Raw genomic sequence first — 103,075 nt, 5'->3', positions numbered from 1 at the left:
TGTTTCATTACACCATGGGAGGAAGGGATAGTTAGGGAGTTTGGGATCAACATGTACACATTGCTATATTTTAAATGGATAACCAACAAGGACCTACAGTATAGCATAGGGAACTCCACTCAACATTATGTGGCAGTCTGGATAGGAGAGGAGTCTGAGGGAGAAGGGATACATGTATATTTATGGCCGAGTCCCTTTGATGGCCATTGATAATCACCTATGTGTGTGCTAAGTCGCTTCAGTTGTGTCCAACTCTTTGAGATCCCTTGGACTGGAGCCCTCCAGGCTCCTCTGTCCCTGGGGATTCTCCAGGCAAGAATACTGGAGTGCGTTGCCATGCCCTTCTCCAGGGAATCTTTCCCACCCAGGGATCAAACCTGTGGCTCTTAATGTCTCTCGTATTGGCAGGCGGGTTCTTTTACCACGAGCCACCTGGGAAGCCTCCAATACAAAATAAAAAGTTTAAAAATTAAAGAAAAACTTAATGTCATCCCCACCAAAAAAATAAAAATAAAAAGAGGACTGTGGTGAATGAATCTTGGAAGCACTGAATAATTTTGTACGGTCAGCGGTTTTCCAAAACTTGTCCATAGACTGTTCTCGGGAAAGAGGAGAGTCCATGGAAATTGAAGCATGTGAGAGTGAAAGGGGATGGCGGGCAGGGCAGCTGTGACGTCCCCATGCGGGGGCTCTTCTGCACCTCTGGTCACAGGCTGGGGCAGCAGGACCTGGAGATTGCCCTGGGGCAGAGGCTTGGTGAGCCAGCGCTGGCTTCTCTGACAACACGATCCAGTTGGGATTCCAGGGGCTTCCAGGCTGTTCCTTTCCAAATGCCGTAGAGTAGGAATGAAACCACTGACTGCCCAGGTCATAGCCAGGACTCTGTGCCTTACCTCATCAGGATTTACTTGTTTAACTTCCTCTTGCTCTTATTTTCCTTATCTGAAATTCAGCATCTACCCCAGTGGGTCGTTAGGAGTAATGAGCTCATAGATGCGAACCATACAAGAGACACCCAAGTGTCAGGTCACGTTACTGGCCTCCTCAATCTCAACCTTCTCTCTGGCTGTTTTCTGCCTCTCAGGCTGTGCTCCCAGTGCCCCCAGCTTGTTGCAGAAAATTCAGCTTTTCCAATAGAGCTTGAACAGACTCTCAGCCATACTGGATTGCAGGTCATAGGCAAAAAGGGGCCTCTCATAATAAAGCTGTGTTTCTTTCCTTCCGTGTATGTTTTTAAGTAAAATACGTGCAAAGTAATATTTACCATCCTAACCATTTTTCAGTGGCTCTCAGTATGTCACATCTTGTGCAGACGTCACCACCATCCATCTCCTGAGCTCCTTTCATCCTGCAAAACTGAAACTCGGTGTCCACGAAACAACCACTTTCTGTTTCCAGCTCCTCCCAGCCACTGGCAACCACTGCTCCACACTCTTCCCCTCTGAATTTGACTAGTCTAGGCACCTCATGTAAGTAGAATAGTGCCCTTAGTCTGAATGGCCACAATTTAATCAGTTGCTTCATTACCATGTGATAAGAATGGCCAACTTGCTACCAGGAAGAGAAGGATCTCCACCTTCTTTGACTCAGCTGATTCAGCATGCTGGGGTCCCTTGCCATCCCTCATTTATTTATTTATTTGGCCACACTGAGTCTTAGATGCAGCACCCAGGATCTCTTATGAGCCATGTGGGACCTTTTCCTCGTGGTGTGTGGGCTCCGGATCGCACAGGCTTCAGTAGTTGTGGCGCACAGGCTTAGCTGCCCCAAGGTACATGGGATCTCAGGTCACCAACCAGGGATCAAACCCATGTCCCTGCACTGCTAGGCAGATTCTTAACCACTGGACCACCAGGGAAGTCGTGCCAGTCATTCTTGATGCCAGTTTCCATAGCAAGACTCTTCCTACGGTGAGCTGCACAAAGCCCGGCCCAATTGGCTTAGGCAAAAAAGGAATCCATTGGCACGTGTAATTAAAAGTTCCGGGTGGAGAGGGAGGGCTCCAGGTAAACGAACCAGACTCTTAAAACTATGCCATCAAGACAAGCATCTCCCTATTTTGACTCCATTTTTCTTCATATAGGCTTCATTCTCAGACTCCACATGATGGAAACTGCTCCAGGACCACATTTTCCTGGTTCCAAGTTCAGTAAGAAAAAGAGAGCTTCTCTTACCTTAATAATTCAGATAAAACTATGGCCCTCACTGACCTTGCTGGCATCTGGGTCATGTGTCCACCCTTGAACTAGTCTCGATGATAAGATCTGGGTCGTTTGTCCAAGGCTGTAGCTGAGGTCAAGGCCATCCTCACCCACGTTATAGGACTGGAGGTGGGGAGGAGACAAAGGAAATGCTACTCTCACAGGATGAAATGCTACTCTCCTGGGCTGCTGGGCAGGAAAAAAACAGTAAGTGTTTCCCATATAGACAGTGGAACAGGAAAGCCCTTTAGAAAGAATAAGGTAAGGACTTTCTTGGTGGGCCAGTGGCTAAGATTCCGTGCTCTCAATGCAGGGGGCCCAGGTTCAATCCCTGGTCAAGGAACTAGATTTCATTTGACGCAACCAAGTCCTAGTGCAGGCAAATAAATAAAGTTCTTTCAAAATAAAAAATTGCTTAAAAAAAGAATAAGGTAAATCTGTATCTGTTGATTTGGAGCAATCTCCAAGCTAAGCTAAAAAAGGAAGATGCAGAAGAGTGGCAGAGGGTATGTCCATGCCTGGCCACCAAAAGATGAGGATGTGTGTACGGGTGCTGGTACAGAAATGAAGATTTTTATGAGGATACACAAGAAAGAGTTAATGGGCATTTATCTCTGTACAGCAGAACTAGGGGGTGTGGAAGGAAGATATTTTTTGTTTTCCATTCTTGTGCATTTTCATTAAATATCAACCGACCAGAGGCCCCATTAAGACCATATTTAAGTTGCATTCAGAGCACCTATGTCAGAATTTTTATCTCACAGAAACCAAGAAAGATCACTGGGAGTAAGGACTCTGAGGTCTGGCTGAGGTTTTGACCGAGGGGCAACAGACCTGGGATAGCAAGGCCAGGGGGCCTGGGCTGGGAGCTGGGCAAAGCAGGGCCACCAGTCATGTTTTCTGTGTCAGGGGTGGAGGCCGGGGAGACCTTCAGAAGGAAGGGGAGCTTGAGGCTCAGCTCTGAGAGCTCACAGCTGGGGACCACCCCCCTTTATCAGAAACAGAGAGAGAGTCGGCACGTGAGTGGGCCTGATCTGGAGTCCAGAGCATCTCTGAAAGGAGCTCAGAGCAGTTACAAGTCCACTTAGATCCCTCTTTGGTACCCAGGCTCGAAAGACACCCCAGAAGTGACTGATTTTGCTTCAGCCATGAACCCACTTACCATTATTTAAGGTGATTACCATTTACATCGGTGGCTTGGTGGTAAAGAATCTGCTTGCAAAACAGGAGACATAAGAGATGCAAGTTCGATCCCTAGGTTGGGAAGATCCCCTGGAGGAGAGCATGGCAACCCACTCCAGTATTCTTGCCTGGAGAACCTCATGGACAGAGGAGCCTCGTGGGCTATAGTCCACAGGGTCGCAGGGAGTTGGACATGACTGAGCAACTAACACAACAACTGTGTAGCAGAAACATTCTGTAGATCGCTTAGACGTGTCACATCGACTCCATGGTATCCTGTCTGAGGCCAGGACAGTGTCTGCTCCCGTGTGTTAAGACTTTACCAGCTGCTGCTCAGGTGGCTTGGCCAACTCACAACTGTACAGAGTGAGGAACCCAGGAGACACCCTGGGGCTCATGACCCAGGAACTTCTAGCCACCTTCACAGACACCCCACAGCCCCCAAATCTGAAAATCAAGCCGACAGGGATCAAACAGCCTTCCGTCAACAATTCTGTTAACAGTTACCGAGCAGTAAATACACACTGCGCAGGGCACGGAGCAGGTGCTGGGAATACACGGGTCAAGGCCACACCCAGGCCCGGCGCTCAGAGCTTCACGACAAGGGCCCCACCAGTGCACGGACGCTGGGTCGCTTGGTGAGCGTCCTGGGCACCAGCTCTGACAGTGAGCTGGATTTGCTGATGGAAGCAACTTCTGCAGTCAAGAAAAGCTAGTCTTGGGACTTCTCTGGTGGTCTAGCGGTTAAGACTCCATGCTCCCAGTGCAGGGGGAGCGGGTTTGATCCCTGCCTAGGGAACCAAGATCCCACATGCTCTGCAGCCAGAAAAGAAAAAAAAAAAGCTAGTGTTGGCCAAAAGATTGACTTTATGATGAGAATGATGTCTTCAATAATAATCCTGCTCCAAACCACTGCCTCATGCATTAGCCTTCTCCCTGGAGAGTAACAGGAACCTGCAAGGGACTTACCCTTGTTGAGGATGAAAACCAAATCTGACTTTGTACCTTTTTTCTACAACAACCAAAATAAACACATTTTTAAAATTATAAAGCTAATACAGAAGCTGTTTTCATGCAGGCAATATAAAAATGTTTTAATTTTAACCTTTCACTAGAGTTTGGTATACTCCATGTGCTTCTAAGCACTTTTTAATATATGTAAAATAAGTATTTATGATTTTTTTTTACAAAACTGAAGCTAATACATCCTGCAACTTGCTTCTTGTGTCACTTCCTATAGCTCTATAGCATTCTTTTTTTAACATAGAATTCCACAGTATGGAGATACTATAATTATTATTACTTCGTTATTCTCCTATGGATGGACATTTAAATTATTCGTAATTTTTTTAATAGTACGAGCAGCGCTGTGATAAATATTCTAGCACATTTACTTCTGTGCCCTGTACAAGTGTTTCTATGGAAGAAATTTCTAGAAGGGGAATTACTGGGTCAAAAGTTCTCTGAAATGGTTCAACTCAAAACACTGTGTTAGTAAACATTCTGCAGAGCCGAGAGTTATAAAATAATGCACAAGATTAATTATTCAGAATGAGAGTTGAAGTGTGCCCAAGGGTATGCTTCATGCCTTTGCACTGCCTGGTCAGAAATATTCCACTTTCCTCCTGAGGACAGGAAATCAGCAAAGCAGGATTCCTGAGCCGGGTCTCCCTGATCCCACTGCGGGAACGTGTGAAGGGTTTTGATGGCAGCATCAGAATCATTCATGGACTGAACACACCAGTTGATCCCAGGAGGGAAGGGACCACAGGTGAGCGTAAGCCCTGACGCCTACTAAGTGCTGTTCTGAAGAGAGAACAGCGCCCCCAAGAGGCGTTTAGGTGTCAGCACCGGTCCTCACACAACAGGGCTGTATCTCTTCCTGCTTCGTTTCTCCCTTACTCCAAACCCACCCAGTAAATACTTGCAGTCTAAACCGCTTCAAGAAAATTAATACCATACCACCCAAGAAGACTCTGGGTAAGTTGTAGTGAGTCTACGTCTTAGTGTTCTATTTTGTGTGACCAAAGTCCTATGATATGTAGTCATGTGTAATTTTTCAAAGGTGTAGAACAGTTATCCAGTGAGTGGGCCTCACTTAGCCAGCATCCACCTCTCACTGCCATTTTGCTGTTGTCCCTGGATTACTGAGGGTTCCCCAGGTGGCATTAGTGGTAAAGAACCTGTCTGCCAATACAGGAGACATAACAGATGCAGGTGCCATCCCTGGGTCGGGAAGATCACCTGGAGGAGAGATGGCAACCCACTCCAGTATTCTTCCCTGGAGAATCCCACGGACAAAGGAGCCTGGCAGGCTACAGACCATAAGGTCACAAAGAGTTGGACACGACTGAAGCGACTTAGCACACAGGCACGCATGCAGTACATTACTGAGCAGTAAGCGATGCTCCAGAAGTGATACAAACTGGCACAGTGGTTTGAAAAAAGGTCACAAAGTAAAAAAGAAACTAGTAACAAGTAGACAAGTTAACAAGTGGTTAACTTGCAGTATTAGAATAAGCTCAGGAACACTCTGGATTGAGATTTTTTAAAGTATAATTGGTTTATAATATTGTGTTAGTTTCAGGGGTACAGCAAAGTGGGTCAGTTGTATTTTTCAAATTATTTTACATTATAGGTTACTACAAGATATTGAATATTGTTCCCTGTGTCATATAGCAAACCATTGCTGCTTATCTATTTTATATATAGTAATGTGTACCTGTTGATTCCATACTCCTAATTTATCCCTTCCCTGCCTTCCCTTTTGGTAACCATAAGTTTTTTTTTATGTTTGTGAGTCTGTTTCTATTTTGTAAATAGATTCATTTGTATTCTTATTTTTAGATTTCACATATAAGTGATATATGATATTTGTCTTTTTCTGTCTGACTTATTCACTTAGTATAATCATCTCAGGGTCCATCCATGTTGCTGAAAATGGTGTTATTTCACTCTTTTTACAGCTGGGTAATATTCTGTTGTGTATATATACACCAAAACTTCTTTCAGATTGAGATTTTTTTTTTTAAGGAGCAACTCAGGAGTCAAATAAACCTAAAAAGCCATGTCCCAGGGTTTTGCAACTTCTGCACTGTTGACATGTTGGTCTGGGTGATGCTTTCTTACAGGAGTAAGCGGGTGGTGGGGGGGGCTGTCTTGTGCAATGTAGGATGCGTAATGACAGCATGAAATGAAAAGTGAAATTTAGTCACTCAGTCGTGTCTGACTCTTTGCAACCCCGTGGACTGTAGCCCGCCAGGCTCCTCTGTTCACAGAATTCACCAGTCAAGGATACTGGAGTGGATTGCCATTTCCTTCTCCAGGGGATATTCCCAACCCAGGGACTGAACCCGGGGTGGGTTTACTGTCTCCTGCATTGCAGACAGATTCTTTACTATTTGAGCTACAGGGGAGCCCTAAGGACACCACGGTGTCTGTCTGTCCACTAGATGTCACTAGCACCCCCCCCACACACACACACCTAGTTGTGACCGTCATTAAATTCCCCAGAGCCATTGCCACGTTTGAACAGTTCAAGATTTAAGAAGCGCCTGGGAAACAGGTCTCTTGAAGACAAAGCAGCTGCTGCAGACTCTTCCCCCAACCATGTGAGCTGCTTTGGACTTTCGGTAGTTACTATGAGATGTTTTCCCTCACCCAGACCAGAAGCCCGAATTTGGCAACCGCGGGGCACAGTGAATAGCCAACAGGGAAGGGAGTGTCCTCTGGGGGGCTGAAGCCCCATAACTTGGTTTCTGGGGCAGCAGCTGTGGTGGCAGGGAACACTTCTAGAAAACTGAAAGTTCTGGGGCTGCGTTGCCCAGAGAGAGCTTGAGCAAGAAAGCCCGGGTGAGGGGGCGGGTTGGCGATTGGAGACTTGCAGGCATCTTCCTGGGCTTTCGGAGTGGATGCTGTAGTGGGGGGAGGGGGGAGGCAATAAACCTCACCCAGCTGGGGTAGTTTGCTATGAGGAGATTTAAAGAGAGAGGGTAATGACTGTTGGCAGGTAGGGGGCGCTGTTTTAGATGGGGTGATCAGGGCTCAACATCTCTCTGAGTAACTAACAACTATCAAAAAGAGAAACCTGGCATCTTACTGAGTGCTGAATTCCCTGAACCTTACAGCGTCTGGCACACAAGCCATCTTGGCAAAAGCTTCCTGTGATATGGCACAGGCTAGTTTCGGCACTAGCTGGGCTGTTGATTTACCACTGGGCCTGGTCAAATCAACGCCCTGCAGTAAAGCTCCCTGCCCCATCTCCCTTAAGGAGTTGTTTCAGGACCAAAATGAAACATACACAAAATATATAGTACTGCAAATTAATATAAAGGGTGAAGATTCAAAAGTGGCCTCCAGTTACCACTTTTCAAATATGCCCAGAGAGCGTCCCTGTGGCTCAGTGGTAAAGAATCCACCTGCAATGCAGGAAACAAGGTTTGATCCGTGAATGGGGAAGATTCCCTGGAGGAGGAAATGGCAACCCACTCCAGTACTCTTGCCTGGGAAATCCCATGGACAGAGGAACCGGGGCTACAGTCCACCGGGTCACAAAGAGTCGGACACAACTGAGCATCCTTGGACCAATTCCACAAGCTTCCAAATACACTGCAGAGCTTTCATTATTGTTCCTGTTGTTTGTTTTGGCGAAGTCGCTTCAGTTGTGTCCGACCCATCCATGGGATTCTCCAGGCAAGAAGACTGGAGTGGGTTGCCAAGCCCTCCTCCAGGGGATCTTCCCCACCCAGGAATCGAACCTACATCTCTTACGTCTCCTGCGTCGGCAGGAAGGTTCTGTACCACTAGCGCCACCTGGGAAGCCCACGGTTATTATTATTTAAGTTGTACAGTTGCGAGCACACCGAACCACTCTGGTTTTTCTAGGAACCCGCCCGGGTCTGACCTTGCTGCGGCGCGCGGGCGCCACCTTGGCCGTGGCCTTGAGCCTGTGTCTTGGAGGCCGGTGCTCAGCCGTGAGCGTTCTCTCCCCCTCTCGCAGGGCTCACGTCCTGGCCCTGAGATGGTGCTTCACCTGAAAACATCTTTGGGGGGCAAAGCTGGTCCCCAGCGGGTAACGAGGAGCCACTCCGCGTGTGCGCACAGCTCCGGAGCCGCGGGAAGCTGGGCTGGCATTTGTGTGCCCTGCTGGGGAAGGACATCCCCGCTCCCGGGGGGCCTGGAGGAGGAATTGCCCCCCAGAGCCACGCCCCCGGAGTCCCCGGGCGAACCCGAAAGCCAGCACCTTCCTCCTGCACCCTCTTCTGTCTCGATAGCCTCCAGAGACCCCGCCTCGGCGGAGAGGCAGGCAGGCGGCGAGCGGCGCTGTTTGCAGCGATATTTCGCTTTCTCTTAACGCAGGGTCGCCATCTAGCGATATGTAAGGGTATCCTACCACGTTCTAACTTCTGGTGGCCGAAGTACACCTTTGGAACGTTCCGGAGAGTGCGGGAAAGTTCTGTGGAGGGGACTGGACCCTGTTCCAGAAGGCCTTGTTGGGGGCGGATGAGGGATGGCGCTTCCCTCCCCGACAACAACGCGCGGCCTAGGGCCATCTCCGTGGGTGGAGGCCGGTCTGGTCCAAGCTCTGAGTCAGGTCTCCTGTTGAGGATGCCTTGCTCTTCAGAAGGGCGGGCCGGTGGCCCCAGAGAGGTCGGCTCAGAGCCACGTAAGACTTCTCTGGGAGAATTCTGGCTCAGGGTACCCCACTACTTGTCGGGACTGGGGAAGGTGTTCAGGGAGACCAGGGTGTTGGAGCGCCACCAGGGTTAGCCTGAGTGCGCCCTCCCTGCGTGCACCCCAGGTTAGAGACTCAGAAGATCCGGCGGGACCGACCTCCGAAGTTTCTGGACCGGCCTGACCCTGAGCCACTTCATCCCCACCAGCCCACTTGCTCCAGAACAAACCCAGGAGGCAAGTGGTTTCTGCAGCTCAGCAAACAATCAGGTGGAAAGGGACTCCAGTCTCCTCTTATTCAGACACCCCCCACCCCCGCCTTAGGGGTTTTCTTGCAGTCCCCAACTTGGCATCATGGAGGGAAGGCACCACCCCCCTTTTAAGAGAATAGCCTCTCCCCACAAGCACTGAGCTCTCAAAGGCTGCTGACCTCCTTCCCTATTTGGGGTGGGGGGGTGGGGGAGGAGGATGGGAAAAAGGGAAAGTTTTCAATAGGCACCACTCAGTGAGCCCTGTGAATAGGCTTGCTCTGACTGTTGGCCTCCTTGGACTTAAAATGTGGACCACCCAGCACTTCTTACCCACATTTGGAGCCTTGGCTGCCATTCTTTTTTTTTTTTTTTTTTTCTCACTTACTTGGCTGTGCTGGGCCTTAGTTGCGACATCTTTAGGTGTAGCAAGTGGGATCTAGTTCCCTAACCAGGGATCGAACCTAAGTCCCCTGCATTGGGAGCTCCCAGTCTTAGTCACTGGACCACCAGGGAAGTCCCAGCTGTCATTCTTGAACAACAAGCTGTCCCCCACCCATGTGGGACAAGTGCATGAATAGAAGCGGATACAGACTGAGAACGAAGAAAGCAATCAGAACTGCCGTTTACATCAGTGTAGGCTGCTCGCTGAACACCCAACGCCTGGCCGGGGGCGGGGGTGGGGGTGGGGGGAGCCATTAGGATCTGGAATTCAGCTCTTACCTGATCGCCATGTCATCTGGAGGAAAGGGCACATTTTTCAAATCCACCTCCTCTCTGTGAGCCTGCCCTCACTGGATGGGGGTGGTGGGGCTTTTCCTAATTCTCACAGATCGGGGCCAGCTGCAGCTTTCGAGGAGTTAGGTGACTCCTTAGAGAACAGGCTCCTGCATTGAGCCCCAGCCCATGACTCCCTGGCTTCTCTGGACCCCTTCACACCTGTGTTCTCCCACATGTAGAAATCCCTTCCCGAGTTGCTCCGCGTATTAGCTGGAATGGCAAATCGTTTCCTGTGCCTGTGGTCTCCACCAGGGGCCGCTGCTGGGGAGTGTAACGTCAAGACTCATTTGATCATAAGGTTTGCAGGCAGAAAACGTGTTTGCACCACTCTGCTGACTCTAGCCTAGCTCTTCAAGCCAAGCTGTGAATGGCTCACCTTCGTTTCTCTTGTCCCCAGACTATCTCAGATATACAGACTCTCTTCTGTAAATAGAAAGGTTATTACAGTTCCGGCGGACAGAGATTAAGGTGGGCCAAGAGTGAGTTTATGTTCCCACCACCTGGTCTGTAAACATCTGTGTAGTGGAGCACTTTTTGATGATGGTTGAAATGGGACAATGAGGCGTTTCCTTGTGGCCCACCAAAGGCCCGGGTTAGTGTGTTTGTTTCCTGGGGTTGCTGTAACAAAGTATCATAAACGAGGTGACTTAGAACAGGGGTCCCCAAGTGTCCGGGATCTAGTGCCTGATGATCTGAGGTGGAGCTGACATCATAATAATAGAAATAAAGTGCACAGTAAACATAGTACCTTGAATCATCCTGAAACCATCCCCTCCCCAGGTCCATGGAAAAGTCTTCCATGAAACCAGCCCCTGGTGCCAAAAAGGTTGGGGGATCACTTGCTTAGAAAACAGAAATGTCCTGTCTCACAGTTCTGGAGTCTAGAAGTCCGAGATCAAGGCATCAGCAGAGTTCGTCCCTTCTGAGGGTTGTCAGGTAGAATCTTGCCTCTCTCCTGGCTTCCAGTGGTTTGCTGGCCATCTTTGGTGTTCCTTGGCCTGTAGACACATCTCCGCCATCCGCCTATATGTTCACATGGCGTTCTCCCTGCATGAATGTCTGTGTCCAGATCTCCCCTTTTTCTGATGGATTAGGACCTTCCCCAACGGCTCAGTGGGTGAAGAATCCCCCTGCAAAGCAGGAGACACAGGAGATGCTGGTTTAGTCCCTGGATTGGGACGATTTCCTGGAGGAGGAAATGGCAACCCACTCCAATACTCTTGCCTGGAGAATCCCATGAACAGAGGAGCCTGGCAGGCTGCAGTCCATGGGGTCGCAAAGAGTCGGACATGACTGAGTGTATTCGCATGCAGGCAGGGCCCATCCCAATCACCTCACCTTAACTAATTACATCTGCAAGGACCTCAGCTCCAAATAAAGTTACATTCTGAGCTACTAGGGATTAGGACTTCAACATATGAATTTGTGCGGACACAGTTCAATGGATACCATTAAGATCCCCAAACAAGATAGCATTAAACCCCTCATCTTCTCCTCCATTTCCATGGTGATGGGAAGAGGGGAGGCTGGAGGGACAGAGAAATTCAGCCATAAAAGTTACTAGAAAGCTTTTCTTTCTGTGTCAGGTTGGATTCAGAAACCTATCTGATCTCCAATAAAATCTCTTAAGATAAACAAGCCAGACAGTCTCAAATTGATGTGTCTCCAGACCCCAAAGCAAAGGGAGGCTTTGTAGCCCAAACAGACCCTGAGCTGTCTCAGCAGCCAGAGAAACATAAGTCTATGAAAAGCTGGCCTCCTCGGCCAGAGCCATCACCATCCTTGCAGGAGGTTACCCCTCCAGGTTTTTAAAATTATACCTTATCTTAATCATCACAGTGAAGGTCTCTTCAAAATTAGCCATAGCTCAAATGCCTGTTTCAGTCATTGTATTTTGCTTGCAGAAATGGCACAGTTCTGGCTCAAAATCACTGTTTAATTCTCAGGCACAGTGGCCAGACTGGCTCTCCTGCTGTCTGAGTTAGGGTATTTAAATCTGCTATGTATGAAAGTCATGTAATCCCAGTTTGGGGGTCTGAGGAGACAGGTGGAAACCAGCCTTCCGATGGCCTATGAAAGAAGCTTCATGGGCAAAAATGCAGTGGAATAGATAAGCCAGATGGTTAGAGCTTCAGCCTATAGACCAGGGGTCCTTACCTTGCTGCTCATGGGTGGGCTTCAGGGAATCTATGACCCCCCCAACACTGAAAACTGCAAAGTGTATGTATTTCACTAGGGAGAGTGTTCCCAGGATTCACTGGAGAGTCAAAGGAGTCTATACATAAACTAATTAAGAAATACTGCCCTAAAAACTCCCATCCCCTCACACATCTTTACGGTAAATGAGTAGATTCAGTTTTCTTCTAAAGCATAGACATTCATCATGAGATTGGGAATTGATCTTGACCATGGTTATCTCCTGATCTGAACCCCGAAGGAACTTCAGGATTGTGTCTGTGGATCTCTAATTTGGATTGGTGCAGGCTAGGTTCTGTGGTCACAGAATGGCATGGAGTGTGGTCCCTGTGGCCTGGGTTCTCTGATGGGTCCCCAGGAATAGTAGTGTCTGTTCCTTTATAGAAAAAGATGGACCTTGATGGAGTCCATGAACTCGGTCCCAAGACTGACAGGGATGTGAGACCCTTTCCCTAGAAGTTTGCCTCTCTAGAGGGTTTTTGTTCACATCACCCAGAGCTGAGTGACCGATGACTTCTACTTGACCAAAGATTCACAGTGTCTGTATTTAGGCGGCAGCTCGTCCTGCTCTCCCTGTCTCTCTTTCTCTCTCTCTGTCTCTCATTTGTGTGCCCCTCTGCCACCACTGTGTGTGGGCGCGCTCAGTCGTGTCTGACTCTTTGCAACCTCATGGACTGTATCCCGCCAGGCTCCTCTGTCCATGGAATTTTCCAGGCAAGAATACTGGAGCGGGTTGCCATTTCCTTCTCTAGGGGATCTTCCCAACCCAGGGATCAAACCCGAGTCTCCTGTGTCTCCTGCATTGGCAGGCGGATTCTTTACCCCTGCGCCCCCTAGGAAGCCCTCTGCCACTACTCTACTGTATGATAAATAGATAGATGAAAGATAGATGTTAGATAGATAGCTGTATATACCTTCATGGAACATGGGAGGGAAAGTTCTCAGTCTGCATTATTATAAAATGTCTAGCTTTCCCTGCCAGATTTATTTTACAAAAATAAAAGAAATTTTAGCAAGCCGTTTAAACCATTTTCCTAAATAGATTTCCTTCACAGCCAGAGATCTCCAATAGTCTCCCCATCAGACATCAGTTTTTCACTAACTGATGACTTTGACTTTTATTTTGGGGAGAGAAGGCCTCTTGTTTTCTACTTGCCTGCATTTTTGTTTTAACATCTTCTAGAAAGCTGGGGTGTTTTGATGCACGTGGACCGCACCTGGGAATATCTCCACCTCACTCTGTGCTGTGAGCATCTCCATCCAGCCATCCCCCTCCTTGTATTTGACAGGCTGGCAGCCAAGTCACACGCATCACGGGTGCAGGACTGGGGAGGGTCTGCACAAACACACTCACTGTTTGGAAAGCATCTGTACGACATCACCGAGAGCCAGGTCTGATGAAAACCCCCTCCCCAGCTTAGTCTTCCTCACGGGCGTTAATGCCAGTGCGTCACACTGTCACGTGCTCCTGGCCTCCCCTAAAGGCCGTGATCATTACCAGTGTTATTAACCTGGGCAGGGAGAGCCTCACAAGGCCTGCTTCTGTGGCCATGGGGTGTCCTGGCATTAGGTCAGCAGGGAGGAGGGGGGCCAGGATTTGGGGGCAGTGTGTGGAGAATCCCTTGGGTCCCATGGCTGCTCCCTCATGAAGGGGGTGGGTATCCCTAGGGGTAGGGTCACCGTGTAAGTGTGAGGCCCCTCTTATTTCTCACGTGGAAAGTCCTTGAGGATGTGGGGCCCTTCCAGTATCTGAGATGGGTCTCGGGAAGCACCACCTGTCTTGAGGTGGGTGGAGGGACTCAGGACAGGTGGAGGCAGGGAGAGTGAGTCCTCAGAGAATGGGGATGGAGCGGGGCCTAGGAGGGCAGGTGACTCCTTGCCTGAGACAGGCGGCCCCTCATCTCCGACCGGCAGAAGTAACCAGGGCAGCTCAAGCCTGACAGAGCCAAGTCTAGGCCTGAAAGACGGTCAGGGACCCCCTTGCGGGCTGTGCGGTTGCTGAGACCTTTCATCTCGCCTGTTTTGTCCTGAGTGGCCCTGGGCTGCCTGCTGTCTGCGGTACCACCATGTAGCCTCGCACCGGGCCACACTGGAGCAGCCCACCCTCCTGGGAAGACCAGGCTCTTTGTCCTCACCGAGGTCTGCACTGTAGGCCTTGAGAAGATAGTTGGGGTCTTGCAGGGAGACCCCCACATCTTCCACTGTGGTCACTCACCCCTGGGGCCTGGGCGCAGTTCAGCAGCGGGTCTCTTGACCAGGGTGTGCTTCAACAGTGCAGGCTGCGAACTCCCCTGGACTCTGATGTGAGCACAAGCCCAGCATCTCATCACCTCTGCTCCTGACAGCAGGGCAGAGACAAAGCCGATGGGTAGGAATGGTCTGATTCGAAGTTAGCCACCTCGGTGTCCTATAGACTCACTACCAAAAGAGAGGTATTTTCCTGCTTCTTCCTCTTCAGAGGGCGGTTGGACTTTTTGTCCTAGAAATTGAATTGTTCCTAGCCCCAGGGGAGAGTTGAGTGCTTTCATTTTTAAAAGCCTGCCTAGACTCATAAAATAATCATAACACAGGAGGTTTTGGATAGAGGAAGACTCCATGGACTGAGTCCAAAGAACAGCCCGAGGCTGGAGGGGACTGGGTGGGGACAGGTGTTCCCACAGTGCCAGGTGCCTGCCCTGGAGGGTCGGGGAGGGGCAGGACCTCAGCCCAGGGAGGGCAGGAGTGGATCTGTGTGGAGCTGCCTCTGGGAGGTGCGGCCCTGGAAGGATGGCAGGGAGGAAGGAGTCTGTACCCCAAAGGCCGGATTTATCAGGGTCTTTAGAGAGACAGAAACATTGAGGACATAATGTTTTTGTCTGGTCGCTAAGTCATGTCCAACTCTTTTGCGACTCCATGGACTGTGGCCTGCCAGACTCCTCTGTCCATGGGATTTCCCAGGCAAGAATACAGGAGTGGGTTGCCATTTCCTTCTCCAGGGGATTTTTGCGACCTAGGGATCAGAAGTGTGTCTGCTGCATTGCAGGCAAATTCTTTACTGCTGAGCCTCCAGGGAGGCCCATTAGAGACATACATGTATATATATTTCCTATATATATATTTTTTTCCTGTATGTATAATCAGGAGCCGGCTCATCCCATTATAGAGGCTGAGCAATCCTCTTTGCCCCTCCTTGTCTCTTTCCGCCCCTGGTCTCGTTTCCTGCACCTGCCCCCATCCAAGTCTTTCCACGTATGGAGCCCCAGGCCCCTAGAGGTCAGCTGCAGTGGGGACATTAATCCATAGGAGAGCTGGGTCTGTCCCACGCGTCACTGTCTACTCATCAGGGTTCTGTTCACACAGGTCAGTCACTTACAGGCCCGAGTACACAGCATCAGTGTGCTGCGTTGTAGGGGAACGGATTCTAGGAGTGGAGCTCCGAGCAAGGGAGGCTCTTTGTTTGGACAGGCAGGGAGCAAGCAGCCGATGACTCAGGGAGCCGTTTTCCTGCCCTGTTACGGCGCCTGAGTCTCGGGTGAGCCTGCACGCGTCCGGGGGGACGTTTTCTCACCCCCGCCGCAGCCCTCCCTGTATCTGCACACCTATCTGAAGGCCACCACGTGTTCCTCCACTGGCTCCACAATCATCCCTCCTCCAGCCCAGGTGGATCCCCCACCAAATAACCGAGGCAGAAGCAGGACGCCGTGCCACTCCCAGACGACAGCTACTGTCTCAGAGAGCAACAGAGATAAGATCGGCGTGAGGAGGTGGCTGGAGGAACTTGAAAGTAAGTAGCTGCCGAGTGACTGGGTCAGCTCCTTCACCTCCGCCTCAGCCCGTGACTTGCAGGGAGCCTCCAGAGACCCGGAGAGAAACCTCTGGGGGCCCAGGCAGGCAAGAGGTAGGAAATGGGGAGAGAAGCTGTGTCTGGGGTTCGGAGATACACGACCGCATGCTAAGTCTCCCACTTAGCAGTCGTGTGACCCTGGCAAGTGCCCCAAACTCTCTCACTCTGAGTTTCCTGTAAAGTAGGAATTTTAGTGATTTTAGTGTCTTCACAGGGTTATTAAGGTGAAGAGTAAATAGACCTCACAGCCGAATGCACTGTACCAAAATAAACTGACTGGATCCGAGTTTGAAACTAATTGGGGGGAATTTAAACACGGTCTCCGTAACAGCATCTGGTGTGGAGTACTTGTTCATTTCTTGGCACAAGGATGGTCCATGCTGTGCTGAGTCATTTCAGTTGTGTCCGACTCTTCGAAACCCTGTGGATGTAACCCGCCAGGCTCCTCAGTCCATGGGATTCTCCAGGCAGAAATACTGGAGTGGGTTGCCATGCCTCCTCCAGGGGATCTTCCTGGCCCAGGGACTGAACCTGTGGCTTCTGCGCCTCCAGCATTGCAGGTGGATTCTTCACTGCTGAGCCCCAGGGAGGCCAATGGACCTCCATAGAACACTATATTCGTGGGTGATAACATGCTAGAGTATTTAGGCACAAGTTTCTCGAGGTCTGAAGCTCATTCATGTGGTTCAACACCAACAAAAAGTACATTTGTGTGGAGAGAACCACAAAGCAAATATGATGATTTGCTAACAGTTGGAGGCTCTGCAAGTGTTCGTGTTCACTGGGTGTGCTTTCATTTTCCTTAATGTTTAAAATTTGTCAAAAATTGGCAGGGGGTTGGGGGGAGGAAGAAGAAATGAGACAAGACATGTCAAGCACCCTGCCCAGCACCCATTCAGCAATGTTTATTTCATAAATATTCATAATATGTCACCAGGGGTAATGTCAGCAGAGAACCATAGAGAGGCCTGCCAGGTACTGTCCTGGAGATACAAAACAGTGGCTGCTAGAGGGCCGGAGACAAACATTACATGACAAAACAAATATATGGACACGTTGGCCCAGGACAGTGCCGAGTGCTATGAAGACAGTCACAGGTGACGGACTGGGGCCCCAGGGGTGGGAGTGCCACCCTGGCCTGGGGGCTCCTGAGGTTCTGAGCAGGTGGAATGTGAATTGAAGATGGACCGTGCCAGTCAGCCAGCCATGCGGAAACCTCCCCCTCCCCATCTGAGCATCCGGGGCCAGGAAGGGCTCAGGATGCCGCAGGGGGTGACATCAGCCAAGAGCCAGGGCTGGGCGTGTTTGCTCCCTCTCTGGGAGCAACCAGCTGTGGTTTAGTTTACTCTCAGACAGGCCAGATACCATCAGCCTCCTGGAGCAGTGAACTCTGCGGTTTGCCAGCAGGTGACAAGGGTACCGGCTGGGCCACTTCCTGGAACCAACTCGTGATCTGGAACGGGCCTCAGAGGGAATCTCCGTGGCCCTCTTCACTGAGGCTGCCAAAGATACTTGTCAGCAACGCAGTGAACAAAGTGTATTCAACTTCATTCACGTCTCAAGAAATGCAAGTTGAAATTTCACCCATCAGATGAGTAATGACTAAGAAAATATCAAGTCCAATGAGAGAGGGAACATCATAACAGATTCCACAGGCATTTAAGGGAGGGACTTCCCCGTGGTCCAGTAGTTAAGAATCTGCCTTCCAATGAAGCGGACACAGGTTCCATCCCTGGTTGGGGAACTAAGAGCCCACATGCGGCAGAGCAACTAAGCCCACTGGTCCCAGAGCCTGCATGCCGCAGTTAAGACATGATGCAGCCAAATAAATAGATTAAAAAATGTTTAAATATTAAGGGAATATTTTGAACAACATTTTGCCAATATATTAGAAAACAGGCATGAAATGGACAAACTCCTTGAAAAACACAACTTTCCCAAACTGACATGATGAAACAGAAAATCTGAATATTGTAGTCCTATATGTATTACAGAAATTGAATTTCTTATCAAACTTTTCCTACAAACTCCAGGCTCAGGTAAGTTTTACCAGTGAGTTTTCTTGCTTCTCCTGTATTGGCAGGTGGGTTCTTTACCACTAGCGCCACCTGGGAAGCCCCTTTGTCTCTAGAGAGCTGCCCAACTGGGAGTTGTGACAACTCCCAGCTCCAGGTATCTTAGAATCAAGTGCCAAATTCCTGCAAGGGACAATCTGATTGGCCCAGCTGAGTCAGTGGTGGTGAACGGTCAGGGTAAGCTGTCCCCCAGACAGGGAGCCATCTGAACTGGAGACACTTGTATTGGTTTCCTAGGGCTGCAATAACAAAGTACCACAAGCCCAGTGGCTTAAACAATAGAAATCTATTGTCTCACAGTTCCAGAGACTGAAAGTCCAAGATCATGGCATCAACAGGGCTGGATCCTCCTGAGGGCTGCAAGGAAGAACTGGTTCCAGGCCTCTCCCTGAACTCTGGTGGCTTGCCAGCGATCTCTGGCATCCCTTGACTTGTAGGCACTTCACCCCGATCTCTGCCTTTGTGTTCACAAGGCATTCTTCCAGTGTGCATGTCTGTATTCACACCTCCCCTTTTCATAAGGACACCAGTCATCTTGGATTAGGGGCCCACCCTACTGTAGTGTGACTTCATCTTAACTAATTACCTAATTTCAGATAAGGATACATTCAGAGGCTCTCGGGGTTAAGACTTCAACATACGAGTTTGGGGCAAGACAGAGTTGTGGGACAAAATCCAACCCATGGCACAGCTGTTATGGACAAGGTCAGGAGAAAGATCTGGGCTGGAGAGAGAGCTGGAGACTCCCTGACATGACGGCGGGTGGAGAGCTCTGGGAGCAGACTCAAGGAGGAGCAGCGGGCAGTAAAGGAAACCCATCAGAGTGTGGGGCTAGGAAAAAGCCACAGAGGCATGGGGCATGAGGATGAGGCAATGACTGACAATGGCAAGAGCTGCTGAGAGGTAAGAGGTACTGAAGGATGTCTGCTGGATCTGGTGATACATTAGGTTCTTGGCAAAGAAGGCTGGCAGACTAGCGAGGGCTGAAACAGACCGTAAGTGGTTTAGGAGGGCTTGGGATGTGAAAAAATGGAGAGAGAGGGGCACAATTCTCTTGTTAAAGAAGGTTGGTTGTTATGAGGAAGAAATAGATAGGGTGTTGGCTGGAGGGGATTTGGGGTCCAAGGAGGCATGTAAAGCTTGATCATGTTTCATGATGATGGGAAAGAACCAGTTGAAAAGGGAGAGACTGAAGATAGAGGACAGACTTCCCTGGTGGTCCAATGGTTAAGAATCTGCCTAGCAATGCAGGGGATGTGGGTTCGATCCCTAGTGGGGGAACTAAGGATCCCACATGACAAGGGGCAAATAAGCCCGTGCACATCTCAACTGTGGAGCCACATACCACAACTGGAGAGTCTGTGCACTGCAACAAAATGATATGATTGAAGATCCTGCTCTCCACAACTAAGTCCCAATGCAGTCAAATAAATAAATATTTTTTTAAAAAATAGGAGATCGTTGTGGTGTGGGCTCCTAAGATTTACCCACATGCCAGGCACACAATCTGTGCTCCATAAATAGTGGTGAACTGAAATTACGACTGCAGACATAAGGGGACGGAATCCAGAAAGCAGGTTTGAGGGACAGGCCAGGCTCGCACTCTGCTGCCCTAGGTCTCTCTACTCCTGACCCCTCAGCACCAGTGCCCATCACCAGTTTCCCACGAGCACTGTGGTCTACAGCTCAAATTCAAGATGGACTCCTGAGCGCCTCTGAGTCTGGAGCTCAGCCTGGGCTGGTGGCTGTGGCCAGGGGAGCCAAGCCTTGGCGTCACCCTCTGAGGAACTGTGTCACCGTGAAACACATCATGTTTTCCTCGATGACTCTCTCTGAGTCAAAACACCTGGAAGATAAGAAGCCTTTAATTTTTATAAACTACATATGTGATGATCATCATCCCAGGTAAAGATATTTAAGCAGGAAAGCAAGTCAGGATGCTTCCCTCTCAGCTCCAGTCCACACTGAAAATGGAAGAGCGGTCCATCTCAACAGGGACAGCGGCTGCCCCTGAGAGGTGACATCCAGGTACGGAAGAGAGCTTTTCTTTATATTTTATATACTTGTTGAACTATTTTCATTTTTATAGTAATCTTTACTAGCACTAAAAAAACCTACTACTAATATATGCCATCTCTTTAAAAACTGAATTTTTATGTAAGAATATACATACTTTTGGAGAAGGAAATGGCACCCCCACTCCAGTATTCTTGCCTGGAGGATCCCAGGGACTGGGGAGCCTGGTGGGCTGCCATCTCTGGGGTCGCACAGAGTCGGACACGACTGAAGCGACGTAGCAACAGTAGCATACATACTTTCCAGTAGTCATGTACAGAAGTGAGAGCTGGACCATAAAGAGGGCTGAGTGCCAACAAGTTGATGCTTTCAAACTGTCGTGTTGGAGACTCTCAAGACTCCTGAGAGTCCCTTGGACAGCAAGGAGATCAAACCAATCCGAAATGAAATCAACCCTGCATATTCATTGGAAGGACTGATGCTGAAGCTGAAGCTCCAGTACTTTGGCCACCTGATGTGAAGAGCAGACTCACTGGAAGAAACCATGATGCTGGGAAAGACTGATGGCAAAAGGAAAAGGGGGTGACAGAGAATGAGATGGTTGGATGGCATCACTGATTCAGTGGACATGAGTTTGAGCAAACTCCGGGAAATAGTGAAGGACAAGGAAGCCTGCTGTGCTGTAGTTCATGGGGTCCCAAAGAGTCGGACACAACTGAGCAACTGGACAGCAACAAATACGTACAATAAATACCTTCTCTTTCAAGAAATTGGAAACATTGCAGATCAGTTTAAGTCTCTTAGACAACCCCTGCACCCATCCTCCAAACAACCTACAGCAAAATCCACTAGTATTATCACTTTGGAATGTACCTTTCCATATCTTTTAAAATTCATTTTCATGAATATATATGTCCTCACATTAAATATATAGCCTGGGTTTGGAAGACATTAAATATAAAGTGTTCTCATATTGTGTTTTCTTTTTTTTTTTTTTGATAAAAACAGTCCCACAGCATTTATTGTCATCTGGTAATAACATAAGGGTGAGCAGAACAATATGAATACAAGTTTTAGAACTACATCTCTAACAAAAGACACCTAAAAAACGCAACGGTATTGTCAAACAATTTCTCACTTCATCTATCACTTCTAGTTGGAGACACTTTGGAGCAGAGTAATGTTATCTCCTTTTAGCGTGATCCGACCCAGTTGTTTTCTTGACTTTGTTTTAGAATGAATCTCTTCTGCATCATCTAATACGAGGTTCATATACTCATCGAAACCAATGATACAGCCTTCTATCCGCATATTCACTTGCTCATAAAGCCACACCTGAATCCGCGATCTATTTTGCAAGTATCTGAAGATGAGATTGATGGGCTGCACCATCACCTTCTGCACCTTCTGGCCCTGGCCCCGGTATGCCATGCTGGAAGCTCACAAGCACCACACTACTCCACACTCTCTCTCAGAAAGCAACTTCCGGAACCTGTGTTTTCTTTCTGCTGGACTTTTTCTCCCAGTCATTTGTCTTCAGGGAGCTTCCTTTCTAGTAGTTTAACTGCCCTCCTAAGATCCTTCCCCTTCACCGCCTCCTTCCTTCTTTACCCCAGGAGTAACAAGTCTGTGGTCTTTTCAGATGCTGTTCCCAAGACCACTCCAGCAGAAGTCTCTGGAAATAGAGTTGCCTGGTTTGGTGAGTAAAAATATAGGAGGCAGGGACTTCCCTGGAGGTCCAGTGGTTAAGACTCCACCTTCTGATACAGGAGGTGTGGATTCAGTCTCTGGTTGGGGAACCAAGATCCTTCATGCTGCACAGCATGGCCAAAAAAAAAAAAAAAAAAGTAAATAAATAAAATCACATCATTTTAAAAAAAGAAAAATGTGGGAGGTAGGTTAAATTTTAATTTCGGATAATGGAGCACTTGGGATGTACTTATCCTTAAAAAAAAAACTTTTACTTATCAGAAATGAGGATTGAACTGAGTGGACTGTATTATATCTTCGAGCCCTGGGGCTGTACTGTGCCATACAATGTGTGCTAAGTCGCTCAGTGAAGTCCCACTCTTAGCAACCCCATGGACTGTAGCCCACCAGGCTCTTCTGTCCATGGTATTCTCCAAGTGAAAATACTGGAATGGATTGCTATTTCCTACTCCAGGGCATCTTCCCGATCCAGGGATCAAACCAGAGTCTCTTACGTCTCCTGCATTGACAGACAAGTTCTTTACCACTAGCACCACCTGGGAAGTCCTGGGGCACTTGTTGAAAATTGCCCTCTTTATCCCCTTATGAGATTCAGTAGGTCTAGGTGGAGTCCACCAGGAATCTATATTTTTTAATGGTATTTCGATTACTGGCCCCGGTGAAAACACACATTTTCAAGCTTATTAATCTCTCAGTCTTTATTGAGTTAGCACAGTGGGAGTCGGGCCTCCAGAGTAGATGTCCCTGCGACTTCTGCCTTGGGAGTGACCTCTCAGGTGTTCCGCCTCTTCCCCGGCCACGGCGTCCGGATCTCAGCTCTGCTGCTTTTGCACAAGCAGGCCCATTCCCTTTGGACCTGCTGATTTTACTGAGGTCCCAGGATTTCTACAGGCTTGGCCAATCGCTCTCCGCCCAAGCTATAACTCTCAAAAATCAGCACAGTCCAGAGCGCTAGAGGGGGAAATGATTGGGGTCAGGGACAGGAAAGAGAGGAGTCTGAGCTCTGGGATCCCTCTTATGAGTCTTGCAGCTCTGTCTTTCTGAGTAAAACCTCAGTCAGTCAGACGGCGGGCCATAGCCAATCCCAGCCGGGGCCCTTGGGCGAGCCCTTGGGAGGAGGAAGTGGGTGTGGCGACGGGGAGGGGCGTGGCTTGGCCACTTAAGCGACTCCTCTGGACCAATCGCAACCCGGGAGGAGAAGCTAACTCCCTACCTGGCCCAGGTGCGTCCCGCTCGGCATCTCTGCTGCTCTGCACACAGGATGGAGGGAGACCGGGAGGCGCGGGGGGCGTCGAGGGAAGACCGAGCCGGGGCCGAGTTCGAAATGGAGTCCTTGGGAAGCCAGGTCCCGGAGCTGGAGCAGCCGCAGGTCCCCGCGGAGAAAAGACGCCCTGAGAGTCCCGAGAGCAGCTTGAGTCTGGCCCCCGCCAGAGAGGCGGCGGGCGCGGGCCAGGACATGTCGGGCGGGAAGATGCTGCCCTCGCCTCGCCCCGCGCCTCTGCGATTGCTGCCACCCAGCCTGGGCTATGGCGCCTTCCGCCGCCAGGCGTCGACGGGCCCGGAGCCGCCGTCTCCGGGCCCCGCCGCGGCCGAGCAGCCCCGGGACGGCGAGGCGCCGGAGGCCGAGCTGATACCCAAGGCCGCTCCGGGTGAGCCAGCTCCGGGCACCTGGACCCCGGTGGAACTTCAGGTGGACGTGCGCGTGAAATCCGTGGGCTCGGCCGGCGGCAGCCGCGCGCCCTCGCCGGTGCCCTCCACGCGCTTCCTCACGGTCCCGGTGCCCGAGTCCCCGGGCTTCTCCCGCCACACCTCCCCCGCGCACACGCTCCTGCGGCGGACCCCGTCCCCGGGAGGCACGTGGGGCCGCGGCACGCCGCCCGCCGCCTCCGGGACTGAGCGCGGCCTCGACGCCCAGGGCTGCGCCAGTTCCGCGGAGGGGGGCGCAGAGCCCCCGGGCTCCCCCACGTGCCGCTGCCGCTGCCGGGAGGACGCCGTGCTCCTGCCCCACGCCGAGCTGTACGGCGACAAGAAGATGTCCCGGATCATAAAGCGCGTAGGTAAGCGCGCGGGCGCCGGGAGCAGCGCTGCCCGGTGGGGCTTGAGCCACTGGGGCGGAGGAACCCCCACCAGGCCTCTCTGGCTTACAGCCAATAACTTTACTGTCTACGTAATTATAATTCAAATTATTGGTAGTTTAAAAAAAAAAAAAAAACCAATAAAACCACTATTCTCCCTCCCTGACCCTCCAAGAACTTTCGCGTTCCGTCTTAGTGTGCGCAGCATCTTTGAGAAGTAGGGGTGGAAGGAATTCCAAGCGCGAGGAAGGCTTTCGGGATCACGTGACGGTGGTGGCGATCGGGTAGGACAACCTAATCCTGGCTCTGGCTGGCCGACCTCTCTAGGCCCAGGGTTCCTCTTTCCCTCCCATATATTAGAGATCACCTGGCCCCTAACACTCATCCATTCAGCAGCTACTGCGTGGGGACAACAGGCCAGACTGGGCGGGGGTGGGAGAGGCGTGCCCTGCCCCGCGGCGTGGGGGTTTGCAGTGAAGAAGAAAGATCCTAAATATAAAAATCCTGGACACGGAAGCAGAAGGGAGTGGTTTGTGAACTTGAGGGCATGGGAAAGCTTCCTTCAGCTAAGTCTTGAATGCTTAAGGAGTTGCCGGTGGTAGACTCCTTCTAGGTAGAAAGCCAGCGGGAACAGGGACCCTGTGGAGCTAGACACAGGCACATTGCTGAAAGCTTGGCCAGCGGAGAGGAAGGACGGGTCAGCTGGACAGGCTCCAAATCCTGAGGGGCTCTATACCGGAGGTGAGGGGGTTGTTCTTGGACATGGTAGAGTTCAAGGACTCAGATCACTCAGGAACTTGTGCAGAGTTGGGTGCGAGCACACTTTCTGCAGAAGTGTAGTCGTTTTCTGGTGCTGCTGTAACAAACTGGCACAAACTTAGAGGCTTAAAAAGGCACTACTGTATTATCTTGTGGTTCTCTAAGTCTGGAATCTGATGTAGGCTCTGGGGTCTAAAGTCCAGTTATCAACCCCCATGATCCATTCTGGGGGCTTCAGGAGATGGTTGTTTCCTTGCCTTTTCTGGTTTCTAAGGGGGATCGGGTTCCTTAGCTCATGGTCCTTTGTATATTCAAAACCAGACAATGTCTGCTTGAAGCCTCCCACTGCCATCTTTGACTCTCCTGACCTTCTGTCCCCCTCTTCCATTTATAAGGACCCTTGTGATTACATTGGACCCACCCAGAAATCCATCCCAAGGTCAGCAGATAAGAAACCTTAATCCCCATGTACCTGTAACCTAACATATTCCCAGGTTCCAGGGGTTAAGACGTGGACATCTTTGCTGCCATGCTATGTGTGTTCAACTGTGTCTGACTTGTTGAAACCCCATGAACTGTAGCCTGCTAGGCTCCTCTGTCCATGGAATTTTCCAGGCAAGAATACTGGAGTGGGTTGCCATTTCCTCCTCCAGAGGATCTTCCCGACCCAGGATCAAAGCTGTGTCTTCTTCATTGGCAGGTGGATTCTTTACCAGCATCTTTAGGGGGATGTTATTCTGTCTACCATAATGAATCTCTAGCTTTTTATCAGATTAATAATAGAAGTTGCTCAGTCACGTCCGACTCTTTGTGACCTGATGGACTGTAGCCTGCCAGGCTTCTCTGTCCATGGAATTCTCCAAGCAAGAATACTGGAGTGGGTTGCCATTCCCTTCTCCAGGGGATCTTCCCGACCCAGGGATTGAACCTGGGTCTTCTGTGTTGCAGGCAGATTCTTTATCGTCTGAAGGGTGGGGTGATAAGGAAATGACTAGAAAGTGGGCTCTGACAGCACTGTGGAGGAAGGTTGGGACAGGGATGAGGTTGAAGGAAGGCAAACCTTAGGAGGTGATAGCAGTCATTGAACAAGAGATGATGAAGAGATGATCTGTGGCAGGGATGGGAGGGAGGGTTCAAGAGGTAGGATTAGTGAGCAAGGCCACTGTGCCCATGAAGATGCGCGAACAGGAGGAGTGGGGATGCCTCCCAAGTTCTGATCTGAGTAGTGGAGTGATGGATTCATTGGGTTATCCTTCCAGAGTGGAGAATGGGGAAAGAGGTGGGGAAGAAATAAGCAGGTGCGTTTGGGAATTCCAGGTAGTGATGTCATTTAAAGGAAGAGGAGTCAGACGTCCCTGGCAGTTCAATGGTTAGGACTCCAAGCCCCGACTACAGGGGGCGCAGGTGCGATACCTGATCTGGGAATTAAGATCCTGCATGCCATGCATCACCAAAAAACAAAAGGAAGAGGAGCCAGTCACAGACTGGGAAAGAAAAGTATAGGTGGTAGGAAGAGAATCAGGATACAAAGAGGCCACAAAAGGCGAGAGTTTGAGGAAGATGTGGTCAGCAGTGTCCTGGGGAGAGGCAGACTTGGGGAATGCTGCCACTTAGGAGCAGTGCTCTGGGCATGAGGCAAGGAACCTGGGGGCGTGGGGATGGATCTTGAGGGTATAGGGGGAAGACACCTGGCAGAAGATACTGCAAGGTGTACATAGACACTGCTGCTTTGGGCTTGCTCTCTGGGAAGTGTGGGATCAAAGAACTTTAAGGTCCACAGCACCTGGCTGAGGCTGGGTCTGAGGGAAGCTGCCTGGATGAGGAACTCTGCATGTGGTTTCTGCCTACTGTGGCCTTTACCAACCTGGGATCAAGCTAGTGACCTCAACAAGAGGGCACTCGAGGGCACAGGCTGGGGGACTTGCCCAGGCCCCCAGCACAGTAATGCTGCCAGCCAGCTGTTTCCACGTCCCCTCCTTGAGAACCCGGGAGGGCGGAGGCCACTGTGGAGAGAGTTAGGGGACATACTGCTTTGTCTCTTCACTGCTTTTGGGGGGCAACTGTCCCAGAGGCGCTGGCCCCATGTAAACTGAAAATCCCACTGCAGGGAGCCTGAGTTCAATCCCTGGTCAAGGAACTAGATCCCACATGCTGCAACTAAGACCTGGCACAGTCAAATTAATAAATATTAAAAACAAACAAACAAAAAAAGACTCAGGGAATGTTCTCTATGGCAGCATGCAGCCCAGAAGAGAAGCTGCTTTTTGCAGACAGCCTAAAACTGGGGGGACAGCTGGATCATCAGATGGAGAATATGCCCCCTTAGGTGTTGGTTTAGAGTCACCTCATCTGGTCCCAAGGCTGGATTAGGTGTCTCTATTCTGTGCTCCACGGGCCCTTGTGCTGCCCAGCTCAGCATCCCTCTTGAGTATCATCAGGATTCCCGAGCCCCGTGGGGCACAGCTGGTGACAGCCCACATCTCACCAAATCTCTGACACCTGGCAGTGCTCTGTAAATCAACACTCAATGAATGGCACTAACTTCAGAGTGTGAGCACGTGTCAGGAGCGCTTCGTCCCCAGCCCAGTTAGGGCAGGAGAGCAGCAGTTGGATCTCGGTGGTTGTCCAACCTGCTGGTGCTGGTCGCATTGTGCTCAGCACCTCAGGTGTGGAGGATAGGAGGAAACAGAGTCCTGACCCTGCCCTCCGGCAGTCCTTACTCTGGAGAAAACAAAAGGGCCTGGCAGTCTTCGATGGCATGAGGTGGGGGTGGGGTGGGGTACATTCAGAGGAAGAATGTTCTCAGTGTCTGGAGGAAGTGGAGCCAAGAGAGTGGTGTCCAGCATGCTTGAGCTCGGCCAGAGGGACAGAGGCCACCAGCCAAAGCAGACTGACCTGCAGGTCTCTCAGTGGCAGGAGCCCTCTGAGTCCTCTGGTAAGCTTTGTATTTGGAAGTGTGTATTTTAGTTTTTATGATGACCCTTGGCTGCCCCAGGTGAATAAACTGTAAGTCCCCCCAAACCGGCTCTACCCCAGCTGTGGGATTTGACTACAGGAGGAAGCAGGTGGTGTTTCAGTTGTGGGGCGGGAAAGGTAGTCAAAATATAGAGAATGACAGTGGATGAGCAGTGAAGAAAAGCAGCAGAGGGTGTGACACTGAAGATGTCAATACCTGATACAAAAAGGGAATCGGACAGTGGGAATATACAATGTACGTGGCTTTTTTTTTTTCTTAATGGAATTAGCCTTTTCAAAAGAATGAAATATTTGCCACAGACTTCTGCTTCTAGACTTTGGGAAACATGACTGATTTCCTCACACTGATTATTATGCAGCATTCCTGACGCTCATCCCCAAGATCTGGGTAGGTCTGGGGCCCCCTGCAGCAAGATGTTTTTGCTCTGATTGATTTCATACCTGAGTTGTGGCCGAGGTCCCATCCTGAGTGCTTCAGATGCATGTGCCTTTCTGGGTGGAAAGCTGCTTATAACTATCGATGTCTGTGAGCAAGCATTGACTATGTTTTATTCACCAAGTGTTCCCCTCTGGTCTCCCCAGTTATTCTGTCTACAGAGCAGGATGTGACATCTGAACACGTTCTATCTCTGAGTCCTTCCTCTCTCCTGGAGTCTCCCCCATCTTCCTTTCCCCTCCGCAGCATTTTTCCAGCCATCTGGTGCCCTGGTCCCTGAGTGGCTGACAGCTCGCATTTGTCTAGTGCTCTGCATCCTGCAAAGCGCTCTTTGCCTGATGCTTCATCAGTGGTCTCCAGTGACCTGGAGCGAGAGAGAAGAGGCAGGTGTGATTCCAACATTAAAATGGGAAAACACCGAGAAAACTTGAGGGGCCCATGGAGTCAGGACTTGAACTTGAATTGGAGGGTCTGTTGAACTTTGAATCTAGCCCTGGGCCCGCCCTCCTGTGACATTTTATCTCCTGGCATCTTTGCCTGTCCCGTTAGCAACCTGAGCGCAGGGACCTTGCCCCATCCTCGGTGTTGTTGGTGCCTTGCCTCTAGTGCACATCAGGAGCTCCATTCATTGTTGTTAGCCACTCTCTCACTTGAAGCGAATCTTGTCTCCTAGTTATTTAAGAAGTGGAATATCTTCTAGCAGTTTTCTCCCAAATATGAAGTTTGGGCCTAAATTGAATGGTTTGTCCTGGTTTTATGAGCCGAGGGGGTGGGTGCTGAGATGGGTGTGATGCTCTTGTATGATGCAGCATGGTCTTGAGTTGCGATGATCTCCTAACCTGTGTCTCCTGGTTGTCCCCTCCCCCTCTCCCAGGGCTGCCCATGTACATGAGGTCCCTGCGCTGGGCCCTGGCAGTCATGGCTGTGCTCCTGGCGGTGTTGGCGGTGGCTGTTGTGGCCCTGGCCTCGAAAACAGGTGTGGATCTTCTTCCCCAACATCACCCCTCTCCTCCCCGTCCCCCATTCCCTTTCCTCCCCTGCTCCACCAGCAGGGTGTCTAGTCCTTCCAGCTTCTTTGTGAAATTAGTAAAAGACATCCCCAGGGACTCTCCTGGCAGTCCAGTGGTTAGGACTTCGCCTTTCAACGCAGGGAGTACAGGTTCAGTCCCTGGTTGGGCAGCTAAGCTCCCACGTGCTGCGGGGCCAAAAACCCCAAACATAAAACAGAAGTAATATTGTAACAAATGCAGTAAAGACTTTAAATGGTCCAAATCCAAAAAATCTTTTAAGAAAAAGAAAAGAAAAAAAAAAATCCCCCTGGGCAGATGCACAAAGATAGGGGACTCAGTGAGCAAAGGTAAGGGATTAGAACCCCTTCCGGGTGGATGCAGCTTGTGCATAAGCCTTCCGGATGCTCGCCCCGCCCCCCTGGTGCTCGCCCCGCCCTCCGGTGCTGGTTTCCCTCTCCCCTCCATGATCCGCACCTGCCCCCTGATATTTGAACATCCATACCAATCCTGAGCAGTTTAAACTCTGTACAGTTTACCCTGTGCTCACCTCCGGTCTCCGTGCCACAGGGACCAGATGCCGCCCATGCCCCGCGGGCTGGATGTGGTCCGAGGGGCAGTGCTACTACCTCGCAGCCGAAGCCGAGGCCTGGGAGACCAGCCAGGCTTTCTGCTCAGCCCACCACGCTACCCTCCCCCTGCTGAGACACACCCAGGTGAGAAGGGGGGAGGTCGGCAGAGGAGGGGCATGATCCGAAGACCGTAAATATAATTGCAAAGAAAAAGTACTGAAAGGAAGTATACTAACGGTTATCACTGGAGCCACAAGTGATTATTTTTCTTCTTTCAAGCTTTTTGGAATGTTCTAGGTGTTCCACAAATAGTATGCTCTAGAAGTAGGGGGAAATGCTAGAGGAATGATAGCCCAAGAGATCAGAATATAATGGTTTCTGCCGGACCCAGCCCGGCTGGGTCTGTAAAGTGAAGGCCATTGGGAACTTGGTGGGTCCCTAGAGAGTGCCTGGAGCTGATGGAGGATGGAGGGTGAACTGGGCAAGGACTTAGCAGCCCATCTCCTGAGACCCACTCATCGTAGCAAGTGTCATCAGAAAACTGGTGAAGCAAAAGGTCCCTGCCCTTCAGCCTCCCTTACATCAGACAGGTTTGGTCCACAATGACTTTGGATGTCACCTGAACAAATGGCCTCCCTATGACTGGGGTCCTCCAAGAGGGGAGATGGGCTGAACTACCCCAATTGCAAATGGATCTTAAATTCTTTTAAAACTTAGCACATAGGATCAATCATTTGTGACATAAATGTATATAATCAGAAAACATATCACAAAGTTTTGATAAGCCTTTTTCAAAAATGCCCCTTGGAAAAAGACCAAAGTGAAGACTTGGGTCTCAAGCAGTTAAAATCCTGAATATGCTGGTTGTGGAGCTCTACCCGAGTTCTGGACGAGGGCCAGAAGCTGCAGGAGGTACCGAGGCAGAGGTGGGAAAGAGCAGCTGAGGACAGGCCGGCGGCTGATAGAGGGGCCGGGCCGGCTGGCGAAGGCTGGGCTCACAAGCTGGGAGGCACGGACCCCTGGGACACGCCCAAGTGCCAGTAGTACACACAGCCCGATGACAGACACGGCTCATCTTCCTCAAGAGGTTAAGAAGAAAGTTTCAGTGCTTCACAGGTGGCACTAGTGGTAAAGAACCCGCCTGCCAGTGCAGGAGACCCAAGATGCACAGGTTTGATCCCTGGGTCCGGAAGATCCCCTGGAGGAGGGCGTCGCAACCCACTCCAGTATTCTTGCCTGGAGAATCCCATGGACAGAGGAACCTGGCAGGTTACATTCCATAGGTTGCAAAGAGACACGACTGAGGCGACTTAGCTTGCACACACGTGCCATCAATCATTAGATTCACTAGCCACTGGTTTAAGATCAGCTTGGTTTCGCAGGGGTGGGGAAGGAAGAAGATTCTTGAAATGTACACACCGACTGTAAGCCACATCTTGAGTGCAGAAAGATGAAAACACGAATAGATATCATAGGATTCAGAAAATCATATAGCTTAAAACATTCAAATATTAACACAGAAATGTTTGAAGGCAAAAAGTAGAATGGTGGTTGCCAGGGGGAGGGGGAAATCAGAGTTGCTTCATGGGTGCGAAGTTTCAGTTGGGGAAGATGAAAAAGTTCTGGAGATGAAGGGGGCAGTGATTGTCATATAGCAGTGAGTGAACCTAAAGCCTCTGAGCTACACACTTAAAAATGGTACATTTTATGATATGTAGTTTACCAGTTTTTAAAGAAGAAATGTATGAAAGCATGGTAAGTAATTTACCTTAATTTTAAGATGTAGAACATAAGCTTTCAGGGAATATCAGGATCACATCCCCCACCCCCACATTGGTAGCAAAATTGGAGACTTACCAGCTACAGACAGTGGCGCCCAATGTCAGTGCCACCCTTGCGGAGCTTTCCTTTGAGCTGTAAATTACTCCAGTTTCTGTACTTAGTTGCTCAGTCGTGTCTGACTCTCTGCGACTCCATGAACTGTAGCCCGCCAGGCTCCTCTGTCCATGGGGATTCTCCAGGCAAGAATACTGGAGTGGGTTGCCAGGCCCTCCTCCAGGGGATCTTCCCGACCCAGGAATCGAACCCAGGTCTCCTGAATGGCAGGCTGATTCTTTACCATCTGAGCCACCAGGGAAGCCCCCCAAATTTCTAGAATTTACTTTTGTCTCTAGACAGTGCTTTTCCCACACCACAATTTTCGCTAACAATGGGAACAGGTTAGTGGAGTCTGAGGTGCAAGGAATGGAATGGGTGGAGCTGAGTGGGGAAGGCCCAGGGAGAGAGCCAGATGGCCTGGGGCTACGACAGAGAAGGGCAGGATCACCTTGGCAACGCCAAGCATCAGATGAGGTCGTGTATGTTGGGGTCAGACACGAAGCTTTACACAGCACCCAGCAGACTGGAGACTAATTTAATGAGTGTGTACTACACGCCCTTGGCTTTATGGACATGATCTCAGGCCTCATTCAAACATCTCCCCCACTTTACAGGGGATCATACTGAAGCTCTGAAAAGTCAAGGAACTTGCCTAGGGTCACGTAGCTTGCAAGTCACAGAACCAGAATTTGAGTGAGGGGCGGCCAGGCCCCAAAGCTCTCCTCTGCAGTGATTAGTCACCTTCTCAGTACTGGAAGAAGCTCCAAGATCTGGTGATCAGGCAGTGACTGCTCCCAGGAGGTTGGGGCTGGGTAGCGGGAGGCCCAAGTCTGCTGCAGCCACAGTTGCAAGATGCTTAGGGCTGCCCTGCCCTCTGACTCACAGCTCAAAGCCAGCCCAGGTTCCTTCTCATCCCCTACAAAGCTCCCACCCAGCCTTGCCCCTGGGCCCCGGCCTGTGGAGTCCAGCCAGAGAGCAAATGAAAAGCCCAGGAACGGCTGTGCGTGCCTTGTGCAGTCTGGTCTTCTGGTCTTCGGGATTTCAGAAGGGGTGAGATTGCCACCCCTCAGTCTGGAAGTTCTTTCAGGTTCCTTTCCCAGCTGTGGACCAGCTGATGTTCCTGAAAGGGGTGGGTGGGGGGTGGGTCTGCACCAACACCTCTGGGTGCAGGGCTGGCCTCACAGCTCGCCTGTTACCTGCGGCCCTTGCTGGTTATTGGCAGGGACATGGGGGCTGGGGGTGCATTTTATTGGGCTGGTCTGCTGTGTGCTGGGCTCTCACGGTCAGTGATCGATAGGGCAGGCCCCCAGTCCTCACCAAGTTCACTGATACAGAAAACTGACAAGTTCGGTGTCTCACACCATGCTCCAAACTATGAAGGTTGTGGTGATCCAGGGGAGGGGTTCAGTGCAGTGTCCCTACAGAAAGTCACCTTTAAACTGAGGCCTGAAGGACAAATAGGAGTGTCATCAAGGGGGCAGGCATCATTCTGTGCTTCCTTTCTGTGGGTTTTATTATTTTTTTTTGGCCACACTGCACAGCCTGTTGGATCTTAGTTCCCCTACCAGGGCTTGAACCTGCGCTCTCTGCAGTGAAAGTGCAGTCTTAAGCACAGGACTGCCAGGGAAGTCCCCACGCTTGCTTCCTCATCCCCAAGGTCAAACATAGAACTTTTGTCTCTGTCATCCTGAACACTGGTAGAGAGGAACTAAGCCTATGTCAGATGTATGCCAGGCCACTTCCTGTCATCACTAATGTGTGTGCTGCTCAGCGTGGTGAGCGCCATGGGCTTGCTGGCATGGTCTGCTTTTTTTCCACTTGGCGTTGTTTTATATTTACATTTTCTTGCCTAACTGCGTGTTCAGTGTGCCTGTCATCTTTAAGAGCACTGTAATTTTCCATCATGTTGATATCCCATAATTTGCCTAGTTATTTCCTGACTGCTGAGCATTTGGGTGGTTTCCATTTTATCTTTATAAATAGCAGCAGGAAATTTTGAGAATGTTCATTTTCTCTTTCTGTTGTTGGATTTCTTCCCTAAAGTGGAATTACCCATCTGAGCATTAGGAACCATGATACCGCTCTTGTGACATCGCACAATTTATGTTCTGGAAAGACTGGGCTGGCGTGGACAGCTGCCCCACCCTTCCACCTTCCAGTTCCCTACACCAGGGCTTAGGATATGGAGACATCTTTTTTCGAGTTGAAGATTTTTCTCTAAATTGGAGGATAATTGCTTTACAATGCTGTGTGGGTTTCTGCCATACTATAACGTGAGTCAGCTTTAAATATACATACATCCCCTCCCTCTTGAGGCTCTTTCCCACTCTGCCCCCTCAACATTTTTAAACAGTTTTTTTGCTTTAATTCATTGCTAAAAACATCATGACATTGAGGACAAGTATTTAAAAGAAAAAAGCGTCTCCAACAGCTCTCTGAACACCCTTGTTTTGATTTTTGTTGTTCCTCGTGTGTCTGTGTCCAGGTGTACACATTTTTTTATTCTTATTATCAGGCCACAACTTTAATTCAGCTTTTTCATGGACTGTAACCCCTCACAGACTATAACTTTTCCCCATGTTGCCCCATGGATTTCATACTCACCCTTATTTTTAATGGTCCTTCTTTAAAACATCTTTTATTATTATTATTATTGATTTTGGCTGCACTGGGTCTTCATTGCAGAGCAGAAGCTCTGGAGCATGAGGGCTCTGCAGTTGTGGTTCTCAAGACTTAGTTGCTCCTTGGATGTGGGATCTTAGTTCCCCAACCAGGGATCAAACCCTCGTCCCCCTGCATTGGAAGGTTCTTACCCAGTGCACCCCAGGGAAGTCCCCTTTAGTGGTCGTACCAATACTTTCCCGAGTGGATGTAATGTAGTTTATTATTCTTGCTGGCAACTGTGGTGTTGACCATCCATTCCCTGACCACCTCTGCAGCCTCCTGCCCAGCGAGGCTACTTGCTATCACCTGGGTTTCTGTGTAGGCTCCCAGCTTTCCCCATGCCTTTCACCATCTTCTCGGTGCTTCCTTGTTTCTCCTCCTGCTCAGTACCCATCGTGTGTTGCTCGTGGGGATGGAGGATCACATCCACTCTCCCCTTGAAGGCTGAGCGGGGATCGCCCCTGTTTCTGGTCCCCAAGCCTGAGCACAGTGCCTGTCAACCAGCAAGCATCCAATACAGCTTCCCACTTCATGCGTTTGGGGAGAGATGAGTCACGTCTCTGGCTTGGGGAGTTGGGGACTTGTGGAAGCTGGGGTGGGGGGATCGGACAGGGGCATGGAAGCCCAGGTGAGCCGTACCAGTGACCCGAGAAGAATGACCCATTGCTTTCCTCCCTCAGGATTTCCTGAGCAGACACCCGGTCACCAAGTACTCCTGGGTGGGAGCCCGACGAGGCCCCCAGGGCTGGCACTGGATCGACGGGACCCCCCTGCCACCCCAGCTGTGAGTGACCGTGGGCCTGGGTGGCTGGCCCCTCTGTCCCCAGTTTGCTAGCACTGGGCCCCCCGTGTGACCAGCGTGACATCACAGCAGCACCAGAGGGACCCGGAAGCCTTCCCCTTCACCTGTCCCCAGGTTGAGTCCTCTCCCACCCCCCGCCCCTTCTCCATCCCCCTCCTAGGATGGGTTTCTCAGTTTCACTTAGTCCCCTTCACCCCATCCCTTGTTGGGTCCCCCATGCCTTTGCGCAAGGACTGTCACCCCCTTCTCTGGATAAGGGGTGTGCCTCTTAAAGAGGTTTGGTGGTTTGCCCAGAGCCACCCGGCTGACATCTGGGGCAGGAGGGGGTGCGGCCTCCTGGCTCCTGCCCCAGGGCTCTTTCCTGACCCCGGGCTCCGGTCCGCGACCCCAGCAGTACCCAGGCAGCGGCTGCACAGGCCAGGAGGGCCCGTGCTCCTGAAGGCCTCTCTGTCCTCTCGCCCTCCCCCAGGCTCCCAGAGGAAGACCAGGACCAGCCGGATCTCGAGTGCGGGCGCTTGGAGGGAGGCAAGCTGGTGGCTTCGGACTGTGCCTCCCCCAGACCCTGGGTCTGTGCCAAGGGGACCAAGTGAATTGGGCTTCCGCCTGCCCTGAGTCTGCTGGGGGCATGCGGCCCCTGGGGAGGCCAGGTTGAGAGCTGGGGCAGCCACCTCCCTGGACCCGGGTGCCCAGGTCTCCCCGCTAGGTGCTCGATGGTCCTGCCTCAGTGAACCAGGGAGTGGGTCCCGGGGCAGGAAGATGGGGTCTGCGGGAGAGGAGAGCCGCGGCGGCCCGGAGGCTGAGCCCCCGGCTGGATCTCCAGCTGCTTAAGTGCATTTGCTGTGACCCTGTGTGGTTTTTTTTTTTAAAGAATTCTAAGCCTGTTTCTCCCTTGTTAAACCAGCCATTCCCCATTCCCTCAAGTATCTGCTGCCTCACAGGTGCATGCCCTTTCAGAGAACAGAGGACTCACAGGTGATCCCAGCCTGGGTTCTCCTTGAGCCCACGGAGGGAAGCTCCTATTTCATGCCTGGGATTTGGCAGCAATGACGTCATTGCTATAAAGACCCTTTCCAGGCGGTCAGATGCACCCACGGCGTGTGGAGGACGGGGCAGGAGAAGGGGCCACCCCGGAGGAGAGAGGAAGCAGGTCCCGTCCCTGCCCCGGGAACCGGCAGAGAGTAAGGCTCTTTGTCCGGGCCGGCATCGGGGGGGTTGCTGGCGGGGTATCCACCCAGTTGATGCCAGAGGCTGAGAGGACGCGGCGAGGAGAGAGCCATCCAGGCAGGGGGAATCAAGGGAGCACCCCCTCTTGGTTGGTGAAGCCGCTGCAAAGCTTGGGTCTGAGAAAAAGGAATCAGAAATGTGGGGAGGCGTGAGGCAGCCCTGCCTCTCACAGCCGTGGGGACACAGCCTGGAGATGCCCCCCAGTTGAGGTTCAGTGAGGGGTCTTCGGGTTGAAGGGCATGGCAGCAAAGTGGGGGGAAGGGAGAGAGAGTGTGTGTGTGCACGAGCATGCACACAGGCTCACTCAGTTGTGTCTGACTCTCTGCGGCCCCATGGACTATAGCCCACCAGGCTCCTCTGTCCACAGGATTCTCCAGGCAAGAATACTGGAGTGAGGGGTGCCATTTCCTCCTCCGGGGGATCTTCCCGACCCAGGGATCGAACCCACGTCTCTTGCACCTCCTGCGCTGGTAGGTGGATTCTATACCACTAGCACCCCCGGGAGGCCCTTCTGGGCTAGAGAGGCTTCTCCGAAGGAAAGAAACTACCTGCCCTTGCTAATGGTGCCAATCAGGCACAAACCAACCTTCCTCTTTAAAGGCAGACCCGGCGCCCGAACTCCTCAGAGAAAGCTTGAGTTACACTAAGAGCTTGTACAGAGTGTGTGGCTGCCTGGGAGAAAGGGGTGGAGAGCCTTGAGAACACACCCGACGAGCAATAAAAATCTTAGAAACACGCTGGTGTTTCTCATGACTTCCTTCCAACTACAAATTAGCCTAGAGCTTGATGACGTGTCCCGGTTTAACTCTCTTCAGAGCCCTTCTCGGGGAACGTTCTGGCGTCGGCAGGCTGGTTTCACGTCAGTTTCAGGGTCACCACCGGCTTGGGGCCTCTGGGCTCAATGCCACTTAGGTTCACCTGCGGTGCTTCAAGGACCCAGGTGCCCAGGGTGGGTGGTGTGAGGCTGCAGCCTAGAAACCTGAGAGTTTCTCCGCTTCAGTGGGTAAGGAAGGAGAGCAGACGAGTGAAGTTTGATCTACCAAAGGAGGAAGCTCCTAGTTACTGTCCAAAGTTGGCAAACCAAGGAACAGCAGTGTACACTTATTATTTAGAATTATGGAGACAAGTACTAGAAGAAATGGGCTTCCCTGGTGGCTCAGCTGGTAAAGAATCTGCCTGCCATGCGGGAGACCTGGGTTCGATCCCGGGGTTGGGAAAATCCCCTGGAGAAGGGAAAGGCTACCTACTCCAGTATTCTGGCCTGGAGAATTCCATGGACTGTATAGTCCAGTGGGGTCACAGAGTCCGATACGACTGAGCGACTTTCACTTCACTAGATGAAGTGGCAAAAATCATTTCAGATGGCCACCTTAAAACTATTTGATGGTGACAGCAGTCATGAGAGTACTTGTCTTGAGGCAAGGCAGTATTAATTGGGCAGAGGTGCCAGTGAGTATTTGAGGATGCTGGAATGGTCTGGATCTTGATGTGGGTGAGGTTAGGTGGATACACGTGTAAAAATTCATCAAGCTGTACACTTAAGGTTAAAAAGCTGTTCTAAGGAACAGGGGTGAGATTACAAGGGGACTGATGTTTGTTCTTTTTTGTAAATATACATCCTTTAGTCCTATTAACATAAAACCATATTCACTTCAAAAAAAAATACCATATTTGGGACTTCCCTGGAAGTCTAGGAGTTAAGACTCCCAGCTTCCCCTTCGAGGGCTCAGGTTTGATCTCTGGTTAGAGAACTAAGATCCCTCTTGCTGTACCATGCAGCCAAGAAATAAAAAAAATTAATTAAAATCCTGTATTTGTGTACTACTTCGATAAAAAGAGAAATTGAAATGTTTAAAAGATCCAAAAGATTCTGATGTGCAGCCTGGCTTGAGAACTACTAGTTTTAGAAAGGGTTCCTGTGACTGTAATGCCTGTTCTTACAACCTGTAATTATTTCTTACATCAAGATATGTTTTCACAAGTTTCAGCCTCACCTCACCTTCAGAGCATGTATTTCCCTTTCTACTAAATGGAGGCTGGAAAAGTTACACAGCAGGTTGGTCTGCATGGAATTCCTCTTGAGTAATTTTTCTAGGCTCTTTTCCCACCGGGCGCTGCCAACTGCTGTTGTTTGAAATCCACACTATTAATGCTGCTACCAGCACCCACTTGTTTCTTGGAGCTTTGGAGAACAGCCTCTGATACAGGCTGGCCCAGCAGCAGCTTCTGAGCCGTGGACACCTCACTTGTGGACGTCACCTGTGTGCAGCACACACAACTCATCCTGAGATGGGCAGTGGGTAGGTACCGACCCCCAAGTCAGGTTTTTACCAGCTTTCCTGGTGAGACACTGTCCAAAAGAGTCTATATTGTCACCAGGAAAAGTATATTTTGTCAACTTCATTGAGGTGTAATTTGCAAAGAAGAAAATGCTCTCATCTCAAGAGTACCTTTTGGGACCACCCTGGGTGGTCCAGTGGTTAAGAGGGAGCATGGGCTTGATCCCCGGTCAAGGAACTAAGATCCCGCAGGCCTCATAGTGCAGCCAAAAATAAAAAATCAAGAGGGTACCTTCTGAAGACAGTAGGCACCCAAACCACTGCCAGTCAAGACATGGAGTATTTCCAACATTCCAAGAAGTTCCCTTCTGTCTGTCTGTGGTCTGTGCTCTCTCTTTCCTGACCTCCAGCCCCAGGCGAATTGAAGTTTAGCTTGTTTTGGGATTTCACATAACAGAACTGGACATTATGTACTCTTTGTGTCTGCTTCTTTAGCAACAGCACAAGGTTTTAAAGACATGTTCAGGTTGCCACATTTACTGATAGTAGTTCCTTTCTGTGTAGGGATAAGTCACAGTCTGTTTATCATCTCTCTAGTTGGTTATCTCCAGTTTACGGCCATTATGAATACAATGCTATGGACATTCAAATGTAAGTCTGTGTGTGGAAGCAGGCTGTCAGTTGTCTTGAGTATCTAGGAGTAGGGTTACTGGGTTGTATGGTACGGGTGTGTGTTCAGGCAAAGGAATCACTGGGGATACTGGGCTTCTCCCTATAAGCTCCAACCTCCTACGGCCACCGTGGGCAGCCATGTGGTCTGGCAGTGACCCCAGTTTGAGGTGAGGGTGAGCAGTGATAACCAGGGAGGTACCTGATACATCTAAGCTTATCGTACGCCGTGCAGTCCCAGCCCCCTGGCCAATGTTTGGTTCAGGAGCCCAGACCTAAGTCAATTAGGAGTGTCACTAACTCTATCCCCTTTGCTTGGTTTCCAAGTGGGAACTTGACTCAGCTGGGCCACAGACCTAAGCAAAGATGGCCTTGCTCTTTACAGACAGAGGACGCAGTGGTTTTGAAACCATACGTGATGACTGATCAAATCCATTTCACCTGTCTCCACTAATCAAGGTTGTTTTAACACCTGGGTGTCCTCCCAAGCAGCAGGTAGCCTTGAACAGTGTCTGCCTGGGTTATTTTCTAGGACCCTGAAGCCTCAGCTAAGCCGGTTAAGGCTGGATGGAACCACCCACCTTCCACCTCCTCCAGTGTGAGTGGGTGCCCGCTCTCATGACCTCCTCGTAGCTTAGTTACACCTGCGCAGGATTCCTGCACCTCTTTCCAGTCTCCTCTCCCCATCCCTCACCAGCTCTGCCTCGGTCATCCTGTACATACTCTGAGCCCCTCCCTTTCCGGAAGGCAGATTCGAGATCTGAGATCTGTTTTCCCATCTCCTCTCTTAGCTGGAATAAACCCACTCTTTGTCCCCAAACCCGGCATCTCAGCGTTTGGCGCTCCGTGCGATGCGGCAGGACAGAGCTGACTGGGTAACACGTTTGCGGAGCCAGATTGGGGGGGCCAGGTGGACCTTATGCTTGTTGGCCCTTGGCTGGTACTGAGAGCCCGCGGACAGGTCCAAGCAGCTGCCTGGTCCGTTTGTTCCAGGACCTCCCCCGAATCTCCCTGCCAGGTGCCACCGACATTTCATTTCTCAGCAGCTGGTTTGGAAGATGTCTTGTGGGTGAGTAACTGCGTTAAAGAAATCTAGCAGTGCTTAAACCATTTGATAATCCTGACCAGGTCATAGGCTGGGGGGCCCGTCTAACTGGAGGGATTCTGGCAGACAATACAAAAGGTCACAGCTGCTGAGGTGCCCTGTACCTGGGTTGGAGGCCAGGGGTTTTTGGTGGCTGATTGTTTGTTTGGGTCTTACTTGTCTCTGTCCATCTTCATCTGATTGTTTCAGTTGTTCAGAATCACCTGTTGGGGGGACTTCCCTGATGGTTCAGTGGTAAAGAATCCGCCTGCCAATGCAGGGGACATGGGTTCAAGCCCTGGCCTGGGAGGATCCCACATGCCATGGGGCAACTAAGCCTGAGCACCCCAGAGCCTGCACTGCACAACTGGAGAAGTCACCGCAATGAGAAGCCCATGCACCACAACATACAGTAGCTCCTGCTCTCTGCAACTAGAGAAAGCCCATGCATGCAGCAATGAAGACCCAGCCCAGCCAAAAATAAGTAAATAATTAAATAAAAGAATTGATACTTGGGGACTGAGCTTGGTAATGGCAGCAAGGACCCTTAGAAAAACTTCATTATTGGGACCATATGGAAGCAAAGCCCCTTCAAAACGGGAAGTACTGTTCCCCCTAGCAGCCCTCTAGGCTGCATTTTCCAAAATTGGGAGACTTTCAGTTATGAATCCATGGACAAGAAAGTGATGGTACTTTTTGGTAACACAGTATGACCACAACATCCTGTAGACTCCCGAGCAAAATGGCCTGTAAATGGATCCTGCATTTACCATGTCCCTCTGCAACTGGATTTACTTTGTAAATAGGAAGAAAAATGGGATGAAGTACCATAGGTACAGTGATTGTATCAGAATAAACCTGTGCAAAGATGTCAGGCTATGGTCCAACAGGAAGGAAGGCAGAGAAACCTGTTTTGCCTAGTCCTAATGAAAAGGGGGATTTGCTGTCAACCCTATGCGAGGCGGCTGCTTCTCTTTTCACTGTCTGAGCGCAGCCTCAGGCTCGGGGCCCTCTGGTCTCTGAGGGGCCCACAGGAGTGATCTCACCCTCCTCATACCTGTCATTTGACTGGGCCAGGGAGCTACACAAACTCAGATGGGGCAATGTCCACCAAGGAGTCCCCACTGGGGCTGTGAATGCTGAGACCAGGCAGCCGATGGGAATGATCTGGGTCCAGTCTCACTTTCAACTTCAGATTTATTTAATTGGAAGAACAATATACCAACTTACTGAGACAAAGCAAAGAGAAAGGAAGAATTCTTTTTTCATCAACTTTTTTTTTTTTTTTAATACTCCAAATCCGACCTGGGCAGGTGTCAATACTGAATTCAGAACTCATTCAATACCCTTCTCATTTCAGAAGATCGCAGAATGGTGCTGGATAAAGCTCATGAGGAGGCTGTGCTGTAGACCTGGAAAGCCGGCGTGGGAGGCTGTGAGCATGGCTCTGTCAATAGCACATGCTAAGTGGGATGTGAATGCTGGGATAGGCCAAAACTTGAGACTGATTCAAAGAGGGATGCACAAATGAAGAAGCTTTAATAAAGTACAAGAGATAAAACGGAACCCAAATGAGGGTCTTTCAGAATTTCTAGCAAGGGTCTTCAAAGCTTAGAGGCATTATACAGATACAGACCCTGAGGCCCCACAGAATTTAAAGGTGGTTAATAACACACAATAAACTGGAAAATTCTGAAAGAAATGGGAATACCAGACCACCTGACCTGCCTCTATAGAAACCTATATGCAGGTCAGGAAGCAACAGTTAGAACTGGACATGGAACAACAGACTGGTTCCAAACAGGAAAAGGAGTACATCAAGGCTGTATAGTCACCCTGCTTATTTAACTTATATGCTGAGTACATCATGAGAAACGCTGAGCTGGAAGAAGCACAAGCTGGAATCAAGATTGCTGGGAGAAATATCAATAACCTCAGATATGCAGATGACACCACCCTTATGACAGAAAGTGAAGAAGAACTAAAGAGCCTCTTGATGAAAGTGAAAGAGGAGAGTGAAAAAGTTGGCTTAAAGCTCAACATTCAGAAAACTAAGTTCATGGCATCTTGTCCCATCACTTCTTGGGAAATAGATGGGGAAACAGTGTAAACTGTCAGACTTTATTTTTTGGGGCTCCAAAAATCACTGCAGATGGTGACTGCAGCCATGAAATTAAAAGACACTTAGTCCTTGGAAGCAAAGTTATGACCAACCTAGATAGCATATTAAAAAGCAGAGACATTAGTTTGCCAACAAAGGTCCGTCTAGTCGAGGCTATGGTTTTTCCAGTGGTCATATATGGATGTGAGAGTTGGCCTGTGAAGAAAGTTGAGCACTGAAGAATTGATGCTTTTGAACTATGGTGTTGGAGAAGATTCTTGAGAGTCCCTCGGACTGCAAGGAGATCCAACCAGTCCATCCTAAAGGAGATCAGTCCTGGGTGTTCACTGGAAGGACTGATGCTGAAGCTGAAACTCCAATACTTTGGCCACCTCATTCGAAGAGCTGACTCATTGGAAAAGACCCTGATGCTGGGAGGGATTTGGGGGCAGGAGGAGAAGGGGACGACAGAGGATGAGATGGCTGGATGGCATCACCGACTCAATGGACATAAGTTTGAGTAAACTCCAGGGGTTGGTGATGGACAGGGAGGCCTGGCGTGCTGTGATTCATGGGGTCACAAAGAGTCAGACACGACTGAGCGACTGAACTGAATAAGACTTATTGGTCAGAGTGCCCCCCCCACCCCACTTCCACCATACACAAGAAATGGAAGGTGCTCTTGGAATGCCTATGTCTTAACCTGTTGAGATTGCCTGCAGTTTCTAATAGCAAGGCAGGCTCAGAAGGGAACAAGAGAATGAAACAGGCCACTCTGTCTTCACAGAGGGAAGAGGTGGACCAAGGTGAAGACCCTACAAGGGACTCGGCAAAAGGTAGGAGGCCCCAAGCTTCTACATGAATGGGGCAATCAATAGTGAGACCTCTGGGACTTCCCTGGTGATCCAGTGGTTAAGACTCCACACTTCCACTGCAGGAGGTGTGGGCTTGATCCCTGGTCGGAGAACTAAGATCCTATACGCTACATAGCACAACCAAAAAAAGAGACCCAGCCCAACCACTGTGCATATTTCAAACAGGAGAGCCCTCAGAAGAGACTGTGTCATCCTAAGGAAGACTCTGGAAGAAGATAAAATAAGTGGCGCATCAGATGACTGAGATAGATGAGAATGATAGAGACCACAGAACCCAAGGGCTCCCCTCAATCCCGCCAAGTCCATCAATTTCCAGCATGTAGAACCTCGCAGGACTACGACAGTGAGAAACCAACTTTTGGACTTTCTGATCAATATGGGGGCCACTTACTCTGTTTCAAATATCTGGCTTTCTAAACTTTGAGACTATGTTCGTAACTAAGGTGTCTTGAGACATTTTGAAAAAGCCTGGTCTCCAATCTCTAGACCATCAGATGGGGAAGACTCATGTGAAGCAGCTATGATTTTTTTTTTTTTGGTCACATTGCTTGTGGGGTCTTTATTCCCCAACCTAGGATTGAACCTGGGCCCTTGGCAGCGAAAGTGCCAAGGATCTAACTGGGAGGGACTAGTGCCTCCCTGAAGCAGCTATATGCTGTGTGGCATGTGGAATATTCCCAGACCAGGGATCAACCCGGTGTCCCCTGTATTGGCAGGCAGAAGTTCCCCAGGAAACTCTTAAAGGAGGGGACAATGAACCTCTACCCTGCAATCTTAGAAGGGTAAACATCTACAAGACCAGTGCCATCCTTGCTGGACTGGACCTTCTGAGGAACACGATGGAAAATAGAGACCCTGTTACAGAAGGGAAACAAACCTTGCCCAAGGTCATCCAAACCTTTGCTGGTTCTATACCCCTGACACTGACTTCTCTGAATGGGCAAGTGAGTCCCTAGCAGATCTTAAGTTGCTTTCCAGAAAGAAGCCGTGAGAAAGAAAAGGTGAACAAGACTGCTGCAGTGCTGGCTTTGGTTAAATAAAATTCTTCAGAAGGTAAGTTACTTAAATAACTTGTCAGGTTACCAGAATGACTGTTCTTTTGTCTTTTCTGTACTTTTGACCTCCTGGGCTTGGAAGAACAATGATTAGGAAACTCTGGCAAAAGCAGGTACTCTCTCTAGCTGTTGGATATGTTACTCCAAACCTTTTTCTATATTTGATCATGCTGACCCCTTAGTTATGCCTGTCAGCACTTTCCCACCACCTCTGCCTTCACTGACACTTGGGATAGAGAACACTCAGATATTAAGGTCAAGTTGGACTAATCAACCCAACTTCCATTCCCCCGGAAGCTGAAACCTGGTCCTCTCCTTGTGTCCTCAAATAACCCTGGGTGTCTTTCCCCTTTAAAAGTCCACTTGGTCAGGATATTATAGCAATCATACTTAATTTTCCTGGCCCATGTCCCTTCCATATTTAATATCTAAGTGTTTCAGCTAAACTGGTTAACAACTGAGGCACTTGAGGTCAGAGTCAGTCACTGATCCTGACTTGATGTGTGAAGATTATCAGTATGTCTCGCACGTACATTCTGTGTGCTTTGCCCTCCCCTCCCCACCAAGGTCCATCTTTTTGATTACCAACTTTGGCCTATGAATGCTGTGACGGCTGGCACATAGGTGCTGTTTGCATATTGGGGTCAAAAGGTTAACTTGAAATCAGGAATAAGAGTATTTTCAAATGAGTGCTAACAGCTTCTTTACCCAGGTCCTTGTTAGGTCTACACCCCTTATCAGCAAAAAGTATTCAGAGTGGGCACTGCCACTCTTTCCTCAAGACTGAGGAACAAGGGACTTTCTCAGTGGACGAGTGGTTAAGAAAATGCGTGTCCACTGCAGGAGGCAGGAGTTCGATCCTTATCAGGGCACTAAGCTCCCACAGCTGTGAGGTACAAAAAAGGTAACTTTTTAACACTTAAAAGGTTGAGGAATGATCAAAAGATGCAGTAGACCGAAATGGTGCATGAGGATGAGTCAAATCTGCTTTATCTGCCTCACACTGATCAAGGTTAACATATGTATGTTTCCTAAGAGGCCAGGAGCCTGAACACTAAGGTAGATGGCTGGGTTATTGATTCCCCAGGCACTTGGGAGTCTCAACTGCACCTGGTGCACATGAACTGGTTAAGGCTGGCTAGGACCACCCACCACCCACCCTCCATCGGAGCATGCTCAGACACCTGCAGAGGCCTGTAGCCTAGTTCCAAGAGGTCAGAATGATCCCTGCACCTTCTCCGACCACCTTTCCCCATGCACCCCACACCTCACACCTCCCTGCTGCTTTTTATTGAAGTACTGTTGATTTACAATGTTGTGTTAATTACTGCTGTATAGCAAAGTGATCTGGTTATACATACATATTTAATACTTTTCCATTAAGGTTTATCATAGGGTATTGAATATAGTTCTCTTATACTAGGGCCTTGTTGTTTATTTATTCTTTACATAAAAGTTTACAGGGAATTCCCTGGCGGCCCAGTGGTTAAGACCCCATGCTACCACTGCAGGGGGCCTGGGTCTGATCCCTGGTCGGGGAGCTAAGACCCCAAGAGCCATCCAGTGCAGCCTAAAAACTCCCAAAAAAACCAAGTAACCAAAAACCAAACCTTCACCCCAACGTTCTACTCCATCCCTCTTGATCTTTTATGGTTCCATATGAATTTTAGGATTGTTCTAGTTCTGTGAGAAACATCATGAGTAATCTGACAGAACAATGAACCTGTAGAATGCTTTGGGTAGAATGGGTATTTTAACAATGTCAATTCTTCCAAGGCAAGAGCATGCTGCCCTGCTTTGTAACTCACCATCCTATCGATACTCCTTAGACTTCGGGGAAGCGGGTTTAAGATCTGTTCTCTAATCTCCTCACTGAGCCGACTTGACATGAAACCCTCTTTTGCCTCAAACCTTGGCATTTCAGCATGTTGGTTCCCTGCATGTCAGGGAAGACGAAGCTGGTTTGGGCACAATTCATCTGGGCTATCCAGTGCTATCCTGAGAGCGGAGTGGTCACATGGACTCAAGCATGTGTGTCCAGTGACCACCTTGTGTAAGGCTGCTGGAGCTGGGTCTTGTTACAAGCAGTACCCAGGTATAGGAGTGACCTTAGAAGCCTCTCCCAGAGCAGCAGCAGCAGATTCAGGTGTGGGCACTTCCTACAAGGCTTCACTTGGCCGAATCCTCGACCGAGCGTCCAGTTCTGCAAGCCTGAATGCCTTGCTTGCAGCCTGAACCCTGTTGTGCTGTCGGTTTGGTTTGACCCTCGGTGTAGACCCCAAACCTCTAACATCCTGGTCTCTGCTGGTACCTGGAAAACATGGAGGCCCACCTCGAAGTTCAGACCACCTGCTGCCCCCATCACCCGAGTCCTGCTCAGCTGTGGCCCCAGCACCACTCACTCCGCTGGCAGTCCCCTGCCTGGCCCTCCGAGTCAGCCTCTGCCACCCAACCTCTCTTCTCAGCCCTCTCCTGCCTTCCCTGACTGCTGAAGTGTGAGACCTTTTTTTCATTTTCAAATTACAACAGGTAAAGAAAGAACAACTTTGTATTGCCTTGTTTATACCGGGGGAAGTCTGAATACCAGTAATTGAGGTATAATGAATAATGGATGTTAACGGCTTTTTTTTGGATAGGAAAAACAAAGAACTTTCTTCCCCCAAAATATCAGTACAGCATATTGTGCTAGATTAAGATTCCAAAGATTCTCAGCTGTGCCAGAGCTGAACCTGAGAGATGTGATCCTTAAAAGGATCTTAGTTATACTCACAGATCCTTATATTACTTAATATATTTCTCAGCTTTTCTAGAATCACAAGGTTAACTACTGTTTCAACATGAGTGGATATATAGCTTTTCAACGCAGAAATTGTTAGTCTCTTTACACTGGTTACACCATGTTTTTATTTCGGTTTGCTCAATGTGAAGAAAAACAAAACAAACAAACCCAATTTCTTCTGCAGGTCTGGTCCTTCTCTACAGTGGCTGTTACAGTCCTGAAGCAGCTCGAATATAGTCAGCAAGGGCCCAGGTGGAGCAACAATTCATCTTGAATCTTTGTAAGTATATATTTATTTCCTTTGGTGCCTTGCACAGTAAGGCACTATAATAACAGAATAGAAATGGCCACAGCAAATAGCTCTAGTGACAATTTACTAGACAAGTTACAGTTTAATGATGGTGGTGGTGATTCTTTCACTTTATTATTTTTCACAATAAGGGTGTCATCTTTGTACTCCACACACACAAAATAAAACAAGTGCTTATGAAAGTCCCTGCCCCCACCCCCCATCTCAAAACATCCTGAATGTAGCTATTCAAGAAGAACAGAAAAATCAAGACATGTTTGATTTCAAAATTTCAATAAAAAAGCAAAGTATGTAATGCAACAGCTGTTCAACTTCCAACTCTAAAATAGGCACCGTTAGACAAACAAAACTCCTCGTATTTTAAATTTCTCCAGCACACATTCCAGTATAAATGTTCTGAACTGTAATCAGCTAGTAATTAATAATGGGAATAGAACCTTAGAACAGAAGTTATATTGCTTCCTTGTACCCCCTTCTCTTACCACTAGAGGGTAGAAGTGTCAGGGGTATAGAGTCAAAGGAAGAAGGATTAAAAAGAAATTCCCAAAGTCGCTGTTGTTTGGGACTAGAGAGGAAGACAGCATTTTACAAATGTTCAAAAAATCCCAAGGCAAGTAACACAATTTATTCACTATCAGTCCTACTAGAAAGAATAAAGACATCTGTGTCTTATTATATAAAACTGGACTTTCAGAAGTGTATTACAGGTTCACCAGAAACTATGGATGTAGTTTTAGGCTTCATCAAAGAAAACAAGTACAGACTGAGTTAGATGCTGTACACCTAGCCTAGCTGATCGGTGTCTGGAACTGCTCACTGCGTCACCCCAAACAGCTGTAAACTAAACAACAGTATGTAACTCCAGAAGAAGCTTAAGGATTGAGGATATGTACACAGCTAATTATATCTCCCCTGCTTCGCGCTCTTCAGAGCTCCTCCTGTCTTCTGATCTGCCATTAGCGCTCTCATAGGACCGCTTCTTATCTTTTCGATCTCTGTCACGAGGTGATCTGTCTCTTGAATTCCTGTCTCTGTCACGTGATGCTAAGTCTTGGTCTCTGAATCTTTCTTTTGAGGATCTGAAAAATATTAATTTGAGGAGCAAAATGTGTTGGGAAACCCAAAACCCAAATGAAAGAATTGGATAAATATTAAGGTACTGATTAGTTGAAGATACACAGAATACATCTAAGAAAGAGGAGTCAGTTTTCTGACAGAAAAGAGCACTACTATATTTGGAAAGGGTACTAATTAAGGAGATGGGTGAAAACAAAGAGCTAAGGGTAAAAAACCATAAGCCAAAATAATGATTTCCAAGACAGTCTCATTATCTCAGAGGCAACCCTAAAGCTTCTCCAGCTCACAGCAAATGTATTTAATATGAAAATATACAAGATAATACCTTAAAAATGTTATCCAGCATTTTAAAAACAGAATGTACATTCCAAATTAGATGGAAAGCACTGACTTATGATAGGAGTCAGGAACCAATTTTTCTTTGCTGTCTGGCCAGAGATGTAAAGATTTTAGGTGTTACAGGTCATGTAAGTGTGGTATATTCTTCCTCTTCCTTTTGTCAACTCCTTAGCAATATAAAAACCATCATCCATAGCTCCCTGGCTATATAAAAATGGGCCAATGGGCCGATTTGGCCTGCAGGCAACAGTTTGCCAATGTTCAACTTAGATAAGAGAACTACTCAATGATATGGCTTTAAGTAACCACTGATTATTTTAAAACTCTGCTTTATTCCTCCTGAGTTAGCTCATTCAACCAATAGGAAAAAAACAGAATAAAAGACAGGTGATCACACTATAATAAATCTTGATTAACCGAAACTGTTTCTTAATACCACCTTTCCATTCCCATACCGAGCCAATAAGAAAGGTAAATATAAGCTCATACCAGAGATTCAATCAGAAGGAAAACCAAAGACACTAGGGGATCAGAATTAATATGGAATCTTCTATACCTTCAACATCTAGAATAAATTAGGAACATATCACATTTATTTGGTTCTTTACAGGTGACACGGTACTTTTACATAATTATCTCACTTAACCCATGCTCAGAATTAGGATCTGAAGCCTGATTAAGTAATACTTTCAACTAAGGCAAGGGAAAAAAACACTACTATACTAGGCAGCTTTAGAAATATCGTTTAAAAAGATTAAACCAGAAAGGTTAAAAGATTAAATGTCAACTTTGAGCATTCTACTGAATTCAGGTTTTAATAAGCTTAATTTTAAAATGATGTTAAATCACACTCCACACATCCCACCCATGTCTTTGTAGGAACGGAATATGAGGAGAGAAGACTGAGATGCTGCCTAAGAGTAAGGACAGGTACTGCGGGTGAGTCCCAGAGAAACGACGAGAGACTGTGAGATGAGTATCAACTAATATTTCGCCAGAGGTTACAATGTCCTGTACAAAAGCAGTTTTTACTCAGTATACCAGTAATTCTGATGAAGCAGGTACTCTTCTACTAAGTAGATAAGGAAAGACAGGAGGGGTAATTAGATAATTCGGCCAAGGCCATTTTCACCCAAGTAGTCTGACTCTGAAGTCTGCACTGTATGCACCTGAACACAGCAGGCAGCAGAAAAATGCACATGGTCCTCGTTTACCAAGGGTGGCTGTTGCCAGGAAAGGCTGCAAGCAGAATCTACTGAGACCAGTACTTCACAGTTGAAGCAGAAGAACGCCAAGTTATTAAAGACCTTTAGCTGGGATTTTTACCTTGAAATTAAAACTGTTACTATGCAGCAGTAACTTGATATTCTCTTTTATATCAAGTAGATTTCAACAGCAATTGCTCATTTTCAGCAAAAAAACAAAATACTGCTTTGAGACAGTAATCTGAGTATCAAGATTAGAAGTGTTCCTGAGGAAAGAAATACTTCTACAAAAACAATCCTCTTTATGAACAATATGCTGAAAATATTGGATGAGGGATGTCAGGTAGTATGGTGGTCAAATTTCCTATATTATCTTCATAAACACAGGAAACATTAGGGACTGGGTCCCCGAAGAAGGAGACTTCATGCCTACCCCGCCATCGCCACCACCAATGACAACATTTAAAGAGTGCAGAGATACCAAAACAATGACGGGGGCCAAGGTGACAAGAGAAATTATCTAGACCTTCTACCAAACAGCAAAATGATTCTTAAAATTTACAGTGTAGGTAAGATTCATGGAGAATTTTTTAAAATGTGTTTTTCTGGGCACTATACTGTGTGCCTAGTTTTAATGATATAAGTGACCTAGAAGCACACTATGAACAACTCTGTCCCTTAAAAATTCACAAATTCCCAGCTCATTCTTTGCATGTGCCTGTAATATCTAAAATATCTCTTTCCTACCTGGTTTTATCTATTCAAATTATACCTACTCTATTTAGGCTTTAGGCTACTCCCTGAAGCTATCTTTTTTAATTACTCTGATATTTTCCTCATCTAAACTCCCAGGTGGCACTAGCAGTAAAGAACCCGCCTGCCAACAAAGGAGCTATAAGAGATGCAGGTTTGATCCCTGGGTTGGGAAGATCCCCTGGAGAAGGAAATGGCACCCCACTCCAGTATTCTTGCCTGGAGAATCCCGTGGAGAGAGGAGCCTGGCGGGCTACAGTCCACGGGGTCGCACAGAGATGGACACGACTGAGCGACTGAGCACTAGCACTAAACTCCCATACTGTTTACTCTGATTCCAGCTTAGCACTTAGGTTAATCTCATTACTGTCAAAATATTAGTCCTGTGTTTAAGTTGCTGAACTACCTTTTATATATATATATATGTTTACTAGGCCTAGTACAGTAGAAGAACTACTTGGTTTTCTAAGAGTAGAACATAAATGTTCTCACCAAAAACAGCAAAAATATATGTGAGGTGATGGACGTGTTAACTAACTAGATGGGAGGAATCCTTTCACAATGGACATGTATAGCAAATCACCACAATGTACACTTTAAATATCTTACAACTTTGTCAATTACACCTCAATAAAGCTGGAGGAGGGGGAGGGAACCTACTTGGAACAAGGCAAGAAAATAAAAAATAAATAAAAGGGCCTACCATATCCAACTCAGTCTGTGAGCAGTTTCAGGGAATGGCTAGCTAAGGCGCCAAAAATAAAAAAAGGAATCTGCAGAAAGCTGTTAGAAATTTGTCACAGGTTTTATGTGGAGTAATAATCCATAGAAAGCTTGAGATTAGTAGATACTAGGCACTCAAAAAATGTTTCTGTTCCATAGAAATGACCTGGCTTAAGGGCCATGATGGGACCTGAGAAGTTTGGGGAGCTTGGTCTACACAGACCAGGAGTACAAAGGCTCCATCACCTTCTAATCCTTTGTCCTGATTAGACGTTCCAGTCCTTTAACACACCTCACCCTGGGTCTGCCCTCCCTGCATGTTTTGAATTTTTATGCCAGTGATGTCTAATTTCCTTAAAATTCTGAACCTGCCCTGCCAAGCTATCTGTATATAACACTGCATACCTATAGTGCAGAATAAACAAGAATATACTGAATTTATCTGCTCTGAAAAAGTACACCAGCTCCAAGAAGTTTAGAAAACAGTAAGTCAAGCAACTCTTAACAAAAGGACTTCTCAGAGTTCCTAATTTGCCAATACATACTGGAGAAGCTCTCACAGTACTGGTACCTAAAATTATTTGCCCATAAAGCACTTTTCCCCAAGACACACTAACCAGAGAAAAGCAATAACCTCTGCACGTATTGGTTCCAATTTCTTACTCTGGCTCATAAGTATATTCTTTCTGAACTACCCATATAATCAGGGGAAAAAAAAGTTATACACACACACACAAACGTGTACAAATTACCAGATGCAAGTTCAAACCACTAGTATTCCAAGTCTAAACTGTAAAGGTAGTTCCATATCCTCCTATGGACCTCAGTACCTCCTCCTCGATCGCTCTCTGCTCCTGTCTCTAGAACTGTGCCCACTTCTCTGGTGGCTGCGGCTGCGACTACGGCTGCTGGAGCGGGACCTGTGGCGATGGCGTTTCTCCCGGGATTTGGATCGAGTTCTCCTTTTCCGTTCTCGTGACATGGAGCGAGAGCGATGTCTGCGATGCTCCCTGGACCTGGATCTAGAAAAGATATTTAATTTTTAGTTTAGTTGGCACTAAGTTTCTCAATTACTAAAGCCTACTCTTTACAGAGAAACTTACTTAATGCCAATACTAATTCAAATCAGCTAAATCTACACTGAAATAAACTGCTGGTATATTAAATAACTACATACTAGAATTTTGAAAGAAGAAACAGTTCTCAGGTCAGTGTTGTATAAATTTACATCAGGAGTATTCTTTTAAATGAAGGAAACAATCTATAATACTACTACATGCCAAGGACTATATTACCTATATGCTTTATGGATTTAACTATGATTTTTAGTATACTTTAGAAACAAAGTATGTACCTGGTGTACATGAACAGAAGGGAGGAGACACATGAGAAAGAATATTGTTTAGGGTAAGTTTTAACTCACTGAATTGGAAAGGTTATATGAATATCAAAATAAATTTAAATGCCCACAATATGTCTTGTCAGTGTAATCAAAACAGTTAAGACAGTTCTCTATGCAAGCAGTACATAATTTATTGGGAAGAAAAAGATTAAATGTGTAAATCATTTTAGAGAACTTTAAACTGCAAAAAAATAATATTTACAACAAGTATGTAGGCATATAGAGAAGGAAAAACACTTCTGTAGCCTCTATTGGGTTACAAAACTAACTTATGTATTGTGTATTTGGTCAGGGTGGGGACAACATATATAGAGGATATAAAACACTTGGGAAACAATGAGGAAGAAATAAATGAATATTGTTAAGAGTGATGGAAATGTTCTAACCTAGATTGTGACAGTTGCACAACTTAAAAATTTACTGAAAAATCAACCTGCAAGCTTAAATAGGTAAAACTTATCAGATGGTGTGTAAATAATGAAATATTTTCTCGTAATCTGATTACACTAAGTTCAAAAGCACATTATTCCAGTAAGTTATAAACTGGGTTTATTTTCAAATGACTACTCTGTTACAGTTTAAAAGTATTCAGCTTATTATCAACATTAGAAAGAAAGGCATCTACTGTGGATCTAGTATCAATCGCAGCTGAATAGTGTTTCCACAATTAAGTATTTCTGAGAAGAAACACAGGGAAAAGAGAAAATCCATTCCATGTGTTTTTATCAAATGGTATTTTCTTATATCACTCACTCTGAGCTATTGTAACAAATTATTTCCCCAAGGCATATTTCATTTTACTTGACAATAACTGTCTGGTAAAAACATTTCCTGAGTGCCTACTGCACTGTTCCAGGTACTAGGGAGATGGAGCGGCACATACAGCAAAGTCCTTAACCTCATGGTGCTTAAACTCCAGAAAGAGGCCTCCACAGACATGTAGGCAGCAAATAAAAGATAGATCAGGTAGTAAGGACATGGCAGAAGGGTAAAAAAGGAGAGTGAAATTAGACAGTCCTCTTTTATACAGAATAGGCAGGAAAGGTTTTTCTTATAAAATAGCATTTAAGCAAAGATGAAATGAACTAAGGAAATCAGCTAATCAGGGAGCACAGAGAAGAATGCTTCAGGTAGAACACAGGTGCAAAGGCCCTGAGGGGGAGAAAGTTCACAGAACAAAAGAAACCCTTCTGGCTGTAATGAGATTAGCAAGGGGGAAGTAATATCAGGATGACCAAGTACCTTGTCATTCAAACCAGGATGCTTTCAGTATTAAATTATACAGAGGAAAAGAGGGAGCTATTAATAAACGTGCTGAGACAAGAAATAAACCGTAACTCTCCTAGGGCAGATTGATCACTCCTCTTAAAACCATGGTGAGGATTTCAACTTCTCCTCTGAGTGAAATGGAATACTTTTAGAATGTTTGAAGACAGAATTGATTTGCTTTATTCTACTTTTTAAAGAATACATTTTTTATTCTTGTAAAAAACAGACTGAAGTCCCGGCTCCCGGCTCCTGGCGGGGCCGGACCTCGCCGCTTGCCGTAGCAGGGCCGGGATATAAAAAAAAACAAAAAAAAAAAAAACAGACTGAGGCCAAAAAGGGACGTGGACATGAATAGAAATTAAGAGACTCATTAAGAGGTTACTGTAAATAGTGAAGTAAAACGTGGCTTGGACTAGGGTAGTAGAAATTAAACGTCTAGCCTGAATGTCTAAGGATGTTCTGTGTACAAAGGGTTTAAATTTCTCTCCAATAAAGGGACAAGCCTACAGTAACCAATCACTAAAAAATCATCATTTAATATTTCTACTTCTCATCCTGGATTGAGAAACTCGCCACCATATAAATTAGCTGATACAACTGGTCCTGACTAATGTCTTAGTTTTTCAGTGTTTTAAGCAGAAACACCACTGAAAGATGCTAAAAAGTACTAAGTAAGTGTTAGTCACTCAGTCGTGCCCAACTCTTTGCAACCCCATGGACTGCAGCCCACCGGGCTCCTCTGTCCATGGGATTTTCCAGGCAAGGATACTGGAGTGGGTTGCCATTTCCTTCTCCAGGGGAAATTCCTGACCCTGGGATCGAACCCAGGTCTCTTGCACTGCAGGCATTCTTTACCGACTGAGCTACAAAGGAACCCTCTCCCCGCCACCAAAAAAAAGTACTTAGTACTAAAAAAAAGTACTAAAAAGTACTAAGGGACATTTAATAGACACACAAGGTTTTGCTTTCGTTAACAGCAAATGCTCTTATTCTTTAGAGTCAAGAATACATAGAAGGTTTCAAAAAGAAGATCTGATTTGAGTGAGAGCAATGGAAGAATTTGGGAAAAAAGCTTCAAAAGTCCACCAATACTAGGGCCAAAGATCAAAATTAAGTCTTCTCCTCTTTTTCTTCTAAGGATGTGAAATGCCCCATTAAAGCTTTATGTGATCCCTGTACAAAGGGAGAAGTAATAAAGCCCAAGTCTAGCTTGGGTGCAAACTAAACATTTTTGTTTCCCTTAATTAACTCACTATGGATTCCCTCATTCAAAACATATCCAACTATTTATTTGTATTTTGAACAGATACAACCTCTTAGAACGTGTTTCTTAGATGTACCACCCAAACTGATTTTTAAAAAATAAATCTTGTCACATGTATACTCTGAGCTTCTAAACAAGATTTTAATGAAATATTCTGAAATATTTTTAGCTTTCTCTGTCACTTCAGGGCCCTGTATATAATTTACTCTGATAAAACTAAACTGTAGCTCATGAGTATCTTCTGACAAACTTCTTCTCAAATGACACTGCTCAAATATGCACTACAAAAGAATTAAGAGTACTAATAAATTCTCATTCACTACCCTCGAAAAACACAGTTTCATCACTTATCTTGTATAATACCTACCTTTTAGGATTCTTGCTATGTGATCGAGACCTAAAAAAAGAATTCTATTTTTAGAAAAATAACTATAAGGAAGAAAAGGTACCATGTGCTATTAAAATTACATTCTCATTTCTAATTTTTATGTTAACTTTATAAATACAAGGCACATGTGTGTATACACAAATATTCCCCAAAAGCACCACAAACTTTACAGACTTTTCCACTCTGGCATACCCATTACCTAGGCTACCTGGCTCTTAAGAATATGCTCCTAGAAGACTTAAAACACAATGCAATTCACTAATTCTCCAAAAACCACCTCCCAACCTGGAAAGAATTCTTTGTTATTTACATCTGTCATTTCGTCTTTCCCTCTGGGAACAGAATAAAACTTCTGAGGGACACATACTCTGGAATTATCACCTCATACGATAACCCCTAAAACACTCAATTCAATCTTACAATGTTTCTTAATATGACACACAATTCTCTGATATAAAGTACTCCTCATGTTGCCCAGCACACAATTAAAGCTCAACAGATAGTAAGAGTAAATATTATGGTTACCAGGAAGTCAAAGGGTTTTTTTTGGTGGAGTGTATATAGCTTGGTTGAAACATGAATGTGGACCGAGCCTCATATAAGTCATAACTGTTTCCACCACTCACTATCTGTGGGGCCTGGGCAGATTATATATCTTCCCACAGCTTAGTTTGCCATTTGAAAAAGAGAAATAGTAATAAAAAAATTCACAGGGGGCTTTCAAATAATAGATAAATTAATATAGGAAGTCTTATTAGCACAGTAGCTGGAACACAGTAAGCATCCAGTAAAGTGATAATTTTTATCATTATCCTTTCAACACCACAGTTGGAACCCCATTTTGTGTATAATTTTATACTTACTAGTAGTTTCCTCATCTTCCATACTTAGGGTCCTTCAAGTTCACATATAGTTAAAAAAATTTTTTTAAACATTTCTGAAAGTGTTAACATTTCATAACCAATATTAAAAGAAATATGGCATTAAAAGAGGAAGCTGTGATGTACTTTCATCTCTGACAGATGTGAAAATGTAGTTCTGCAAAAATTCTTTTTCTTATTTGGCTATCATCTCAGATGTATAATTTATATTAGTGGCAGTATATTCTGTTGAATTTTAACTTAAACTGAGATTCAAATTCCATTTATATTACCTTAAATATTACAATACTGGGCGCTATTTCCATGAAAACTTAGTATACACAAAAGAGAACAGAGATTAAGCTCTGAGGTAAAATTTACTAGTAAATGAAGAAAATATATCGATGGAAGAATAAAAGCACTTCCTCTAAACAGGAACATGTCCATATACAGCTTTGTTTAATTTTTGTCATCACAGTGCAAAAAGATTACCTGTTAAAAGCCATGTAACAAAGATGAAGTCAGTTTAAGTGTCTTGAAATAGATTGCATGTAACATGCTCAAAGTTTGGAGGAAGTGGACATAGCCAAGTCACATATTATCAAGGGTTTTAATTAACTTAAGGACATCTACTGAAGAGAAGCTATTTAAATTTCAGAGAAATATAACACCATTAAGGAAACACTGTAAGTTAGAATGACAGGTAAGTCTTTTCTGGCACATCCCTCCATCTGAAAATTGTTGAAGTTTTTAAACATTTTATCACACAACTTGCTGCCAATGGGTAACAATGATCCAGAACATGCACAGGTTCTAATTATGAAGAATCCTGATTTTATCAGCTAATATACCAATATAAAAAGAACTGTGCATATTTAGCTATTATTAAATTAATAAAAGTTTTAACAGTTTATAGCTTCTAAATTGAAGAAATACAGAATCAAAGTAGCATGTAAAATCCTCAGTGAAACAGATAAAAAACCAACACACCCAGACCTTCTATCAACAAGTATGTACCATAAAATAGTTCTGTGCCAGTCTGGCACAAAGTGAGCCTATTATGATAATCAAAGGGCTAGAAACCGGCCTTGTTATAAATCTTCTAAACATAAAGATGTGAGGGGCTCTCGACTCCCTCTTCCCTACATTTTGAAGGAAATCTCCTGGACCTAAACAGTCATTAATTAATATACTTCAATAAACACTGTTTCATATGGTAACATTTTTAAGAGTAAACAGAAATTTCCCAAGTCCAGATTTATTGATGTCTAAAATCTTATACACCATCACATCTTTTTTAGAACCAGGAATGTCCCACTTCAGGTACTTGGACTACTCCAGTAATTACGCCATACCTCCTCAGCTTCTCCCTTTCTTCTCTCTCCCTTTCTTCTCTTCTCTTCAGGCGCTCCTGGTTTCTTTTCTCCTGCTTCTCAGCTACAACTCTCTTAAAACACAATGACAGTTCCAATAATATTAAATGAGAAGCATTATTTACCGGGCCCATTCTTAGCATTATCCTCAACTTTACCGTATCTAATATCAAAACTTTTTAATACCAATTCAATGTGAAGTTTTGTCAGGTATAATCATTAAGCTTACAAGTCTGGTATCTAAAATGTTTCCTCTTTTTCATATAAAATTTCGTATTTCTCCATGACTTCTTAATGATATTTCAAAATCACTTTTATAAGATTTTTCTCCTCTTAGTATCTTCTAAATTCTTTAAAAATGGTTTTAAAAATCAATCATTATAAATCATTGTTTCCATGCTTTTTTCCAACACAGAAATGTCTTGCTGACGTCTGGTTACAATCCTGATGCTACTGCTTTTAAAAACACCAGTGAAACTCTCAACAGTTCTGCTGCCAGGTCTGTATTTGGTACCCAATCAGGTACCATTTTTATCTTTGAGCCCAATGAATTATTTGCTATGGTGACACTCATTTTGTAATTTCAAAAAACTTACCCAAGATCATCTAAGCTACTCAGAATACTGACAAGAGCTCACAATAAACTAAAAATATGGAGACATCCCTAGGTGATTCTGATTCTGCTGCTGCTAAGTCACTTCAGTCGCATCCGACTCTGTGCGACCCCATAGATGGCAGCCCACCAGGCTCCCCCATCCCTGGGATTCTCCAGGCAAGAACACTGGAGTGGCTTGCCATTTCCTTCTCCAATGCATGAAAGTGAAAAGTGAAAGTGAAGTCGCTCAGTCATGTCTCATTCTTAGAGACCCCATGGACTGCAGCCTACAAGGCTCCTCTGTCCACTGGATTTTCCAGGCAAGAGTACTGGAGTGGGTTGCCATTGCCTTCTCCAGATTCTGATTCTACATTATTTTAAATGCCCAGCCATGGATGGTAGGTTAATTTCAGTGATAACTACACAAAAAGTCACTACTGGTGTTTGCCATCTTTGAGATAGTCCTCAATTCATGACAAAATGCGACAGTGCTAATTAAAAAAAGACAAAAACAACTAGCCACATCAGACTGTTGAAATGTAAATTGGTTCTATCCATTGACTGTGCTTACTTTCAATGGTTTAGAAATATCCTTTTCTGTCTTTGCTAACTCATCTTCTCAGAAGAATTCGGCAGACAAGAGTTGTGTTGCCTTTCTCACATCAGTCTGTATATTTAAATGACACAGACTGTCCATTTAAAAAAATAGGTTTCTAAGTTCTGAAGTAGGAGCAGAAGCATAAAACTAGAGGTTCTAAAGTCTGCTACTTAGTGAACTGCAAAATATTTTAAATAAATATTGGATCACTTTTTTAATCTTCCCTTAAATGTTATATTAACATTATTACCAGGTTTTTTTTTTTTAAAAAAGACAATATCATTGGAAATTTAAGGGGGCTCGTATGATTTTATAACCCAGCTTGCAAGATTCCTACCTGATTCAATATAATGTCCAAGACAAAATGTTATCTCCACCAAGAATAAAAAGATTTTTAAAGTTTATCAGACATCCATTAAACAAGCTGCTATTTTCATTTACAATCCTACACAAAATCCTATAATCTGAATTATTAACACATTCACAGTTAAGAATAGTCTTCAATATCAAAGAAAAATACTACACAGAAAGACAAATGAGTGGCTATAACTGGACAAAGTGAGGGATATTAATTTACCAATGTACCTTTAATTCTTCAAGCTTCTCTCTTATTTCAATAAATCCCAGGTGCAGTTTACCCCCAAAATGATCAGCCAGTCGTCTGTCATTATCATGAAGACCTAAATAGGCAGAGCAAACTTCACAGACTCGAAGTTTCTGCTGCTGGAAACTGGAAGCTGGCATAGAATTCCGATAAACTTCCTAAACAAAAGAGAAAAACCATGTTCATATAAACTGCATTCAAATCACACAATTAAACAAAATTCACTATGTTCACACCAAAAAAAAATAAAAAAATGCTTCTAGTGAACATACAAAAGTATGGCTATTTTGTCACAAAATAGATTCCCCCCTTACTCCCATACTCTGTCCTCAGGACTTCTCCACTAGAAATGAAAGATCAGAGCCTCAAATTACCTTTTGCCAAGAACTACAATAACAGTAACACGATATAACTTTCTTCAAAGGTTTTCTCAATGTTCTGTTTTCTCTGTTTTTTTGTTAAAAATGAGATTCAGCAACCCCAAAAATATACATCAGTGAAGAATCAAGGAGGTAGTCGCCCATGCTTGCAGAAAAGGAATGCATGTCTTCCATACAGCTTCCTCCCACGTATCCTTTTCCCCACTATGTAAATACAGATAAGGCCTCCAAATGAGAAAACTTCACCTCAAACAGAGGGGCTCTATAAGACATAGATGAAAGGTGCCTTACTGAGATTAAGAGGTCTTGGACTCATCATTTTATTTATATTAAGTTCATTAAGGAGATGACAAATTAGTGGATTTGTGCATCCACTCTATCCTTTTTCCTTATACTGACAGAATTCTGATCTGTTTGAGGCAGCAGCATGCCCAGCTCAAAGCATGACATATCCAAGTTTCCACATAGCTTTGGCTAAGGAAATACAAGTGGACACTGCTGGAGAAAATCTATAGGAGGTTCTTTAAGAATCTGCCTTGCAAAGCAAAGGACACCGGTTCAATCCCTGGTCTGGGAAGATCCCACATAACACAACTATTGAGCCAGCACTCTAGAGCCCGTGCTCCGCAACAAAAGCAGTCACTGCACCACAACTAGAGAGTAGCCCCATTTCCCATAACTAGAGAAAGCCCACACGCAGCCAAAAATAACTGAGTGAAATTTAAAAAACAAAACAAAAAACGCAGCCTCCACTTTGGGCCCAGTTTTTGTATACCAATTTTTTTTTAAAAAGCAATGGGAAAAATGTCTATTTAGGTCTTCCACCCATCTTTTGATTTTTTTCTTTTTTTATATTGAACTCCATGAGCTGTTTGTCACTTTGGAGATTAATCCGTTGTCTGCTGCTTCATTTGCAAATATTTTCTTCCTAAATAAGACATTTCTCCCATTACTAGGGATTTCCTATTCGCTCCAGTTGGTAGAATCTACCTCCAATGCAGGAGACCCGGGTTTGATTCCTGGGTCAGAAAGATCCCCTAGAGAAGGAAATGGCAACCCAGTCCAGTATTCGTGCCTGGGAAATTCCATGGACAGAGGAGCGTGGTGTGTACAGTCCATGGAGTTGTAAGAGTGGAACACGACTTAGCAACAAACCCACATATTACCACGTGCGAGACAGACAGCTAGTGGAGAGCCGCTGTCCAGCACCACCATGTCCTGTGGTGACCTAAGGGGCAGGGTGGGAGGGCGGCTCTAGAGGGAGGAGATACAGGTATACATGTGAACAAACCACTAACACATGCCTTTGATAGGCTCTGACATTGTTTCAATGGTATTCCTCTCAAAAATCTAATGGAAAGAAATACTGAGCAAATCCAAAGTGAAGGACATTTTACAGAATAACAGGTCTATACTTTTCAAAATGGTCAAGACCATGTAAGACAAAGACTGAGGTACCAGATTAAATTAGACTAGAGAGACATAACAACTAAAATGCAATACATGATCCTGGACTGGATCTTAAACAAAAAATTTTTTTTCTTTTCTGAAAATGAATATTATTGGGACAAATGGTAAAATCTAAACAAAGTCTTCAGATTAATAGTATTGTAACAGTATTATTCCGTGATTCAGACAACTATACTGTGGTTATATAGTAAGATATCTTTGTTTTTATGAAATACACACCGAAGTACTTAGGGATAAAGAGGCATCATTTTTATAACTTATTGTCAAACAGTTCAAATATACACACACACATACACACATAGAGAGATGTAGGAAGAGAATGATAAAGCTAATGCGGTAATATGTTAACATTTGAAGTGTCTGTGCAAAGGATACAGGAGAATTCTTCACCCGATATTTTAACTTTTCTTAAAATATTTCAAAATAAAATATTTTTAAAAAGAAAAACCGAAAGCACAAGACAGGTCAACTCAATTTTTGTGCCTTATTATTCCTCCTCTTTCCACTTAGGGAGAAATGAAAGGCTTTAGGCTTAGAGGTCATGGTGGTACCACAAACTGTTTATTTTCCGGACTGACATTAACTACATTTAAAGAAATCCTAATATTAAGAAATTAAAACTACCTAGAATGGCTACTTGGTATACCTTTTCCCAGCCTAGAACCTTTTAATCTGTATCTCTGTATTCAGAGTGGATTTCCTGCAGCTAGTACATAGTTAAGTCTTATTTCTTTTTGTTGTAAATCTAGTCTCACGATCTCTTTTTAATTGGACTATTGAGACCATTTATAGCTAATGTAGTTACTGATACACTGGGTTTAAGTCTGCCATCCCACTATCTATTGTCTGTATGTCTAACCTGTTGTGTCTTTCTTTTCTCCTGCCTTTCTTTTGGACTAAGTACTTTTTTAGGATTCCACTTTATGTCAGCTATTAGTTATACTTCTTTTTCTGCTCCAGTGGTTTCTCTATAGTTTATAGTATACAACTTCAACTTATAAAAAAAGCTAGAATCTTTAATAACATCAGACAAAGGAGATTTCAAAACAAGGGACATTAATAGGGACAGAGAAGGACATTTCAAAACAAAGGGTTAAATTAATCAAAAGACATAAACCTTAAATGTCTATTAAGCTAGTAACAGAGCTCCGAAATATATGAAGCAAAAAGTGACTAAATGGAAAGCATAAAGAAATCCGCAATTATAGACTTCAATCTCTCCTCTCAGTAAATATTAATAGTAGAATAAATAGGCAGGAAAACCAAGAGGATATAGATGAGTTGAAAAAAATCTATCAACTATCTTGACTCAAAGACATTTACAAAACACTTAATTTAACAAGGCAGAGTATCATTCAAGTGCAAATGGAACATTCACTAAGACAGGCCATAGGCAGGGTCACAAAACAAGTACTGACATATTTAAGAGAACTGAAATTACAACATATTTTCTGACCACAACAGAATTAAAATCAGTAAAAATAAAAACTAAACATATCTCTTAAAACCCACAGGTCAGAAAAGAAATCATAAGCAATATTAGCAAATCTTTAGAAACGAATGGAAATAAAAACACAACATATGAAAATCTGGGAGATGCTACTGCTGTGCTTATAAGAATGATCCAAGGGGGTTGGAGGAGGGAAGGATTGGAAGCTTGGGAATAGCAGACACAAACTAGTATATACAGTATGGATGAACAGCAAAGTTCTACTGTATAGCACAGGAACTATATGTATATTTAATAATCCATGATAAAATATAATGAAAAAAAATATATATATATGTAATAAATGAGTCACTTTGCTGAGCCTGCTAAGTTGCTTCAGTTGTGTCCAACTCTTTGCAACCCCATGGACGGTAGCCTGCCAGGCTCCTCTCTGTCCAAGGGATTCTCCAGGCAAGAATACCTGGAGTGGGTTGCCATGCCCTCCTCCAGGGGATCTTCCCGACCCAGGGATCAAACCAGTGTCTCTTAGGTCTAACCTGCATTGGCAGGCCGGTTCTTTATCACTAGCACCACCCAGGAAGCCCAGAAATTAACACAACACTGTAAATCAACTATACATCAGTGAAAGTAAAAAAATGAAAAATAAATCAATAAAATAAACTAAAGGAATGCTCTAAGCTTCTGCCTCAAAAGGCTACAGAAATAACAACAAATCAAACCCAGGTGTGATACAGTTAAGAACAATGTAGACTATGGCAAAGGGAAGAGTACCATCTTATTTGAAGGTATTTGATTTTCTAAAAAACATCGGGGGGAGGGGCAAAAAAAAATAGAACTTTGTCTGCAGGATAGCAGATTTTGAGCTGTGCTGTGGAGGAAGAATGAGAGGAGGCTTCCAGTGTGCTAGCAGACTGTAATGAGGATGGAAGAAAAGGGAGAGTACTAATAGTTGCATGAGGATGGAGAAGGGGGTAGGGTAACACAGTGACCATGGATATCAATACTGTCTGTGTGTATGAAAGACGTTGTTTAGGTAATTTCATTTCCAGTTATAAATTTCAACAGATCAATGACTCTAAATTCCAGAACAACCACTACTTTTGATATACAACCCACTGGCATGACACAAACTAGCTGTATGCTTTTAAACTAGTTTAAACCTCCTTTAACTTTAAGTAGTTTATGATCTAATGTATGTTCTTTTGCAAGTACAGATGCTGAGGCTCTGTCAACTGTAAGTATAAACTACCTCTGCTTCTCTTTTCTTTGCCCGTGCTTTTTCCACTTCATCCATTACTTTCTGGGATTCCTCCACATTTCCTTCAGCTCCTAGCTGCTCCACCTTGGCCAACAATTTACCAATTTCTTCATTTAACTCATGAACACGTTCTGCCTAGAAAGAAACAGAAAAGAAGATCATGAGTAAAAAGCAGCATGTACCGAAGTTCAGAACATTTCCTAAGTGCTCAGAAAAGATGTTTAAGCTATCTAAGGCAATAAAACTAATACTTTTATCATAAATGAACTGGTGGACATTAGAATATTTTGAGTCTGCCTGCCTTTACTTTAGTGAGTTCAGGGAGACAACTGATCTCAATATAACCATTGCTTTTTAACCTCTGCTTTGGCATTGTATTCCAAGTATAAAATACATTTTCTTCCACAATCTGGCACTCTGTACCTTTCGAAACTATCTCTTTCTGTTCTCTGACTTGACAACAAATCTACTGTTACGTGTTTCCCAAACCTACCCTGTTGTTTTCTTCCTCTCTGACTTTCCACATACTGCTCTCTCTTGCTAGGATGTCGTCCATTATCTTCTTGACCTGCCTCGTGTATGTCTATCCATTTATTAAGATCCAACTAAACAGTCTGTTATGTGGACAATCAATAGCCACACCCCACCCTCACTTAAGACACTTAAGCAGAGTGCGCCATACCCTCCTTTGTGCCATCTCTGTATCTTCTATGACAATTACTTTTATCTGTATCACATCACTCTGTATGCCATTTTTGTATTTCCAATGCCTAAGATATTATGCTCAAATATGAGTAAAAGAAAAGAATTGACAGATATTCTCTAAAGTGAAGATATGGCTTTAGAGTCCAACATATCTGGTTTATGGCCAAACCAATTAACAGCTATGTAACTGTGGCCAGATTACCATACCTGAATCTACTTCCTCATCTGAGAAGTAGGGATAACACCTACCTCTAAAGGTTGTGAGAAATGAGAAAATGTGCCTTGTATATGCATGCGGCATATTACTAATATTCAGTATGCCAGCATGGCACCTTTCTCCCGTGGTCCATCCCTTTCCACTGGGGTTATTTCTTTCCTTGGGTTCTGATATACCACCTCATCACCACCGTTATGGGTATCTAGTTCATTCCTATTGTTTTAATGGCACATGACAGTCTTTATTCTGGCTACAAAATAAGTATTCAGCCTGTATGGCCAATTAGCAAAAAAGGTTTTGATTTGACATTGACACCCAGTCCCAACAAAGTAGAGTGCCAATAATCTTTACTCCTTAAATTTCCCTCAATCCAAGATATTTGTCCCTCAAAGAAATTCCCAACTGTATTATCACTGTTGTCCTACTTTAACAAAATGGTGTCTTCCTCAAGTATCTGCCACAGAAAGACTGCATTAGTGACCAAAGCTCTCCACCCTCCCTGCACCTGTGCCCTCTGCTATGTGAACACCATCACACGCTGACTCTGACTTTGGGCATGTAACTAACTGGCTTTGGTTAACAGGATAGTAGCAAATATGACAGAAGGGAAGGCTTAAAACTGCTGGTACGACGGGGCTTGATACTACTGCACCTCTGCTACCACCATGAGAATACGTCCAGGCCAGACTTCTGGCCTCCAGCTGACTGGAAGACATGAGTGAGCCCAGCTTAGAGGAGTAACTGTCTAGTCAATTACAGCCTAAGTAACTGATTACAGACTCATGAGCTAAATAAATTCTTAATGTTTTAAGTTTTGAGATAACCTGTTAAGACAGCATTTTTATAGTGATGGATAACTAATACAAAGCTTTATAAGCCAATACAGCTGGGGTCTAGCCAACCGCCATGGATCTCTTCCTACCATGACATATGAAATCCCTTGTACTTTAGGACACCTATCTTTTACAGTCCCCATATTAAGAAAACCTTCCAGACAAAGTTGGTTATACATAATCCTCTCCTCAGACAAGGGATCCATGTCACTTTGTACACACATATCTAAGCACTACATTTAATGATGTCACCTAAACTCTATTGGGTAACTTTGTCTCCATTCTGCATTTTCGTAAAATGTGCCAGACTACACTGAATGGTACACAACATTATAAAGCAGTGAAGTCATCAAATCAGCAAAAGTCAACATGTGGACTTCTGAACTCTGATTCAACACACCAACTCTACACAGGAAAATGAACTCATTCTGAGTATTAGATAATATTAAAAATTTGTTACCTTTATGAATGTAATTTTGTGCTTATATTTTAAAGGTGAAATGATATGACATCTACAATCTGCTTTTCAAATAATAAAACAGCAGAAGACTGATGCCTTTGAATTCATTGGGATTCACTGTACTTTTTTTCTACTTTATGCAGAAGTTCACAACAAAACATTTTTGCCTAAGAATGAGCTACTGATACACACAACAACTTGTATGAAACTGAAGGAAGTTGTACTGACTGTAAAAAGCCAATCTCAAAAGGGTACAACCTGCATGATGCCATTTATGCAATATTCAATGAAATAACATAATTACAGAGATGGAAAATAGGTTAGTGGTGGCCAAGGGCAAGAGAAGCAGAGGAATGAGTGTGGCTATAAAGGAGTAACATGACGGAGTATTGTAGTGATGCTACAGTTAAGTAACTCTATTACAGTGGTAGTTACCCGTTACACACGTGTTGAAACTGCACACAGCTACACACACATGCACAACTAATGAAATGTGAATAAAATGTAAGGACTGGCCCAGTATCAACTTCATGACTTTGACACTATAATTGTGTAAGATGTTAACATAGGGGAGGACTAGAGGAAGAGTATACAAAATTTCTACATAGGTCTCTGCAATCTCCTATAAATATAATTATTAAAAAATAAAAAGTTATAAAAAGTATACCTCAAAGTATAGTAAGGAAAAACTACTTTGTGTTAATGAAATAATTGAACATCTTACCTTCGCTGCAACTTCAGCACTAATTTCTTCTTGAGTTTCTGCTAATCTTTTCTTAGCCACTTCTGTTCTTCGATCACAATCTGCAATGAATGACTGCAGATGATCCATAGCCTACAAAGTTTAATGAAGACGATTACTGTAAGAAAAATCAACTGTATCCATAAATATCTTTACTCAAAAATTGTACTTTATTATTTAAAATGCTATTATGGGAATAAAAAAAATAAAAGTGAGTTCAACTACAAACTGCAAACCACTATCATCATCTATCAAGTCTACAAAAGAACAAACATAAAAATTCCCAGAAAATGTAAGGCTGTAAGGAAACTGCCACTCTCATACTTTGCTAGAGGAATCACCAACCAGTGCAGCCTCAATCAAAAGGCAATATGGTAATCTTTATCAAAAGCCTTAACAATATGCCCTGATTTAGTAACTTTTACTTCTAGAAATCCATTTTAAGAAAGTAATCAGAGGTATATGGAGAAATTAATATTCAAAGATGTTCTTCACAGTGTTAAATGGGGAAATATCCAGGTAACATGTAGAAATATAATCTTCAGTCATTTAAAAAAGGTGTTAGTAGAACATGTAAGGACCTAAGAAAATGTTCATGCTTCATTTGTAAATAAAGTTACAAAATGTTATACGCAGCAAGAGCCCAATTTTGTAAAATAAAAAAGCATTAGAAAAATGGACGCGCATACATTAAATATTAACAATTTCTGAATATATGGATAATTTTTAGTAATCTGTTTTTCTGTGTTCTTCAAATTTTTCACAATGAAAATGTTACAATCAGGAACACTTGCTCTTTTCTCAAAGAATAAACCACTGAGAATTTTGTAAAAATCTACATCAGTATTTACATAGACTTTATCAGGCATATGTTAATATGTCTATAAATAAATAACAGTTCACATAAAACTAGACTTTAAAGATGTATTCCCAACCCAACCAACTTAGACTTTCATATCTTACTGTGTAGAAATACAGCTAATTCAAAACTCCAATGTTTAAATAAATTTATTAGACACATATAAAATTCTAAAAATGGTTATTTAACCCATGCATTTCATGAAAATGTAAAACCTTTTATCTGCGATGAAAAAGAAATAGTTATTTAACTCTAATTAACTTAAATTTTATCTTTTAAAAAAAGATGGAACTAATCAATAAGTAGTGTTGGGTCAACTAAGCAGCTATGTAGAAAGTGAGATCTATACCTCAATTCCTTGTAACAGAATAAATTTAATCACAGGTTCAAATACATAAAACAAAGCCATAAATATACCAGAAGAAATCATGAAATAGAATTCTTATCACAGCAGGACAGGGAAGGCCTTCTGACTTAATTTAACAGATTTTTAACAATTAATAAACTACACAAATATTCTGCTAACTCACAACTCCCAAAAAAGAAATAGAAAAAAACCACAGCATATTATCTGAGACAAGGGACTAATTTTCATCACATTTATAAGGTGCTATTTAGTACAAATCAAGTAGAAAAATACTAACATCCAGGACTTTCCTGGTGGTCTGGTGGCTAAGACTCCCTGCTTCCACTACAGGGGGTGTGAGTTTGATCCCCAGTTGGGGAGCTAAGATCCCATATGCCACATAGCAAAAATTAAAACAACAACAACAAAACCCACTAACATCCAAGATTAGTAAATAGCACCCCCCCACACACACACAAAATGTACACTGAAAGTTCACTGAAAAGGACATATAAATAGATCCTAAATACATGAGAAAATTTCAAACTTACTTATAATAAGAAATGCAAATTAAAATTATACTTATATTCCATTTCATTTATTAAAGCTGCAAGGAAATCATGACCAACACACTATGTGGCATATGGGAAACAGTTTCAAACATACTTGTGGGAGTATAAATTGATCATTCTCATGGAGAGCGACCTGGCAAAACTGCTCTTTGACTCAGTTATTCTAATTCTAGGAATTTATTCGGTAGATACCTGGCTATATATAAACACAATGCATTATTACTTACCATAACAGAAAAAGACTGAAAACCCCACACCCTTACATCTAGATGTTGGTGAATTTCTGCAGTATTTTATGCCCAGTGTACGTTAAATCATAACAAATTCACTTAAAGCATTTCCCCAACTGCTCCAGCCCCATATTAAAATTACGTTTACATAGATGACTTCATTTCCATTAGCAGAAATTCTTGGAAGTTCAGAGAAGTAAATGGGGTGGGGGTGGGGTGGTGGCTATTTACTACTTTTCTCCCAAACCAAATAAACCATCTATTACCTCACTGATAAAATATACCATAAGAAAAAAAAAATATATATATATACCATAAGGTTTATGGTCATCAGTATGTTTTATGTAATGCTGATTGATATGTTTCCTACTTTAAAAAAAAAAAACTCCCAACTACTCTCATGTTTGTATAAAAAGAATGAAGAGTTTGAGCCTTTTAGATACCTATATAGCATCTTCTATTTCCTCTAATATTTCTTCTCTTACACACATTAAAAAAAACACTGTCCTTAATATCTTCCCTCTCTTTATATGTATATTTATAGATACAAAAAAAGTATGAATATAAAAATTCAGTTAAGTATTAAAGGGTTTTATATACACTAGAAATTAGCTGTTTACATTTAAGATGGTATTTTCTTAATCACAAATACCTAATTGGGAAGAATATCCTTAATTTTCAAATCAATATATGAATTATACAACTTTCACATGCTTTCATCTCATATTTTTCAAAATTATCATTAGTTAAGAAAGCACATAATCTTACTAAGTTTAGTACTACCCTTCATGTGTGTGTTGTGTGTGTTAGTCGCTCGGTTGTGTGCCCGACTCTTTGCAGACTTCCCTTAAACCACCCTTTGTATTAACCACAAAAAGATCATTTTGCTAAGAGGCTTATCCACTAAGAAATATCAATCTATATTCAAAATATTATACTGCAAAAGGTAATCTAACTTGTTAAAACAAAATGACATACATCAAGTTCAAAGAAAAAATCTTGTTCTTTGGATGCGATTTCATAATCTGCTCTTAAAGCCAGGTCATGGACTTTCAGACATTCTCCAAGATCCATTCTCTGGAGGAGGAAAAAAGACACATATTATTAAAACAGAAAATACTTTTTTCAAAAATTAATTAATAATCACAGTTCTCTTCAGAATAATTACTGAGTCATACAGATGCTTCTTTATTTATGGATTTTCAAATCATGCAAAATTTCACAGACAGCTATAAAACTTGGTGCCCAAAAAAACCCACATGAATTCTATCTACCAACAGATGAGAATCATGATTACTTTTGTACTTAAGAACAAATAGAAAAGGAAAAGCCTGTCAGAAACCGAAAAAAGCTTCTCACTTCTATCTCAAAACATATTTCACTTGGTTGTTTATCACAAAAAAAGATAAATTTAAAATCAAACTAGCAGAATGTGTAAACCAAACTGCTGAATTATAGTCAGTACTCTATGAGTAACATTCTAATTTTCAAATAAAGATGGAGTCCTCAAACAACAGACTGGTAATCTTGATATGGATTCCAGACAAGACTCCAGATGAACTAGTAAAGAGGTAATTTATTAAAACCCATAACAATTTGGCAAAGAATAAGTATCTAGCCCCACTATGATTAGCATATGCAGGAAAATAAATACCTACTTGGTATTTATTTATACCAAGTAGGTATTTATTTCAATAAGGGATCTAGTAGAAACCTTCTATGGAATTCCAATTCGACATTGTTTACCTTTCCTGGTGGCTCAGACGGTAAAGAACGTGCCTGCAATATGGGAGACCCAGGTTCAATCCCTAAGTTGGGAAGATCCCCTGAGAAGAGAATGGCTATCCATTCCAGTATTCTTGACTAGAAAACTCCAGGGACAGAGGAGCCTGGAGGGCTACAGTCCACAGGGTCAGAGAGTCCAACAGGACTGGGGGCTAACACTTTCACTTTTTCACCCAATTCGAAGCTTTCCTCACATGAGACAAAAATTTCTAAAAATATGTTCATTTTTACATGTATCTGGGCAACTGATAAGATATTTCATGAAATCCTTTTAGAAGCACATTGTGTAAAAAAAAATGGGCTTGCTGTAAAGATAATTAGATGTGATTAAAAGTGATCAGAGCACAGCAGATTTTCCAATTGGACTTATGCTATCCCATCATTGGAATGTCACAGAATCTCTATAAGGGTGTAAAAGGGAATACAGTAATTCAAAAAGCTAAATGTTCCTTTTGTATATATTACACAAACTATATATAAAGTAAAACTACAAAACAACATTGCAGCAGTAAAGTCATTCCTTCAACTGAGTACCCAACTTGTGCCAAGCACTATATTAGGCGCAAGGGACATAGCACTAAACGACAAAGATATAGTCTCCGACCTCACAGAGCTGACATTCTAGAAGAGAAGCAAATAATAAACCGTATTTGTATCTCTGAACAACGTTAAGTGATCCAGCAAAATAGTAACACTCCTATTTACTAGGGGAAGCTACTTGGGATAAGATTGTCAGAGAAGCCCTTTCTGATGAGGCTACATTCCAACTGGATCTAAAAAGTGGGAGGAAGCAGACTAACCTTAGGGAAAGCTAAGAAAAGAGTCTTTCAGTTTTACAGATTTAGAAGCAGATCTTTAAGAAAATATAAACAAGTGTTACTCAAGAGGGAAGTTTCTAGTAGCAGGGAACAGGACTAACATATCTATAGCACAAAGGTCTGGGTCTTACCTCTGTATATACTATCTAAAAATGACTCTGCCTATTTAACATTTTTGCAACCACCTAGACATATAGAAGGATATGATCAACAATTCTGTGCAATATCCCAAGCTAAAAAGGATAGTGAATTCACTGGATTAAGATTAAAAAATACTGATATATCAGATTAAATTTAATATAAAGAAATAAGTACAAAGTTCTAAAGGACTTCTCTGGTAGCTCAGATGGTAAAGAATCTGCCTCCAATGCAGAAGACCCAGGTTCAACTCCTCGGTCAGGAAAATCCCCTGGAGAAGGAAATAGCAACCCACTCCAGTATTCTTGCCTGGAGAATTCCATGGACAGAGAGGAGCCTGGCGGGCTACATACAATCCACGGGGTCACAAAGAGTGGGACATGACTAAGTGACTACTATTTTCACCTTCACAGTTACACCAAAAAATCAAATTTATAAATAACTAAGTATAAGAAAAAGATAAGACAAATTAAAAAACTTGCTAGTCCAGAGTAAGGGTTACAGGGTGGCATGACTGAGATCAATTTAAGTGATACAATAGTAATTTATAGGATATAATATGAGCAAGTGAGATCACTCTTACTGAAGGCTGGTTTAAAAGCAAGTCCCTCTCTTCCAAAACACACATTCTGTGTGCTAACACATTTCAAAAGTGATATGAATAAATCAGTGTCTCAAAACAAAGCTATGCAAAATAGCCAGAGAACAGATGTAACTAAACTGGAGAATTAAGATGTGAAAAGTCAACTGAACTTTTTAATATGAAACAGATGTGGATTGTATTATGGCCCCAAGGAACTCCAGAGTCAGACTTTGGTCCTCTTAACATAATACATTCTAATGCTTAGAGTTTTCAAAAGATGGACAAGCTTTCTTCGCAGTTACTTGAGTTTCCAGGTAACTGAGAGATTCAAATACTGTTTAGACAACTACTTCTTTGGGGTACCCAAATAAAGAATTCGAACATCAGGTAACTGTTAGTCTTTTTTCCAACTCTGAGATTTTATGACTATCTTTAAAAAAAAAAAAAAGGTTCTCAAAACTGTATTACCTTGCTTCTTAATTATGTAAAGGAATGAATGGGAAAATATAGACAATGTCCTCAAAGTTATCCTTTGGGAAATAATAAGAACTATTCACCACCATTATAAAAGTCATCACACTAATGGTTTAAAGCAGGCTGGAACCCAACCCCCAGGCTGGAAGCAGTCCATGGCCTGTTAAGAACCAGGCCCAACATCAGGAGGTGAGCAGTGGGTGAGTGAGCCAAGCGTCCTCTGTATTTACAGCTGCTCCCCATCGCTGGCATTACCACCTGAGCTCTACCTCCTGTTGGATCAGAAGTGGCATCAGATTCTCACAGGAGTGGGAACCAGCCTGTGAACTGCACATGCAAGGGATCTAGGTTGCTCCCTACAAGAATCACTATGAAACCAGTCCTTCACATTCAGTCCGTGGAAAAATTATCTTCCATGAAACTGGTCCCTGGTATCCAAAAGGTTGGGGACTACTAAAGTGTCATCCTCAGTGATGCTGAGGATGCTGAGATTTTTTCAGGCTCCAATGCTTACTCTCAACCATCAGTCCAGGGATTAACAAACTAAGGAGCTTTCCAGTGAGAAGAAACAGCAACAGAAACTTTCAAAAGATGTCTGGAAATTCAAAGCTGTTTATTAGGCAATGCTCATTAAAAAAAAAACAACCCAAAACTAGAAAAACACTTATTACTCTTTAAAAAAATTGCAGGAAAATAAGAAAGAAATGAAAGAATGGCAAAAGAATGTTCTTACCCTCTGTTACACTAGCCTGTTGATTTAATAATATCTTAATATTACTCATCCCAACAATTGTATTTACATATATTTCCACAGCTATATAGTTGTTCATGCTATGCCTACTTCATCAAATGTTAAGATGTCAAGAGTTGGAAATGCCTTCAATCTTGGGAGCAGTTCTGAATCTGAACTTGGATTTAAATATTATCAGTGGAAGCTTCTGAAAATAGGCCCAAGCCCTAACCTCCAAAAACTGAATTGTAAAAGTCCCCCATAAGTTTTTAATGTACAGTGTCGTGAACCACTAGCTGATCTACTTTTATTCCCATCCCAAAGACAACGGAACTGAAGCACATAAAGACTGACTTCTTCAGGGTACTTACTAGGAAATCTGGTTAGCAGATTTCTGGTCTAACACCTCTTCTGCTTTATTATGTTAATTCCAATTATTTCAGTACTAACTTATCTTTTAGTATTTTTAGTTGACAATCATCCTCCATAACATCTAAAAAAGCTCTGCATACAACAGATATTCAAAGCAGCTGTCTACTGCCTTTACTTCAGCAATCTCCCTTATTTTTTTCTTGTGCATAACTATATTTAAAATCTGTTTTCAAAAACATGTTAATTGCCTCACTGAGCTTAACCTAAACATCTGCTGTCCACCCATACTACCCTTTGGCAGGAATTCCAGGCTCCCCCTGCCCGCCTCTATCTTTAAATTCATACCACACAACCAATCAAAAGAAAAGCAACTACGTGGATCAAGAACAAAATGAACACTAAAAAAAGATCCAATTATTTCACTATAGCAAAGTTGGAATTTGGGTGAAAGGAGTACAGCTGGGGGGAATATATGCCTTGTAGGGGACTTATGGAAGGGAAAATGTGAACTCCACAAGGATAAAGAATTTTTTCTACTTTATCCACTACATACCTGGGTCTGTACATCAAAATGCTTAAAATATTTAACCTTTATTGAATGAACAAAACTGGACAGAGAAGAACATGTGGCACAGAGGCTCCTGGACTTAATTAAGCAAGGGTGGTTAAGATGGACCCCAGGGCAAAATTGGTCTGAGCTCTGGAGAGGGAAGGTCTTCTTAACCTCTCCTTGAATTTTCTCCTTTTGGAGGCTCCCTTTCTTCTTAACTGTTTTGAGCTACTCTTTTCTGTTTTTCCCTATGCACTCCTCTCCTCCAGGAAGAAGACTTACTTGGGTTTTTCACTATGGTGGGCTAAAAGCATCTGCAGCTTTAGTCTTGTCTAGCTCACCAAAGTAGATGTGGGGGCCAAAGCCATAGGAGCTCAAAGAGCCTAGTTATAATGATAACTCCCCCCAGCCCAATAGCCTCAGTGCTTATTTCTTCAGGGACCTATCAGGACAACAGGTGTAGCAAGGCAGATTTTCAGAATTCTAGATACGAGTCATGTTTTTTCTTCAGTCTGTAACATCATTACTAAGCACTTACACTGGCATCATGTTGAGCACATGAGTATTTAACAAGCCAAAATAAACTCAACAATTACCTGCCACTGTAAAACTGAGTGAAGGGAAAGTACAGTAATGCTCTTCATGACCCTAGTAATGTAATTAAAAAGCCACCAGAGCCAAGCATGGTAGAACCACACCGTGACTAAGCATGGACCTGACTCCATCACTGATGGTGCAACAGTGCTTTGAACACTAAGTGCACGGATATTTTCTGCTGCTATTGCTTCTCTTTTGAAATAATTGAGCTTCAAACTGAACAAAATAAAATGTTTGGTCATTTATTTTAACCTAAAATAACTATTTATGATGAAAGCCACAGGAAGAGTTTAAAATTTTTAAATTTAACAAGTAATTTACTTTATAAATTCTTTCCACAAACTTATTCTTGGTGTTTTAATGAATGCACATTTAAATTCTTATAATATTGGGGAAATGGATAAATTCAGTTCTGCATTTTGCCCTCTCCATCCTAAATCCATTTTTTCCATGAAGTCGATCAAATAACTATACCTTATTGTGGTAACAGAATTCTCTTACAACCTCCCAACATTTTATGTTTTACTGTTTAACAAAGCTGATTCTGTTAAGTGCTTTTTAACTGTTCTTTTGAAACTCCAACACAGATCAGGTTTGCATAACCCACAAGTTAACCATTTTTAAAGTTCATATATAGACACTGCTGTGAGGCTGAATATTTTGTTTGGATTTTTTGACAATGGTTGAATTAAACGTAAATAAAGATGTATATACAAGCATTTCATTGCCATACCGCACACCAAAAACAAGAACAATTAAGAGTCACTGGATAAGTAACTTAAGGAAAGGCTATATTGTGAAATATTACATCTGCATTTAAAAAATATAGACCACTGATACGGAAACTTCTCCAAGACAAGTGAGAAAAATTTAAAGATGCTATTTGTTAAAATACACACATCACACATACTCGCAAATGTACAGAAAGAAGAGTGGAAGATGCACATTAAATTGTTAACAGAGTTTAGTTCTGGGAAGAAGGGTATGATGAACAAGGGGAAACTTTCATGTTTTATGCTTTTCCTCTTATACTTGAAGACTATATTGCCGAAGTAATAAATAAAATATGACAGACCAGGCACTGACCTGGTCTGAACTCAGAAAATACCCCATTTCCTCATTATCCCTTATCTCATTATTCATTTAACTGTGAGAAATTCACTTACTCTCTCAGAACTTCTCTTTTCTCCAGGAACTTCAGGACTGCAGTACGACTTACTTACAGACTGACTACATTGTGGAAGATTCTGAATGTGAATCAACACATGCAGAACTTTCTCTGGGGGCAGAGAATGCTGGACTACTTGGACAGAAATATGACATGATAAAACCTGTTTCAGAAGCATTAACACCACACTACTAGGTGGACGAACGTCCTTGTCAGACAGCAAGAAGTGTAAGAATGGATGGCAATATTGGTAAAGTACCAAAAGGAATACATACCAACCGAAGAAAAAGTAAAACAAAACCATGACAGCAGGACCGAGAGCACAGCAAATACAAGCCCTTAGTCTAGCATCTGAACCTTCCATGCATGGTTCCAATGCCAATGCTATTTCCAAAACACAAAACATCTATAGTTTGACATTCACATCTTCACATTTTACATTTTCACTGTCTTCCTCCTCCTCACATTTATAAAATCTCGCTCTTCCATCCATGTTCAGTGCCCACCTTAAGACCCAGCTCAATAACAAGAGAAAACTGAATAAACTATGGAAAAAAGTGTTGAAATAACAAAACCTGGATACGAGTTTCAGTTATGCCACGATTTTTTAAAGGTTTTTCTTTTCTAATTCCAATGTTGGCACTCAAAACTAACAAATCAAACATGAGTGGTGAATGAAGAGGAATGGGGCCCACAGTACGCGCACCAAGTAGCTCCTGCCTTTCCACCACTTCCCCACTTATTAACTGCCCATTCTCACTTGAGTGTTCTTCCTCCAAGTTCACTTTTTCCTGAGTGGATAAAGGAAACTGAAGTTCTTTGTTTACCATTTCTTAATGAATGTTTTTTGATGAATACAGTAGGAAATATTTTCTTATCCATTTCTAATCTTAGATATGCAAACATAACGGGATAAAATTAAAACAGAAGGCCTTGCCTCACAAAGACTATCTAATCAAGGCGAGAAAGGATATATATAAACAAGATAAAACAAGTGACCACTTGTAATATGGAGGGCAGGTACTCCCCTGGGGTTCAGAGCAATCACATGTAGTTTCCTAGGCAGGATTTTAAATTTGTAGAGAAAGGGTTATTCCAGGCACAGAAAGGGGGATAGGCAATAATGAACATGCTGGGCAAGGAAAGCAGTGAGACAACAATGAAAAAATCAGTCTGGTTCAAACAGAGGACCAAACTGATTTATTTATTCAAGGAAGAGACAGATCCAACTAAAGATGTTCAGATTTTTGACCATATATTAATACATAATAGTTCCCAAAAGTTTTTGAGTGAAGGCAACATATGCCAAATTTATTTCCTCTCAGGAATAACTGGCTTCTTTTCTCCACATTTAGAACTCTTCAAATGTCATCTCATCAAAATGTTTTCTCCAGTCGTCCTGTCAGAGCAGCCCCTTGCCCACTGTCCCAGACCTAGCCACCCATTTTTGTCACAGTGCTTGCAACATTTCTGAAATCACAGTATTTATTTTCACACTTGACTGTGAAAGAAACTTAGAAGGTAAGCTCCCATTACTAAAAGAGAAACCCCTATATACTTCTGTATCTCCAGCATTTTTGCATATGGCACATAGCAGGTCCTCAATATGTATTTGTTAAGTGAATGAATGAATGAATGCTGATCTCAGCAATCAGCAACACTCCCAGAGATTTAAAAAAAAAAAAAAATTCATTTCTTGAAGAAGAATTTTCTGTTCATTTTTACTGTGAATTTTCTTTACATTTTCCTTCTAGCCCTCATTAATCTGATACTCTTGCTCGCCCTTTTCTATTTCTTCCTCTGCTTAACTTCATTGTTCCAAACACTGTAATACTACAAAGGGGTAGGGACACACAAAAATCTACCTAAATTTGGATATTTTACAAATTGCATTATACAAACACATCAACATATATGCTTATATTTTTTGACTTTACAGACCAAAAAAAAGTCTATGGCGTAATATATAGCCAAGATGTTTTAGTCAATATAAATCAGAGTAAAACACTAAATATTTTTAAAAGTTTCCTTTGTAACTACCCTTAAATAAGGAAGGATTATACTAAGTCATTTGACCTTGCCACCAGCACATCAAGGTAGAATGCATCACATTTAAAAAAACATTTTCAGTGATAAGATATTTCATGACTTTGCTTGATGTCTGCAGTTATTACCTGTACAATAAAAATATGTTTCAAGTTTTCATCTATTATTATATGTTTGCTCTGTGTTCACAGCCTGTATCTTCTGAACAATGCATTTATAACTCCATCCCACCTTTCTCAATAAATAGCCTCAGAGAACACACTACTTCAGATTTGTTAAAATGCACTTTATAAAACTGTTCCTACGTCTAAAAAAGACCTAAAGAGTTCAGAGACAGAGTGATGATTCCTAGTTTTCAAATAATAAACATTTATCGAGAGCCATTGTACAGAAAACCAAACGTGTGGGAACTACCTGGCAGCTGCGGAGGGTCAGGTTGAATCCCTGGGAACTAAGACCCACAAAACAGCCTGCCCCCGCCCCAGAAGAAAAACCAACGTGACAGCGAAAGATACTGACCAAGTGCCAGGGTATTAAAAACAATCTGCTTGCACAATGACTTCCAGACCTCATTCTTCTTTGCTTGGAAGTTACTGGTCTTTACTACTTTATAGTGTTTCAAGAGTTATCCTAAATGACAGGTCCAAAATGTTAAGATTTACCTCAAAAAACAAACAAAAGGATGAAAAGGACATTAAGTAATTATAAATGAAATAAGGTAATTGTGTGTAAAATACTTATGAAGCTGGTATATGGGTCTATGAAGTTCAGTATACAACTCTTTTACATATAGTTAAAATTTAAGTTTCAAAAGATTTTTTTCCTCAAACTGATTCAGTAGCACAGAATAAAAATGAAAAGTAAAATTAACTTGTATTTGATCTACAAAGACTGGACATCAGCACAATGGATGCATGTGTATTTACATATATGTACTTTTGTATTTAATCATTAATCCAAGTGTCATGGACAAATATGCTGACTGATCTTAACTAGAGAGACTAAAGTAGATCAAGACCCAGAGATGGTCTCAGGGTCTCCTTTTGAAAGACTACTTCCACAAGCCTAAAGTATATTAACTTATTTTAAGAACATGAAATGAATGCCCACAAGATTATTCAGAACAATAGAAAAGGGTTATTTCCTAAGGACAGAACCACCTGAAGCTGAATAGTTCAGGGTATTCATATCCCAAGTCAATAATACTCCAAATTATATTCAGGACTTGGTTTCAAACTTTTTTTCTTCTAATGTGGACGATTTTAAGTCTTTTTTGAATTTGTTACAGCATTACTTCTGTTTCATGTTTTCATTTTTTGGTCTCAAGGGACTGAACCAACACTCCCTGCATTTGAAGGTGAATTCCTTACCACTGGACTGCCAGGGAAGTCCCCAGGACTGGGTTTTTCTTTTTTTAATTGCAGGATAACGCTTTACAATATTGTGTTGGCTTCCGCCATACAACAATGTGAATCAGACACAACTACACTTATGACCCCTGCCCTCCCTCCTCAGCCTCCCCAGCCATTCCCCACTCCTATCCCTCTTAGACTGTGGCACTGTACTGGGTTGAACTCCCTGAATGTAAACTGATACAGCCGCTATGGAGAACAGTACGCAGTTTCCTTAAAAAGCTAAACTATCACATGATCCAGCAATCCCACTACTGGGCACATACCCAGAGAAAACCATAACTGAAAAAGAACATGCACCCCAGTGTTCAGAGCTGCACTATTTACAATACCTAGGACATGGAAGCAATGTTCGTCAGCAGATAAATGGATAAAGAAGTTGTGCTACATACATACAATGGAGTATTACTCAGCCATAAAAAGGACTAGGTTTTTGAAGTTTGGCAGTAAAGATCAAATTATTCACTGGGAAGTTCTTAATGTGCCTCTGATATCCTAGGCCTCAAATGTATTTTTAGTGTAAGGCATTCTCTAGAACTGCTTGTTAAAGGAATTTTTGTAAGAAACCGAGACTAAAATACAAACAGCAAGTTTGATAGTGTAAGAACACCTCAAAAGCCAATTCTGTTAAAAACCTGGGTTATCTGGCAGTTTCACAAATTGGGAAGCTCTAGAAACTGGGGTCATAGAAATTAGGGGGAAAAAATTTCAAGCTAGTAATCTGGGCCCGTTTTTTATTTTGCTTTCCTTCTTTTTTTATTTTAGCCATGCCACAGCAGCTTAAGGGATATCTCAGTTCCTTGACCAGGGAATGAATCCAGGCCACGGCAGTGAGAATGCTAAATCCTAACCACTAGATCACTAGGGAACCTAATGTTAAAAACACTTGCTTAAAAATGTTTAAGTGTCCCAAAACAAACCCTTTCCAGAGAAAAGGTTATGAAGGTTTAAATTATCTACAGACTTTTTCACATATGCATATGAAACCACTGCTGGCATGTTTTGGTAAGTAATTCAAAATCAAGATACACTCCTTATCCATTAGAAGGTTAACACTTTTTTCCACAATCATCAATTTTTGAACTTAAAGCTAGTTCTGAAAAACACTTTTTTCATGTCCTACTTTTGGGTGATTGATTATTCATGTTAACACAAGGGAAGAACACCATTCTAAATGCTAGAGACACAGCACTGAACGAAACGTGTCTGCTCTATGAAATTTACATTCTACTTAGTGACTAAGAAAATTCTGTGCAGGTTTATTTCATATCACTGCTTCTCTAAACTTTCGTGGCTCCTTTAAATTTGTACTATCAAAAACACTTCGGCAGTTGTTAAGTTTAGGTTTGTAGGTATTCAAGGAGCTGACTTGAACCAGGTCTCAAGAGAGAGAAGCAATAAAGGAGTTCTGATTAATAAAAATTTCATTTTGGATAAAACCCAGAACCTACTGGGGACACTGAGGATTTTTGACAACCAGTACTCCCACCCAATCACTTCGAAGAGGCAGATAAAATTTTACCCTATCCCTGTCCCTAAGTATTTCTCCTGGAGTCCGAAGTCAAGCGGGCCTTCGGAAGCATCACTACAAACAAAGCTAGTGGAGGTGATGGAATTTCAGCTGAGCTATTTAAAGTCCTAAAATAAGATGCTGTTAAAGTGCTGCACTCAATATGTCAGCAAATTTGGAAGACTCAGCAGTGGCCACAAGACTGGAAAAGGTCAGTTTTCATTCCAATCCCAAAGAAAGACAATGTCAAAGAATGTTCAAACTACTGCACAATTGCACTCATCTCACATGCTAGCAAAGTAAAGCTCAAAATTCTCCAAGCCAGGCTTCAATAGTACATGAACTGAGAACTTCCAGATGTTCAAGCTGGATATTTAGGAAAGGCAGAGGAACCAGAGATCAAATAGCCAACATCCACTGGACCATAGAAAAGGCCAGAGAGTTTCAGAAAAACATCTACTTCTGCCTTATTGACTACACCAAAGTCTTTGACTATGTGGACCACAACAAATTGTGGAAAATTCTTCAAGAGATGGGAATACCAGACCACCTTACCTGTCTCCTGAGAAATCTGTATGTAGGTCAAGAAGCAACAGTCAGAACCAGACATGGAACAACAGACTGGTTCCAAATTGGGAAAGGAGTACATAAAGGCTGTATATTGTCACCCTGCTTATTTAACTTATATGCAGAGTACATCATGCAAATTGCCGGGCTGGAGGAAGCACAAGCTGAAATCAAGATCGCCGAGAGAAATAATCAGCAACCTCAGCTATGCAGATGACACCACCCTTATGGCAGAAAACAAAGAGGAACTGAAGAGCCTTTTGATGAAAGTGGAAGAGAGTGAAAAAGTTGGCTTAAAGCTCAACATTCAGAAAACAAAGATCATGGCATCCAGTCCCATCACTTCATGGCAAACAGATGGGGAAACAATGGAAATAGTGACAGACCTGATTTTCTTGGGCTCTAAAATCACTGCAGATGGTGACTGTAGCCATGAAATTAAAAGATGCTTGCTCCTTGGAAGAAAAGTTATGACCAACCTAGACAGCATATTAAAAGGCAGAGACATTACTTTGCTGTCAAACGTCTGTCTAGTCAAAGCTATGGTTTTTCCAGCAGTCATGTATGGACATGGGAGTTGGACCATAAAGAAAGCCGAGTACTGAAGAAGGCATACTTTTGAAATGTGGTGTAGAAGACTCTTGAGAGTCCCTTGGACTGCAAGGAAATCAAACCAGTCAATCCTAAAGGAAATCAGTCCAAATATTCATTGGAAGGACTGATGCTGAAGCTCCAATACTTTGGCCACCTGATGCAAAGAAGTGACTCATTGGAAAAGACCCTGATGCTAGGAAAGATTGAAGGCAGGAAGAGAAGGGGACAACAGAGAATGAGAGGGCTGAATGGCATGACTATATGGACATGAGTTTGAGCAAGTTCTGGGAGTTGGTGATGGACAGGGAAGCCTGGCGTGCTGCAGTCTATGAGGTTGCAAAAAGTCAGATATGACTGAGCAACTGAACTGAAGTATTTCTCAAGATCAGCTCTTTACAACGTAAAACATTAAAGAAGCATTTGGATTAAAATAACTCTAAGATTGCTTTGTGGTATAATATACCATGATTATTTGTGAGACATCTGAGAAAGACAATTTCTCTGAATCTTAATTTTTCTATCTATATAAAACGATGGCCTTAAGCTAGAAGACATGATGGCCTGTCAACACTAAAATTATGCTACAGTGAAATCTGTAAGAAAATTAGTAGGGGCCATTTTTGAATTTAGGATAGATGTATTATGAGTATACATTCCCATCCCTGCAGATCTTAGTTTCAATCTCTGATGCCACCTGCTTCAAATTTAATGCCTTCTGTAAATTATTACCATTACATACCTTTTCCCCAGGTTACCAGAAACTAGATGCAAAGATTTTTTTAAGCACTTCAATATCCTTATCTTTCCTTAGGTAATATATGAACCAGAAATAATGTGGTTTATTTTGGTGGAGGGAGGGAGCAGGGGGCGATGACAACTCTTAGGTTTTTTGTTTTGCCTAAATCTGAAAGGGGGTGCTGTTTACTTTATTCATGCTAAAGAGACAACTAAATGGACCAAAGGATGAAAAGAGTGAGACAAACAAAAAGTTCTAGATGAATAGGAAAATAATCCAAGCTTTTGAAATAGAAGGAAATGGCAATCCACTCCAGTATTCTTGCCTGGGAAATCCCATGGACAGAGGAGCCTGGCGGGCTACAGAACATGGGTCACATGGACTTAGCGACTAAACAAACAACTATATTTGTACGTATGTATGTATGTGTGTGTGTAAAACACTGAATCTCTCTGCTGTATACCTGAAACTAATACAACTTTGTAAATCAACTATACTCCAAAAAAATAAAAAAGTTATACCAAAGTACCAGACTAAAGAAAAGTACAATGCTACAGGGGCATTTTCATCAAAGTGAATTTCAAAAATATTCCAAATTGTCAGTTATGAGTATATTTTCAGAAACCATACCCTTTATCTCCAAGTACTCAGTATAAAGTTCAACCTTTTTATAATAATAATAAAGAAAAGCCAGAAAATATATTTCTTTATTATCTTCTGCTAAATAATCTAGACCACTGATGAGTCATATTCTGCTGGAAGTGACAGATCTGAGGAACAATGTCTGGAAAACTAAAAGGCAACTTTCAGTTATAAAACAAACACAAAGCACTATTAAATCAACAGTTACAATTCGGTTCTTTTCATCTTTGATCCAACAGGTCAAAAAAGTATCTTCAACATAGAGAGATGTGAACTATTAGATTCTGTGCCAGAAAAGCATTAGTCCTACAGAGATTGGTTGCTAAAGAAGTCAGAGCTCTGTAATTAAAAACCACATGTACATAGAATAAAGTGCTATAAACAGCCCTTTTTAGTATTATAGTAAGGGTCATGAGACAATCACTCATGGGTGGTTTCAAGTTCTTAAGTTCACCACTCTAGGCAACCTTGGACTGTTAACAAAATTCTAGAGCCAGCCCTGAAAATTTTGCTTAAGAGGCTCATAAGAACGTAACTACATCCTTACATAAATGACAATCTCTTGCCTATTAAGCTGACATAAAGAAGATATGTCTCATATAGAACTTCCCTAACAAGTGCCTTTCGAAGGTCATTCACTATTTTTCATGTGATTCAAAACATCAATTTTAAGCTTCACTGTAAGAAAAATGTTACAAATTAAAATAGTATTTTTCTATCATCAATTTTAAGATGCACATTACAGAGATAAATCCACCAGCAAGAATTTTACAATGAAAGTCTAACACCAACATGATGAAGGATTAAGTATTACCTACAGAGTGTAAGATATAGTGAATAAAACTAGAGCTCAGAAAATTTGGTTTTGGTTCCAGTTTTACTTTAAATCAACAGAACTGAATGATTTTGAATAAATCACTTTACTATCATTAAGGCTAACTATGGAACATATACTCAACAAGTTGTTTTACCCAATATAGAAATAAATGAGTGTAACTGAATTATATAATTATAAAATGCAAAAGCACAACTGTGATGTCAGATTTTTTAATTATTAAATGCCATACCTGAAGAATGTAATAATATGTCAGTCTTGCTATTGCTGGTTTTAAAGTACCAAAAACTTAAATTCTGCCACTTATCAACTAATCTTGTTCACAAAATTCATTTGAAGTGATAATTTATCCATTAAGTATCATTAAGTGTTAAAACAGTAAATGTGAAGAATCAAATACCACCACAGATAACTACAGATAATATAGATTTCAATCATATTATAGCAGAGCAGAATATTTTAATTATGCAAATCCTAAAGAGTAGATATGAAGGTCTAATAGAGATATCTGTCACAGTCCTAATTCAAGCACTGAGAAACCAGCATGCTTGCCTTGTAATATACTGATACTTAAAAAAAAATTAAGTATTTATATATTTTTAAAATGTTAGCACTTCTATTCCTTTTAACTTATATAATATAGTTTCAATGGTCCTTCCTACTGGAAAAAGACAAGTATAGTAGTGTTAGCCGCTCAGTCATGTCCGCCTCTTTGGGACCCCATGGACTGTAGCCCGCCAGGCTCCTCTGTCCACGGGATTCTCCAGGCAAGAATACTGGAGAGGACTGCCATTCCCTTCAGAGGACCTTCCTGACCCAGGGATCGAAACCAGGTCTCCTGCATTGCAGGCAGATTCTTTACCATTTGAGCTACAGGGAAGACCAAAATACTGAAGTGGGTAGTGGTAGTCAGAATACTGGAGTGGGTAGCCTTTCCCTTCTCCAGGGGATCTTCCCAACCCAAGGATCGAACCCAGGTCTCCCACATTGCAGGCAGATTTCTTTATCAGCTGAGCCACAGGGGAAGCCCAAGAATACTGGAGTGGGTAGCCTATTCCTTCTCCAGCAAATCTTCCTGACCCAGGAATCAAACTGGGTCTCCTAAACTGCAGGTGTATTCTTTACCTACTGAGCTATCAGGGAAGCCCTCAAAAGACAGGTTTTTGTTTTTGTTTTTTTTTAATAAAAAATGCCTGGACACCTGTACATTTGGGGTATTTTACTCCTCCTATCAAAAAGACACCACTCACCAAGACCCCACATCTCCACTGCAGGGAATGCGGGTCTCATCCCTCATCAGGGACTAACGTCCCATGTCTTACGGCAGAAGAAGCCATTCCTTTAGACATCTCTAATTAAGGGACATCACTGCTTCTGCAAATGAAGTATGAAATCCTTTCATTTTAGAAAAATGACAAAGTCAGCTAAATATTGAGGCCCTACCAGCCCTCCTCTGCTATCCCTGTGACCAGGCGCTCTTGAAAGTAATCAAATCCAAAACCCAGGTAACCAAATCCTTTGTTCTAAAGGTCCATGATCATGTGATTTATCCACCAAATTAAAAATAATAATACTTTAAGGTAAACTAACATCACTAGATGTAGAATATAAATTAAGTGAGCTTTATGTATTATCAGGAATAAGCAAAATAATAAGTGAGTTTTAACCAACAATACTACTCACAAACTTTACTGTGAATTTAATTACCAACATACTGCTTCACAATAATTTCCACAATACAAATGTGCAGAAATCTTAATGAAAATGTAAACTGTTTTGGATAAAAGTCTACTATGCTCAACACTGAAGCAAACAATTTAAAAAATCATTTACATTATTTCTAAACTAAAAATGTAACTGCTGTATTATAACTGCCTCTTTGTTCCAAATAAATGCTCTAAAGAATGGAAAATATTATAAAGTAAAATAGCAATAATTTCTGTGAGGAATCCCATTATTGCAGAACTAAATAATCAACCTGAATATAATGGATGTAAATTTCTCTGCTAACAAGTGTTTTTTAAAAAAAAATTACTGCATAGTAATTTGACACAAAACTAAGACTTTATCAAGTAGTTTGTTTTTGTAGTATACCAACAATAAAACAATAGATTTAATAAATACATACAGTTCCAGACAGGACATCATGGGGGCAACAGTTGAGAAGGTGACTCTTGCATACTCTGTCATCACTGAATTTGATTCGTTGACGAGTAGTATCTCCTGTAATAGAGGAAAGTTAATAACATTCAAGGTTAGACATTTGGAAAATATGTATTTTCTGAGAGCCCTACTAACACTAGCTTTTTATGTGTGGCTATATACACACATTTATAAATCACCTCAAGAGGGGTTAGTTTATATAATATCCTACAGAAAAACTATTTTAGACAACATGCAGTTGCAGTACGTGTACTGCACATGTAATTCAAACAGTCAAAGTGGGAAAGCAATGCATTCTGTTAAACAGAGTACTTCAGAAAAGCACAGGATTTAGAGCAGGAATGGACCTTAAAGATTATTGAGTCCAACTCCTTTATACTGCAGATGAGAAAACTGAGGACCCAAGAGGTTAAACGACTTGCAGCAGACCCACTAGGAGAATTTCTATTGGTATACGATGTTCCCTATGTTGACACTAAGCACTGATTTATTCTGTAATTATTTACATTAATTGAAAAACATAAAAAGTAATCTTGCAAACATTGCATACACACTGCGAATCCCCACTGAACCCCAGACGCCATTTCTTCCACTATTTTGTTCCAGCTGAAGTGTCTCCCTTTTGCTGCTGGGAGGAGTTAGAGAGGGTAGAATGACGTGTTTAAGAGTGTACAAACCTGGAAGAAGGACTTACACACCAGTCAAACAAAGGCACATTGCCTAAATGAAACATTTAACCTAATGGCTCCAAAGGTTACATACCTCCCAAGTTTTAGGTAGTCTGTGCTATAAATGGCCAAACTGGGTACATTTAAATTTATTCTGTCTTCATTTAACACAATACACCTCCTAGGCAACAGAAGCTTCCGACCTGCTAGTCAAATATGCCTATCTACTCAAAACTTGAAAGAATCTAAGAAAAAGAAAGGTAACTATCTCTAATAACAACAACAAAAAAATAGATGTTAGTTATGATTTTTTTTGCTTCAAATCTCTTTGGGAAGGGGTCACTCTTAAGGATGGTTTCCTCTAAGGAGACTGATAAAGCCCTAGGAAATGAAAGTGTTTTATTTTTAGCCTTATATTGACATAGTCATTGATGAATGAAAACCTACTGGTGAATTACTGAAGCAAGAACTGTTGGTACCAAAACAGACTGTAAATAACACTGTACTAAAACTTTCATCGATGAAGAGATTCAATTGTTTGTTTTTCACATGTGAGTAACAAAAAAGGTTAAAACTTTACCCCTTTCACATGGTATTATTTTAAAGAGCTTAACTCAAAGTCAATTAAATACTATCATTTTTAGGTGAGGTAAGATTTTGTTCAGATTGTTTTAACTTGGTTAAAAAGACTTAAAGAACATATTAATTTGCAATCATGGTTTATAAAACTTTAAGAACAGTAACTTATCGCTAAAACAGCTTCAGAGCAGTTCAACAATAGGTTTTCTAGAGGCTAGTCTCTAGTTAAAGTATGTTATTTTTGACACCACAATTTGGAGTAATTCATTTAGTGTTCACGCCTGCTACTATAATAAAGGTTATTTTGATGGTCCTTTTTTCCTTTTAAACACAACTGCTTTTTGTTCCACATTCATTAACACATCTGAAAAGTTAGTGATAACTCACGGCTCGGCGAATGCGGGGCCTTTCTGACACTCCCTTGCAGATTGAAGTAGGCAGGCATAGATACATTGAACCTTTACAAATAAAACAAGGGGCCAGATTGTTCAGTTTGTATAGAATAGACTCTGCCAGCAATTTCAATACAGCATCTAGAAGTACATGTTGACTGTAAAGATTCTTGTATATGAAAACAAAAGTGAACAAAATCAGGGCTGGTGGGGGGGTGTTTTCTGTGTTTTGACTTAACAAGTATAAACCCTGGAGAAGAATATGACTGATCATAGCTAAAAGTCCAAGGCTGGAGCTCTGTAAAGTGGTCCCTGGGCCAACTGGGTTTTAGAAAAAAATTTTTTATAAAGCAAATTTCATCAAGACTGATCAGGGCCTTAAGCTCATGTCAGACTGGTACTCTGATGAGCTCACATCAGAATGGCAATGCCATTATTAGAGGCTTTTTGCTTCCTCACATGTAAGAAAAAAATATTTTACCTTAAATCTGTACTCAAATTATGCTAAGAAATTTAAACATAAATTTTTGAAGAGGAAAAAAACTTCTAGAAGTCCCCTGCCACAATTATCTAAGCTTTTCAGTAATGCAACAGCAGTATCGTTTCAGTGCTTTGTCAAACTAATGGCTCAAGAATATTTTAAGCCAAGCTTTAGAGTAAAATTAAGATTTTAGAAGTTTTACTAGTTAAGCATGTTGTAAGAAATCACAACATAAATCCAATATTAACATATGTGCCTTGAAGACACTGCTATCAGATAAAATGTAAACAGTTTCAAATATGAATTAAACAAAATTATCCCAAATGAGTTTGGGAATACTAAAAAAAAGTATCAGTTTCTATAAACACCAAAAAGTATTTTTAATTAATCTTCACTGCATATAAATGTCTGCTCTATTTGATAACTGCAGCAAACACAATAAACACAGTTTTCAAACATCAGCCTGCACAGTAATCTTTATAAACAAAGAAATAATAAAATTCCTAATAATTTGAGATAAAAAATGAAAAGGATTAGCAAATGAGTATCTGTCTATTGATATTTTTAAAATTTCACTTAAGAGACCTTAAGGTTAACATTCTAAGATAATTTGGCTATATTACCACGTAGTATTTAATAAATTTATTTGGGCTTATACCATGAAAGTATCATCTGACTAATCAAAGAATTTTAAAATAAAAATACTAGCAATTTTGATTTCTGTCAATATATCTGGCCCAAACCATGTTTTTCAAAAGAAACTAGGTAAAACAGCACTCACTGAAAAACAAAGTTGGGGAGAGGGGCTGTAATTAATAAGGAACAAATATGAACCAAATCTCCTTACAAGAAATTATTTTATTAATCAAATGTACTTCAAATGTACTTTATCTTTGGGGTTTCTGGGTATGTATTCACTATAAAAATAACCTAAGTTAAACAACTGCCCCATTACACTAATACTGGATCCAAATCAAAGAATCAAGCCGACTCCTGAAGATATCCTCTGTGCCAGGCAATGGGTTTACAAAGAGGCATTTAATTAAGACAAGCTCTCTACCCTCAAGGAGCCCATCACTTTCCTAGAGAAAAGAGGGTATTTAAATACAGTAACAACAAAAGGGGGCATGATCCAAGTGCCAAATGAATGTCTATAATGGATGGAATACTATCAAACAGTAGTACTTCAGGAATTCTAAGACTACAATGACCACAAGGACTGAAGAGGTTAGAGGAGGCTTTGTGCAATAGATAGAAGCCATTATTTGAAGGAAAGATAGGACTTAGACCAAAAGAATGGGCAAAGAAGAGCATTCCAAACTGGCATACCATCTTTGACAAAGGAAGGCAAGAAGGTTTGGGAAATCATATCTGGCTTTGGCAAATGGTTTCATGTAGGGCAACAGCAAAGTTGAGGCAAGATTATTTTCAGGGTAAAATCTTGTTTCTTTAATTTCTTCCCCCAGATTTTACATGTGTAAACAAAGAAAAAGCTTAAAAATAATGAGGCAGAGATTAGATCAAGTTAACACAATTTACAACAAAATGCCCTACCCATAAAAACATGGCAGACTCTCTTCTCTATAACCTCCATGATGCTAATTAATTAGGCTCTGTAGATAACCATAATGGTAAGGATTGAGATTAAAACCTTGATTTAGAACTTTGAAAGAAAAAGTGTTCTTCATTTTAAAGGAAGCACCAAAATTTCTATTTTTTCTACCAAACAACTAACTTCAGAGTAACCTCTCTCTGTTCCTCAACCCCCTCAAGGGCTTCATGAATCCTAACCCATGTTTGGGAACAACTAAGTCACAGGTGTACAATAAAAACTAGAATGCACGTTGTTCCTCTTAAACAATGTTCCTCAGTAACATTAATGGAACCTGAGGTGCTACCAAAGCAACTTCACTCAGGGAATATGGACAGGTCACTCTCAAAAGGCGACTTCTGTCCAAACTACTCAAAAGCTGCTATTCTCAAAATCCCCTTCAATCTGTAGGGAGAAAAAGCTAGGCCCACTGTAAATCCCAACACTGCCACTATATGGTCCTGCCTCGTCTGAAACAGACTTGCATTTAAACTGCAGTAGTAACACTTAAAATTTTGGCCTATATGGTATCTAACATCATTTTACATGGTGCATGCTATTTCCCCAATATCCACCCCCTCCCTTCCAGTGCCAACCACCCTCTCCCTCCCATACAAACAATAAATCAAATCAATTTTCATAGATTTAGGTGCTATTTTTAAAAACATCAAAATTTTACTTTACCCATTCTCTCCGATGCTCCCTGTATTTTTTTAAGCTGTGAGTGGATGACCATGCTATGTGATCAACAACTGTGAAGGCTAAGCAAAAGTGAACTGAGTTTAGTATTGTAATTTCAAAAGAACCTTAAAGCTTGTAATATTTGACATATATAATGGTATGCAGAATCCTTATTTTACTGCATTTTATCAGGCATTAATGGCAAGCAATTTATAAAAACAACTAATTAGTATTTCTTTTGTACAGAATTAGCTTAAAGCTTAGCTTAGAGAAAACAGAGGGAAAAACTCAACAGCACACAAAGCAAACAGAAGCATCCTAGTTTAGAAACGGGGCCAAGAGGGGAAAAGCTCTCCCACGTTCTCTGATGTGACAATCAAATCCTTCCCCTCCCCACAGGTATACTTGTTGGGGCCCTGTGTCTCTGTTGGCTGGGGCAGAGTAGGCTTACTCCCTCTGGAATAAATGCCATACTCTTTCAGTGAAAGAAAAGCCAGAGCTAGAAAGAGCGGTGAATAAGCTCTAAGTTTCTTTCTTTTTTTTTTTTTTTGCTTTAAGTTTCTTTAAGCTTAAAGTTTCTTATTTCCCGTGCCCTCAAATCTTCACATGTTCCACCTTATTACCATTTCTTACAACATAAGCTATGAGTCCGCAGAACGTGGAAACTATATAAAGACCAATTTCTAATCTAGTGCAGAGCACAGGAAGAGACCTGTCCTGTGTTAGTAAACACTCATCTTCATGTTTTTGTGAAACTCTTAGGTCTTCTTGTGGAACCAATAGCTACTGCTGCACAGTAACTGTTACAGTAAAGAACAACATTGACCTTTTTTTACAGCTTTCTCCATCAGTCTCACCAACTCCCCTAACTTCTCCCACCTACCTTTGTTGTTCCTTTAGCCTGAAGCTCATCTATAACCTAAATTTAGCCTAAAGCGCACCTATAAGAATGCTTTTAAAATAATCTTCAAAGAAAAAACTCATTACTCCATTTACCTTGTTAATAAATACACTGTTTAATTCATCATATATTTATACACTACAAAGTGTAAGTTCATTTTATGAAAGCATTCACTACCAGGTCTTAAAATAATGATCATTGATGCTTTGAAAATATTTAATATGACCTGGTACATATGAAACTTTCCAGGAACATATTTATTATGTAAGGAAAGGAAAGAAAAAAGACTCAAAGATGGCAGAAGGAAAAACTAATGAGGGCATTTTCCCTTCCAAATGTAGTATCAAGTCATTTCTAACAGAACTTAGGAAATCACACTGAATACTAGTAGAGGCTTTCCTTTCCCCTAGAAAAATCCAAAAAATAAGGGTATTAAAAGGCTAGCCCTCCTAATTCTTTCATATGGTTTATCATCACAAATAGGTACTTGTATCACCCTCACCATCATATTCCCCATGACAAGCCCATTTTTAAAATGCAATGCCCACTGTGGAAGAAATTTCCAAGACAAGTTCGTTCTTGCTGAATATCAAAGACAAATAATGCTAAAAGAATTTTTCAAATTTTCCTGTCTATTTGTCTGTGAAAATCCATATAAAAATATTATAAGGAATGAAACAGAGAAACAGCCTTGTAACAGGAGAAAAAGCTTAGGGTCTTTAAGAGCTAAAAGAATGGTAAAGGAAATGTTCAAAAATAAATACTAAAGTAGCTGCATTCCAAGAATTCTATCCCACCCCTTGCCACAATCCTGTTTTCTCATTATAAAGCAGAGTCTTGGCCACTGGCAGGGGTCAGAGCCATCACACTTCCGCCAGGGGATGTATGCTTTAGGAAATCAACATGTTGCTCCTCTTAGATCTAAGGCACACAATAGAAGTGTGTCTTGAATAAATAGTTATCCACAAATGTAGTCCTAAAAGTGGATTACATATACTTTGTTTTATGGTATATGCCATTAAGGGAAGTCAATTATTAAAAAGTTGTAGCTTGCTAAATTTTATATTTTGATGCTTACTTCAGAGCTGCAATTCTGACACAGTAACACTCATACTCTGGATATCTGGTGCCTTCTATCATCCGCAACGTTTTATACACAAAATTAGAAGTAACAAAAGCTATCTCTGACTATGAAGAAATAGCTGAAAAGAGCAGAAGAAAAAGTATTTGGCAGATCTGTCTATTAATGAGGCAAGTTTTCAATGGTTGGTGATTGCTATAAAAGCTAAGCAGAGTCTCCCCAAATCTAAAACAAAGTAAAGAAACAAAAATGGAAAAGAAATGAGAATATCAAAGGACAGAAGTGACAGACAACCCAATGATAAAGGAATTTAAAATGAAAAAACAGATTAGCATGAAGGAGACTGAGCCTTGTAAGTACTGAAACAACACAGAAGAAAATCCACTGACATATTCACAAAAAATGCCTTTGGGGGAAAGGACTAAAACAGTGAAGGAGAACCTAAGAGACTTCATTTGTAACACTTTTTTTTTTTTTTAAGGGAAACTTACAAAACATTTGTTCAGTCTTAAGAGATGTTTGGCAGTCTTTTTTATTTTTAACATTTTTTCAAAATTAGATATCTATATATGTAATCAGCATACAGAATTTATCACTTACTGTACCTCTTCACTCCCTACTAGACTTTCAGTCCATCTAGGGTCAGAGTCTTATGTCACTACTTTATTGCAGAGTCAAATGACAAAAGCAGCAAATATGTCCATAATCTCTAAGAAAAAGAAAGCAAGAAAAATCTGAAGTAACCCAGCAACCTAGGGATATTCAGGTTCTAGTTGCACCAACAATTACTACATCCTAAAACACATCAGCCGGTATCAGAATACCATGTCTGGGGAAGTATTCCCTGTAATATTATGAGGCAAATTAAATCATTTTATTTATCCTCATACCAGAATTTCTGAAAATACATGGTTTCTAAAATCTGAGGGGAATCAACTTTTCCTTATTAAGCATGCCCTGACGGTTCCCTGCCCATAATGCAGAATCACAGCACTTCTCCCCGGTTTCTAGTCCATGAGTTTTCTTTGACAAATAGCCAGCACCTTTTCACAATCCCACTGTGAAACAGGCTGGTGAAATCCTGCAGAAATACTGACCACCACAGACCGGAACATTAATGGAGAGGTAAGATCAAGCTAAATAGGCAATTTCATCCTAGAAGTCTGAATGGATCTCTCTAGGGACTTCTATATCGGTCCATCTTATGGGTGTGTATTTCTATTTCTAAGGAAAAGTCATTTCTACTTAGGGGCTTAGATATGTACAGTTCAAACAGCTTTCCTTCCATGTAAGGAACTAGAACTGCATTTCCTAAAGTACAGAATTTGTACAAAAAGTGATTTTTAGCTGTTACATAATTTCACCAGCATGACATTTTGAACACCACTCTATCACTTAGTAGTGATAAGTCAGGAAAAAAGTTCCCACTTACTGCCTAGTATGTGTCTAATTAATACATCTAACGAGCTCTAATTTTCAGCACAGGTAAATGACAACAGAATCTAGTTTTCTCTTATAACACCATGTTGTTTTCACTGTATTTATTTTTCTGGTGACATAAGCTTTCACTTTAAAGTTAAATTTTCAGAAAGTGAGTTGACAATTAAAAATGTTAAAACAGGGTAAAAAATAGTAAAGTGATATATGTGACTAACATTTGGGAAACATTTATCTAGAACAGGGTTTCTCAAGCTTTCAGTGTGCATCAGAGTCACATGGAAGGCTTCTTAAAACACAAATGGCATGCACCCAACCCCAGAACTTCTAATTTGGTAGGCCTGGAGTGGTAGGTCCAAGAATCTGTATTTCTAAGAAGCTCCCAGGTGATGCTAAGGTTGATCAGGCACCACACTTTTGAGCAACACTGATCTAGAACAACGGTCAACATGCTTTTTCTTAAAGGGCCAGATGGCAAATACTTTAAACTTACCAGCTTTATATCTCTGCTGCAAAGCAAAGCAGCCATAGACCATATATACACAAATGGGCACAACTGTGTTCCAACAAAACTTTATTTACAAAAAGCGAGTGGGCCACAGTGCCGACCCTGATCTAAAACACACCCTCAAGAGACAGAGAAGAGTATAATGTTTAACATAGCAGTAGGACAGAATATAGAAGCCGCCAAACAGCAAGGTACATACACTATAGATACTATTCATAAACATCTAACCAATTTTATTGAAAGGAAAAGCTTTGTAAAGTTTAACTCTGAAAGAGAAAACTGATGTCTGCAGAAAACTGAGGTCTCAAGAAAATAAAAACAAAACAATTTACCATGCATTCAGGAGACATGACAAAAGATTCAGCAAGGGCAGCTGGTTAAATTCTTTTCATGTAGAATCACAGAGGTCAAACATCATTGCACATGGTTCACAACTAAATTAGAACATAAGGATCAGTATCTAGTGAGTGCTTTTTTAAGAAAAAAGTTTTAAAGACTCCTTTCTCTAGCCCATGTTAAATAGCCAAATATAACATTTATTCAGCTGACTGAGTTACATGTTATTTTCTTCTAATGGCTTTGACTTTTCAAGTCTTAAGCTACTTAGTTAAAACACAAAACTGTAGCTAATTTCAGAGTTTTTATCAACTACTTTTCTCTACATCCTCAATAATCTTACATAACTGATTAAATGATCAAATGGCCTTGCCTTCTAATTTCTATCCTAGCAGCTGCTAGTGTATGAGAACTTAAACTAGAAAGGAACAGAAAGACTTTTGCAGGTGCTGAATCCATAAGATTCCTGTCATAAACTTACCCTTCCTCCCACTCCCTCACTCTTTCTCCAGCAAAATGTTCCAACTTTCTTCATCTTCTTACCTACAATTCTGCCATACACTGATTATTAAGTTGGGCAGTACAGTCATGTATGTGTCCTCAATGAATATACTAACAGTCCTGAGCTTTTAGGATTCCGTCCATTTTAAGCACCTTTCTGAAATTCCATTCTTGAAGAGTACCTGTCTCATTTATCTAGCCTTGCCCACAGTTTTAAGCCCTCTGCCTATCCTTGCAACCCCGAATTTGCCTGAAACTCTAGCAACTCCGAGGTTTAATATTTATATGAACCACCTGGTACTGAACACTGACTCACTAACCCTCACCCACATCCATGGCAGCTTACTTGCCTTTAACTTCCTGCTACCCATCTTAAAGATGGAGCTCACTAACATTTATTCCTATATGACATCTTAAACAAACCAAATCAAAGTATTTACTTGCTGCTTATAAAGCTTATGCACTGATAGACAAAATGATCTCTTTGGCTTTTATTTTTTTACCCAAAGCAAAGAAATGTTTCAGAAGCACAGGTTTCCTTGAGGAGAGCTAAACTGTAGAAAATCCAAGAACAATGCAGAGTTGTAGGAGGTAATATTATTATTGTTTTCTGAGTTGTACTGTAGTCAGAAATATCATTCAGAGTTCAAAACTAGTTTTTTTTAAATGAATTCACTATGTGGGTGTTAACAGTTTTCAGTGTTTTGATATGCTTGGACCTCTGATAAAATCCTATATTTACTAAAACTGTTTAACTTTATGTTTAACTATTTAATGTTTGTTAAATTTTCTTAAAATATCAAAAGAATTCACAAGCTCTAGAATTAGATATATCCCATTATTATTTCAAAAAATGTGTGCTTACACATTAAAGGCTATGCCTCCTTCACTTAAAATGAATAATCCAAGTGGAATAGAAGAATGATTTACAACTGACCAAGAAATAAATGATCCATTATGTTAATGAGAGAAAATGAGGAGAAAATGCTCTCGATGTTGATGACAACTCAAGGAACACAGATTACAGTCAAGGTGATTTTATGAAGAAAATCCACTGACGAGAACACTAAAATCTTTGATTCAATATTTATTTTGAAGAAAAGCAGCGTGGTCATACTGTCCTATATGTTCAACAGTTACGTATCACTAGTACCAGGAACAAATAACTGATTTTCTGAACTGCATTTTTCTGATTATCTCCTAGGGTGCATGTCCCTTTAACTTTACATCCTGTAAGATACAACCACCATACAATATAAATGACCAGCAAAAATATTTAATTATGGTTAATGTACTCTGTTAACTGAGAAAGTACATCATAGGTTCAGAAAGATTATCATCCAAAACAGCTAAAATTACCTGAAAGTTTTAACTTGCCCTGAACATTCCCTAACCATAATGGACAACAAATGATGCTGTAAAATTCTAATCTATATTCTGAGCCCTATAGTCTACTGGTTGTTTTTGAAGGCAGATTGCTATTTCTGGCCTGATATAACCTTTCAGAGATGGACTCTGTTCCCATTTAAGAGTTATAAGCAATTTAAGAGGTATGGAATCCTTAAAACTACCTTCTGTAACTTCCCTAGTTGCTAAACTTAGAAAGTAATCTAAATATACACCCTCAATTTTGTTTAACTCCTATCCCTCAAATATTGCAAGACCTTTCTGGGGTCAGGACTAGAGACCTCTCATAAGTAAACCATACTTGCTGGCAAAAGGGCTTTAGCTAAGGGACACCCTTTCAATTAAACCAACAGAACAAAAATGACTAGTCTGTGTGAGGACACTAGATTCCTCCAATCATCACACGGACAATTCAACTGAACCGCTATTTGACTTTTCCTGTGTTGCTTCTCCTTTTTAAATGGAATATTTTGGGGAAAACAAATTATCCCTCTCTTTTCTGTTACTGCTAACAACTAAAACAAAGTATTTATAAAATTTAATGTATCTTAAGATACTAATATCTACCTATGGTTTCTTCCTTTTAAAAAATTTAAAATATACTTATTTGTCAACATTTTTGAGGATAACATAAGAAATTACTTGGCTTCTCATTTAACAAAGTATAGATTTAACTTGAGGCAAAAAAGGTTAAGTGACTTACCCAAGGTTACAATTAGAGGTACAGCTGGGGCTAGAAACCAGGTCTCCTGAGTCTCAGCCCAGTGCTCTTTTCCTTAGCCCATGATGCCTTATCAGAAAAATCCAAATACAGTCAGACCCCCAGTTACATGGGTATGAGTTACACTGATTCACATATACAAACTTTATATAGTGTGACCAATGTTTCAACTCACGCGGTACCCTGCTTCCATTTATGCAGTATGCCAGGCATCGGCACGATTTTCAGTGGCACACAGGCGGTTGCCACCACCAGGGCCCTAGGCAAAATTGCAAAGAAGGCAAAGTTTGTCTTTGGCCCTCCCACTTCCCTTATGCATTCCTCTCCCACCTCCTGGTCATCCCCCTGCCCAGCCTCCCAGCGCGATCATGCTGCCCTCTGGTTGTTCAAAGCCTCCCACTTCCACCATTCACCCAGGACTGTCCTTTCTGGAAGTGCCCAGTGATCCAAAATTACCTCGCCTTTTCCCTACTAAAAGTCCCTCTTCTGAGAATTTCAGTAAAGTTTTGGTCATCTACATGATTAACTGACTTAAGTAATTCCAAGTTACATTTAACAGCCAAATCTCCAAGGAGTTTATAAAGGAACTAATTAAAAATTCTGATTTGGGGGCGGGAAAGAGGAAATAAATCCTCCTTAGAGGGACAAAGGAGGTACAGGTGCCCTGGCTCCCTGCGCCACTTCAGACTCCCTCACAGACAGCACTCTAAGGGCAGAGGGGGGGTTACTGCCACCCTGACAAAAAGGCAGTGGCTGCTTCAGAGTCAGTCTCTGGGGTTAAAAAAAAAAATTGGACACAGCTGCTTTAAATACTCTCCTACCTACCTTCTCCATCTCTCTCCCACCCCTTGGACCCCACTTCCACTTCTTAGTAACCATTCCCTTAAGCTGTTCCTGTGTCCAACACAAAGCTTCCCATTATATAATTTCAAATTACATGGTGTTATTCAGGAAGGCGTCCATATTCCCTATCCCTGGATAACTTGAAGTTGACTGAACACTTAAAAAAAAAATCCTAATTATTTGAAGGTCCTGGATAAGATGAGTATATAAACTCATTAACTATGTGGTAAGAAGGAAAAGTATGCTCTGATTCCTATGTACATAAAAGAACTAATCTGGGTATCTAAAAAACATTCTCCTTGTAAGTAGTATGTTTCTTACTTCTAGCCCAACACAGCAGTGAAAATCCAGTCATTTCAGCTAAAATAGTATCGTGGACTTGTAAACATGAGTTCATGGGTAAATCCTCTTAGTCTGGAGGCAAAAAAAAATCCAGTAACAGACACATAAAAATATAAATTTATCTGTATACAAAGCAGAGTGGATTTTAAGAAACGCAAGTTTCTGCGGATTACACACATAGGAAAAATATGTATGTATGTATATATGTGTGTGAGTACACACACACACACACACATATTTTAATTCAGTTTTACAATAGTAGATTGCAGTCTAGTTTGGAAATTTATCAGGTGATAATAGTTGCTTTGATCCAGCTGCCCTACCAGTAAAATTAGGAAACTAAATCCATGAGGAAGGTACCAAAAATGGCATCCAACTAGGATTAATAGGATCGTGTAAACTATGTCTTAAGTAAAATGATTTCTATAATTTTACTACAAAGATTAGTTATTCTGTTAGTTAAAATCCTGAATTAAGCCCCTTCTCAATACCATCTTCAAAATGGAAAAGGAGCAATGTTAAATAAACGCTACAGTTATAAAAACCACTCTAACCTAAAAGTGAAAAATGTTAACTGATAGAAGTTTCTCCAGTGGCATTTTTAATTAATGCTAACTTTCAAGGGTTTACTACATAAATAAAATTCATTTCCTTCCCAATCTTCCTCTTCTCTATACACAACCACAAGTAGGTTTGCGATCTACACCTACTTTTCCATACGTTCTAAGAAGAAAAGTTCCAAATATGGGTTTTTATTAAAACTGAATTATGAACACTGATAAACCATGCAAATTATGTACTGCTAAAAACATTTGAATTCAATGAAATGTTTTAAATCTACTCACATTTTGCTGCAAAGCACTCAAGGAAATTCTAACAGCAACTGCTCAAAAGTTAAGAGTGTGCCTTTTCTCTTACATCAAACAACTTAAGTAACTTGTCAAGAAAAAAGCATTGGTTTAATGGCTAAGAAACTATTTGCCTGAACAAGCAACATACAAAAATGAGCAAGTATTGGCTTTGTTTCTAACAAAGTAGTGGACTAGACCCTTCCTCCATATTAGCATGGGCTTCACTCGAATTTCAAAGAGTGTATTACTAATTACCATCATCAAAAAAGCAACAGCATTTCGTCTTACCTAGAAATTCTCTATGACAAAAAGATACCCAGTCATTAGTGGTTCTTTGTACAAACACTAACCTAAGCGCCTAAAAGCATCGTTGTTTCCCTCAATTTTACTTCACTGGGCACCACATTTTCAAAATGGTTCTATTCGGGGCACATGCAAAGTTCGTCAATATTTACTGAACAAAGCTTCTATTAAATTGTCTAACAAAATGGAGGTCTCTCGGAAAAAAACAGGCCGTAACATTCTTTTCACAAAATGGGCCAAACACACCCGCTTCAGGAAACCATGGTTTGGGTCAGATTTTCCCATAAGAATGGTGGTTTCATCTCTGGGACTGGATTCTAGGAAAGATTTTCTCCGGACCCAGGTAAAGGGGTGGAGGGTGGGGACCATTTCTCTCTGGATACTCCGCAGGGCGGCGGCGAGGGCTGATCCCACAGCTTTGGGTTAAGGAATTAGTTCAGGGGGCGGAGGCCTTAGCGGTCCGTAGGTACCTAATCAGCGACAAGGCAGGCCGCCCGACTACGCATGAGAGACGTGGGCTCTCCCGTCCCAGCCAAGTCAACACTCGAGAGCTCAAACTCTCCTTTCAGGCTCCAGGCCCCGCCTGACCCCATTGGCAGCAATTCCCGCCAATCCGCTCGGTCGCCGCCCCCCGGGCCCGCCTGCCCAGCCCTCATTGGATGGGACGGGAGCCGGGACCTCGTGTTACCAATCTGGGAGCCCCTTACTCAGCCACACACACAAGCCCAGGTGCGCCCGCGGAGCCCCTTCCCCATCCCTTTCCCCACCCCCAGGGCACTGGCAGAGACTTACCGTCCCGGGAGGTGCCCATCAACTGGTCCAGCATCGCGCGCATCTGGGCCTGCGCCGACATGGCGGCGGCGTAGCGGGCGGGCGGGCGGGGGTGGGGCGCAGAAAGGGCCCTTTCGGGCGGGGGGGACAAGGGGAAGGGGTGGGGGGAGCTGAGACGCTTGTCTCTGTCGCCGCTGCCTCGAGACGTGCGGAAAAGAAGCCGGAGGGGTTGCAGGAGAGTCCGGGCTGCGGCTCCTCACGACGACGCGTACGTGGAAGTCAGCAGCCCCCGAAAGCGACCCTCGTTCCCTCTCTTTCCGTCGGTTCCTGGGACGGAAGCAATACCGGCTAAGCAAGCTCTCGTCTCCAACACCGCCACCCGCCAGAAGACGTCAGCCCCCCCCTCCAAGTTCTGACGCCGCTCGCCGCCACCGTCGCCGCGACGTGAGCGCGCACGCTCCTCGCGCTTGGTCGTTTCCCGCGGGGCCTCCACCAACTGGCGTCTAACTGTATTCGCTCCGCCCGCCCCGCAAGGGGCGGGGGTTCCACCCTAACGTCTCTCGGGCGCGTGCACGCCGGCCTCTCCCGCCCCTGCCTCCAGATCTCGCGAGACTCGGGTGCCTCAAACCGGATCCGCCCCGGGCGCGAAACCTCGCTCTCCCGGCTGCGGGTCCGCTAGGGCTTCGCCGCACGGTGTGCTGGCGAGCCAGACCCAAGTTAGCCAGTGGGCCAGAGCGTTAGCCAGAGTCGAAAGTAAGTAGAAACCGCATCTGGCATTTCGACGGAGGTTAGCAGCGTTAGCAGCTATTATGGGCGTATTCCTGACAATACTCTTTGACCTGACCAATTAACTTGTTTTCACAGACCCAGGGGCCTGTAATCATGTAGACTCAACCCTTTTCTCATTGTGACCCGACTCTCTACGAAAGAAGCCCTGGAAATCTGACAGCTGGGTCGTTTTCCTTAACCTATGCAGAGAGGCTTTAAGCCGCCCAACTGGACTAAGTTAGGTTCAGGAAATAACGCCTGAAGTTAATACACTAGGAGCAGGCCATCCAACCCATTCGGATTTATCATCGTTACTTATATAGCAGGAAGCTGTTAGCCTAAATTAGAAGCTATAAAAATTAAGCAGTATTCTAAGAAAGGAAAGGAGGTCATCTTGTAGAGAATTTTTTTTTCCTACTTGATAGCTAAATTTGAAGGATGAGGCCTTTTTGGTATATCAGCTTTAACAATGGAAAAGAAAGCCGGTGGGTTGGGTTAGCTTAGCCATCACCCTGCGTTCCAGACGTAGGTGGATGGATTCCTAACTGTGGGACCTTCAGTGCTTTTTTTAATTAAATCTCAACCTCCGATGAAGTTATACGTATGTGAGGACTAAATGAGCTCACAGAAAATACCTATCCCGGAGCCTTGTTTTAACCTTTATTGTAAAATAATAATTCCTTAAGACGAGACACAGGTACTTTGAAAAGGAAATAATGGTGAAAATTTTTGTTGCATTAAAATGTTAAATACATTGCCTTTGAACTTTATT

At 43.0% G+C, this 103,075-nt stretch overlaps 3 protein-coding genes across 9 annotated transcripts; 1 reads left to right on the top strand and 2 right to left on the bottom strand.

Moving 5' to 3' along the window:
- Positions 1-21,186: 21,186 nt before the first annotated feature.
- Positions 21,187-21,693, bottom strand: LOC122674674 (small nuclear ribonucleoprotein E-like). The gene has a single exon (XM_043873195.1). It carries the CDS (start codon positions 21,623-21,625, stop codon positions 21,347-21,349), a length of 279 nt encoding a protein of 92 aa, XP_043729130.1. The 5' UTR covers positions 21,626-21,693; the 3' UTR covers positions 21,187-21,346.
- Positions 21,694-23,165: 1,472 nt separating this feature from the next.
- KLRG2 (killer cell lectin like receptor G2) lies at positions 23,166-37,221 on the top strand. 3 transcript variants are annotated; one of them, XR_006335020.1, is made up of 6 exons: positions 23,166-23,961; positions 29,025-29,126; positions 29,728-29,873; positions 34,952-35,055; positions 35,515-36,251; positions 36,665-37,221. XR_006335020.1 is itself a non-coding variant. In XM_043873194.1 (5 exons), exons 1-5 carry the CDS (start codon positions 23,166-23,168, stop codon positions 35,661-35,663), a joined length of 1,269 nt encoding a protein of 422 aa, XP_043729129.1. In that variant the 3' UTR covers positions 35,664-36,650. The 3 variants fall into 3 exon arrangements, 2 of the variants coding, with proteins under 2 accessions (XP_043729129.1, XP_043729127.1); XM_043873194.1 differs by lacking the exon at positions 36,665-37,221 and having other exon boundaries at positions 35,543-36,650; XM_043873192.1 differs by lacking the exon at positions 36,665-37,221 and having other exon boundaries at positions 35,515-36,650.
- Positions 37,222-47,240: 10,019 nt separating this feature from the next.
- On the bottom strand, positions 47,241-102,072 carry LOC122674907 (putative RNA-binding protein Luc7-like 2). 5 transcript variants are annotated; one of them, XM_043873520.1, is made up of 12 exons: positions 101,557-102,072; positions 98,601-98,684; positions 88,776-88,846; positions 87,107-87,201; positions 70,400-70,498; positions 67,397-67,507; positions 64,449-64,592; positions 59,881-60,057; positions 58,085-58,176; positions 55,849-55,878; positions 52,377-52,568; positions 47,241-48,528 (listed from the first exon to the last, which is right to left on the bottom strand). In XM_043873520.1, the coding sequence occupies exons 2-12, from the start codon at positions 98,636-98,638 to the stop codon at positions 48,351-48,353; spliced, it is 1,227 nt and encodes a 408-aa protein (XP_043729455.1). In that variant the 5' UTR covers positions 98,639-98,684; positions 101,557-102,072; the 3' UTR covers positions 47,241-48,350. The 5 variants fall into 5 exon arrangements, with proteins under 5 accessions (XP_043729455.1, XP_043729458.1, XP_043729456.1 ...); XM_043873523.1 differs by lacking the exons at positions 88,776-88,846; positions 98,601-98,684; positions 101,557-102,072 and adding exons at positions 95,793-95,894; positions 98,408-98,550; XM_043873521.1 differs by lacking the exons at positions 88,776-88,846; positions 98,601-98,684.
- Between the last annotated feature and the right edge of the window lie 1,003 nt (positions 102,073-103,075).

The sequence above is a fragment of the Cervus elaphus genome, chromosome 18, assembly GCF_910594005.1.
Source record: "Cervus elaphus chromosome 18, mCerEla1.1, whole genome shotgun sequence".
NCBI classification, from domain to species: Eukaryota; Metazoa; Chordata; class Mammalia; order Artiodactyla; family Cervidae; genus Cervus; species Cervus elaphus.
The sequence above is the reverse complement of the archived record's forward strand: the minus strand, read 5'-3'. Positions and strand labels throughout refer to the sequence as shown.

What these genes read in the sequence shown, in the direction of transcription:
- LOC122674674 (XM_043873195.1), bottom strand. Translation starts at nt 21,625, where the DNA reads ATGGCATACCGGGGCCAGGGCCAGAAGGTGCAGAAGGTGATGGTGCAG.
- KLRG2 (XM_043873192.1), top strand. Translation starts at nt 23,166, where the DNA reads ATGGAGGGAGACCGGGAGGCGCGGGGGGCGTCGAGGGAAGACCGAGCC. An exon ending in GGCCCTGGCCTCGAAAACAG is followed by an intron (nt 29,127 to 29,727) that starts GTGTGGATCTTC and finishes TCCGTGCCACAG; the next exon opens with GGACCAGATGCCGCCCATGC. An exon ending in ACCCCCCTGCCACCCCAGCT is followed by an intron (nt 35,056 to 35,514) that starts GTGAGTGACCGT and finishes GTGCTCCTGAAG; the next exon opens with GCCTCTCTGTCCTCTCGCCC.
- LOC122674907 (XM_043873520.1), bottom strand. Translation starts at nt 98,638, where the DNA reads ATGCCTGGCATACTGCATAAATGGAAGCAGGGTACCGC. An exon ending in AAATGGAAGCAGGGTACCGC is followed by an intron (nt 88,847 to 98,600) that starts GTGAGTTGAAAC and finishes TTATTTGTAAAG; the next exon opens with GTTCAATGTATCTATGCCTG. An exon ending in GGCCCCGCATTCGCCGAGCC is followed by an intron (nt 87,202 to 88,775) that starts GTGAGTTATCAC and finishes CCTCTATTACAG; the next exon opens with GAGATACTACTCGTCAACGA.